Raw genomic sequence first — 114,949 nt, forward strand, 5'->3', positions numbered from 1 at the left:
CACATACACCACCCCCTGCTTCACACAGACACGCATGCCAGTGCATGCTTTTGCACACACACACACACACACACACACACACACACACACACACACACACACACACACACACACACTTTTCTTTACTAATCAGCCCTATTGAATTCCAGCAACAATGGGCGCTCATCCTCGGGCCACCCAAGCAGAGCACACACACACACACACACACACACACACATACACACACACACACACACACACACAAACACACATACACACATGCACACTAACACCAGCATCACCAGATCACGAGTTCAGTCTTTTGTTCCTTCATTGTGTTTTCTTTTCCTCCATTGATCTCACCTTCACACACAGGTCAGGAGTTGGCACTGAGAGATCGTGTTATCTGGACTATCAGCTGCTATCTGGGCCCACACACAGAAGGGGTGGGGTGGGGGGAGTGAGCTCCTTAAACCACACTTACATCCACTGCTCTTGCTTTACTGTGTAGAGGCACACATGTAGGAGACTTTCAGTAAGGTTTCATGCTCATGCTGACTATGATGTATTGACTGTGATGTCCCATTATTGCTTCATTTGCAATATTCCCTCACAGATTTACACACAGTTATTCTGAAACTTTTCATTTCATTTTTCTTTGTGTCATCTTTTTTCGGCTTTGGAAAAATGCGTCTGATAATCTGTCCTGGAAAGGTTCGAGGAGCGAAGCGTAATGACTCTGTGTAAAGTTTCGGGGAATAAGAAACTCCACCTCTCAACCCCTGTGGGTTTTTTGACAGCCGTCAAAAGACAGTTATCAAAACATCAAGTGAAACCGTGAAACCACATCAGTAATTCTGTTTCCTGGCTGAAGTACTTCAGCAATCACTGTGCCAATGATAGAGGAGGCAGATAAGAAAGACAGAGACGGAAGAAAATGTTAGATAATAAATACAGAAAAGGTATAGTTACGGTAACATGACAGCAGGCATGAATGCTTTCACTTTCACCCTTTGGATTATTTCTGAAGCGTTGGATTGTTTTTGTGCTGCTCAGTCAAAACAAGAAATTAGATTAATGTGATCAAAACTGTTTCACACACATACATGCAGTACACATCAGTTAATCTTGAGAATGCAGATGGCGCCTTAGACACGTCTTGGGACCTCTGGAGATGGTAACGTTTAATGACTTTCTCCAGGGGAGGTGGATGCTTGATGGTGGGTTTTTCAGTGGTCTCTTTGTACTCATTACAGCATCCTGTTGTCCTATCAGAAACCTGAATATCCTCTTCTTAACCCCCGTGTAAAGAGAAGCCCCATAAAACTGAAAAGTTATCTCTCTTTTCTTACCTGATACTCCTCCATATAATGCCTAATGCCTGTGGGAAACTCAAATATTCCAGAGTTTTGTGTGTGTGTGTGTGTGTGTGTGTGTGTGTGTGTGTGTGTGTGTGTGTGTGTGTGCGGACACGCGTGCGTGTGTGTGTTAACTCTATTGGAACCAGCCTCTGTGATCACATTTGTTTCTGATTATTTCATTAATTTCTCTCTGGAACATTTAGAAGAAAATGAATGGGTGCTGGAGAATTTTTATGTCTTGCCTCAGTGTACTCTAAAATTAAAATGTTTTAGTACTACAACCACATAAAATAGAATAAGTATTTGGACCGTAAAGATGTGGTACGGTGGCTAACTGATTAGGAAGACACACCTAAGTAACGCTGCCTTTTTTGACTGAATGTCGCATTTTTCTTTTCTGTGTTCTTTCTGCTTTGTTCACAGCTGTGAATATTAATCCGAACAGTTGTTTACCTGATTTCCACCAAATGCATGCTGGGATAGGCTCCAGCCCTGCTATGACCCATGACTGGACAGCATGTTTTAATTTTCTTGTCACTGAGCTGTAACATTAAACACGACATGTTCTCTCAGGATGACATCAAATTTATTCTTATTAATATACAACTTTCAACATAAATCAGTCAGTTTACTGCTAAAGTTAAGCTCGTGTGGAACCTCACAGGCAGACATGAACATACTGTCTGCTTTTGTGTGTGAGGGAGAGTGTGTATGAGGTTTGGTTTAGAGGTGGACGTGCATGACAGTAAGTTCAAAAGACTGAGGTATCAGATTCAGACATGGGCTGCTTTGCTTGGGCTGACAAATGAGGAGCTGTTGTGTGAGAAGCAAAGGAATTTACAGCATCTACCTTTCATCTACACAGGTGGGCCTGTGTGTACGTGTGTGTATTTGTGTATGAGGAGGCAAAGGGGGTGTGTATGTGTGTACGTGTGTGAGTATGTAGTTTGTTTTGTGTCTGAGGCTGTAAGAATGTGTAATGCGCATAAGCGTAGTGATATTTGTGCGAATGTGAGCGTCTATGCTCGTGTGTGTGTGTGTGTGTGTGTGTGTGTGTGTGTGTGTGTGTGTGTGTGTGCATTCACAATGGCAGAGGTTTAGACAGACGAGTCACAACAATGATCCAGGGAGCCGGTGATCCCAGACACTTTCCAGATGGTTCAACGCTCCAGTTCAGTGGTTCTCAGTGTTAATTCATTGGTTGTGAAGTGGAGCCGTTTCAAACACTGTAGTAAGACAATGCATGTTGCCAAATGTTTGCATCAGTCAATGTAATGCACAATCTTATCAAGCAAGTGTGAATGTGACAGTGAAGTGTGTAGGTAATACATTGTGAGAGTTTATTCCCTAAACCAGGTTTGTGGGTCTTTCAGTGCGTCACTGGGACATTTTGACCTGAGGGAAAGTTTGCAGTGTCCTAAATGGATGTGGTGAATCCTCTGGTGACTATGAAGGTCAACAGCAAAACATTTTTAGAAGTCTGGCTGTTAGATTTGAAGGTGACTTGTCACGTCAAGTCAAAGTATTGATCAAGAGAGAGCATTTTGATAACAGCTCTGGACAAAAGGTCAAAGATGCTACCAAAACCCTGAGGAGCATCCTCTGGGGATCCTGCATGCAAAACGTCCACATCAGCTGCCAAAGCTGAGCACAAGAGCTGAGAGTCAGATGAAGCCTTGTTCATAAAATCTGCTTTCAAATCTGATTTCAGTGTTTTATGCAACTCATCCCCCATCGTGCGTTTAATTCGGAATGACTCTAATAGCGATGATGCTGCGTAGCTTACCCTGCTGCTGTCCTTACAAGGATACACCTTTCAGTTCTTTGCTTTTGCAGTAATACCTTTATAAGAAAGGCCTTTCGCTTGTCACATGCATGATGTATGATTTGTTGAGGCTTGATGAGTCAGCATCTTGAGCAGCTGATTTCATTATTTCAATGAGTTTTAGGTCTGAAAATAAATAGATATAATAGATACATGGATTCATCTGGGTTTCAGCATCCTGAAACCTTTTGTTTGACACCTCAACAATGTACCTTGATAATAAGATTGGCCTGTTTAACTGGGATATTTAACCAGTGAACACTGTTTGTTTGTGATACCAGCACTGACCCCCTTCACAGGGTCACAGGCAAACACACGCTGGAAAAGACTGGCAACGACCGCAGAAACACTTTTTTCATTCAATTTATTTTGTTAGTTAAATTTCTATAGCAGGTGAGGGAACATAACGGTCACACGAGGGTTTTCTTGAGCATAGTTTTCAGAAGTCACAGTGTTTTAGACAAGGACAAGAACATTTTCAAAAATGACAATGAAGAAGGAAGGGCCAAGAGGAAACTTAAAAACAAGGTGTAACAGTGACACAATCCTACACACCTTCTCCTTCATGGTCCCCCCCAACTGCCCCCTTTGCTCCACCAAAAAAAAAAAAAAAAAAGCCTCTGCTCTAAAGTGTTGTCAACCCCTCCCTCCCACCATGACCCCCCCCCCCCCCCATCCCAAAATGCAAACAAAACAACAAAACAAAAACTCAATAGATATATTTATATATAATATATATTCACTCTTTAAAAATAGAACTTCAGTCTAGGTACTAACATCTGTACAAACTACAAAAATAAAATTTTAATATAAATAATTTATATGGCATGACATTAACAATTTTTTTGAAATAAACTACAAACCAATGCAGGAGCCCCCCACCCCCACCCCTCCCTTTAAACTCCTCTCCACTGCCTGACAACACCTGCTGGCTGTCTATGGTCTGATCAAACTGTAAATGGTGCTTTGCTCATGTTGCTTAATTATTCACAACTGCACAGTAGCTACTTAACTTTTCTTTCATATTTACAAAAGAAACCAAAGCTGCCACTTTGACAAAAAGACACTTAAAAAATAGATCCGCAAGTTTTTCCCTGCAATTTAACCTGGCAGTGATGAGACCAATACTGAACAACAACAACACTTTGTAAAGCAAATTACATGAAAGTCCTAAGAACGAGAGAAAATGTAGTGTGGCGTATATGAGGTTTGTATTAGCAGGAAGAGAAATTAGAAAGTGAGTCAGAGCAGGTTGAACATGTTACAACCCTCAAAGCAGCCAGCAAAGAAAAAAAAGGAGAAAACAACAACAATAATAATAATAATAATAATAATAACAAAATAAAATATAGTCACTCCCTTTGCATTGGATTTTCTAATTCCCTTTCAAAGTAACACAAGAAGGTGAACAACTGTTAAACACAAAGTAACAAATGTGAGCGTCACCCGCTGTAGAGCTTACAAAAACTGCAGAAGAAAAAAAAAAAACCTTATCACAGCTCCTTCAAGTAGTTTCAAACTGCAGAGGGACAAAGGCTGAACATGAAATATGAATCAGGTGTGACTGCCAGCATGTTGGCCGGTGGTCACACTCAGTAACACTCAGGTGGACAGGTGACAAACATCAGCACGCTACTGCGTCAAAACTGCAGGCAGAACGTTCACACTAAAGTGAGACATAATACTGAGCTCTGAATGCTGTGATAGCAAGGACAAGGGGACAGACTGAAGGCACGCCGGTTACTACTGTTAGGAGAACAGAGTCTGCTGTGTAGATTTCTGCTTCTTGTTTTTACAGTGCACACTGTGACAGAGAACTTCCATACTTAAGCTACACCAGAGAGTGTGTCAGACGCAGTCACAGTGGAATACTGTGTACAAAGTTAAACCGGGGGGGGGGGGGGAGAGAGGGGGTACTGCATTTTTTAAGGCAAATCACTTAAAATTATTTTGAAGTGTAGCAGCAAAAAAAAAAAAGAAAAAAAAAAAGAACATAATACAAATAGAAACACTGACACTGACATGTATGTTCAATAGCCTAATATCTTAATAACATCTCACTTTTTGTGGACACTTTTTACATATAGCACATTTCTTATTCTATACACTGTGGAGGGGGAAAGAAAAATCAACCGCCCCACAAAAACAAATAATCTTTTACATCTGAACTTTTACACAAGAGTATACCCAAGTTATACAGTACTCTTTTAAATAGCTTCCTTCTTTTTTAGTATTAAAATATATACTCATAGATTTATATAATTCTTAAAACATCATTTTTTTCCCACTTAATATGTCCTTGAAATAAATCCTCTCCTTTTTTTTTTGTGTGTGAAGTCTATGTACAGTTGAGAGTTCAGGACGCGATGTGACGCCACGCGGCCGTCAAGGTGCTCTGGGAAGCAGCCGGAGAAGGCAGGTCGGGTGAGAGAGTCTAGCAATCTTTGGCTGCCTGGATCCTCAACCCACCTACAGCAGGAAAAAAGAGAGGAGAGAAACGGACTTAGACGCTGCTAAAACAGATATTCAAACAAATTAAGCGGCGATTAAGACTGGAAATTGTATCATCTCATTGACGGCGGTTGCTAACTCACCTTGTGTCTTGCTGAGCTGATGCTCTGTCTGGCTCTGCGTTGCTTCCAAGTCCTGGAGCTCTAGAGAGTCTCTCTTACATGAAGAAAAGTTTGTTTTGTCACCACAAGTCCTCTTAGCGGCCTCAAAACAGTCTGACTCGCTGTCCGTGTCAAAACCTTCATGCATGTAGCCTTGGTACGCCGCCCCCGGCAAGGTCGGGTGCACGGCCACCGTCACGGAGGCTGTGGCCGTTACCATGGTAACAGCCCCCCCAGCAGAGCCTTGCTGCGTCGGCAGGGCGGAGCTGCTATTGCTGTAGCTCGGCCCTTTAGTCCTGTTTGGCTGAGGCCCTCTGCCGTTCTGCAGCCTGGGCCCGCTTTGACAAGTCCTCCCAGGGAAGTGAGCTCTGTCGCTGGGTAAGTGTTGGCCGGGCTGCGCCTGGGGCCTCTGGAGGCCCTGCTGCTGCTCCCGCTTGTTCCCATCCCAGCATGTAACCTGGGAGCCGAGAGGTGACTGTGCGTTGTGGGAAGATTCATTTAACGGTTGTATCCTTCCACCAGTGCCTGCTACATTTTCTCTGAACGGCTTCACCACCTGCAAGGAATAAAGCTTCATAGTTAACATCCACAGAAACACATGAATGTGAAGAACATTTGAACATACAGGAGGGGTTTCTATCTTGTATGTGTGCTCGTGCAGCGTACCGTCAGCTTGGGGAAGCTGGGGTTCTTGCTGGCTTCCAGCAGTATGTGAGATGTTGCAGGTGGAACGCTGGTGTGCGATGCAATGTACGCGCTCCGGTCGAAGTACTTATAATCCTCCTCCCCGATCCCTGACGTGGTGGTCATCTCCGAGTAATACTCAGAGTCCGACGACTCTGAAAAAGCCTGCTGACGAGATGACCGTGGGTTGTGGTGGCCCGTGTAGTACCCGTGATGGGTCATCGGTGGCGGCAGTGGTGGTTCGGGGGAAGGCGTGGGCAGGCGGCTGGCATTGTCAACTGGGGTGACCTCAGCCGGAGGGCCCATCATGGACAGGAGGACTGGCAGGAGAACCAAGCCATTCAGCATCCCCAGGACAGTCAGGATGGCCAACACAGCAAAGAAATACCTGAGGGATGGAGAGATGAGGTATGTTAGTTTGAACATAATCCGGAAAAAAAATACAAATTTAGTGCTAAAAGAAACCAGTTTCTGAGCAAAACTAGCTGCTACCAAAGCATTATTAGCTAGTAAAGGCTGCTAATTATTCACTTTTTGCAGGCAATACCAAAGCATCTCTGTGTTTACACTGAACAGGTCTGCCTGACCCTTCTCTGCTGGTCTGCATCAGCTAAATCATACACAAACACGCGCACACACACGCACACACACACACACACACACACACACACACACACACACACACATTGGAAAGTGCATATGCATGTGTAGCTACTCACAGTCACACAGAGCCACAATCCATTTAATCTTATTTTCTTTTGCATCTTAAGGTTTTTAGGGATTTGGCAAAAGTTCAGGTGGATTTAGAGCATCAGCGCGAGTCCTGACACTTTTACATGAACTGGACGACATTTAACTTTTGACAGTTTTCTGTGCAATTTTTCTTTTAATGTGACGAAAGTGGCCTGATGTTTTATGTGGACGAGAGCACGCATACACACACGCACGTGTACGGCTCCAAACACACATAGTTGGCACATGAGGAGGGGAAGTAGCTCAGGGGAAGAAGTCAGGGAAAGCCCAGTGTTTGTGTATCAAAGGCAGGGGGGGCAAATCTGATTCCCTGCTCAGTCCAACTAAAACATGCTTTGATGCCTCCACTGCTGCTGCTACAAGACTTTCTCTCGCTCTGTTTTGCACTCACACTGTGTATGTTGTGTGTGTGTGTGTGCATTTTTTTTGCGTGTGCGTGCATCTCAGTGGAGCTCCGAGGAGGCCAGGGGTGGAGGCAGGCCACAAGAAAGAGCTCCACAAGAAAATTAGAGAGGACTCCACTTAAACACTAACAGAAAGCAGAGAGAGAGAGAGAGAGAGAGACAGTGAGATGCTAACCACCAGCCAGACTTAAAGAGGTAAAAGAAAGAGGGAGGAAAAAAATGATTGTTGGAATGAAGAAAAAAAAAAGCCAACAAGGATGGGAATAATAGCTGTGTAGTGTTGAGGAAACATGCCTCGTTCCTCTGAATGGACTACTACAATGATAATTACAGCTACTTCAGCTGACAAAGGTCACTCTTCAGGGAAAAGTTCACGGTTTGCATGTTGGGCGTGATTTCACAGCCACTTCATCCCCCCGACTCTCTCTGGTGTATTTTCCCCTCTCCTTTTAAACCGCTGTCCTTGTTTTCTTCCTTTATCAGCAGCATAACACATGTCATCCTAACCACTTTTGACAAAGCACTTCAGGGAGATATTTTCAATTTCTTGCCGTCTGCTCAAACCATGACCGTCTTTAAACCACACGCAGATATTTAATCTGCAGGCTTTATTGAGTTAAAGCATGTTCCCATGCAGACGATGGAATCACAAACAGGTCATCGTCGTGTTTACGGCCTCCGCTTTTGAGCTCTTGTTTTACTCCAAAACTACTCCTCAGCATCTTTACACGGTGGAAAAAAAAAAACATGACAAAACAAGAGAAGAGTGAGACAGACAGAAAGAGAGGGAGACATTGGTGGGACCTCCAACAGTGTCTCCCTGTTAGGAATTCTGTTGTTTATATAAACTGTAATCTTTTCCATTCGTTGTCAGGGCCTGGGGAGCCGTGTGTGAGAAAGAGTGTAAGTGTTTACATGCCTGTACATATGTGCATTTCTCCTTGTGTGTGTCCGTGTGTGTGTGTGCATATGTGCTCCGCATGTGTGTGCATGCAGGCTATGTGAGTGTGTGTGAGGGGACTCTGAGCAGAGCTGAATTAGGCTTGCTGTTTATTCAGTGCATTACAAGGCCAGGAGATGTTTACAGCAGTATATTTATGCTACTCCCAGCTAGCCAGCTCTGGCTTGCCCCATTCACCCGACCACAGCTACAGCTACAGCTAAACAAGACCTCCAACAGAGATGCTGGGCCCTTCTGTCTGTCCTCTCACCCCGTCCCCTGTAAACGATCTCTCACACAGCCGTGGGAGAAAAAGAAGGGAGACAAGACGCTTTCTTCTTCCTGATCCTCCCTCCAATTCATTCTCATTTTCTCTCTCTTTCCACACCTCTCTATCTTTCTAATCCAACACTGTGGAGGATCCGTTCATCTAACATCCATCTACCCATCCCACCAGGACCTCATATCCTTGCAAGGAAGCCACCCTCTGAGTGCTGCTCCTCCTCTCTCTCCCTCTGTCTCCGTTCCTGCAGGAAAACTGTGCTTTTTCTGTCATGGAGGCCTGTTGCAGTCTGTGAGCTCAAGGTTGTGGTTTCGGGTTTGGGCCTGGACCACATTCGGTTGAAAAACATCGAGCTATTCGCCTTTTTTTCCACTCTGACCATGAAACAGTGGTAGAAAACACACGCACACATGAGTACACACAGTTTACATGTACGCACACACACACACACACACACACACACGCAGAGAAGAGTGATGTCTGTTGGTGGGCTTCAGACCATCTGACTGGCTGACCAGTTCAGATTTAGCTCCACTTTTTATTACGGCACCCAGCATGGAGGGAGAGAATGCCAAACGGATGATAGGAATTTTTACAGATTCCCTTGTGCATGTGTGTGTGTGTGTGTGTGTGTGTGTGTGTGTGGAAAAACACACACACACACACAGAGAGAGAGAGAGAGAGAGAGAGAGAGAGAGAGAGAGAAACATCACCCAGTGGGTAGCAAAACACTTCCATGTTTACGAGCAGCTGCTACGCACCCTTGATGTTTTCCCCATTTGTTGTGCTCTGAGGTTGGGGTAGACGGATGTGTGTGTGTGCGTGTGTGTGTGTGTGTGTGTGTGTGTGTGTGTGTGTGTGTGTGTGTGCATGTGCCCAGATTGACAGAACCAGGTGCATATTTGTCACTGCGTGTGTGTGCATAAATAGGGGTATAACATTTCCACCTGCATGCACCACTGACCCCCCACAAGGCTTCCTCCTGTCCCCAAGTGAGGCTAGACAACTGGCTCCACACACACATGCACACACACACACACACCAATGGCGTAAAACCAAAACACTGCTTTTTCTGGAGGTAACAAATGGGCTGTGGAGGGTGCTCAGTGAGTCCTGCCACTCTCTCACACATGAGTACTTGTCAAGCGCACATACATGGCTACACACACATACATAACACAGATGCACACACACAGCGTCTCACCTCATGATGAAGTCAAACTCTGACCCTGCCAGCATGAGAACGCCCAGTAGCGTGGAGATTGCTCCGTCAACCACCGGGGCAAACATGTGCTCCAGAGCCACTGCGGAGCGCTTGTTTCTGTTGCCAATCGCTGTCAGGAAGCCCTGCGGCGGAGGGGGAGCGGAGAAGTGAGTTGGAAATCTTGCCGATCACACAAAACTTGTGCTTGCGGCGAGGCTTGGCACGCCTCAGAATTCCTGCATTTGGTTTTGTTGGTGATCGCTAGGCTACACAAGCTTCCTAGTAAATCTTTAATCACACTTCTTTTACCTTTATCGCTTTCCATTTTAGGCAGTAAGCCACAGGAGTCTGCGCTTTGCACTGATTCTAATACAACAAAAGGTTTTTTTTGCAGAATACTTACATCATTATCCTTATGGCAATAAAATACATTTAATCACTAATTAAAAAACAATATTCCTGGTTAAATATGAATCTTCCCTGAGGTAGGTAAATCCACAAAGAACTTGTGATTTTCAGTCTTGTGCGGTCAGATGTCAGTGTGTACTATGTATTTAACAGTTAGACCAAAGCATCAGGTTTCAAGTAAAGTAGGTGTTTAATTATAGGAGCTCAGTCCACCTAACAGTTAATCTATGTGTGTGGTTTGGTTTGTGCTGAGTCTTAACTTACCAGGGCGATGTGCACAGTGAACTCCACTCCGATGCCCACGGAAGCGATGAGGATGACCACAGGGATGGCGCTCAGCTTGATGCCGATCAGACCCATGATGCCAAACAGCTCCACCGTCATCATGGCCAAGATAAACACCTGAGAAGACGACGTGGACAGAAAAACTGAAGCGCTTTCAAGCAATCAGGCAGAAATAAAGCACTTTAACGATAAACGTGAGCATGTCTTTCTTTGGAGTTGAGCCCTTTTGTCTCTTCACCCCACACAATCTTTGACCCTGTGCTCAGGAGCTCAACCACCTGGCATCAAGTTACCCACCCTGAGGCGAATACCTTCCCCTTCTCCCTCCCTCCATCCTTCTCTTTCTCTCCTTCCTTCCCAGAGGTGGTTGAAATGATTGACAGCACCTCAGACAACAGAGTGTTGGCACTGTATTCATATACATCTGTCTTTGTTTGCGGAAAACCAATTCTCTTGTTTTTAACTAGATAGCAGCCCGTTTGCTTATTTTATTGTTTCCGATATTCAATGCAACATCTTAGTCATGCGGCGTTTCAGTTCACTACCGTCTTATAACAGCAAACGCACGATGTTACTGTAAACCGCAATACAAACAGCAACAACGAGTCTTAAAAAACAAGAAGGAGAAAACGCTTCCCGGCCAACAGGAGCTTTTGATCCCAGCAGGGGCTCCGAGCTGGGGCACGGTTAAATTGGAAATGATAAAAGGCGTTTTACTGCTCGACCACATACCGGCTGGGTGAAACCTTCACAGGCAGGCTGATGCTTGGAAACCGTACATGCATGTAGCTTAGCCTCTCTCTCTCTCTCTCCCAGTCTGTCTGTGAAGATTGTGTTGTGTTGCTGTCTCAATCAGTGCTGCTAGGGACTGCTACTGAAATTAAACACATTCCAACTGACACTGGCACTGTTGTTGTGCTACACTCCAGCCCCCTGAATGGTTGGGGATATGTGGATTTGTGTATGTGTGTGTGAGTTCGGGGGGGCCCTTAAGGACCACCGGTCCCACCAGCTTGTGTGTAAAATGTTTTCCAACTGCTGAACACTCAGATTGCTTCTTTTTCTCCCTCTCTCTCTCTCTCTCTCTCTCTCTCACACACACACACATACACACACATACATAACCCTGATGGATGGGTTGAGCAGGCCAAGGTCGCAACTGGGCAGATCTGTCCTGTCCATAGTCTCTCCCTCTCCCTCTGACAAAAGCAGTGAGGGAGTTGGAGGTAGAGGCTTCAGGAGGGCAAAGCCTTTCTTGCTCCTTTGCATTTCCTTTTCTAAGGCCGGCCCAGCCTACATTAGAATGACAAAGGTCCCCGTGTGTGTGTGTGCGTACTGGCTCTCCGCGGAGAAAGAGGGGCCCCCTAGACAGCGTTATTGAGCTGTGCTGAGAAGGGTGAGAAGAAAGCGAGAGGAAGGAGAGAGGGAGGAAGGGGCTAATGATGTTGCTGAGGTAGCACGAGGTGGAAAATGTAAGACAGGAACGGGCAAAGGTGGAAAAGAAGAGCAATGGGGAGGATGAGGAAGAGGAGGACACAATGAGGTGCTGACTTACAATGATGCCAGCAGTCCAGGGGTTGAGCAGCAGAATGGCACAGACCAGGAAGGTGCAGGCCAGCACCACGCTGATCGCCAGCAGGAACCAGTGTCTGAGGCCAATGTACTGCTCCCAGAACAGGAAGGGGTATCCGTTAGGGTAGTTGAACACACCCTTGCGGCTAAACTCATCGCAGATGGCCCGCACGCTCTCGATGGCCTCCACAAAGTCGCCGGCCTGGCGAAGGCCGTTCAGGTAGAAGGGGAACTGGGCAAACTCCAGGGGCTCAGCAGCTGGGACTGCGACAGAGGAGAGGTGAGATCAGCTCATCTTTTCATCTTTTCAGCTGAATCCAGTCTGGCCAAATCAATACAGATAAGATGAGATACTCACTGCGTAGATTCTCCCCTGTAGTGTCATACTTGTCGTGAATCCACTCTCTAGGATGGGGGTAGAAGTTGGCCTGGGAGGCGGCATAGCCCAGAGGGTCATTACTGACCCAGACTGTCAGGTAAATGTAAAACACCTCTGGGGGGATCAAACCCTCCGCATCCACCAGCCGACGAGAAGTCAGCTAGAGAAAAACATTCAGAAACTCAGCTTTAACGTCTCTTCACGTCCCAAGTTTTTGTCAGAATGAATCGTACAAAAAGACAGCTGATAATGTAGTTGTCCGCAATGCCACACACGAGCATTGACATGTGGATTCTGCTTTAAAGTATTTCTTGCGGCTCTTGGACATACCTGGCTGTAGTTAAAAGGCTCTTTCTTGGAACCGGTCTGGATGAGGAGCTTGTATGCCAGAGCTCCGTCCTCTGTGCCGTTACGATAGCTGTCAGAGGTAATCCTGCCTGCCTGCCAGTCAGCATCAAAAGCAGCCTGAAGACCTGCGTGTGAGGTAAACACACACACACACACACACAGAAAAGAAAGGATTATTTTGGCTGTCGTTTATAACTATTATGATTTCGATTATCATAAAATTCTGGGCGTTTTCCTGCCTGTCTGTCTCGGTGGGCAGTGATGTTGAACATGTGCAATATCAAGTTTCCCTTTTTTTATTTCTCTTAGCTATCACTTCCTCCTGACTGGGCCTCTGACACGTGCTAGCCTGAGGACACATTCACACACACACACACACACACACACACACACACACATGCAAAGATAACCCATGACCCAAGCCTGCCTATTACACCACCCCTCAGCCCAGGTGGATGGAGGTAAACAGCGTCACTGAACTTTCACTCACCCTTCACACATTCTCACCTCTGCACACACACACACACACACACACACACACACACACACATTCATTCACTCCTGTCCTTAGTAAAAAAGCACACCTGAAAAAACCTATTGCACCATCTATCGCATTCTGATGTCATTATCAAAGCCCCCAGGGGACAGACGCTAACTTATTACCTGACTCACTCCAAGAAATAACATTACTGAGCCTGACTTTGTACCTCTGAGCCAGTCCTGGAAGTAGTGCAGCCACATGCGGGGCAGTTTGCTGTCGCTGTCTCTGACCACGTATTTAACAGAGTTGAAGGCGTTGTGCAGCTGGATCAGCAGCCTCTGCGACCGCGCGTAATCAAATCCATCCATGGTCACCAGGTACATGTTGTAGAAGGAGAAATACTTGAACTGGGCGTCGATGAAATCGTACTCCTTGGTGTCGCGTGGCACAATGTCGGTAAGGTAGAGGCCGTCGTGCACCATGGTGGTCCCATACAGGCTGAGGCCCAGGAGGCCCAGAAAGAGAACCACCACAATGGCTTTGCTTTTGGGCTTGAGGAGCAGAGGGGCGTATTTCTCCCTGGCGAAGCTGGACAGGTTCCAATGCAGGAAGGGGAGAGGGACGCACTTCTTTCCCGATTTGGAATCCTCCACCTGGGCTAGGAGGTCCCGCGTGGAGCTGGAGGTAGGGGTGAAAAGCTGGGATCCGTAGGGGTCCGGCACAGAGGTGGTGGTGGGAGAAGGTGTGATGGCTAGGGGAAGGGAGAACAAACAGCAAATTGGTGTTTTGGCTTCATGGTTTACTTGAAAAGCTTCAGAGGATGCTTTAAAGAAAACTGTCAGAAGCTGAATGCACTTTATTTACCTTGAGGCTGTGAAGTGGGGCAGACGATGATGGACGGCGGGCTGGTGGAGATCTGTGAGGTAGGTGGTAGGATGGTGACGATATGCTGGCCCGCTGCGTCACACTGCGTGAACGCCTGCACTGTGGTGGTGATTTGGGTGCTGGTGGTGATTGTCGATCCCGCCGCGTACTGGTGCGTGTGCGCCGTGGGCGTTGTAGGCGTGTGTGGCTGCTCTCCGGCGTCTGACAGCTCATGTGGAGAGAGGTGGATGACGCGGTCGGAGCAGGGGCTGTACAGGCAGCAGAGGACATCCAAGCGCTTGTCCTCGCGCCGGTGGAGGTCCAAACTGAGGATGGCAGGGAAGATGAGCAGCACCATGGCGAAGTTAAACACGACCACAATGGCCGCCTAGGGGGAGAAATACAGAGAGAAAAACAACGTGAGAAAAGACAGAGACGAGTATGTGAAATTACAGACACCCTACCCCAGCTGAAGAGAGTCAGGGCTCCCTTTTTTCTTTAGTATGTCAGACCACAGCCTAGAAAGTAAAGAAAAGCCTTACTCTAAATCACCAGCCAGGAATACTAAGCGAGCCAGACGGGGAGAGGGAGGGAGAGACAGAGAGAGAAAAGAAAGAAAAGAGTGCCAGAATAAAAGAACTACGAGAAAGACTGAGAGAAAGGAGCAGGGAGGGAATATATATGTTGCGAGCCTGAGCAAAACCATCACCCTTCACTCACCCCAGCCCCTGAAGCTGACATTCTAACTGGCTGTGGTTTCCAGTGTGTGTACGTTCATGTGTGTGTATATGTGTGCGTGCTTGTGTGTTTCAGACCACCCACAGTTAGTGACAGATCAGAGCAAACCGCCTTGACGGGCCAGTGATATACTGATCCACTCCTCCCTCCCTCTCCCTTTCTTTCTCCCTCTGTCTGCCTCTCTCTGTCTGTTCATCACCCTCTTTGCTCTGATTATTCCCCATTACACACATGCACACGCACATATACACACATGCAGAGACACGCACACAGAAAAAAAATGTTGGCCCTGTAGGTGCGGCAGCAATAAAACTGGGAACAAAGACTTTCCTCGCTCTGAATAAGTGTCACCTCTCTTAAGTTATCTCTTTCATTTTCTAAGGAGCCTTGGGCCTCTTGGTGTGCGTTTCTGTACATGTGTTTATGTCTGTGCGCGTGCTTGTGAGGCTGTGCGTGTGTGCAAAGCATACCTGCAAAGAGAACGCTCGCAAGGCAGGAATGGGCACGAGAGCGGCCATAAAGAACGCGATCATGTTGTTGATGGAAGTCAGAGCAACACTGGTGCCGGTGCGACGCAAACAGTCTCCTGTCCGTTCCTTTAACACAGAAACACACATAAACAGCGTTCAGAGGAGAGGAGAGGAGAGGAGAGGAGAGGAGAGGAGAGGAAAGAAGAGGAGAGGAGTGTCTTAAAGGTACCTTAAAGGGGATGTTACTTCCAGCCTCTGTGAAGGAGTGAGCCAACAGAAACATGTCATCCACACCAATCCCTAGTGCCAGGAAGGGAAGCACCTGGGATGGGAAAGGGTCAGAATGAACATTTGAAGTGTGCAACATCAAAATGGGCATTAAATCAAAGAAAGACCTCTTCTATGTAATAAAGTGAATGTAAGTAGCTTCCTTTGTGTTGTACCTGTGTGGTGGCAGCATTGAAGGAGAGGCCAAGCAGGGAGCACAGACCCAGTCCTGCAGCCACCGACAGGGCCACTAGCAGCACCCCAGCCAGCCCAACAGCCCCCTGGGACTTGGCACAGTCCCACCTTAGCATGGTCACACAAGCATAGGCCAGCTAGAGAGGAGACATTAAATAGTTAATCTACAGTAAAGTGCCATACTAATTGATTGACTTAAACGCATCACTATGCTCACCATGAGCAGGTATCCGCCGGCCACCCTGATCACGCTGACATCAGAGAAGGACTTCATGATGTCATTGAGGGTGGTGGTGGAGAAAGCATGGATGGACTGGCTGGAGTTGTCTGGGATACTCTGGTGGACCACCTGAGGGACAAAGATCAATTAATCATCAATGAGTCCAGTTAAATATTTTGCAGCAACTCCAGGTGGGATTTGCCATCCATAAAAGAGGAAAAACACACCAAAAAATACATTTTTCAGCGCATTATCTATGCAAGATGACCGACAAAACAAAAGATGCTGAAAGAACTGGAGTAATAGTTACATGTACTGCAATACTTCAGAGAGGCTGAAATGCTGAGGAACACAAGCTGCACTTGAAAACACGCTTCCCACCCTCATATTTTAGGGCCCTCTCACAGAAAGAACGCCCTGTGCCTTTGAAATGTGTGTGAAAGTGAGTGTGAATGTGTGTGTTTTTACATGTGCTAGCATGTGTGTGAGTGCGTGTGCATGTATGACAACTGAGGAGTAATGAGCACAGATGCCAGAGGTTGTTAGGTCAAAGGTGAAAGGGATGGGATCACATGGCCTGCAGAAGGCTCCCCTCTCCACTCTGTGCCATGAGTGGACCGAGGTTCCCCCGAAGCCGTTTGCCTGCCCGTATTCAACCAATCTCAATCTGTTCTGATTGTTCTTGTTCTTTAATGCATCAGGAGGAGGTGTCGCATCTCTGTCAGTTCACGTTTTGAGTTTGCTACCCCTCCTCCCTAGCACATGTCTCTCCCTCCCTCCCTGTCTCCTTACCCTCACCATGGTGGGTGTCAGCTATCACAGCAACAGCTTGTTCCTATAACTAGGGCTCTGACAGAGAGAGATGGCTGGCCTACCACACACACACACACACACACACACACACACACACACACATATGCACACACACCTACTGCCCTGGTCTGCCCTGTGATTCGCTTTACAAGGGAGCTGAAGACTGATGGAATTCAGACACAGCAGAGTAAGTCCCATGCATTGTGTGTGTGTGTGTGTGTGTGTGTGTGTGAGTGTGTGTATGTGTGTGTGAGCAAAGCAAAACAAGACTGCAAGGAAATGCCTCCTCCTTTTTCTCCTCCTGCTCCTTCTTCTTGGTGGCTACAATAAAAATCTGTACTTCTGTCGAGCTCTATGTGTGAATTGATTTTATCTATCTGTGCATTTGAATACACATGAAATGTGTGTGTGTGTGTGTGTGTGTGTGTGTGTGTGTGTGTGTGTGTGTGTTCGTTCGCACCTCCACAAACTTCCTCTGCCACGACTCGAGGATGGCGGTAGCCTTTTCCTCATTCCAGTTTATGTCGTGGATCTCGTAGTCGTCTTTAAAGTGCTCGTACAGCTGCTTAGGACTCATCAACAGGAACATGGTTTGGAGAGCCTCCGCACTGCAAAACACACAAATGTAAGCTTAGGACACATCACAGACGTCTGGCTGCCCGTGCAAACATGCTTTATTGGGTGCTGAGCTGAGTTGAAACCTCAACTGCATCATCCATCTAACAACTAGCACATTAAAAATCATCCAGTCAGACTGTTTAGATGTTCTTGGTATCCCTTCAGCTACGCAGGAACATGCCTTTCTGTGAACGGCTAAAGGCAGGTGCCGTGTCTTCTAGGATTTGCCCGCCTGCCTGTCTGTCTGCCAGTATAAACAGCCAAAAGCAGGTGTTATCTAGTCTGCCTGTCTGTCTGCCGGTCTCTCGGCTGCGCTCCCAGATGTCCTCAGGTTTTCTTGGCACAGCTGCTGTGAGCAGCGGTGCTGCTCAAAATGTGAAAGAAATGATCATAAATCACGTCCCAGAATAAGTGTGGCTCTTGCAGATGGGACTGGAATCCTCTTTCATTCAAGGCCCTGTTGGGCCTGTGTGGGTCATGATCTGGACTCCTACCCAGTGCTGTCACTCCATTTGTACTGCCACTCTTTAAAATCCAGTTGAAGTCAATGGAGGAAAAACAAAATTGTGGAGAAAGAGAGAAAAAAGCCCCCTCTCCTCATCTATATCATCTTCTTCTTTGGTCCCTTACACAACAAACGTGTAACAGGGTGGATGGGGGGCTTTATGTGACTGTCAATCATCTTTAATTGGCCTATCCTGGAACGGGGTCATGCAGGAAACCGATCCCTCTCGGAACAAGGCATTCCTAGCATGTGTCTGCTGGGTTATTGGGGGTTACACAGATTCCACAGTCACGGCGGCTCACAAGCTGATGGTTGCCTGTTCAGCTAGCAGTGATCTCACACACACACGCACACACACCCTCACCCTTACTATTACATCTTCCATTAAGACAAGAGCAACATCCAATGTACTGTAAAATCACTGCAGAGGCGCCTTTACATCTTCATAAACACACACCTCAGCAGAGTATCCTGGCTGTTCTTGATCCGCCCCCCCAGGATCAGCTCCTCCTGCCAGTGCATGAACTTCCGGCTGAAACCATGGCAACCACCCTGGAGACGCCCAGCAATGTCAGGACTCTGAATGGACGAGCAGGAGCAGACGGAAAAACACAGACATGTGTTAGGACTCTGCAGTTCTGAGCGCTACCTTCATCTACCTGTAACTGTAACTCCTTGTTGAATACACTGACTGAACTGTGGGCTTACCTCTCCCTGCTCCTTGTTGGGTGCACTGAGCGGGCAGTCAGGGTCTGATGGGTCTAGACACGGCCTGTTCATGTAGGCATGTCCCACCTAAGGAATCAATGTTACAAAAGTCTCAGTATATTGAAGGGAAACACGCAACTGGATGAGTAACTAATTGCTTGTGTAAGTAAACCTTTCATTCAGTAAATCTGTGTGTTTTGTGTGTCCCACCTGGGCTTTGTCTAACATCTCCTTGAATCCTTCCAGTGAAGTGAACTGACTCAGCTCCTCCATCAGCTTGACTGGATCTAGATTCATCCACTGGATATCTGGCATACCCCTGCAGAGCAAAGACACATTATGAGGAACCTCAACCCGAACACGTTTGACAGGAACTTAAGGCAAAACTGTAAAATAACTTTTATCACGTTGTGCCTGCAAGGCTCCGTGGCTTTGCATTCCTGCTAATCTTCACTGCAAGCAGAAAAACTATGATTCTTTCAGCTCGGTTTAATACTCTCTCCCTCGTGGTGCCGGGCTATGCAGGAGGCTAGCTGCAGATACAGGATAAAATAGCGTTTATTATCCTGTTTCACGCTGCCACAATGCCCGGGGAAAAGGCACGGTGGCTGCCTGCTCACTTCCATTCCTCAATGTCCTGCACTGAGTCATAACGATTACCTCTGCCTCCCAAACATCTTGATAAGGAGGGAGGGAAGGGGAGAGGCTGGGAGGATGGATGGGAGTGGAATACTGTAGGTGAGGAATGAAAGGAGAGGCAAAGGGGGAATTCTCACTCTGTTTGTTGTCTGATGTTTACAGACAACGAACCAAATTCCGAGCCTCACCTGTACCACCATCCTCCTTCTCTTTATGAGATGTCTACTTAAAGGTAGACCTTTATGAAAATGAAGGAATGAACTTCTTTCCTGGTTTAAGTCACCAAGAAAGACATGTTTCCTTTCCACACATGGCATTTTTTAATAAAATACAGAAAAGACGAAGTAAAATGCAACATTATCGGCAAGTTTTGGTGATTCCGTGCAAGAAAACACGTTGGGTGGAGACAAAGTAAGAAAGACAACAGACAGAATGAGAGGGAAATAAAAGAATCTCAAAGTATCTCAACTTTGGGCCCAATCTCCCTCCAATGGCTTATGAAGAGAGCTCCTCTCCTATTCCCACATACCAGGGTCCCTTTTTGCTGCTGCTCGCAAAGACACACTCCTTTATCAGCTAGTTTTTGCTTGAGTGAACCGGGCCTGGGCCCTTTTGTTTTTTCATAGATTGCTGCTCTTTGTTCTCCCAAGTTTTTTCCTCTCTCTCTCACTCACTCTTCCTCACTCTCTTTCCCCAATCTGCCTCGCTCCCTCTTCTCCTTTCTCTCTCTCTATCTCACTCTCTCTCTCTTTTTTTTTTTTGCATTTAAAACCAGAGCTGAAGTGAAGCGGAAGCTGACTCGGGGGACACAGGCCTCAGTGACCACCGTGAGTTCCCCTTCACAGCTCCACATGGGGAAAGAAAAAAAAACCCAACAGAGTAAAAAACATTGAATAAATAACAACAGATGCTGAACACTTTGTGTGATTTACAGGAAAACTTGGACGACGTGTGAATCATCAAAGAGCTCCTTCTCCCTCTCTGTCGCTCCGCTTTCACACAAGCCAACTGGGAGATGCTAAGGATGGGAAACTTGTGTTTGTTTCTGTGTGTGCTGGCTTGTCATGCAACATGCTGCTGTCAGCTCTGGATAGAAATATAAACAAATAATTTGTTTGCAAAGAAACATCTGCTATGATCTAAACTATCTTTTATAAACTAAGGACTCAATTGAAATATCACTTCTGACGACAAAAAAAAACCCCTCTTTGAGTGACTCAATTTCTCAAGAGAACTTTGTCCCGAAAAAGGAGAGAAAAAAAAACCCTGAATCCGCAAATGCCCAAATACGCCCCGACTCCACTGTTAACCGTCTTGTAGCCTCTCTCTGTCTTTCTCGAGGGACTTGAGGCTTGAATGCTGCCCATTTTATTTGTTGGACAACTCAGGAGCTGGGAGCCCGGGCATTACCATGAGAATGCCGAGTGTTAGCCGTGAGCTGACAAAGCCGGCCCCCCTCCCTCCTCCGGGGCCCCTGCACTGATGGACACTCACTCGTAAACTGAAAGAATGCTTACCATTGTCTGACCCAAAGGGCTCCCCTGCCACCACCACCACCACCGCCGCCGCCGCCACCTCCCCGCCCTCCGTTCTACCAACCCACCACCCAGTTGCTGCTGCAGCCATCTCCTCTCTCTCTCTCTCTCCATCCCTCCCTTGCTTGCTTTTCTCTGTCAGGACACCCCCCTCCGGTCCCTCTCTGGGCCCTAAAAGAACTCTATTACTGACCGCTGCTGTCAGTCACAGCACCCACTGACAGACTACTGAAAGACCAACTGTATGTCTCCATCGAGCATGTGTTAAAAGTTACAGACCCCTCCAAAAATCTGCAACACAACTCAGATGGAAGCAATGACAGCAAAGGGAGAGCCAAGACTTTCAATGAAATGTTTTAATATGCAAAAAAAAAAAAAAGTGTTGTGTCAAATATTCCAAGACTTACGGTAAATAGGCAGAGCCTCCTTGTAGTTTGGCCCCTTCCCAAAAACAGTCCAATGGAGTGATTATCATACAGGGGAATAGCTTGTCAATCATCTGGGATCAGGACATAGAAACAAAACATGACTAAACATCACAAATCAGAGGGGACACATGTAAGTATGGGACTGAAAAATCAATTTGTAGTGGACTTACCCTTTCAATCATGACATTTTCTATAATAGGGACTCCTGATTTATAGCATATTTTGTTAAGATCCCACGATCTACGAGAGAGAAAACCATAATGAGTAATGATTAATGATCTGCAGCTTTTAATGTTGCGAGCACAAGAAGCGTTTTCACATCACATGTCCACTCACTTTCCAAACAGTGACACCTGGACCTTGCTGGCGGACAGGGCGGCTTCCATGTGAACCAGCAAAGCCTCCTGGGTAAGAATGTTGGTGCCCTCTTCTTTGGGGGTCTGGATAAGCATCTGTGAGGTAAATACTGACTCCTCTCCCTGCTTCTCCCTGGTGTAGCGAAGCTCCGTGCTCACCCGACTGCCAGCTAGAAAACAAAGGATAAAGGATAAATTAATGCTGCATAGATTGATAGATTGTTAGATAGATACTGTATATTCATATATTAGCACAGAATTTCTTTAAAGCACAGACACATTTGGATCCTATAACAAAGTGTGTAGCGCGTGTGTGTATATATGCACACACACTTACACAAGAACACACACATATATCGACCAACGCCCTTGGCCCTCGCCAGTGTTGGTTTTGAAGGCACTTCACACAAGCCAGTGTCTGGCCAAGAGAAATGAGTAATACAGCTTCTCATTGGCTCCTTCTGTGAAACAGATGTGCCCTGTTAGTTCAGAAAACCAGCCTTCTGATGCCCCAGAACCCTCTGCCAGTCTTCTCGGGCCAGCAGATATGTATCGACAAAGAGAGTTTGAATACGCGATAAAAGATCACAATGAGTTATTGACTCGCCATTGCTCATTTTTATGGACTGTGTCCACCTGTGATGGAGTTTAGGTAAAAATAAGTTGACCGTAACTACACTGTATTTCTGGCACCAAAGAGAAGAGAAGAAGAGAGAAGAGAAGAGCTGGAAAGGGAGGAAGAGCAAGAAGCAGTGGTGGCATTGATATGGCCCACAGAAGTTGGGAACCAAAGACATCAAAGAACTTGGGAGATACAAGTGGATAAAGCAAGGTAAATAGATTCAAGGAGAGATAAATATGGATGTCAGCGGCGGTGACGGACATAAAAGAGATAGAAAGAGGATGAAAAAAAAAAAACAGAGGGAGAGAGAGCTATGTTGTGCTGTGCGGTAGACTCCAGCCCCCTAATTACAGGAGGTTGCCCTGAAAAGAGTTTGCCAGCCTGGGGGATCTGTGCCTGTGCCAAGTGGACATGAAACATGCCGCGCTGGATCACAGAGGGCCCGTCTGCCCCTCTCGCTGTCCCACTACATGACAACCCCAGGGAGAGAAAGAGATGGAGGGAGGGGGAGAGGTGGGGGGAGGTTGTGGTGGTTGGAGGGGTTTGGAAACAAGGGCTACCTCCTTCTTAATTCTAACTCTCGTCACTCTTTTACTCACTTTCCCTTCGCTGCACTCGATCCTTCCTGCGTCTATTCCTCTCACCCTCCTAACAGCTCCTGCCTCTGTCTTTCTCTCCATCTGTCTCCCTCTCTCTCTCTTTCTTTCTTTCTTTCTCTCTCTCTCTCTCTTTCCCCCACGCTCTCTTGCACCTCCCCCAGCCCGGAGCAGGCTCCTATAATTGATGTGGAGAAAAGAAAAAACAAACTATTCAGCCTACGCCGCGAAAGTGTGAGATCAGGTTAGAGACTCTGGGCCTTGGAGACGCAGTCCAATATTTCTAGGCTTCGCTTTCAAGGCTTTAATTACCTACGCAGGGGCTTGAGAATATAAGGTCACCTCGTTTATTTGCTGTCAAGGGTGACTTTTTTTTAAAAAAGCGTCTGGCTTGGTGCATCCCAGAAGGAAAGAGAAAAACTCAAAATGGGACGTGTTCTTGTTGGATATCCTTTGCACATCTGGTCCTACAAAATCTTTAAAGTCGACAAGTTTTTATAACGCTTTTATTCCGAGGGAACCACAACAAAAACAATGTAGGATCATTTCCTCAAGACTTTTGGAGACTATTCTTTTTAAAGAGTGCCGCTTCTTTGGGTTTATTTGACTTTTATTAAACAGTTTTCACTTGAGTTGCCCACGACTGCGCTCAGTTTCCTTGCCACACAGATTTCCAATCAAAAAAGGCTACTACCAAATGAAACCCTTTCCGTTCGCGGACCTCGTTGACATCTGTTAAACCTTTTTTGACATTTCGTATGTTAACCTCTGCAGTGTGGGGTTTTGATCCCAACAGGAACTGGGTGGCTCGGAGAGACTCTGGCTCTGTAATTACAGGCCTCCTGAAGTAAATTATAGCTATTTGTGTCTCGTTCCTCCCATCTGGACCACCCAGGCAGTCAGTCCTCTCTTCTCTCTCTCTCTTTCTCGCCTTCTCTCCTCAACCCCTGGTCCGGCCCCAACCACCCAACCCTGAGCTTCGCAGCTCCTCTGCTCGGCTCAGCTCCGCTCAGTTCACCGCTCGCTCCAGAAGGAACCCCGTCCTGCTCTTTCTTGTCTGTCTTTCTTCTCTATCTGCTCTCTCTTCTCCTTTTCCTCCCTCTTTTTCCTTTTCTCCTTCTTCCTCTTTCTCACTCTCTTTCAATCCCCCCCTACCCTCTCCCTGCCCTCAGCCTGCGCTCCACACAGCCTTAAAGAGACAGTTCCCGGAAATTTTCCCACCCTGGGAAGAAAGCGCCTTTGAGCGTGGAAGTTGGGGTTTCAACACCCCAGCGGCTGGTAATTTTATTACACGAGCAATCTTCTAACATGAATTATTAGTCCGTGTTTGGCAACGTGATGAAATGAAAAATGGGGAAAAAAAAGAGAGAAATGATCACAAATGATCACAACTCCTTCTAAATCACATCCGCAGTTCTGTCTTTGGGTGTTTTCGAGAAACTGAACCACCATCTTACAAATTTTAGCAAACAACTCTGCTCCGTTGGGTTCAACATGTGAATTCATTTACTAGCTTCACCACTAAAAGCACTTTCACAACAGTTACAACACTGGGAAAGTGAAAAGCAAATGAAAAATGTCATAACAAGCACTGACATGGTTTCATGGCCGTGGGTGTACAAATGTAACGTTTGTATCAGTGTGTGACTCTGTGTGTGTGCGTGTGTGTGTGTGTGTGTGTGCGCACACTGGTGTAAACACTGGACCCTGTCTCCACCAACCTCAGTCATTTCCTCTCCACCTGACCCTTCCATCCCCAGAAGCCGAACACCCAGAATCCCCTAACTCGGTAAATTATGTGTGGCTTCTCACATCTGGCTTCTTGGACAGAGACAAGGCCAGTGCTGTGTTTCAAATGTATTCAATTCTATTCTATTCTATTCTGCTCTATTCTATTCTGGTTTCCTGGCTTACAGGCCTAGTCCCAGTTCCAGGCCATACTAGGTCAGACCAGGCCACCTTCAAAGTTCAGTGTGGTAGATTAGCTGGATTAGGGGGCCTCTGAAAGGCCCCACGCTGCTATGGAGGAAGACCCAAGACGAAGAGAGTTGAAAGTGACATATACGCTTTCACCTGCTACGTAACATGTTAGAAGTTACCTTTTTCTGATTCCCACAGCATGACCACTCAAAGAGAAATGGGGAAACATTTCCATACAGAACCTCCTTTAATTAAAGATAGATTTAAGGGAAAGAGGGTTGTGACCACCACAGAGTCGCAACAATATGAAAGGAGACAGAAAGCTATCCCTTGGCTGCTGTCCTCTATCCATCATTTAGTTTTTCTCACTCCAATAGAGGTCTTTTATCTCTTTTGATTTTCAGCAAAAGAGCCAATTGAGAAACTCATTCTCTTGCCCTGGCACCCATCAAACATCTTGGTCCTTTTGTCACATGTGGACCCACCAGAATCAGGACTGTGCCCCACTTTGGGTCCTCAGCCCGTCCCTGCCCTATGGCATTCCCTAGCCAGGGCACCGCCTAAAGCAGGCTGCCCCCAGCAGATGGGCCTTTCCTCCATACAATCCTTCAGTACAGCGGCTCAAGACTGAATGCAGACCCTTTTGTCATTCAACCCTTCAATTTCTTTCAGATGTTTCCCAACAAACAGCGGAATAAAATAAAGAGGGAGCATTTTTTCACAACAAAAGCAAATGGACCAAAACTTTCCCAGCCTGTAAAACAATGCCAGAGTTGGCTGTGGGAGGGTGAGGCTGGGGGCAAGAGAGAGAAGCTGGCACTTTGGTATCTTACCTATAGAAATACAGTGTGTGTGCGCGTGTGTGTGCGCGAGTATGTGTGCGTGCGTGCGTGTGTGTGCGTGTGTGTGTTTTTGTCTCCACACGCACGCTGTATCTGTTCATTAATTGTCAAAGACAGCTGTATTATTTTAGGAGGAGAAAATCCTAATTAATGTGCGAACACGAGAAAACAAAAATGATCAGTTTCAGTGTGTCTACGCTGCAGCTCCCGTCATCATGAGAAACAAGCACCCTGAGATCACACCTTAAAAACAGTATAAAACGGCGAAAACAACATGAAAAATCAGTTTCACTTACATTCTATTCAGATGTGCCAGTGGTGTTAGCCACCACACATAAATTTCCACCAGGGTTGGCATTTAGGCACTTTCTATTTCCATATGTATAGGCTTGCCTCTGCTAATTATGCTAATCATGGGCAGAGTTGGCCACTGTGAAAAATAGTCACATTAGACACTCCACTGACCGCTAATACTGCTTAATGTGTGGTTGAAACATACATTCATCCCAGCCTGAAAGGCAAAATTTTTCCACGTTGCTGGTCTCATTCAGACGAGAAATGAATTTATTGAGCCCGAGAACCATTTCTTTTTTCCCTCCCAAGTACCAAGAAAATGTTAAGTCTCTCTCCATCTCCCTCTCCCTTTACTTTTTATACTTTCATGGTGCAAAGACGGAGGCAAATGGTGCAAACTCTAAGGTGACTGGTGCCGCTTTATTTTCGCGCAGACCAAAGACAAAGGTTGCTCTTCAGCTGAGGAAGAAAGGGTGCCACGCTATATTGATTGAGTTTTCATTATCCTGTTTTCAGTCGCATTGCAGCCTTTCTCTGTATATTGCATTCAGTGTTGCAAAGACTGACAGTCCAGTGCTCTTTTTTTTTAAAAAATAAAAGCTTTGCCACCAAAATCGCAGTTTAGTGTTATCACTGCAAATGTAGCTGTGACTTCACCCTATAGGATGAATACTTATGTTTTCCATTTTCTACATGAAATAGACAGGTAGGGAGCAGCGTGTGTGTTCCCTGTATCATGGAAGCAAAAAGCCATGTGTCTGTCATATGCACATGTATCTATAGCTGCTCAATCTGTATTTATTTGTTGGGGGGTGGTCTTGGTCTCGCTGTTGAAGAGTGTGTGTGTTGGGGGGATGCTGAAAAAGGGGATGGAATGAGGGAAACTTGGATTGAAGGATGGCGGGAGGGGGGGGTGAAATAAACATTTAGAAGTGACCCAGGTTGACTCTGGTCTTGTTTGTTCTCTCTACCAGTGAGGTCCTGGGCCCTGAGCGCTGGGAGTTTATTTATCTAGCTGGGGCACCACCGCGCACTATTCACCTCCAATAATGCCTCATAGAGCTCCCTTTCTCTGTCTGAACTGGGGCGCTGTGTGCGCTCCGATGAATTATAGCATTTACCTGCTGTGCCGCTCTGAGGTTTGTTTAGAGAAACTGCTCCAAACACAGAAATGCCCACGTGTGCATTCGCTCATTTGCGCAAACTCAGACGTGTTTTCTCTCATCCTTCTTGCTCTTTTAATCAATCTGTTTCTTGGTCTCTTCATATCTGCAAAAGCCCTTCTGATTTCATTGCTAGCTGGCCTGGCTAGCACTTCAGTGTCTGTGCATTCATGCTATATGGACTGTGTATGGTCTTTACCTCCCCCTTTCCTATCCTCTTTTTACGTGGCCTCTTTATGGGACATGTGGTGCGCCTGCTATCTGGATAGGCCCTGTCTCACTGCGCTCGTATTTGGACAGCTTGAGTATGTGTACATGTCTGTCATGCCTCACCCAAACTCTGCCAAGAAGGATGAGTTAAGTTAATTTAAGAGTAAACATCACCACTTTTACATGGAGGCCATTTCTTTCCGCTCTTTCCCAAAACAAGCGTTTCAAGTGGGCCTTGGCAAAGTGGAATCATCTGAGCTGAGACCTAAAACAATGCACCAAACACACTGCAAAAAAGAAAGGAAATTTTAGGAAAAAAAAAAAGCAAATCAAGCTTAAGCAAGAAACTCCACACCCTCTCAGAGTCCTTCATGGTGAGACAGTCTCACGCTTTTCATGTTTGTTCAAGTGAGACAGGCGAAAACACAGGCAAAAAAAAAAAAAAGTGTCAGCTAGCCATAAACCTTCCACCCTGTTCCTGCCCCATCCCCCACTGTCTCCTCTCATCCCTCTCTTCTTCCTGCACCTATCTTTTACGATCTCTCTCTTTTCTGCTTGTGGATAATATAGACTGGGTCACACGTTGCCCAGCTCACACCAACTTTCACACTCTCAAAGGTGGGCAGGCTATATAAGCGTAAACCATATAGGACAGCATAACGTGTGTTTACAGAATACTAAATGCATTTACAGTGAAATTACGGGAATTCGGGAATTAAAGTATTATAATCTAATTCAGCCACATTAAAATTACAATGAAAACATCTTCACATAGTGTTCATCCATTCAGTGTCATCCCTCAGATCCACAGCCACTCTCCAAAAAGGATATCCGACTCTGTTACCACTAAAGAAGACCTGTGTGAGTAATTTCAGGTATTTTGCTGGGCGATGTCTGTCTCAGATTCTCTCAGTGACTGAGCAGTAAGCCACAAATAGTCCTTAATCCCCTTGTCAGACTAAACACCCTGATACTGGGCCTTTTATTCTCACCAACACAGGTGTGAGGACTGAAGGCATGATTAACCCTTTTACTTTCTTGCTGCATGTCCTCCGTGCAAATGCACAAGAATCCTTAAGGCAAACAAAAAGACACGAGTAAAGGCTGCTATGTCAGTATAGAGAAGATAGAGTGGAGGTGTTTTTGCTCGGGAACACAGGTACTAACTTCACTGACCTCCCTACTCTGTCTTTCCCTGTGTACTCTCTCTAGACTGCACTGCTGTGCTCTGCTTCACAGTGTTTTGGTGCTGTAGGAGGGAGGAAGCAATTAAAAAAGCCCTGGTGGCCTGACTTCACAGAGCAGGCAGACAGACAGGTAGAAATATAAACAGACATACACAAAGCACAGGCAGACAGACGGGCACGCGGTCAGGAAATTCAGGCGGGCAGGCCGACGGCTCGGCGAGCTGCGTGCAGCAAAGGTGGCAAATATGACAAGTGTGTGTGTGCGTGGGTAGTGTGGGGGCAGCCTCTAGCATGAATATATGATGGGAAGCATATGCCCCTAACACACTGACACACACACACACACTCATACAGCTGACACCCTGATGGCAGTGTTAACACATACGGTGTGAATTCGCAGCTAGTTTATTCTGAACAAATTAGAACACAAGTGTGAGAGCTTTGTTTATGCTGCAATCTGGAAGAGCTGTTTCCTAAGATTACTTGAATATGAAGGAAATGACTTGCAGCTATGCATTTAGAAATTCAATTTCCTCCAAGTTAAGATACGTACACAAAAACAGTCCAATAAAACTTAACAACTAATGTAGAAAAATATTTTCAGTGCCTTAATATGAAATCAGCTGTCTTATTAGAGAGCATATCATTCCTCCCTCTTCTGGCTTGTGTACAATAGTGCATGTGTGTGTGTGTTCTGTATTTGTGTGTGTGAGTGTGTGTGTGTGAGAGAGAGAGAGAGAGAGAGAGAGAGAGAGAGAGAGAGACAGAGGGAGAACTAACCTCTCCTTGTTACCGAACCACTTTACTCTCCATTGAGGCCCTAGCAGCTTTGTCAATGGGCTATTGGTGGAAACAAGGCAGGCAGAAACTTTAGAAACATAGCCACAGCCTCTTAAAGGCACAGCATTCCTTTTCAGCCCCCCCTGTTCAACTCTCTCAATCCAACAGCAAAACAAATGGCACACAAACATCTAAACATCTCCTTTAATAGATGGATCTGCCAATTAGCTCAAGAGGTAATCCTGAAGCTTTACACTAACCAGAATGAAACCAAAGAAAAAGGAGACTGTGGAAACTCAAACTCTTGTTGCCGGCTTTTGTCGCAAACTCAGGCTTTCGCAACCACAAGCGACCAATTTACAGAGATTGTGTTGTTTTATTAATTGTGCCTGATACAGGAGCTTATTTAAATTCCTGTGCAAGTGAGGCGAACAGCCTCCAAACACTTCTCCTGACACCAGCAGTGTGGGATTTCTCCAACGCCTCCACACAGCTCCTGCGGGAGCCGCCTGTCCCCGTCCTCTTGTGACATGGTGGGCTTAAAAAACCCCATACAGTCTGTTTATATTCACCAACTGCTGTAGCGCTTTTAGAGTGTGCAAAACAGGTGGGTAAACTTCAGCTGCATTCACTTATATTTTTTCTTCTTGTGAGGAGAGGAGGAGGAGGAGGAGGACAAGGAGGGAGGGAGGGGGGGTTTAGGGAGGTGGTGCCTGCTTGCCTGCCTGCCTGCTTGCCTCTTGTTGAATGGAATCCAAGAATAGTTAGGGACCACACAGGGAGCTGAGGGGGGAGGGGTCAGAGCCCTCAAAGATGGCTAACCATTCACACAGTCCATCTGCTGCGGGGATCAGCCCCGGCACTGAAAGCCTGGGGGTTTAAAAGGAATTTGGCCGGTGTGAAAAACCAAATAAAGCTGCTTCTACCCCTGAAAATGTACAGATAACCTACATCTAAAATGCACAGAATGGGTGTGTGTGGGGGGGGGGGGGGGGGGGCAGAACCGCAAACAAAGTCATGCTTTTTGGATAAGTGGAAGATAGTATCTGCATGACAGGATAAGCATTGTAATGCAGCCCTGTCAAATGTGTTTGGGTTTCTCAGGTAAACTGCAACTTATTAAGACATGAACAGACATGAGCAAACAACACCGAGCTTGCAGGATACAACATATACGCATCAACAATATACAGGAAACAGAACTACTGTGCACAAGGAAGCTAACACTTGATCTGCGAGCTGCTTTCATCCAGACAAGCAACTTCAGGGCAGCTCCCACAAGTCCTATTCCTTGTTGCTGCTGAAGTCAGGATTTCAGCCAGACAAGCAGTCAGTCACTGAGCACCTAGTGCCCTCCCATGGCACTGGGATGACACTCACATGGCCACCCTGCATCTTCCCACCAGCCACTGTTGTCATTCAAACTCCAGTGAAACCCAGCGGGGAGAGAAAACAAGCTCATCAAAATGTACTGATGCTCTCAGCTGACTATTCTGGGCAGAAAGAAAAGCCTAGGACTGACCTTGCCGAATGATGGCTTACTTAAAAGAGGGGTGATGTATTAGTGTGAGAAATGGTATCAATACCTGAGTGCGGCTTGTGTTGCTGCTTCACAAAAACACCCATGAGATCAACAGAGATATCATCAACTCACCTTCCACCCATAGCTGTTCGATGTCTGTTTCGATGGCTGCGACTCGGAGTCCCACAGACAGAGCCCCGAATACTAAGAGTCCAATAAAGAGGACCTTCCCACAGTGCCTCTGGATGTGGCAGCCCAGAGAGAACAGGAGGGCCTGGAACCTCGCCCGGATCCACAGAGGAGCTTTCTGACCTACCGCCTTCCCCTGGATTCGAAGCAGGAGGGAGGGTGAGAAAAGGATAGTATTATTATTACTACGTTACCACACATAAATAATGCAGCATTGCACAACTGTCAATAAGAGGCCAGTTTTACAGCTTGTGCCTTTGTCTGTGCCACAACTTACATCCCAGACACTGGATAACATCTGCATCTGTTTTCAGAGAGAGGTGTCTTTCTCTGGAAATTAAGATTTGTATAACATGGTGACAAGTTAAGGTGCTAACTGATGCCAGTGCTGTCTACCCTGAGCGAGCTGTCATATTCCTGCTAAAACCTGTGGCAATTATTTGTACTAATGTTAAGCTTTTAGGGGAAACTAGATCCTGGAAGTTATAACTTAAAGAGTCCAGAGAAAGAGACAAACAGCAGCTTAAAAAACACAGTTTTCATCCACACAGATCAAGGCCATGACTTCATGAAAGCTACAGTAACAGTGACAACTCAGATTATAGCTGCAGTCTCAGAGAAAAGCAATACTGCCTCATCAAGAAGCTGTCCCTCTGCATTAGACGCCTCGTATGAATCTGATCTGTTACTGAGTATTGCTTTCAAGTTATCACCACATGTGTCCTGCTGTTGAACAGGATATTAGCAGTTAACTAAACAGAAGCCTTGTTCAATCGCTTTTAACTAATAAATACTAAGAGAATGAGCCGGATGCAAGCAAGAGTTCCAGCTGACATCTATTTCTCTGCAGTCATTTGCATCGCACATCTTTTTCCTCTATTTTGTTAACATAGCTGTTAGAATCTCTAGATTAGGGCCAACCATTCGGTCCCGGCGCTACAAATGTCACTGCTGCAGAGGACATTGCACTGGTGTTGTGGTTTCTCTCAGCAGTGCTGAAACACGTCCAAGCATCCGGGCGGTCCAAAGATGCTTTGTCAGATCAAACTCAATCAGTGAATTCCTTTACAGGACCCACCACATTTCCAAACAGACCCCGGGCCAGTGCGCTCTCCGCTGCCTGCACAAAGCCAAAAACACACGCACAACACGGCGGGGAGATGGGAACAAACGTTCAGTCCCTCCCGGTGGCTTTAAAACAACAACAACAACAACAACAACAACAATAAAATGAATGAAGCGCCCAGTCAAACAAACAGCAACGTTAGCATGCTGCCAAATATGAAAACGCTTGTTATCACTTTATCCCAGTGGGCTCCCAAGGTGTCATGCAAGCTCAGACTTCTACGAGGTTTTGTCCTGGTAAACTTAAGGTACAAGGTTCTCTATATAAAGCGTCGTTATAAACTGTTAAACTGAACTACTCCTGATTTCACTCTGGACTTCCTCGGGGAGCTCTGGTGGTCCCCGGACCCCAGTTAGGGAGCTGCTGCCTCAGCCTACCCTACATTCCCACATGCGCCCTCAACTCCCGATTAGATAACGGCTAAATGAAAAGCTGCCTCTGAAGGCTTTTCATTCACATTTGCCGACTGAATGAAAGCTGCCTTCATAGTACATCCGCACTATACTGCGAGCATTGTGTCACCTTTGAGATCTGTTTAAGTGCGAAAGCAGCGTGGCAGTAGCTGGGTCTCCGGAGTAGGTCTGGGTTCGCAGGCGGCTGGGAGCGCGTATAACTCGGGGGTAAATCTCCATAGACGCCGGCCCCTGGGACCCCGCGATCCGAGGCCATAGTCCAAAGAGGGTGAACGGGGCGCTGAGCGAAGCGGCAGAGAATCGGTGCGAGTTCAGAAAAAGCGACAATAATCCAACATAGACGGGGAGCGCATCCAGCACCGCCGGCGACAAGTCAGGGGAACGTTTTCTAGTCTTCCTTGGAGCCAAACAAGTCTCGAAACTCCATCCCAACATTATGCGCCGAAATCCGTATAGATCCTTCAGTCTTCATTCGTCCCGATAGTTTGTGAAACGACGTCTCAGAGAGGAGTAGTAGTAGCTGTAGTAGTAGTAGTAGTAGTAGTAGTAGTAGTAGTAGTAGTAGCCTATGTCTGAGCCGTCCGTGTCAAGTCTAACTCCGATCCCGTAGCGGTAACATTTGGAGAAGTTCGCCTCTCGGCAAATCCTGAAAAGGGAGGTTTGATGGAAAAGTGCTCCGGCTCCCATTGGCCAAGGAAGAGGCAAATTACTTTGCAAACATCGCCTATTATTAGCTGCTAAGCAACAGCTCACCAAAGTGGAGAGAGAGGGGGACCACCCAGGCTGCTGCTGCCTGGGCTGGAGGGGAGGAGGGGAGGAGGGGGGAGGGAGAGAGGAACTCTTTCAATAAACTCTGCACAGCCGCGCGCACACTCACTCACTCACACACACACACACACACACACACACACACACACACACACACACACACACACACACACACACTCGCTGCCTGCCCGCCTCACTTGCTCTCTGAACATTATTCCCAGTGGCCTGGCCCCTCCAGTTTGTAAGAAGCAATCGCACATGCCATCTATTGATATCACAGCGGCACGCACGCACGCACGCAATTTTCAGCTTTTCTGTTTCATCAGCACGGGCCAATCAGTGACAGGAAAAAAAAAAAAAAAAAAAAAACGTTAATTCAGCTTTTTAAACAAGAATGTAAACATGTGATTCATTTTTTTTTTTTTTTGTATGGGAGAATTACAGATCTTTCAACACTTTTCACATCACCTCAGGGCATCTCATGTTTGATGAGGTTTTGGAGCCTCGCATTCGTTACAGAACGCCCTAAAAAGACATTTATACCCTCTGAAGTCTTTGCTGCGAGTGCACTTTGTTAAAGGCAGCTGTGGGGAGATATGTGCGTGTAGGTTTTTTAGCACTAACAGCTGTAACCTCAACTCTTGTGGCCAAACGCTTCTAAAAGTAGGCTGATAGGCTTTCTTACACCCTAGAAAATATGACCTCTCCTCCCTGTAAAATTACCCTCGAAAGATGAATTATTCCACACAGGCATCTTTTTCATCAACACCTCAGAGCCGCCTGGTTCAGTGCGACACCCTTATCTCTGTGGAGGCTTTTGGAAGGTTTCCATGTCTTGCCATGCATGATTTCATGGGTTCAGAGAGCAGTTCACCTAAGAACAACATCTGAGAAAGAAAGAAAGAAAGAAAGAAAGAAAGAAAGAAAGAGGCTTCTCAGACCAGATTGTTTCTTAATCTCTGAAAAAAAAAAGAGAAGTCTTGTGTCTTGGTGGTTTGCTAATGTAAGCCCCCATTGGCCCCACTCACGACAGTATGGGGGTGAGGAACAAACACTTGTGTGCCTAAACACCAACCTGTGCTGCCGCCGACAGCATTTGTCAGGTGGCTGGTGCCACTTCGAGGCCCTCTTGGTGATTGTTAAACAATTTGTACCTGTAAAACAGGTGTTGGTGAATCAGGGTCATCACCTGATGCTGAGCCGTCCATCATCACTGTTTACATGGCCTGGAGACGGAGGACAGGAGAAGCAGACTGTGGATGTGTGGTGGTGTCGCCATCATGGGGACTGGAGATCAGTATCCACATGATGTAGTGCATCATCATAAGGTCGTGCTGAGTTACAGTTTTCTTACTGTTGCAGCACAAACGGTCACAAAAGAAAAGAAAATCACGAGTAACAATTATTATCCGAGTCATAGTGAGATAATGATTAAATATATACTGTATTTGTAAATGCCATGATGTAGGGTTAGAGGTCAGCGTCCCTAACGCTGCTCTCAATCAACACTACACTCAGTGTCTAATATCTAAACAGAGGCCAAGAAAAGAAAATATGCTCAGAAGAAAAATGTGTAAACCATCTATAGATTTTTTTTTATATATTGTTGTTTAATACATCCTATATACTTTATATGACATGTGTGTCTGGTATGCCCTATTTAAACTATCACATACACACTAAACTTATAGTATAAGGTGTGAAACTTGTATGAAAGCGCTTGTCAGGATAAAAATCAATATTGTACTTCTATTTATTTATTTTATTGGTATCCATAACAAGTTAAACCACAATCAGTTTCCAGCAGGATCTGTCTTATGTCTGTCAGTGCTGAGGTCTTTTTCTTTCTAGCTACAACAAAAGCAGATGATCACAGAGGTGGAGCAAATGTAATTAAGTACATTTACTAAAGTCCTGTACTTAAGTGTAATTCTGAGGATCTGGTGTTTTACCCTTTTTCCTTTACAGAGGAAAATGTTGTACTCTTTACTGCACTTATGAGACAGCTGTATGTACTAGCTACTTTGCTACTTGTCCTACTTACACACTGATCCAACACTCTGATAATATAATATATTAGGGATGATTTTTTCTTCAAAACGAGTACTTTTACTTTGATACTTGAAGTCCATTTTGCTGTTAACAGTTCTTTATCTTTATTAAAGTAAAATTCTGAACACACAACTTTTACTTGTAATGCTGTTTTATTAAGTGAGGGACCTGAATACATCCTCTAACAGTGGTGGAAATCATGATAGAAATAATGATAAAGCCTAGCTCTTAATTGTTTTTTGTATTTTCTTTAAATATATGATTTGTCTCTGAAATTGGGGTAAAGTGTAAAGACTACAAGTCACCAGTCCGACCACTGCCGGTGGCTAAATAATCAATACTTTCACACAAGTCAGACTAATGAATAAATTACTAAACTCTGAACACATGAACGTGGGCACCATCTTTGGTTCTCAAATAAAGCAACAAAGATTCAGTTGAAGATTCATTTTCGAAGCCTTAGATGAGATAAAACTGAAGTCAAGCATTTCTGCTGGTGTTGAGCAAACTCCTCAGATCTCTTCTTAAATCCTCGTTAAACAGGATACATTCACTCTATTGACTTGAGATGTAGGATCACAGATACTGCTGTTAACCTCTCATTTAGCCACAGCTCTCTGCAGAGGTTAAGTGATACACCTACATATATACTTACTCATCCATCTGTCCAAACGGAGGCGACCATACGCTCTTCTGACCTGCTCACATTTCTGCACCGGCGCTGGCCGGCCTGTTTTTCCGCTTTGCTGGAACTGGGTATAGTCTGCCTGGACTGGGTTGGGTCGGGCTGAGTGGTAGAGGGAAACAGGCAGCTGGAAATGGGAGCTAATGTGGAATGTGAGGAATTGGGTTGTGTGGTAGGGGGCCCCTTCAAGCCTAACAAACTCAGGGAGGTCCGAGGCCTGGTCTGGAGGCCTTGGATAAATAAACCATCTGAGATGACCATGCGCTGTGCAGATATCTGCCATCACACCACCCCAGCCTCCAAACACAAACCGCCCAAGCCCTCTCTCCCATGTCCTGTGTCCCACATGATCCCCCTCCCTCCATCCATCCCTTCCTCTCTTTATCTCCCCCCTTCATCCATTTTATCTCCTCTGCTCTTCCCTTTATTTCTAATTTTCTTCTCAACACCTTCACCTTTCCCTCCGTTTCATCTGCTGCTCTACTCCTGCTCTTCCTCTTTCCCCTCCCCCCTCCATCTCCATTCCTCCATTTCATTTCTCCCCAGTGAGTCCATCCATCCATCCGTTCATCCATGCATGCATGGCCGGCTGTCCGTCCGGGGTTCTGTCTGTGCTATAGGCAGAGCTACGGAACCGCTCTGGCACTCAGCCGTCGCGCAGCAGCCGAGACGCCCAGGGTCCAGGCCCAGAAAGTGTTTATTTATGGAGGATGGAGGCTGTGAGACTGCGCACGACTACATTTCTTCTTTTTCTCTCCAAGGGAAGAAGTAAAGGCGGATGCATGTGAACAAAAAAAGAGAGATAGAATATATGTATAATGTTGTTTTTATAGCAGCAACAACGATGGCCGTCATCATTTAAGATGCATAGTAAAAGCGAGGAAAAAATTCAAGTGCAGCCATAAAAGGCATTATGGGATAAGCCATTCCAAACAGCAGTGCTGTGTATCTGCAGCAACAAACAACAAACAGCTTGTAGGCAGCAACAGAGCAAGGATTTGGTGTAAAGATGATCCTCTCAGGAAAAGAATAAGGGACGAAATGGGGAAAAGTGGATAATTTACATGAAACAAGATGCCAAATGAGAAATTTAGCCAATTAAATATGAAACAACTAGTCATGAGAATGTCTATAATACATCTCTAAGTACCCATATGGCAATTATTGCATGCTGTGTTGTATTTGTGACACATGTTGCTGGTTCCAGATCTGAAAACTCAGATTAAAAAAAGGTGAAAATCAAACTTTTAACTGTGCTTTTAAAAGCACAACACAACTCCAGAAGTAGATCTCTTTTAAAGCCTTCTGCTCTCCTCTTCTAATGTCAGTCTTTTGTCTCTCCCTGAGCAGTGTAATAAGATATCAGCTTATCCTCGTAAGTCCGTTTTGACCTGGCCTGGATCAAACAGTTATCGCACATAGAAACGTGTTTGCATTCGTTGACATTTTTAAAGAATCCCTCTACACTTGCTCAAGCTTGTTTAAATGCATTACAGCATCTAAATGACAAGAAGGCTCAAAGACTAGAAGCCTCAATAAACAAGACGGGGGGATGATATATTGAACACATAGTTATAAAGCTTTCATATCCCAAATAAAAGCCTCATCTCTTCTGTATAGAAAACTAATGGGCTCAGAAAATAAAAAAGAGGTAAATAAATGAGTTGTGATCCAAGTCTGGAATAAAGATAAAGACCCATTTCAAGCTATACAATCACTGAGCAATCTGAAGCCGATTGAGGTGGTACGATGATCATTTTTTCACCCTTTCATTACACCCTGTGTATACTTATCTATGTGTGAGGGCAATCTGCAGCAATTCCATTCTGCAAACCACTTTAAAGCCTGAAACATCACATCGAGCTCTTAAAAAAGACTGAGATGTAACAAAAAACAAGAAATCCCTGTTAAAAAACAGGAGAGAGAACAAATCACAAACACATTTCGGGTCAAGTCTTATTCAAATGAACAAATCATTTTCATGATAACCAAACAGGGTATTTGGCCAACGGCCGGCTGACTGGACAAATAAAGCTGTTCCAAAAGCACGAAGCGTTGCGTGATTTGACGATGGGAGAAAATATGCACCAAACGAACCGAAGCCTTTGTACTTTTTCAGCCACGAAACATTTTCATTTTGGGTGTTTGATTTAAAGCTCACGGAGTCATCGCACATATTGCTGGGAAAACCCATAAGATGTTTTTCAGCTTCACTGGTCTATAATTACACATGTTCCTCAGATATCAGGGAAAAAGCAACAACAAAAAAAAAAAAGTTGCCCGGTAGCAGAAACACTTTGCGCATTGAGCACCTCTGTCAGTCTCAGAGCAGAGCTGAAGCTGCCACCCACAGTCTCACACAAGATTAATTATGATAATGCATTTCTTTACCCCTTTGTCATCCTAATGAATGGTTGCCTTTCTGCGGGAAAAACACACAAAACACAGAGAGAGACAGAGAAACACACTTTTCTTTAAGTCTTTGTTTGTGCGGTTGTAACAGAGGTATTGTCAGACGCAGCTAGCAGGTGGTAATGCAAACTCAGACCTGTAGCTCTAAAAGAAAGCACAGAACCTTACCACTGTGTGTGTTTGTGCATATGTAAGTATATGTGACCAAACGCAGCTGAAGGGGTATAGCTTTTCAGAAAAAAGCCCCACACCAATGTGATCTGTTACACACAATGAAGAAGCCCATCAGAAAAGATCCCGTGCAAATGCTTTGAGGCATCACACAGCTGTCTATTATACACAGAAATTATACATTCATGAAGAACAGTAGTAAAAAAAAGTAGGAAAATAAGATTTCTTTTAACCACACAGGAACTTTAATTGACCGCTTTTAATCCGTTTTACATTCATAATACAAAATCTCTAACTTCTACAATTCGGGAATCACTCAGTTTTAAGCACTTCCTCCCTCATTACAGGCGCTGGTGTGAAACTGAACAGACTGAAGCGATTTGAATGCTTATATTTAAAGATTTGGAAAAGCCAATCTGTTTGCAGTTACAGCGGCAGATCTTCTAAACATTCTGACTAATAAGATTAGAAAGAAAAGGTCACCCGAGGGTGTGAAGCGGGTCAGTCTATTGCTTCTCCCTGTGATTTTACTGCAAAGGCAATTTAAGATGTGATCCCAATCAACCACCCAGTCAATGTTTAGTTAATTAGCTGGGGGCCTCCACAGTGACAGACAGGGATATCTGGATTAGTGTGTGTGTGTGTGTGTGTATGTGTGTGTGAGCGAGAGAGAGGCATGTCATTGAGGTTGTTATCCCATACATGGGAGCTGTGTCTCCACACACACTCTTTGTTGGCTAAGCAACATAAGCAACTGTTGTATCTCTAAAGCTTGTTAAAAGAGTGCTTGTGTGTGTGTATGTATTCATATGTTTAAGTTAGAGATGGGGCGGTGTTGGTGTGCGTGTGTGTGTGTGTGTGTGTGTGTGTGTGTGTGTGTGTTTGGGGGGGTGGCATCTTGAAAGGTAGTGTGTGGAAAAAAAGGAGGGAGGGAGGAAATTCATTTGTGGCCGGAGAACACAGAAGACAAATTGAGGAAGTGTTGTGCTAATGTGTAGGGGTCAGCTGCAAACACACACAGGTTTCTGACTGACTGCCACTTGGGTGGCCTGCTCGCTCGCTCTCCCTCTGTCTCCCTCTTGCTCACCCACGATCAGCCCTCAAGCTATGAAGCCACCCAGCTACTCAGCCAACCCCCCCCCCCCCCCCCCCCCAAACCCAGAGCTCAGACTCCACCCCGCCTCCCTGTGCATCTGCATATGCCTATGTATCACACATTTGTCTCCACCATCCATCCAATCCATCTGTGTAGAGCTACAGCTCTTAATTTTATATCCCTCCACTCCCTTAAGATTCAGCAGAAGCAAAAGTAAGACATCACGTATTCGCAGAGGACGTCTCCGAAACCAGCATGTGTGAATAAGGCGCTCAGCATGTTCATGTTTCAGCCCTTAACACACATTTTTAGGTTGTGTTTCTCAGCTTTAAGGTTGTTAAAACTGCTAAATTTCACACAAATTGACAGCCTCATACATGCACATTCTTTATAAATTTGTTCCAACTATCCCCTTAAGTTTTATGATGTATTTAAACTGTATTTAATGCATCAAATGTGAATATTTTAGATGTTTTGAGCATCATTGTATACACAGTTTTGCCAAATTCCAGCATTACAATTTGGAACTTTTGGGATCTCCATTACAGCCTTCAATAAACGTCTGCTGCTTTAGAAACACACTTGGCTGCAAAGCTTGAGTTTGTAATGACTGACCCACCGATGGGCCGCGGTTTAAAGAGTTAATGCTTGTTTCACTCACCTGGAAAAAGTGAAAGAAACATCAGCCAAACTATTTGGTAGCATGTTTTCTGTTCATTTCTTCAGCCACGTTTCACTTCATAAATCAAAACTGGTGAAGGTCAAACACTTCCTCCTCAACTTTATCTAACTCTTTCTAGATAATCCACAGACTTTACTTTGGACAGTTTTCTTTGCAACTTCTTCTTCAGGAGAAAGTAGTTCCAAGAGAAACTATTGCCTGTTGGACATTTGCATCTTTGGATTATTCAGAGTAACTGGAACATTGTTTCGTGAAAAATGCTGATTTTTTTTTTTAATCTAATTTTTCAATTCTTTGTCCACCACAAACAAAATTCCATTCACCTCCCTTGTATTCAGGTGGCGGATATCACAAAACTGTGGGCCATAAAACTTAATCCTTCATGGCAAGACTCCACTAGTGATAAGTGGGAAAATATGCTTTTTGTGATTTGGGAAAATGGACCCTTTAATCAACTAACCATCCAGCTGTATCTGATTTAGAAAACTGTGTTTTGGAGGTACATGTGAGACACGAGACACTGTCAAGATAACACATCCAGAAGTGTCATATAATGGATTTATCTTGACAAAAGCATCTAATGTTGACACCCATTTGAATTTTCCCCAACAGGCTTTGGGTCCTTTCCCAGACTCTGAAAACTGATGTGAACAAGTCTTTCAACCTCCAGACTTCTGTCAACTTCTGTGACATTAATGTCCTAAAAAAGTCATGTCTTCATGATTCACTCTGCACACAGACGCTTGAAAACGACACATTTCACACGAGCACGCGCCGCAGACACAGAAAGGCGCTTACACATCGAGTGCAGGAGAGGCAGATTTTAAAGCTCGCAAGTTCATATTTTGATGTGACATGAAAGAAGCCAGTTTTAAAATGTCACTGCAGATGGTGCAAGAGCATCCTCGTTTATTAGCATGCTGGAGTTCACCCCTGTTCAAACAAATCTTGTGGGCAAATGTGCTGCCAGCAAAATGAGTAAGTGATAATAATCTGTGCATAAAAATGTTTTATTTTACAGATGACTTCCCTTCTCTTGGGTGTTCGATAGATTTGTTTGGGATGCATAATTAGACGAAAATCTTCTGTGGAGATGCTAGAAAATTCCTCACGGCTACAAAAGCAAAGAGCGGCCGACAGCCAGATATATGATCTGCGGCTCGACATCTGATCCCCAGATCTGCAAAGCAAACGTGCACATTTGCGTACGCGTGTGCACACATGCATGCGTTCACTCACAGGGGTGTGAGACAGCGACAGTAAGGTTGTGTGACAGAGGATTAACAGTGGTCGCACACAGGTAAGCCTGCACACATGTGTGCACGTACACCAGCAAACACATGTATGTGCTAGAGGGCGGACTCAGCCATGGTGGCGTTGTATTGAGGGGACTCTGGGGTCTTTGGATAAATATACAAACCTCTACCCAAACACACCCGGCTGCCAGATCTCATCATGTGGTTGAAGAGAGAGGTCAGAGTGTGAGACCACTAAAAAGGTTAACGCAGTCAAGACAAAGAGCACGAACAAAGTGAGCCTTAACTCTGGTTTTCACGATTTTTAGCTCAAAACTCAGGTTACAAGTGTTGCCTTTCACCTTCCCATCTGGTCACTCAAGATAGAAACGAATAACTGAAAGAGCAAGGGTGAAAAATGGGGTATCTTCAAATACAGAAGTAAACAATGTGAATGAAATCAAGGCAGATAAGTAAAAGAAGAGCAGAAAAAAAACAACTACAACTACTCTGTTTTCTTGTAAAGCACACTTAAGAATAACATCTGCACCTAAATACTGAACAATGCAACAGGAAGATGATCACAGGTAAGACGAGGGGCATGGAAAAGTACTGAAGAGTTTCAGTCTGTGAGCTGAGGCCACATCTGCAGTAAACACTCTGGGAAGACAGTTCTGTGGTGGGGCCCAAAAGGCCATATAAAGAATACTTTGTTTCTGCGCAGTTCATCTTTTCAGCCTGGGACCCACATTTATGGAACGTATTCTTGTAAAAGAAACCAGTCGAATCAAAGTGCGACTCTTTGTTTTGCATTCCATCGTGTCGTTCAAAGCTGAAATCTGTGATGTTGTCTGAGTGGTTCAAATCACCACATTTTATGGGGCTGCACCTGCTCTGGTCCACAGCGCCAACACTAAAGTCAAATTCAATATTTGCGCACAAGTTAACAGGTAGGTCGAAGGCATTTTATGCTTTGATACGCAGCTGGATACAAAGAACTGTGAGGAAACACCACTGGCTGTATCTCAGATCCACAGCAATCACCGTTGTATGTTTAAGCCCACGTACACACAACCAGCGGAGAAAAGCATGTATGTCACCGCTGATTAAAGCTAACAAAGAGAAACAAAATATCGTCCTAAAGATTTTTTCTCTTTTGTTTTTTTCGGATCTTTGGGTTGTGGGTGGAGCTGTGCCACCACCACCACACAATCTAAATTTTCCCAGCTGTGAGCAGCTTTTCTTTGTGCATTGCATTGTGGGAAAACCATGTGCATCAACACACTCCAGTAAGCATTCTGTCTGGGTTGAGTTTACTTCATCTTTCATCATCTTTTCCCAACGTGAACACAATAAACTCAAAACCTGCTTCGACCTGTATGGAGCATGGAACTGGGAAATTGGGAGCCTGAGATATTCTGAATTTTATTCCCTAGTACGGGTCAACCTCTAAAAATGCAAACTTGTCTCCGAGAAATTCTGTTTATATATGACTAAATCCTATTCCCAGTTACACTGGCTTTCTGGCAAACTGTGGTCATCTTTAAGCAACAAAAACACTTTGGTTTAAGGTTTGAGAAAGACTGAAGTTTCAGTGAAATGTTGCGTTTCATGTTTTAAGTCACTGCCGACTTTTTTCTGTATTAAACCAGATCATGATCCTTCCCTAATTCATAATCAAAACTGCTGCTGTGCCTAAAGCATAACCATAACAAAGAGCAGATGTTGCATTGGCTGAAAACAAATGAAACAAATGAGTGGGCATTTAAAAAATGTTCAGAATCATCATTTTCCCAACTATTGTCCATCTGTTTAAAAAGGTATCCCAACAGCGTGACGTTTGCTCCACAACATATTTGCTACTGCATATAACTAACGTACGCTCTAGGAGACCGGGTTGAAAACCCAACCCGAGATGACCCTGAAGACATCATCAGGGTTGTACTCTCAGACTTTAGAAAGCTCTTCCATAGTCATAGACGACATTATATAACTGTTTCACATGTAGCACCCCACAAGTGAAGTTGTCTTGATGTGTGTTATGAGTAAAATGGAGTACTTCATTGTTTTTTTTTCTTAATAAAATTCCCTTTGAAGGATGAAAATGTGTTGAAAGTTGCAGATTTCTGCTTCAAGAAGCTCTTCTGTTGAGCAACTCTACCTCAAGAATCATCAGCAAAGCTGTACGTCCAACTGTGCTGCAGACTCAGGATGAAAACATAAATTTATGAGGTCATGACTCAACATTATTACAATTCTAATGCAGATTAGCTCTCGAAAATATAAACTGAACAGTATAGATGAAAGCCACATTAGTAATTCTTATTTTTTTAAGGAATAATCCTAAAAACAAGTCCATCTAGAGGACAGTAGAGATGGAGGGCAACGTGACATCATAATCACTCTCTCTCTCTCTCACACACACACACACACACACACACACACACACAATCACATAATAAGGCCACAAGAGACAGTCTAAATGACTCCTGCAAGGCCACAGACACAATAGGAAACAGAGGACGGTAAATCACACACACACACGTACATACAAAGCACCCCCACAGACATCCCTGTCCTCATCCTGTTCCTTCGTGACCAAGGAACTTCAAACCTGTAATTTAAGAAATGCTCTGCCGGAGGAATGCAATAAATCTTGTGACAGCAAAGGGAGCAGAGAGGGAAAGAAGAGGAGAAAAAAGAAAGAAAAGTGTCAGCCGCGAGTCGGTTTCCTCCTCTGCCGTGTTCGTGTGAGTGTGTGCGAGGGTGGGGTGTTGGTGTTAGCTGATACATGATCAAGCTGGGTGGTCCGGGGCCTACACATACACCATTTTTGTGTACAAATAAACTTAACCCCCACGCCATTGTGGTCACCCCTCCCACTGCTTTTTTTTTTTTCTCCATCTCTGGTCTTCACAGCTGCACAGTGTGTGCATGTGTAAACACCCATGCACATTCGAACGTGTTCGAGTCTGTGCTCCACCCTCTCAAACAGGGGAAATTGAGTAATTGAGACCTGCTATTAGGAGACAGTAAAGCTCTGATAATAACCAGTGTGGTAAAACAATTACAAACACGTACCGAGCACTGCCAGCCAATGCCATGAAGACCTGTCACTGACATTCCTAAAAGATGAAAAACCAAAACAAACACCAACATATTGATTCCGGGTTTGAAGCGCTTGTCTTTATTTTGGACACAATATACAAAAAAGCTTATGAGGAGTGAGTGTAGAACCAAAAAGTAGCATCCAGGCATCCGATTGGTCAGTCAGCCGGTGAATTAGTTGTCCTCTGTGTTCTGCTGCTCTTCGATTGGTAAATGAGGTGACTCCACTCGTTCCCCAGTGGGAGCTAGATCTCCATCAGCTGGTCCGTACCAACGATGACCTCGTTCGTCCTCTCAGCTGGAGAACGGAGAGAAATTTAGAAATTCACACAGAAAAGGAATCAAAGGTCAGTGTTGCTTCTGGTTGTGTTGACCGGATATCTGAAGTTTATATCAGTACCAAAACACACTGGATAACCAAAAAATCCGTAATGGTCAAGTGACAGCCAGTAAAGCGATGCTACCGAGTACCGAGGTACTGAGTTACCTTTTAAGTTGAGAGTCACATGAGCAGAATGGTAGAAGAAGAAACAGTGGCTGCCTGGCAGGTGGGAAATAAATGAATATGTGTGTAATTTATAGTTAATGGGCTACAACTTGCATATGTATGGTGCTTTCATGTATTTGAAATCAGTCCCAGAATCTTCCGCGTGGTAGGACTTAGGTCACGCTGACCGCTACCTGAACCTCCCAAAAAGAAATAGATGAAGCTTGAAACTGGGTCTGCCAGCATTTTCTCGCTATCTCCCTCAACCCAAAGCTGGTTCAGCATGAGGAGAGCTGCCGCCGCTCCTCCCCGCAGACCTCCGTCTCCGAGCGTCGGTGCTGATCCAAAGCAAACGGTGGCAGAGAGTTATGTTCCGTCCACACAGACAGGTTTTAGTGTGAAGGAATCTGTTGCTCAGAATGAGTTTATCCTCTGCTGTGTGGAGGGGAGGACAAATGGAGCATGGGACAGCAGGAGAGGGAGTGACTGGAGAGGAAGGTTACTCAAATCGGGCTTGCTGATTCATCGTAACTAACGCAGTGTTCACACGTATTGAGACGATGCGTTTCCATATTTACATGGTTAAGTGTAATCAGGGGGCACCATTAGAGAAGCAGTGTCAGTGTGGACTTCTCTAATGAGTGTCCACTGTTTCAATTCATTCCATGTGTGTATTTATCAAAGGGCCCAGAGGAAAGGTATGGATCTTTAAAATATCAACACCTGACAGGCCTGTATCTGTGTGTGTGTGCATGTGTGTGTGTGTGTGTGTGAGTCTGACTGGCAGGGTGGTCCTTGGCTGCTAACAGCTTCAGCAGGAGAGTGGGTGCGTAATGTCTTTAGCAGTCTACAGTCGGCCAGCTAGACGGGAGGCGAGAGACAATACTGTGCTTTCTAACAATAGAATATAAAGTAAGAATTGATCAATACGCGTGCAGAAGGCGATTCCACCAAGAACGGTCAAGGCATGTTTGGAAGTGGATTACAGTAGATTACTTGTGTATTCTTTTCAAAACAGCAATGCCGATTGACTATTTTAAATTCGGGACACTAAAAATGCATTATTCCCCTTTGTTCTCATTATCATTATTAATGGTTATTTCCCCTGGTCAGTCGTGGAGGTTTGTTGAGTCCATAGTAAAATTGCGAATAAGAATAAGAAACTGTTGCACGTGCTACATATTGTAAAGCCGGCTGAGGAAAACGTGCGGTTTTGGGCTATTTAAATACACTTGACTTCACTACAGCAGAAGAGATAACAAGAAAATGAAAGAAGCTAATAATCAAAAAACAATTAAAACAACAGTGTGTCTGCGTCCCAGTGACAGTAAGAGACATCGAGACAGATTTAATGTCCATCAAAGACATAAAGAACTTTGCTATTGTGTGACTGAACTTTGGCTATACAGCGTATACAAAACAATTATGCAACCAGGGGTCTACGTTTCCTGTTTTCAACAGCATAATGTTAGCAGCTCCTTGCTATCCGGTGGGAGAAGCCTTTGCCAATAAAAGCTGAAGCGAGATCAGTTCGCCCGCAGCGATCGCTCGCTGGATGCTCCGAAAAGTCTCTACGGTTTCAAACATTTTTAGGCGAGTTTAGCTCAAATTCACACTGTTGTTACTTAGAGCACCCTGTTGTTCACTCAATTAGGCTGCTCAGTCTGGTAGCTGAGCTCGCTCTCTCTTTCTCTATATGTGCGTGTGTGTGTGTGTGTGTGAGAGTGTGTTGGATGTGGCTGGAGGCTGCTGCTGTTGAATTCCGGGTGGTCCTGTTCTGGCCCTGCTCTCTAACCTCTCCATCAATGTGACACACAGACACACAGACACACACACACACACACACACACATACACCGAGCTAGCTTTGGGGACAAGAGGATTAAGGAAATAAAAAAAATCTCTGACAAATCTCTCTATCACACAGACTTCAGAATTAAGAAACTTTCCTAGTGGGCTCGAACACTTGGCACTTACAAACAGATGCCACACACGTACGTTACCACGTTATCTGAGTCAGCCAAAGAGAAGGACTGGGGGCGGACAAAATAATAGCAACAACAAAACATGGACATGACGAGCTTCAGCGGATAAACTGTTGTACCGAATGGTGTAATAATGTAAGGTGTTTCTGTTATTTTGTCCAGCCTTTGTTTATTCTGTCCGTCCTTTCAGCATCCAGTTGATTTGATTTGGGAATGCAAAATGATCAGTTCCTGTTTGTTTGGCTATATTCAAATGGCTTAAACGCTATAATGTACATTCAGTTGGACTAATGAGGCGAGAGGTTGCTGAGCAAGGCATCGTGAGCTAACAGCGACTTTGAGACGAGGACGTGCACGAGGCCGGGTGAAGTTACCTGTGCAAAGCCCATTCGCCTTTGGCTGTGCTGCGAAAATATGAAAAGCTCATGATTGCTAAAGTTAGGCTAAATTAAATAACCGCATCATCCAAACTTTGATAGTCATGCCTCTGCAGGACACAGAGATGGAGCAGATGAGAGCTGTTAAAAAAATAAATGATGCCTTATGTCACTGCAGCATCCAAATGTATTGTTTCTGTTGTGTGAGGGCTCCAGGTCCCCTCTGAACAACATGCAGCTCATTCCATTCGCATCACATCGTGCAATATTTCCTTATATTATGCTATCACATGAACCGATCTTAGCTAGCAAGCTAGCTGGCTAAAATATAAGCAGCAGGTTTATGGTTGTTTTTTTAAGTTAAACCAACAGCGTGTCAACATGTCTGTGCATGTCGCTGCTGTGAGAAAAAATTAAATGCAAGGCGCAATCCATAAAGAAAGGAGGAGTAGGAATGAAGTTTTTTTTTTTGTGTGTGTGTGTTCATGGTGGGGGACCTCACCCTCTGGTTCGATCCGTTGTCCGTTTCCCACCAGACAGTATTTGAGGTCTGCTCCTCGGCCGATGACAGCATTACTGCAAATCACACTGCCCTGGATGTTACACCTAGAAATCACACACGCACACACATGCACACACAAATTACATTAATCACATTCTGCTTATATTTTCTGTAGCTGTAGCTCCCAACCTGTGTGTTGTGACCCTCAAGAAAAGTCTGAGGGGTCACAAGATAATAAAAAGGAACATAAAGAAAAAAATTGGTATTTCTGTCACAAACACTTTTTCTTCCCAGCAGAAAAGTTAATACTTTCACCTGTTATGATCTCTAAAAACCCTTCAGATAAAACATTCATTTAGAACTCATGTCCACATTAAGAGCATAACCAGTGATGTGGGGTGACAAAAAGATACCGCTTCATTTTAATGTGTCACAAGCTAAAAACTTGGTTCAATTTTAAGGCGCAAAGAAACAAAATTGTCAACAATGAAACATTCACAGCCACTCAATAATATCCTCAAACCTTGAGTTAGTGCGTGCGGGCCTGAAAGTGCTGAGCCAGTGGCTCATTTCTGGTACAAGCCCATACTTTACAAACTCTGGAGTAATTAAAGATTCATATTTTGCTGGGATAGGTTTGGTGGTGTTCAAACACGATTTTCCGGCTCCCCTGTTTGCTCTTCGGGCCCACAGGAGATTCGAACATGTTTATGGTTCACACTCATTTTCTTCCTCGTACCTTGAGCACACGCTCACACACTCAGTGAAGATCATTCATACTGGGAGCCGAACAGTGCGGCCACAGCCTTCCACTGTTGGCTGTTCAGCTTCTCTACTCGCACAGTTGTGGAGTGAGCGCCACACTGGAGGTCAAACTGACAGTAGGAAGCTTGTTTTCCCGTCAGGGATCCTCCCACCTGCTCCGAAGGCTCAAACGTACCCAATCAACTGAACTAAATGACACGACATTAGCATATATGAGAACAACAGCGGCCCGAGCTGTGTTGCACGTGTGCGTGGGTTGATATTGTTGGCCTAATCCTAAAGTCCCACCTGAGCTGGCGCTGCCGACCCACCGTGCACGCTCACATTCAGCCAAACCATCGCCATAAAATTCTTGGAGGGGAGACACAGACAGTCTTGACACAGACAGTGTGTCCTGTGTCGGCTAACCGTGAAGGGCGTGTATGTGTAGGTGTGTGTGTTTGAGAGTGTGTGCTTCAGTAGCTTGGGGAGCCCGGTGGAGAACACATGTTGGTCTTGCCCAGGCAGTGACGCACACACACTTGGCCCTCTGCGCCTCACAAACAGACAGGTTTGTATTGGCCCATTCTATTCAGGTGGTTAGGCCTGGAGGGAGAGGGAGAAAGGAGTGTGTGTGTGTGTGTGCGCGTGTGTGTGTGTGTGTGTAAGTGACTACCTAGGAGGTGGCGGTGGTAGTTGGTGATGGGAGATTACAAGATTCAGAGTTTTGAAACATTAGAGAGAGAGGGAGAGAGAGAGAGACCACCAAAGAAGCTTCGGAGCTGAAACACCACTAATTACTAACACCAGGGCTCCTCCTTGCCATGACCCCCCCATCCTCCCCCTCTCTCTCTCTCTCGCTCTCACGCACGCACGCACACACACACACACACACACATATATATACACACACACGCACGTCAACCCCCACCTCCTGTGCCAACCCCCCTGGAAAGTTGACCCCTACTACCCCCCTTCCCAAACACGCAGCGCTTTGTCAACAAGTTCTGGTCAGCTCCAAACAAAGAAACCAGAAATGCGAGGGGTTTCTGCGACATGGCCGGGGTCTGCTAATCCCCTCACACTGGCTCTTTCTTTCCTTCTTTCTCCTTCCTTCTTATGTCCCCGAAAAAAAAAGAAAGAAAAGAAAGAATTGCAATTTCTTTCTTGCGTGCTAGCTTGCTTTCCCCTCGCTTCTTTCTTCCCTTCTCCTGTCTCTCTCGTTCTTTCATGCCTTTGTGCGTGCACCTACATGGGCATGATGAGGGTCCCCATGCTGGCTGGCCGGGGTCCCTGAAAGGCTTAAGAAGAGATGGAGAGAGACAGAAAGAGAGAGAGGAGAGAGATGGAGTTGAGGCCTTGATGGAGAGAAAAGAGAGGGAGGAGTAAGAAATTGAGATAAAAGAAAAGGAGCCTGTGAATAAGTGCATTAAAATCCAGACTTGAGGCCAAGATGAGTCTCTTTCCACCACGGTTTCTGGCTAAGAGACTGAGCAGATCAATCTACATGCTAATTCTACAGTAGCGACTGACGCTCTTTGTACAAATCCTCTCTTGTTGCAACAAAGCAGCCATTTTGACCGCTTTATCTACAGGCTGCATTTGACAGTCCTGATGAGCAACGTGGCTAATCACGACACATGACCATTCAGACGGGGTTTTCAGTCCTCCACAAGCGAAATCATAACGTGACAAATACAGGATCTGTATGTCCTGCATGGGCCTTCTGAGTTTCCTCAAGCTGCAACTGTTCCTCCTTCCATTTTCATTTAGGTGATATTTCACCTGAAGGCACACAAAAATGCTTTCCCTTACTTATATATTTCATTTTATTTGTAAGGACCATGCACAATGTGAAACATAAATGTTAACATTTGATGCATTACATTAGAGTTAGCTTAAAGCTAATTTTCATCTGCAATCCCTTTGGCAGGTCTCAATTAAAATGCCCACACGACAGCACTACACAAACGAGAGAAGCACAACAAGACGCATAATACAAAGTTACTAAAAGCTGGTCTTTACATCATGCCCGGTTGAATTTTGGGGTTAAAGTGTACAAAATTATGTACAAGACCTTTCTTCTTGAGATGATCCTGTAGCCAAACTTGAAGCTACTTAAAATGAGAATTAAGGGTTCATGTAAGAATGACTTAATAGATTATCAAATTGGAATTCAACACATTTTCTGGCATTTGATTAGCTGCTAATCAATATAGTAATCAATCAATCAATCAATCATTTCAACGCTACGTAACTTCAAAAAGGGAATAATCAAATAGCCCCAACTTTTGCTGTTTGAACTTCATCTTTTAAGCCCCCACTGTGTTCCACAAATTCCATAAGCAGTGGGAAACTTGCTAAAGGCGAGTAAATTAGCAGTTAAATGCAATATATGGATGTTGTGTGTTTCAGTTCAGCAGCTTTGTGTTTGTTTGGAACTGATCTCTGGCTGGTTGCACACCAATAGATGCATTGTTAACTCAGCGCTCCCTGTTTGACCCCACAGAGAACAGAAAACAAAACCTGCTGCACCTCCCATCAACGGACACACACATGCACAAGCATCTTCCTGACACACACACGTTTGCACAGCGGAGCACCCACAAAAATCATTGGGAAGATATGTAATGTAAAACTATGAAAATGTGCATGTAACTTAAAGGTGTTCATACAAGTTTTGTCCTGGCAAGATAAGATTTTATTTTGAAATCTTTGTTTACTGAATTCCACTCATTTTCCTCACACTGTATGCATGTACTAACCGAACACCGAACAAAAGCTGACTTTAATTCATAAACATGCCTTGAAGGTGAAATTCTTTTTCCAGCTAAATTAATGTATTCACAGAAGTGTTTCTCGTCAACGAGTGTGTGCATGTGTTTTGTACTCGTGTGTGTTCTCACCCCTCCTCGATGGTAACCCCGTGCATGACGATGGAGTTGGTAACTTTGACCTTCTCTTTGACGGTGGTGGAGTTTCCGATGGTGGACCGCTTAATGGAAGTCTTATCTGCTACCTGGCACAGCGCTCCGATCATACTGTCTGATCCCATCTGAGAGCAGCGAGAACACACAAACACACACACAAACAGTAATATTACACAGATGTAAAGTGAGCTGTGATGAAGGACAATTACTAAAACTGCGAATTCAGAGGAAAATGTAAGATAACAGAAATCTGAACCGTGAATCTGACTTGTGGTACCTCTTCTGCATTATACTGACCTGACATCTCTCAGAAATGACAGCAGATGGGTGGACTGCTGGCTCCTCAAACAGCTTCGGGGCCTAGTGGGATGAAGACACGAGAGGGGGAGACATGAGATGAAAAGTCCATTGCAATTAGCTTTTCTGCGACTGACTAACAATCCAAAACTTTAAGATGTTCAATTGGCTGTCACATAAACCAAGCAAAAACGACAAATTGTTAGATTTAAGAGGCTAAAACCAGACTAATCTCTGCAGTTCTAATACTTTATGTCATGAAATTAAAGCCACGTATACATGTACACATCCAGGCACTGAAAACGTACACGTTCGAAATAAAAAACCCTGAAAGGAGCAGGCCGACATCAGACTCACCAGTCGGTTTGCTTCTATGTAAGCAGCTAACGTGTTGACGCGGTAGCAAGGGCCCTCATCCATAATGTGAACGTAGCAGCGGAGCTTCCCTCCGTGGTAAGCCTCGCTCATGTCACCGCGGTGGTCGTTCCAACAGGAGCGCTCCTGGGCCAGCTGGAGGAGAGGCTCGTCTCGTGATGAGATGAGGAGCTCTGGGACGTGGAGAGGAGGAAGAACAGAGTTCAAATGATGATGCACACACACTGTTTTGGGAGATTTTGCATTTAGTTATTGTTTTTTTTGTCAGCTTGTTAAAGCAAGTTCTCTGGTTTTAAATAGCTTACAGCGGTGTGACTGATAAAAGTGTCTTTCCTCTGACTTTGATGTGCGAAGACGCGACGTGTGCAAACACTGACCGTGGCTTGTAGAGCCGTCGTTCTTCTTCTGGTTCTGATCCTCTGCGTCGTCTTTGATTTTCTGACTGTTGGTTGTTTTGGAAAACTGCTTGCGCACCAAATATGGTACCAACTCGCCACGGATTGATGAGATGGACCTATGATATGAGACGAAAGGCTTTACTTCAATTTGTGCTCAAATTGGAGTGGAAAAAGGTCAAGGTCATGTCAGAAACAGGGACAACTTTGAACAAACAGACATCCTAAAGCGAATAAATCCATTCAAACATTTAGCTGCTGAAGTCTGATGCTGCACTACTTCATGGTGCTGATGTCTTGGTAATGTATTAATTCAGTTAGAGAGTATTGATCCAGGCCATAATATAAGTAGGTGTATATCTATATTATCTTTCCAGCAGTAGTTATGTGCTCCTTAGGAACTTTAAGTAATGGAAAAATATGACTCTCATGATAAGCAGGTGAAGCTGAACCCTGCTTCAAGTCTCTCTCTTTGTAAAACAGGAGGAACTTCCCCATCTTAACTTCTTCTTCCTCCTCTTTGCACTGCGCTGTGCTCTGTGTTCCTTCCCCACGCCCCCTCCCACCTCCCCCCCGTCACTTGCCCTCTCTTACTTTCTTTTAAAGGGAGATTAGAATTTCCATCTGAATGACAGGAGAAAAACAACAGTTACTCTGTCCATTTCTCTCCTTGAGCAAGAGACAGAGAAAGAGCACGGAGGAGAGAGAGAGAGAGAGAGAGAGAGAGAGAGAGAGAGAGAGAGAGAGAGAGAGAGAGAGATGAGCTGTGAAAAGAAAGTCCGAGAAAAGAGCTTAAGAAAGGAATGAGTCATCTAACAACAGAGATGATATATGGTGGCGGCAGAGGGTGCGTTAGTGATGTAATGATGTGAGATTTATATCTACATCTCTACGGCAAATTACTATATTCAAGTGTGTCCCTCGCCTTAACCAAAAGTATTCAGCGTGGATGAATAGATGGAGCATAGCTGGGAGATTTGTGCTTGTTGGCTTGGCTTTGGATTTATTTATGTTTTAACTGAAACTAGCACGATGAGGACACACTCCATTTAAAATTGTAAAAATGTAAAACTGGGCAAAAAAAAGACTCCCAGAATCTAACTTTTAGCCAAGTGCCCACTTTCTAGTGTTTCCAAAAAACATGTCACACATGGGCAAAGTCTCGTCACCACCCTGTTTTGAGAAGTTTGGCATCGTGCTGTTCATGAGCTTGCAACCTTGTCCGGAATGCGTCAGGATCTAGTCCGGTCCTTATCAAACATGCTTGATATTTCTGTCAGCAGGCTTTAATGTGCTACTCCAGATCTTCCCTTCAAGTGTGCACTGTTTGACAAAAACTTAGAATAATGGTCGAAAGGATGAGATAAGACTTCTCCTGAGCTAATATCGACTGGAGGGCAGAGCAGGATCTAATGACTGTTTAACGTGGCTGTGGAACAACATTCTGTGATATTAATACACATTATGTTGTTTAAATATGCATTGCAGCATCAGTTGGTTATGCCGGCAGAGCAGAGTGAAATGCTATCAAGAATCCTTTTTAAAAGTCGCTGCTTTGGTGTTCTCTCCTGCTCCGAGATAATGAGCATGCTGCATATAGATCGCCTTTCATTGCTGGGGTGGTTATTCAATTATGTGTTTTTGACAAGCTCCTCTGATGTTTGCTGCAATGACAAGTAGCTCAGACAGGCTGATTTCCAATGTCTTATTTTCCTTCTTTTTTTCTGGCAATCAGGCCACTTCTGAAGATCACGTTACCATCTTCACTCTGGAAATAACTAAGCGTTGTACCCAACCACGTTCCAACATTCACTCTTTATTACTATGAGAACGTTCTTGTCAAAGCATTTTATACTGTATTGTTTAGTTAATCTTACTGAGGGCAAGAATCTGATGTTTTTGCACATCATACACATGAGGAGGAATAAGTAATTTTCTACTTCAATGCCTACTTCAAACCATGAGGCCTTTTGCGAATTGCCCTGAATAATGGCGTGGCTGTATTGGTACACCCATATCGAATTTCATTATTTCATTGCTAACACCAAGTTTAAGTGCAAACGATTATACACTGAACAAAAATATGAACGCAACACTTTTGTTTTTGCTCCCATTTATCATGAGCTGAACTCAAAGATCTAAAACATTTTCGTATACACAAAAAAATCCCATTTCTCTCAAATATTGTTCACAGATCTGTCTAAATCTGTATTAGTGAGCACTTCTCCTTTGCCGAGATAATCCATCCCACCTCACAGGTGTGGCATATCAAGATGACCACCATTTCCCTTGCGCAGTGCAACACATCTCCTTCGCATAGAGTTGATCAGGTTGTTGGTTGTGGCCTGTGGAATGTTGGTCCACTCCTCTTCAATGGCTGTGTGAAGTTGCTGGACATTGGCAGGAACTGGAGCACGCTGTCGTATATGCCGATCCAGAGCGCCCCAAACATGCTCAATGGGTGACATGTCCGGTGAGTTTGCTAGCCATGCAAGAACTGGGATGTTTTCAGCTTCCAGGAATTGTGTACAGATGCTTGTAACGTGGGGTCGTGCATTATCATGCTGCAACATGAGGTGATGGTCGTGGATGAATGGCACAACAACGGGCCTCAGGATCTCATCCGATATCTCTGTGCATTCAAAATGCCATCAATAAAAAGCACCTGTGTTTGTTGTCCATAACATACGGCTGCCCATACCATAACTCCAACGCCACCATGGGCCACTCGATCTACAACGTTGACATCAGCAAACTGCTCACCCACACACTGCCACACACGCAGCCTGCCATCTGCCCTGAACAGTGAAAACCGGGATTCATCCGTGAAGAGAACACCTCTCCAATGTGCCAGACGCCATTGAATGTCAGCATTTGCCCACTGAGTCGGTTACGACGACGGACTGCAATCAGGTCGAGACCCCGCTGAGGACGACGAGCTTGCCTGAGATGGTTTCTGACAGTTTGTGCAGAAATTCTTCGGTTATGCAAACCGATTGTTGCAGCAGCTGTCCGGGTGGCTGGTCTCAGATGATCTTGGAGGTGAACATGCTGGATGTGGAGGTCCTGGGCTGGTGTGGTTACACGTGGTCTGCGGTTGTGAGGCCGGTTGGATGTACTGCCAAACTGTCTGAAATGCCTTTGGAGACGGCTTACGGCAGAGAAATGAACATCCAATTCACGGGCAGCAGCTCTGGTGGACATTCCTGCAGTCAGCATGCCAATTGCACGTTCCCTCAAAACTTGCGACATCTGTGGCATTGTGTGGTAAAACTGAACATTTCAGAGTCCCAGCCTTTTATTGTGGCCAGCTTAAGGCACACTTGTGCAATATTCATGCTGTCTAATCAGCATCTTGATATGCCACACCTGTGAGGTGCTCACTAACACAGATTTAGGCAGATTTGTGAACAATATTTGAGAGAAATGTTTTTTTTTGTGCATAAAGAAAATATTTTAGATCTCTGAGTTCAGCTCATGCAAAATGAGAGCAAAAACAAAAGAGTTGCATTTATATTTTTGTTCAGTGTAATATGAGCTGATGGATCATATACATGCATTGTTTTTTCAGAGTCTAAACATGCATCTAACGCCTGGCGGCTACAGAGGGCTCCCTGTGACACTGCTCCACTTCAGAGGCTAAAGGCCTAACAGCCTGCCTCAGTAGCACATAGTAAAACAAATTAACACCTCACTAGAATACCCTGCTAACAGGACCTTTCAAAGCCTTACACACCATGTAACCATGTTTAACACTTGCTACAGATTAAGCAGCGAATGTGAATGTCTGTTTGACTGTGTGGGTTCAAGTATGTGCGTGTACTGCAGACACGAACTGGTCATTTTCACATTATTTTGAAAGATTTGGGGTTAAAATTCACAGTTGGATTGCTGATTGTGAAATTACACATTCAATCCTATGTTCATATTGACAAATAAGTAAAGAACTCACTTGTTATCAGCGAGAAAGTCCACCACTGCTTTCTTCAGACAATAGAGGTGGGCGTCCACAAGGCCTGTTTTGATGTGCATCCTGGGATGTCTGTGGATGAAAGACAAACGGTCAAAGGAGGAAAATGATCACAAAATGGACTTTTCATATAAGCAGCCTGTTAGCTTGCTTTGCAAAACCATCACACAGAGCAAAAAAAAAGAACCGTCTCTGATATTTTTCACATAAAGGCTGAAAGAATACAGCAGAATGGACAAATGTGGAGTCCCCACCGCACCACACACACACACACACACACACACACACACACACACACACACACACACACACACACACACACACACACACACACACACACACACACACCCATTTCACGACGAACAGCTATACCCTGGCTGCTACTCAGAGGACAATTTGCTTTGATTCTTTTCATCACCTGCTGTTTTTATGTTTTATGTTCGCTTCTCATTTACTGAAAGCCCTTTTAATTTACCTCCGCTTTGCTCATAGGACAGGAACATTTGATGGAAACCAGACACGGCCATACTCTTACATAAAAGTCAAAGAAAAGTGACATCTGTCTATTGTCCTCTGTCAGCTACCGTATATGTCGCCCCACTGAGCTGCTGCCATGAGACAGGTTTATGTTGACTGGGGGGGGGGGGGGGCACACACATGCAGACACACACACCCATGCATTCACTCACTCACACATTATACAACATACATTGGCTTGAGTTTGAACATGTGACATTTACGAAGCGAGAGTCAAAGAAAACCATTTTATACTGCAGGATTCAATAAACAAGTCCACCCTCACCCCTTCATCCTCTGTGACGACCCATCCTCCTCTTCCCCTGCCCTTTCACTCACTGCATAATAAAAACTGTGGGGTGCATTGTTCCTGAAAGGACCGTACCACTGCTTTCACATGTTCAAGACCATTTACTCTAAATCACATATACCTTCCATTACTGCTAGCCATTTTTCAAAAGCATGCTGCAGTGATTTAGATTTTTAAAGCTGTAAAAGCAGATTGATTTGAAAAGCCTGCGTCTCATTACCACACAACAATAACGATGACAAGATTAAAAGCAGACAGAATGTTCACTGTTTGCAGTCATGTTCAGATCTGAGCAAGCTGACTGATAATTTCAGACTCAAATCAATACAAACTAATGGCGAACAGCAAACTAATAGGAAAAAAAAAATCTGGAATTTGACATCATGTCCCAGTGCAGCCAGAAATATAAATTCTGACACTTCTCCCTTCTGCCAGCAGTGTGGCCATCACCAAAATATTCATGCAACACTGCAATCTTGGCTAATATCTTAGCACGGTAATGTCTGAGTCAATGTTGTGCTCGCCTGACAAACACATAAAATACAAATGCCTTCGAGAGGTGCTGGGCCACGACAAGTTGACTAAACAACTCCAGAGCTTTTTGGCCTTGATTGTGAAAGTCCTTGAAACTCTACGGGAGAGATTAACATCATTCGTCCCAAAGGTATTCCCCTAATTTAGTGTTTTGACGATGATGGCGGAGGTGTTTAGCTGTGTTGATATCTGGTGCCTGAAAAGTTCATGGCATGCGATTCAGATCATTGGACCCATCATGGCCTGAATGGAAGCATGTGTATTTGTTATGTTTCTCCACTTTATGAGTTTTGACCTTATTGAGTTATAGAAACACTTGCCAAGCAAACCGTTTCCTCTATTGTTTTAACCAGAGCCACCAGTACTGGTTAACCAAACTGGCTACACATCAAGACCAGCAGTACCAGTAATGGGGCCAGCATTGCCAGGAGTAAAAAATGGTTACATAAACAGGACAGTACACTAAAAAATTTGGTGTATTTGAAATATTCTCTGCTTCTGTACAAACAGCTAATATTAAAGGTGGGAAACATTCCACAATAAAAGTATTTTAAGTATTTCTTGAAACACAAAATGAAGCTTGATTTAACACAATAAAGGCCTAAAATTCTCCTTCACTGGGAGCACCTCTTCACATGTGCATAGAAATGACCAATAATGAAAAAATAAATGTTAAAAAAATGATCTGCAATGATTCAGGACAGGATACTGAAAACAGCACGGGGCTGAATGAGCCCTGTACGACGACACACACTTCACCTACACACTTTCTTTCTCTTCCTCTTCATTTCATCATCAACTCTTTTCTCCATTCTCCAGCTCTCTCCTGTCATCTCCGTTCGACCCTCTCTCCCCGTCTCCTCACCAGGCTTGCAGTATAACTAGAGTGACTCAGGAGGATTGCTTGGTCACACATATTTTACAACCAGATGCTGAAAGCCATAAATCAAACGGTGTGTGTGTCCATCTGTGTTAAGGTATTTTATTCAAAAGCATAAAAACACATGTGCGTGCACACACAGAGACACGCTCTGTGGGTGTTTGTCAAATGTATTTATTCATACAACATTTCCCGTGTGTGCCTGAGTGCCTGTGTGTGTGTGTGTGTGTGTGTGTATCGTGGGCTTAAAGTGGAATTTATGGGAACACCCAGCATGTGACATCACTGTTTGGCACCTGCGGGTGAGCGAGAGAGAGAGAGAGAGGCGGGAAGAGAGTGAGCGTGAGGAGGAACAGGTGCCCTTAAAAGTGATGTGAAGGGTTTTCATTCACAATAAAACCATGCTCTGCAGGACTTTTAATCAAGAGCTTATTGTGCCCAGTTCACCCAATCTGACCTCAGAGATATCAATCAAGCAGATCAATATGATCGCTTCAGCTCCATGCAGACTCTACTGGGTAAAAACCTGATGATTATCAAACTAACTTTAGCCTGGTGTCTCACACCACTGAGGTTGTTTTCCTCACATATGAGCACTTGATTGTGGCTGTTTGTCTGTATTTTTCCCAACGTGTGAAAATCCACACAGCAAAAGTACAATGTGAGCAATCAGTCAAAAGCTGAGCCGAACCAGACGGATCAGTCACCTCCATCTTCAGATATGCAGAGGCTGCCCACGTTCCAAGAAACTTCGACAGCCCATTATTACTTTTCAGAAAATTGATTTTAGCAGAGGCTCTCTTTATTTCAAGTGAGCCGGAGCGTCTCCACTATAAAACACTGTGGGATACCCTTCAGTAGCGACTGCAGCTATCACTATGAGTTTCTGATGCAGGAAATAAAATCGACTGCCAAGCAATAGCAAAAATAGTTTGACGTGGCGCTAAGACAAAGGATGGCATCAACCTGGTAACAAACATTTTTAATAAACATTTTGTTTTTCCTTAAACCCCCAAAATTCAGACCCTCTTCACCTTGAATCCTAAATTGTCTGCACCAAGTAACGACCTTGCTCAAATGGGATTTTATATATTAGGTATTCACACTGAGTATTTGGAAGCTAAACCATTTTTTCCCCATTTTTTAAAGTGTTGTTAGACTTTCTAATTCAAAACACTCAGCACCGGCCACATGCTACTTTATTGGTTTACACTTTTCGCAGAATCCAACTACAATGCACGTCTTGCATTTCCCAAACAAGGCTAAACATCTTGCTTTTCCTGACAGCAGCGTCACGTGACTTCTGGTTGCTGCGAGTGCTGTAGAGCTTGGTGTCAAGGGGAGCAGGAATGTAGTGCCTCTGCAGGCAAGGATGACTCAACCCTTGGATTAATGACTGACTACTAAAGCACCACTAAAGTCCTCAGTGGGAGAGAGGAGTCACATCTCAAACACACACAAACACACACAGCATAATGTCTTATTTAGTTACAACTAAATCCCCACAGCGGACGATGACTCAGATGCAGCAGATTGATTGTTAATACCCTCATTAGTCAGGTTTCCACCACAGAGCCAACAGGGCTGAAGGGCTTGGGACTTAGTCAGTGCATTTAACTGTTGCCTTCAAATTAAAATGTGTGTGATTCCCTTAATACCATTGTAACTGTCATAGATGCTTTCTTAATTGAGCTGACTAACATATTTGAACCCGGGCAATAAGCCTGAAGTGCACGTGGCCCTGGCGGTGCAGTACCCCTGACGACTGACAAGGCTGGTACATCCTACACCCTGTGCCACGTATTTATTGTTTAGTTGATAAAAGGTGAGAAAACGGTTAAAATTGACTGATTGTTTCAGGCCTAACGTTCACGTTTGGCTGTGTCAGGCTGCAGAAAAAGGAAAATAAAAACCAGACTGCTATGTATGGCAGCACTTAGACTTTAGCTTTCAAGCCTGCCAAATGATTCAGATTCTGACATTTGGAAAAAAACATGAAGAGCATCCATAAAACAAATAGAGTGGACACACAAAAGAACTGACATACAAGCATATGAATAAAAGATAATAATTACTGAGTTATCCCTTCATGACTTCCAGTCTTCATAGACTTTAAAAAGCTTGTATTGATGGTTCTTGTTACACTTAGAACAAGGCATAATCATAAGTTATGCAGTAAACCTGTTTGAAATATAGATCTTTTATTAATAAAATGTGTTATTGCATTAATATAATCCTGCCCTTTTGTTGCACTGCAATGGAAGTCATTTGATTTTTGGACGAAACAGCACATGTGGTATTTGTGTTGATTGGATTTTGCCTTTCTGCCTTGTGCCATCATTGCTAACAGATGCAAACAAACTCCTGATCCAATATCTTAAAGGCCACCACAGTGGATTATATGACTTTTGTGTTTGCTTACAATGCGCACTGAGACGAGGTTCCTTCGGTCAATCAGGCTCTAAATCGCTTTTGTTGTTGTGCTTTTGGATTGTATTAGTTCAGTATGGATGTACATTTTATACTGACTGTAACTAACGACATTACCCAACATGAACCTCCACGGTTTTGCTTGAACCTTTTTCACGATCCGCATAATCCTGATTTTGATTTGGCTTCTCAAAATACAGACGGCCACTCCTCCAGGTCGAGAGACTCTGACAGGTGGGGCTGTAATGTACGAGGGGAAGCCCTGCTGGAGTTCTTTCACAGCGTTTAAGCGATTTCCAGGTCAAACAATCTCACATGTGCAGAATGTTTTTGAGCTAACACACCTGAACCATGTGGAAACCGTAGAGCGGGAAGAGGAGAAAAAAAGAGCAGAGGAGGGAAGGTAGAACAAGGATGGAGGGATGAAAGAATGGAGGGATGCACAGAATAAGGGAGAGGTGGATGAAGGAATGAAGTGCGGAGGAGTCAGGTGATGTATGTACCAACTACAAGACACCTGCAGCGTGTCTATGACGTTACGATTGACATTTGGCTGGATGGTACAGATGTGCAAAACAGAAAAATCCAGAACTCCAGCAATTCACTGTGTTATTACCTTCAGTGATAAATCCTGTATGTCGAGAGATATTTTTCAAATCTGTTTCGTGTGGCTGCGGGACGTGTCTGTATATAAATGATCGGAGGTGATTTAAACATTATAAGTCTTTCGATGTAAGCCATAAATGTTTAGCTGTGGGCTTGTGTTTCCATAACACTGTGACAACGTGTGAGTGCTCTCGCTCCATCAGTGTCCACCTCCAGGTCGTGTTACGTGTGTCTGTGTGTGTTCATATAAGCACTTCTGTGTGTGTGTGAAAAAGACAGAATGCGTGTGTATATATATCTGTGTGTGTGTGTGTGTGGCTGAAGATTTCCCTGAGCAGGGAAGCATGCAAGCAGCTGCTCCGGCCCCACTCTTATTGGCCAGAATTTACAGTGGCTTTGGCTCCATGAAGTATTTACGAGCTCCCAAAACACCCGCTCTCACACATACGTGCATTTTAGGACTCAGAAGCGAAAACCTACCTAGAGTATTCTTCCTGTAACAAAAATCCCACACACCCACCACAGACCCTTCAGCCTAAAACACACCGACCCTGGTTAGAAACCAAAACATCTGCTCTCTTAACTAGAACCTGCAGATGTGCAGAACACATTTACCATCAGTCAAACCCCAAACACTGATCTCCAGATGAGAATCTTCCACTGATGACACAATGCACAGGTTTAGCAACTTCTGGAATTAATGTTAATTAGATATGAGAGATAAAATATGAAATGACAGAATTTCCTCAGAAAAATCTGAGAGTTGTGTTTGAAAATGAAATAGATGAGATTAGATTAGTTCAATGTTGAAATGAAACGTTAAAATGTGATTTTTTTAAAGCTGTGAGCACGACATGGCTCCATTCACCTTTGCTGTATTGGGACGGAGGGTGATGTCTTTGAGATGGACAAATTAAATCAAACCTATCTCCGTGGATATAGACCACTAGAGGTAAAGAGACACAATGCGTTTTTGTAATTTGGATGAACCTCAGGCTTTTTCAATTACTTACTTCCTCATGATAGACTTCCTGAATGACAGCCCGTCCTCCAGATCGGCCTCATTGGCCATGAACAGCAGCCTCTTCCCTGACTGATCCACTCCTACAAAGTCTCTCTGCTCAGCTGGTAAAAAAAGACAATGGACAAGACAATAAACACAGTTAGTAAGAGGCACATTTTCAACAACACTAAATGTTCAAATGTCTCTTAACGTTTCCTGTTACCTGTTTTCTTCTTGCCCTTCTGGCCCGGGACCGTCTCTGTAAACTCATGGGCTTTGCTCATTAGCATGGCCAGTGTTGCATTGTGGGCTCTGAACAGGTCAACCACCTCGTGAAGCGCCACATCAGTTATCAGGTCACAACTCACCACCAGGATGTCCGTCTAAAGAGGGAGGTTGGACAGACAAAAGAGATTAAATTGAGACAAAATGACAAAAACATATTGGATGTGCTGGGTTGGACTAGCGTTGCTTCCCCAAGTAAAAAGAGTTCAGGCTTCCAGAAAGAGGTTTCTGGCTTGTACTCTATTTTGGAACAAAACCTCCCCACCTGTCGTGATTTTAAAGACATTTCCAATGTCACCCTGCACGCACACATGCACACAAAAGCCCACAAAAACACAAAAATGCATGACATACAGTTTGAAGGGCAAGTTGTGTTTACAAAGTGAGGTTTCCTCACTCACGACAGTCATCTTGGCATGCATGTAGACTATACATAAATTAATGTGGCGACAACGCTCCACATAAACACCTCAAGACATGAGATCTTGGACTGTTATTTTCAATATTCACAACAGAATCTGGCTCACCGCGCAGGTTTTCGAGACTGACGTATAGACAGAGAGCGAGAGAAAGGGGAGAATGAAGGAATAACAGTCAACAGTGAGCTCTTCCAAGTTAAGCATTGCTTGTATATCAGCCAAACCCACACACACACACACGCACACACACACACACACACACTTGTACGGCCTGTGTTAAAGTGACTTAAACTCTGACGACAGTGAGTAATAAATCCTGCTTTGTTTCATTGTTTTTGTTTAAGAATGTGCCTGTTTCTCCTCAGCTGATCCAATTCTGTTGTTTGAAAGTGTGCTCCATTACAGAAGGGGTCAAATAGGAGATCTTGAGCTGTGTAAATATCACAGCCTGTACGGCCAGATCGCAGCAGTGAACGCAAACAAATCGCTGAAAACCAAAAGTAGTAAAGGGATATTACATATTCAGCTAGATGTTAGATTTATCAACGTTCACAATGTAGGTACAGATGACTTGTTCATTCTTTAATATTGCCTGGCAACAATATACAGAATATCATTCTTTACATTTCAACAAAATGTGCAATAAACCCATATCATGCCCCTTTGCTCCTCTTCACACTAGTCAAACTGCTCAGCGCACTCTGATGGCTACAGATGTGTTGCGTTACTATAACAGATACAACCATTGTTGTTTAAAAGTTTTGGATTAATGTCAGGAGGAAAGTAATATGTTAGCAGGGTCTGTAAACGTAACAAAAACATGTTGGAGGAAGCAGCAAACCTGTGTTCGCTCAGTGGATCTGAAATCTTGTTCACCTCTTTGGCACTAGTTGTAATTTTCCATTTACCGCTTTAAGGATAATCTAAGTACTGGACAGAAGGCATATCTGACCTGTTTGCTTCTTGGCCCGTGTGAGCAGTCGCATCTCTGAAAAGTGGTCAAAATAAATCAAGGCCACCTCTAACTTTGCAAATATCCAATTATGTTTGTACCCTGGTTCATTTCTCTATCATTCTCGGAGCAGGAACTGACACGATGTCGCATAACTCATTTCCTATCTTTCTCTTTTACAACAACGAGCTAGACTGGCCGGCTTTGAGCACCTTCTTATAAATCGATCCCAAATACAGCACTGCTCCAACATCACAGCGACACAAAGAAAACAAGGATTTTGGTGCTTGATTTCCAAACATCGACTGACAAAACGTTGACTCTCGTTTGAAAGAACCCCTCCATCGTTTGTTGAAGGACAGAGAAAGAGGATTCTTTTAGCATTTGATCCTCCAGAGATTATCTCCGGCATAAACTAAAACTCAAACTATTTTCAGCACTCCAGATATGCAATGATATGTAAACCAAAGCGGGCTTTAAACTGTACATCAACACACAGCTTGTGAATTCCACAGACATATCGCTTACTCTACCACCAACAACAGAGAGCACAAAACCTACATCAGTCACTTTAACTGGCCTCCACTAATGCTACTTGTCTGCATGTGTGTATGTGTATTTCACATGTGGGTGCGCCCTCATTTCTGTGTGGTATCCATCTGTCTGTCCGGTGATGAAGGCTGTCAGCATGAGAAGTAATCCCACCATTAGCACCAGCCGCCTTAATGACAGAGACATCTTTACTCTGTCTGTGGCAGAGGGAGGAAGGAGTGAGAGAGGAGGGGGGGGGGGGGGCAGCATTAAATAAGGAAGAAAAGCACACGAGCGAAGAATCAACAGCCACTGTCAAAAAGGAAGGAAGAAAAGAAAGGCACATTGGAGGTATGAAAAGGAAAAGATGGATGGAGAGGCGCAGGACAGACAGAGGAGAGAAGGGATGAAGGGAGAGTCAACTTCTGCCTGTCATCAGTACAATACAGGCAACATTAATCTGAACTAATGTGGCCGAATGTCAAAGAGCTGAGTGGACTTCTGTGTGTGAGTGTGTAGAGCAGGCTGGTATCAGTGGGGTCAAGGGTCATGTAGTTGACCTTGCGGTAACTCCCAGCATAACCTGGTCTGGGCCTGGCGACAGGAAGCAGCCTCGGCAAAGCTGGAGGTGTCTGCAGGAGATCTGCTGACACCGAGACCTTTCAACTCTCTTCTCCCTCTATCACACACACACAGGCCAGCTCGCACACATGCTCAGAAACAGAGCACACAAGTATGCACGCATACACTCACACACGAACACGGGGGGGAAAAACATGCGCCTGCACAATCCTCACACACAGGCGCGCACACACACACTCAGGCGACAGCAGAGTGGAGTCAGCTGGAGAGACGGAGACACTTTGGCCTTTCAACAGCCAGGATCTCTGGACAGGTCAGGACCACACACACTGACGCACACAACCACACACACTGAGACACACACTTGTCCCTGTGGTGGCTGACATCAATCCAGAACTACTGCTTACACAATCTCGACCCACTTTAACAATACTTGGAAACTTTGGATTTATGGTGATTGTGCCGTTTTGAAGAATTTTCTAAGTGTACAAAACAACTCATATATAACTTACACTAAAAAAAAAAAGCTTTTAAATTAAAGCTATTCAGAAATATTTTTGGTGTTAACAAGACATAAAATGAAAAGCACTAGTATTGTTAATCCCACTGTAAATTAAGAGTCTGCAGGTTTATGGCTGGTCTATATACACAGGCCAGTAAAGCTGACTCTAACCTCTGAATCACCTTAATGTATATAAAACTGTGGCAAACTGCTCCCTGTTTATAAGCTCACATCAGCCACTAGTAAAATAAAATAAAGAGCAATAAAGAAATTTTAGGAAACTCTGAATTGTCTGTCGGTATTGCGTGCGAGAGAGATCGTGAGACCTGATTGGTTCATTCCACACTTTGTGTCCACACAATCTTCTCATATCTCTTTATTTTTCATGTCCTTAGCAAACACAAAACCAGTGCATTTCCACCACAATCTGATAATTATGTCATTATGTCCCTCCATGTGTAGGTCAGCTTTTAGCCCTCCCTTCAAATTTATCTCATTCAGAACGTATGAATTACTTGTCCTACAAAGCGGGTTTAATGAATAGAGTGAATCTGACGAACTTGTTCAACAGACACAAAAAGAACATTTTTCATATCACGCTGACCTACAAGCATCTTCCGACATGAACTGTGCCCAAACCTTAAACCGCTGTGTGTCACAAGAAGGAGAAGAAAAGGGTGGATGAGGTCAGAGGTGGAGAGAAATAAAAAGAAACCAAGCCTCATCCAAGTATGTTTGCTGTGTCCCTCTCAACTGAAAAGCCTCAGCTCCATCTCTCAGTCCTCTCTCTCTCTTCACCCTTTGTCTTGAGTCTTACAAGCTGGCTAACAAATGTAGACCAAGGGTGAACCTTTGAATCAGCAACGTCAATGTATATATAGCTCTTTTAGCCTGCATCCACTCATTCTGCCAGGTGATTCAGCCTGAATGATAATAACAATGTCAAAGAGGGTTTAAGCATACAAAGCAAAAAGCGCATGTTAAGTACTCCTTTCACTAGTTTGGCTTCTTGTGAAAGACCCAAGTAATGATCAGGCATATCCCTCCACTTTTGTGTAACGTCACTGTTTGAAGAGTCAACAAAATAAAATATGCTGCTCGTAATCTCTCTTTTCAATAATCGAGAGGAATGACCTACTCCGCTCATCCAGAGTGTACACTGATTCCTGTAAGTATTTTGTTTGATAGGTTACACCAAATCCCCTCATGGGAGGGTGCTTGTGTAAAGAGATGAGTGAGTGTGTGTGTGTGTCCATACTGTACTCATGCATCGGTTTGACAGTTTGAGTGATTTCTGTGCTGGGATTTGGCAGGCCACGGTTACAGTTCCTCACTCATCACCCTCCAGTGGGCGAGTGTGTGTAACTCAATGCCTCTAATCTAGCTGGCTGCTCAAAGGATTAGGACCTCTACTATTCTCAATGGAACATGCTGGAGCTAGTCCTGTTTAAGTGTGTGCATGTGTGTGTGTGTGTGTGTGTGTGTGTGTGTGTGTGCGCGTGTGTGTGTGTGCGCGCGCTTATATTATGCATCTATTAAACATCTCTCAAAGAGAATAATAAGAATCTGTACAGACCCATTGAAATGCCAGAGGAAAAAACATTAAACTCACTTGTCACAACAAACTCAGCGTTTTAAATCCCTGATAAATCTGCTTTCAAAAGCCAAGCCGACTGATTTTGCTGTGAAGAATGTAATGAGCTGCAGCGGCAGGACACTTGCGTCTTCAAAAAAAAGCGTTTGATGTGGTACGCTCTCATTAGAGAAGGTATCTGGAAACACGTTTCACAGATTGTTGAACGGAGACGATGGTAGCGGGAATCCTTAAGGTTTCTTTTCTTATTCTTAGGCTCACAAGATATTTCAAAATTGATCTTTGACACAAAATTGATTCTCGATTCACTAAAGGTGCTACCAGGGGGCTAAATTGGTTTTATATGGCAAGTTTTGCCTTAAAATTTTATAAAACAGTGTGCCAACACAAACTATTCTCCGAGTCAGACATTGACCTTGATCAACACTACTTAGCTTACCTGCCAGTCATGTGTCATTCAGCAGTACAGTAAATCCTTACTGTTTGAGCACACACTGTACTGCACCGAGTAAGACTCTCAAAATATCCCTAAAAAAGCTTACATATTGAATGAGTCATATCAAGCTCATCCCCCAGGAGGTTATTAAAAAGAAAAAGCATCTGAAAGCTTGGCTCCACTGAAGACTGGACAGGTTGAATTAATTTCTCCTTCCTCATAGCGTCACAGCTGTGTGTTCTTGTGATTTCTGTCTTTTTTGTAATATGGTGTATTTCACTATTTTCTGGCCTCTGTCAATTCATTCAGAATCATACAAGATAATAACTGTGATTCTTAAGTAAACCAACATTTCCTGCAGCCCTATAAATTATAGAGAACCCAAACAGGAAGCAGTCATTACACTCTAATGCACAGATCTCTATACACTCAGCAACACTAAGCCAACCCTATTCAATCACTGATAGTCAAACAATAAACAAGAGCAATTGCTTTAGAAATATTTCAAATGTTCTAAACTACACAAGCCCTCACACAAACATGTCTTCACGGTCACAGGAGGTCAGTCAGAACCATGGCATATACAGAGGGACGACATATACCCCAACATACCCAAACACAAATGCTGCACAGATGTGCATGACTACGGGATGAGAATAAATGGTGCACCGGGTAAACTGGCAGCACAGGGAGTCTCAGTCTCAACCATGACCTCATCTGTTTAGACAGAATCGGATGAAGGGAGGGATGGAGGGATCAGCGGGCAGGATACAGAGGGGGTCTGGAAATTGGGGTTGGGGGTCATGGATACCATGTCAGCACGTGTAAATGTGTGTGCCTGTGCATGTTTGTGTGTGTTTTAAAAAGGTGAAATGAGGCACTTCAGCGGCCTTGACCATTCAGGGGAGGGGAGGGAAAGGCACGGATCAGTGGACACCCGGCAGTACACAAGTCGTCCACCTGAACCTCCCCCTCAATCTTGGCCATTTTTCTACTCTACCTCCTACCTCTACAATTTCTTTCTCAGAGGTCGACGTTACACACGAAAACAGTGTCTCTTACAAAGAAACACTGGCTTGCAGAACACTGGCTATTGGTGAGTATGTATGTGTTGTTGGGACCACACAACAAAGCAATTCAAAACACAACATGAAGGTCAGAGTGAACTGGATGAAAGTGAAATGGGTGCATTCATCAATGGGTGTAGATGTGGAAGTCTTCTGCTGGCTGATGTACTTGCTTACCTTGGATTATCAATTAATGCAGATTATTTGATTTGTAATTTGAAAACTGTTTTATTTCATGACAATGAAACCTGACAGTATTTAAAAGGTGATAAGGAGAGAAACGTTTTTTTTTTCTTTTTCTTCAGTGAGCCAATCAGAAATTGACCTCCTCCTCTCTATTTTCCAGTCACATATAAAACCTAAGCATCAAATGACATATCACATTTGTGTAAAGTGTTATACTCTATTTTGTCACTTTCTTGCCTTTTGTAATTTACTGAAATGACTGAGTACCATCTGGGTGGGAAAAAACCCTGAAAGATTTATTTTCTTGGCAGCACCCCAAAGCAGTTAATGATCAACCCCGCTTGAGTTTCCATACACAAAAACACACAGACCTTGATCTTCCGCTGGATGTGTCTGAGAGCGTCTGCGGTGCCCATGTCACCATCTTCCTGGATACAAACCACATCCAGCTTCATCTTCACGTCCAGCTTCATTTTAGAGTCTGCGCTCATCATCTTCTGGACCTCTTTGGTGGTGATCACTATCACCTCTGACAACACAGTTCACAGAAAACACATATTAGACATCGTATACAGTAGAGAGCTGCAGACATGAAGTGGAGTCATAGCTGCAGCGATCCATGGAGGTTTTTTCTTCAATAGTTTCTTTTAAGTTGATCATCCCTTTCTTGCCAATAAGTGATATAAATTATCCATTGTCACATATCCAGAAAAATATGGACAGAAGAACTGCAAAAGTAATGGCCTTTCCCTCTGATCCTTTAATGAATGACAGAGGCCATCAGCACCTATGAGATGACCCTAAATGATCTAAAGTACAAAGATGGCCAAGTAAAAGTTCACAAAATGTCTCTACTTGCCTCTGACATGTCCTTAAATCAGGCTAAGACCACTGCCCTGCTTTTTATAAAGTGGGTAATAACCTTACTAGACCACTTTATGAATCTAGAACATTGCAGAGTCCGTCTGCTTTAATTAGCCTTGTCTGCATAAAATGTTCTCTACCGGGCATTTGTTCACTCTAGCTGTGTCAGCCTAGTAAAACCAAATTGCAGGGCTTTGGCTAGCTGGCTGCACACAGTAAACTGCTGGCCACACAGGATGATTATGTATAGAAAGCTAGTTTTATTTAGGCTAGTGAGGACCTACAGACTTTTATAACAAACAGGCCTGTTTACTGGCAAGAACAGCATACTGCAACAAATCCCTTTATAAGCCCAGAGTTTCTGGACCTACTGCAAGATGCAGCACAAGAGGCAAAAATCTGGACTGTAAACCTAGACAGGAAATGCACACCTGACAATGGCTGCTGATGTGATGACAGGCTGGTGAAATTATGACTAGAAAAATCAGCACAGTTAAACTCAATACGTTTTATACAGTGAAAGGGGCACCTACATGTTGCTGGCGGCAATCTGCAAGTGCACTCGCCTGCTTTCTAGGTAGCACATGGAAAAAATACCACTGGCCATGCAAAGAATAAAGAATCACAACTTGCTTAGCTTAAAAGAAGGTGAACCACATTTTTAACTCTTTCAATTTTTAGAGTGTTTGTAATCTTTTTCATTTTGATCAACAGTGCAAAAGATAGGGTGTTTGGCCTTGGTGGAATAAATGTCATTAATCTAAAAACCCAGTAGGTGATGGTAGTAAAGTTCAATCGTGACAAAACGTAGCCAGTGTAGGAATAACATGACTCCTCTGGGGTAGTCGACATATGTATATGTGTTATAATCACTGTGGAGCACTCTGGGACAGTCGTTTCATGGAGAAACCAGTACAAATGCGAAGGTGTAGCTATAACATGTAACATAAATATACACATATCGTGCCATTAATTACGCTCTGTCACATCCAAAAATGAATTGTCTGCATTGAACTCGACCAAAGACATTAAGGAAAAATGTTGGAACTTTTCACTTCACGAGAACAAGCAGCAACACTGACGGTGAAGTTTTTGCTTGCAGATTCGTAGAAGTGTGGACAATTGGCCTTGGCTGTTTGACTTCCTCTCTACTTTCAGTATGTTTTAAAACACACTCTTAACTATTTTAAATCACATCAGTTACAGTCCAAATGTAGTCTCTGGCCAGCAACTGCCTACATTTGCCTGCTCAGGCAAGTCGAGGAATTACGACCCATCAGCAACAGATTAGTTAATACCTGTGCATCAGTGGTTACTGAACATAACAGCCACAATGAATGTCAGCTGCAATTTCATTTTTATTTTCAATCTCAGTTGACATGAATTCGGATGTATTTTCACAGCAGTCGAGGTGCTGTAGTCTGCACGTTCCTCTCCATCATCCCTTCCTTGTCATACCACTGGGAAATGATGAAATGCTATAAAATCACTCAGTATCTCAGTTGGGTTTTTAAAACAGTACTTTTACCAACGTATACAGTACTTGAAATGAAGAACAGTTACAGTCATTGTGTTTGACTGTTTGAGGTGATCTTTTCTCTTAAAGGTCCTCTTTCCACATTAATACTAAAATGACATTTTCACACTTTTTGTTCCAGCTATTCCAAGTGGGCCACATAAACCGAGACTAGAGGTACTGGCTGTATTTTCACTTCTTTACATTTTATGTGGAAACTAACCAAGAATGCCAGTGCACTTCTGTAACACTTTCCACCCCTGCCACTGACACACACACAGCGGACGGAAGGCTAAGAGCTCACATGTGGCCACTTCCATCAGATCCAATTAACGTTAAGCTCTAACAGGAAAATGCCACAGTATCAGACCTGGCCAACCGAACATTGCATTTCTAAAATGAATCTTCCAGCTATCTTTTTTCTTGTTAATCGCAAGTAGGATGAAATAAAAATCCCACAGACGTCCCATTATGATGGCAAAGAGTAAGACTGAGTGAGACAGACCTTAATTTTTTTTTCCCTTTCTTGGTTTCTCTGTTGCTGATTAAATAAAGAGTTAAAGTCCCTGCACACAAAAACATAGATTTTCTGTTACTGTGGCTGATTAGATGTCTGCTCAGATTGAAAGTGGGCAAATCACTGAAGATTTTATACACTAAATGGTGCAAAAACACTAAGAGAAGAGACTAATTACGCAGCATAATTTATAATCTAGAGTATTTTCGGTGTGGTGAAATTTTTAAGACATCATCATTCGATATGCTGAAAACATGAATTAGACTTGTCATAACATCCTGTAGTAGTGCTAGCAGTAATTGAGGAATGTGTAGCAGTAATAGGGGCACGCGATGTAGCTGCTCTCACCTTCAAAGCCCACCCTCTCCAGCAGGTTCAGCGGGTACCACATGAGGGGCTTGTTCCCGACAGGCAGCATTGCTTTGGGGGTGTTGTATGTCAGATCAGTCATACGAGAACCCCCACCAGCCGCCATCAACACCGCCTGGAGCTCCATGATAGCTGCTGGGAACGCCTAAGGGAGAGATAAACATGGAGATTAACAGAGGCATAATCACATAATCAAAATTTACCAAAACGCTTTGTTGTAATGCCTGTATGTGGATAGGTGTCATGTGGGGACATAAGGATTCATAAACTGCGCAGTTTGTAATACTTAAAATTGATGCTCTCAAAGCTCTCAGTGGCTCTGTGAAACTGTCAGTGAAACTTTTGTCTTTCCTTTGGAGAACTGTTTTTTCCTCTACATTCACATGGAAGACTATTAAATTACGAAACATGTATATAAATTGAACAGGTAGACTTCATAATACAGTCCGCAATGATTCAGAGTGTAATTTAGTGGCAATACCAAAATACTCACCGCTTTATATTGGTACTTTAACGTAGATACAATGAACAAAAACAACACTATGGGGAACAAGGGAGTAACAATAAGCATTTTAGGGGAAAGAAGAAATAAATTCTACTCTTACCAAATAAATCTAAACCTCTTAAAACTCAGATGGCAGGGTTACTGTTGAACATATAAAACACATGGTTTCTACAGTCATCCAAGGAGGAAAAGCCATAACACAAAAAGTAACATAATCTATCTATTGAGCTATGAGTGAGTGAGATAGATAGATAGATAGATAGATAGATAGATAAAAATAACATATTATTCATTTCTCCTTCCCTCTGAAATGCTTGTTACTCTCTTGCTCCCCATAGTACTGTTTACCTTCACTGTTTACGTTTAAGCACTTGTTGGAAACTCGTGAGTATTTTATTGATATCTGATTGATTCAACAGAAAATTACACTGGAAATCATCTGTATCTCAAAGTGTCATCCCATTCTTTATGACTGCGTGTGTATTTTGAGTAACAAGCTAGTGTGCCAGTCATCAACACAGCCTGTGGTCACGATTACACGGTTTAATAGCATTATTTCTAACTAAATGACACTTGCGTACTGTTTGTTGTGCTGTCCGCATTGAACAGGATAACATTATATTCACAACAGATTGTGCGAACATGGTCCTTTTAGTATATTCGGCACATAAATCACAAGGAAGTCATCACTTATTTTTATATTAAGTCAAAGTTAGACCGGTCATCCACACAACAGCAGACTTATCTGATACACCTCGCGGCACACTGACACATGGTCCAGGCACAATGCAAACTGAATGCACAACATGGCATTACAAGGAGATAAAATGTCATGCCGACTCGCTCAGTAGTTGAAAAATCAGTCTACAGTTACCTGCAGTGATGTCTGTCGCTTGAAACGACAGCAACGGTAGACGCGTGCAAGTTGCTGTCACTGTTGTTAGCAGTTGGCTAACGATTAGCACAGAGCAGAAAACGACACCGCGGATTCAAAGACAGCTGACAAGCAGCCGGACACGTCTGTTGAAAAGCAAACACCCACTCAGACCACCGGCGGTGGCAGAAATTAAATTACTCATTCAATTCCTTGACAGACTTTTCGTAAAAGAAGCTAACAGCTAGCATCGTATGATGACACCTGTGTGCTTTCGGTGAAATACGTCCGTGTAGGAATCTACTTCCTCCGTAAAGTGGTTCCTACTGCGCTTCTCAATACAAAGCCTACAGCTTTATTGCCCGCAGTGGTCAGGATTTGTCTCTGACTGCAACACAAACAGGACACAACAGTTGATCATTGTAGCAATAACAACATGTTTAAGTGTTATTGATGTGTAAGCCATGGGGTGCTCTCTAGAATCCGTTTAATCTGAGCAAGCAAAAATCAATAAGAAAAATAAAATTAAAATAAAATAACAACTTAACTACAGTCTTGTGTTTGAATTTCCAAATGCCATGAGGATTAAAGTCTTTTTGTGAATATCAATATCAACTCTAGGAGGCATCTTACACTTAAACGCTTATTGGTGTTAACATTTTCACACATTTTTATGTAACATTTTTTTTCAGTTGCTGTTTGCAAACAAATGACTACTGTGACATAAATAAAGAGCCTGAAAAGCATATGCATTTTTTTCCTCTTTTGACTGTTGAACAAGTACAGTAATTCATAGGGTTCAAACACACGCACACACAAAGGGGTGTGAGCCGATTAGCTGCCAGAAGCCACCCAGCTACTCCTCCAGACTTCAAGCTTGAAAACTCCCAATTCACAGAGCTGAGACGTAACAGCAAATTGAGCTCGGGGAATGTGGCTTTGGTTTTGTTTGCTCTGGCCAGGAGATGAGCTTGACTGCTCGTTGCTGCTTGCTCGAACCCAGAAGAGCGAGAGAAAGGAGTGAAGAAGGAACGAGAAAAGCAGTGAGAAAGAGACAAACAAGCTTGCCTGCCTGTTGTTGATTGAATGCCAGAATAATGGGATAAAATAGTAATGGGAGGAGGAAGCATGATGGGTTGAAATGTTGAAGGAGCAAGAGAAGAGAAGACAAGTGAAAATAGGTTAGAGAGAGAGAAAGGGGTTCCCAGACAAGAGGGTCCTTAAGTAATGAGGAGAAACGAGCAGAGGTGAGATCGAGGAGTCGAAGAAGAGAGAAGCAGCTGGGAGAGGAGTGATGAAAGAGAAATGGACATTGGGTTCTGGAAAGATATCACAACCAGTCAAGTTTGAGCGGCGGATGCAGTTGCCCTGTAAAGACTTCAGTCATACATGAAACAGACACATATTTGAGTTATTTTAGGAGTGAAACTACTGCTAATGGGGCTGCAGTACAGTCAGCCAAAGTAGTATAGAACAACATAAACAGGACAACATTTTGCTGGCAGAGGAGATGCTGGTCAGACAAAAGTACTGGTGTCACATCAAAAACTTTAAGTCTTTAAGTCTTTAATTTACTCTTGCATTTCCTTAAGTGTTATGGGGCTTTTAAAAAGGATGGTCAAATCAAAGCAGTGAAAGGGAAGACATCATGAGTTTTATTCTCTTGTACTGGTCCGGCTTATAAAACATGGGTTCCCACATTTCCCATAATGCCACTGATAGCAGTGTTCCAGTAGACACTCCCTGTCTGGTGAATGTCTAAGTCTCTCAAAACAAAGACCTCCAGTTTGTAACGCAAGCTCTCTGTTACAGATGCAGGCCCAAGCCGAGATAACCCATAGTTTGGACACTGTAGCATCGCATAATGATTTAATAAGTTATTTATTAATTTCTGATCTGAAGTTTTTGCACCATGAAGCCTTTTGTCACAAGAAATAGACATAAACTCAACTTATGAAGGATTCCCCTCACTAACTTTCTGTAGCTGATGTAATTTTAGACTATTTTTTGTGAAAAATTGAAACACATAACAAAAACAAAGCTCAGATGAAATCATCTACTCAGTTAATTTCTGTGTAATGAATTATACTTTCCAATGTGCGCAAAGGGACCTGTTTCTCCTCTTCACCCCCCAGTTTACAAGGTGTTGTCAGTGTGCAGGTGGCATCCCTCTCTCTCCATAAAAAGGGGGATCTGGCAAAAAAAAAAAAAGTGTAGATGCAATAAAAGTCAACCCAAACCACTGACACTCACAGAGATTACTGCTTGGCTGGTTTACCACAGAGCGCTGACGTGTGCGAGACATTCCGCATTCAACTAAACTGGAGAGCCGGGCTGCACTTTACTGGTGTCACTGAAAGCTCACATGACAAGATGCAAACGTGTCTGTGAAGGATGCAAGAAGTGGATGACAGTGTCTCTTTTTCTCTTCACATAAAAGAAGAGGCCATGGCCACACATGCTGCAGTAGACCAATGCTGTTTTCCTTGGTAGGACCCTGCTATTGCGTCATTTTGTTCTTCATATGGCATGTTCATTATAAGAAGAGAAGCTAAAGATTGTTATCGAGATTTTCTTTCTTTTCTGTGGGAAATTAGACAAGAACATGAGACCAGAGAATGAGGGTGAGAGCCTTCACAGGCAACTGCAAATCCACTGATCCCTTTCATTTCGCGTATTGCCAAAGCTCGGCTAATTTGTCAAATAAAGACATCAGCCTTAGCGATCAGAGCGGGGTGGGGGGGGCAAATGAAAAAGACGCAGACACAGAATGCCGCAGCTCTGAGACAGAAACAGATGGAGGTAGGCTTGTGAGAAGACGGAGAGACAAGTGCAGGTCTAGTCACAGAGTGACTGGAAACGGAGCCCTAAGACTTCCTCTGATTTCCTCCTCCCTCTTTGGCCCCGGCGCTGCATCTTGTAAATCATTCTCAATTCACTGAAACAAGCCAGTTGGATTAGCTTGGTTTAGATCATAAACATTTGCAGCGCAGACCACCCAGGGAGAGCGCAGAGCCAAGGCCAGTGTGTGTGTGTGTGTGTGTCTGAGCATGCATTGCATGGGCGTGTATGTGTGTGTGAAGCCTCCCTCTGAGTTTAGAGGTGGGCACTGCAGCACATACACACACATACGCGCGCGCACACACACACACACACACACACACACACACACACACACACACACACACACACACAGGGATACTTACACTGTGGTTTGTGTTTGCGCCACTTCCAGGGCCAGTACACTGTGGGGCCCTCACCGCTGCTGTGGAAACCAAAACAGGCCCGTTCACCCAGTGTCAGAGATTAACACACACACATACACACTGAAGCCACAGATAAAGATGTCTCACTGCACTGCCGCTCAACAATGAAGCAGATATTCTTTTAATTCCTTTTCGGACATTCATTGATTTTTTTTTTTTCTTTCACCGATCACCAAAAATAATCAGTAGATGGCCTTGTGTCTGTTTTTAATTACAGTTCGTGTACTTCCCCACATTGTTTGCTCAGAAATGCACCTTGTTATGTAAGGTTTTACAAGATACGGGTGATCGTCTTATTGGAGCAAATCCCCCAAACCATGACTTCTTGAAACCAGCTGCAAAACGTTAAGTGTCATCGACCCAAACAACTGTGATATGAAGCATGTTTTCCAAGGACTTTCACAAATAAATGCATTTTTTGTTCTTCCAAAAGTTCAGCAGTCTGCGTCACCAGACCTTGAAATTCATTCTTTTTCACTTGAGTTTCACAGTTGAAGCAATTCTTCTCTTGTTTCTCTCCGCATGCAGGAGCGATCTGAGAGCCAAGCTGGTGTCAGAACCAGGAAATATCTGGGCTGGGTTTTGAAGAGCCAGAGTGGGAAAAGCTGGGCAACTCCCAGCCGCAAGGCGCTGGCACATTTCTCTGTACGCCGCTTGTCTGTGTAACTGTGTGTCTAACTGACTTTCTAACAGTGTGCGTTGTCCATTTACCTGTATTTTAACTTAATCTAATCTCCTATCTGTTTACATTGGTGTTTGCATTGGTGGCCTGCCATGCTTGTCTCTGTCTGACCCAAGTATAGTCATCTTATATATGAGGGCTGCACATTTATATCAAAGGCAGGTGTATTGAATGGGTTGAGTAATGGTTGTCGTGCTGACCTTGTTTTGTTTGAAGTGCTTTTTTCCTGTTGCAACGGGGGTTGTCATCTTATAATTAGGCTTGTTTGATATTCTACGGCATTTTATGAGGTGTGGGTGGGCCTCCTTTGTATATGTGGGTGTAATGCAGAGGCAAGTGCTACTGCTCAATTGATATAATTGATATATTTCGCAAAGTGAGAAGTTTGTAGGAAAGAAAGACAAACATAAGGAGGAGGAGAATGATATGATGAAGGACAGAAGGAAGAAAAGATCCAAGTAAAAGAAAGGAATCGCATCATGGCTTGGTCACAGAGTTTCAACAGCAGCTTCCTGGTCTTCAGTGTGTGTGTGTGTGTGTGTGTGTGTGTGTGTGTGTGTGTGTGAGTCTGGACATGTTTGCCCTGTGTGGTTGAGGGACCTCCCAGTCAGTGGACAGTCCGTAAGACAGAGAGTGGCCACAGAAAAACGCACACAGACATAGACATGTGAAAGCACACACACACACACACACACACACACACACACACACACACACACACACACACACACACACACACACGCAGTCTTTGTATATGTCAATAGTTAGATCGAGTAAACACAGGGTTCATTTACAAAAACAGATATCCCCGTTTTTATTTATTTTCCTAAATCATGTTTTTGTGTCTGTGTGCTATCCAGGAATATCAATCAAGCTGATGTTGGATTGTTTTAATAAGACATCTCAATTTTTTCACTTTGATAAATCCTTTTTTTTTTGTATACTCAAGGAAACATCGGTCAAACTGCTGTTGGTTTATTCATTTTAAAAATGGTGTTTATCTGTTTTTGCAAATGAACTCAAATAAATAAAACAAATAAAATGAAATTATCCTGCAGGAATGATCTGTCATGCTGTCAGTAGCCAGCTTTGCTACTGACAGTTTCAACACAATATGCCGTTCCATGTTTTTGGAAAGTTTTTGTTCCGTGGATTTATCAGGAGGAATCTTACTGCACACAGGAAGTGGTAGCATTTTTGGTAGTTTAAATAAAATTATGAACAAACAAAACACCAATAATTCATTTGGAGTAGATCGAGTTGGAGGAAATTTGCTAAATTTGGGGAAAAACATTAGGGCATCATCATAATATGTAATAATGTGTAAATATTAAGCAACAAGTTAAGGGCTGTTTAGCATGATTAGCATTTTACCATTAACATAAATTCATAGAGAAACCCCTTTTATAGTACAAATCCTAACTGCTCTTCTGTAGCAACGTGTCTAAAGGGACTAAAAGCACAAATTGAGGACAGTTCGATAAATCACTTCTCTCTCCTTCTGAAATGTTTCATGGGTAAGCAATGACTCAGCAATGGATTTAGCTCTTTTTATATATAAACCTGTCCCATTTTATGGACAACACACCCAAAATATTTGGTCATGTTTGATCTCTTTCTATCTGGTGGCCTACATGTGTAGTCTTTTCTTCTCTTTCAGCAAAAACAAAGAGCACACACGCACATGGACACACACACACACACACACACACGCATGCATGCACACGCACACACACACAAAAATCTTCTTTTCAACCGAAATAAATGTTTATAGCATTCCAAACATTTTGTGTGTGAGACAGTATGTGTGGTCCTGTCTGCACCTAGCATGAGGTTTGAGGTTAAGGTGTTTGTCTGCTAGTGTGCATGTCAGTGATGTGTGTGTGTGTGTGTGTGTGAGAGAGAGAGAGAGGGGAGGGAGTGGGGGTGGGGGGGCGATGAACTGAGGAACACCCATGGTTGCTTTTAAATGTTTGTGTTTTGAAAAAGGGAGAAAGAGATAGAGAACTAAGAAAATAATGTTCGGGATAATTTACTGGATCCAAGCTGTTTGGGAACACTGTGACATGGAGGTTAGTACAGAGACGAATGCTGAGGGCAGGTACCACAGAAGGTTAAAGAAGTTTGGAGGAGCAATATTTGATGAATACAATTTGATGAATTTGTAGAAGAGTGTGTTAAATGTCTGTGTCGGCCATTAAAAGCATCCCTCGCGTTCACATTTGCCATGATATTAGAGTATAAGTGGCATGAGATTTTGGCAAATATACACTGGAGCACTTAAAACTTTAACAACTGTAAAAAACACAGCTCCTACAATGATGAAGGCCCCAGTGGAGCCACTGGTGGACAGACACACACACACATAAAATCGTGTTTCCATCATTTTTGGGGACACTGCATAGAGTTAAATTAATTTCCTTGAGACTCACCCTAACCATAAACACTACTTGCCTAACTCTTACTCTAACCTCAGCCCAAGTCCTCACCCAAGGATTTGATGATTTTACTTATGGGGACTTGCTTTTTGTCTCCATGAGCAAGACGAGTTCCTACAATGTGACTGTGTAAACAGATTTATGTCCCCACAACATGAGTAATACACACACACACACACACACACACACACACACACGCACTATCAATTATACAGTGTGCCTATGAAACCAGGTGCCAGTGTTAATTGCATTCACTCTTATTTGGAATTAATGGAATTGGCAAAAATTAGATCTTGACAGTTGATTCTAAACCTTGAGCTCGACTCACTCGTTTGTTATGCAGCCTTTGACCTTGTCAAATATCTGTGGATGTTCATATCTGAATGTGTCATAACTTACAGCAACAAGCAGCAGAGATCCTGCAGATCTCAAGCCTGCTGGTCCTCTGAGGCCGTTTGTGTACTCCTTCATAGCTCTCTGGGTTTCCTCCTGATTCCTTCCCAAAGTCTAAAGACAAGCAGATGAGGTGAACTAGTGACTCAGCAGGCTCTAGGTGTGAATTCGTTTGTCTGATTATATATGTTCGCTCCTGTAATGGACTAACTACAGCCCCTGTGCACACCCCATCAAATCTTATGGAACATACTGACATAAACTGAAATAAATATGTTAAATACGTCTGCACCATGTATGAACCATAAGAATAAGACACTGACTATGTTTTTATTTGTATATAAACCAGACTCATGCTGTAAAACAATAATAAGCCAGCCCCAATAACAGTAAGGCCATTCAGTAACAAATAACACAGCATGCCTTCCCAGCATTTTACAAAATCTCTGTTATTTCCCCACAGGACTCTAACGCCAGGCACTATAAAATACATGGAAACAGTTGTTTGCATTTACAGGCCATTATTCAAGTAAATCGCACAACACACACACACAGACATGTGAGCATATCGACACGAACACATGACCACAAGCACAAATGTCAGTGCAAGGACACACAAATGATGATCCGAGCGAGAGTACCACTCAGCTCATGATTAGCTGCACGTTTGTGTCGCTGAATGTGAATGAAGTCAACGTCTGACTCAGGCTGTGCTGTTTTATGCTATCAGTTAAATTTTATTTGTGTTTTAACTTGATTTTCTTTGGCTAAAGGCAGAATATTTTTGGTGTGTTTTTTTCAGCATTGTTTGCGGTCAGTGTGCGTTTCTAAATAATCTGGAAAATCTTGACCATGCTAACTGCGCCGCTCCTCTGTCAGCCTGTCTGTTCGGTGATTGGTCCACTGCTTTGGTCCTGACTGAAGTATGTCAGTGATTAGTGGGTAGTTTGTTATGAGCTTTTGTGCATTCATGGTCCCCAGAGGATGATTCTTTCTAAAGCCATCATCGGGTCAAAATTTTAATTTGTCCAAAGCTTTCGTTGCTTCAAAACTAACAACATTGCCAACTATACTTTGTGTTCGTTGCATGTTAGTGAATAGGAGCATGTTAACACAATTAAGAAAGGTGGAAAAGTTCACCAAGCTTAACACACTATGAATCTGATTAATGTTCTGATTAATGATCTGATCAGTTACATAAAAGTGGGTTCATTATTACTTTTTTGCAATTTTAGAATACTCCACTAATAATTGTATAATTTGGAAAAAGTCCTCCAAAACATACTTATGGTGTTATTGGATGAATATTCTCTTGCATTAATGTGTGCGTTATAGTTTACTGCCGTACATGTTTAAGGTTGAGCCAATTTTAGCCACTTTATGTCCTGTTGGGTAATTTAATCTACAGTAATGCTACATACTCTGTAAGATCATCATTTGTCCTGTGAGAACCAGTTTCTAAACAGTCTAGTTTCCATGAAGCCAGAAAAACAGCCTGTTTTCAACCAATCCAAGAGGGTTTTAAAATAGTTTATTTACTTTAAGAAGATTTTTCTCAACTCTGAAGGAACACTTAATCCTTCAGTTTATCAGAAACATTCAAAATCCACTATACGGCACCACAGCGCTCATGGAAAAAGGTTCAGTTCAGGATAGTTATGGTCTGAATTCATGGTTAGAATCTCCTAAAGCTAATAAACTGAGGAGGACGGTGGTTAACTGACACCAGCACAGAGGCTGGTATGATGGGACTGACTCTGTCTGTAGGCTAATTGCGCATCAGTCAGGGCAAAAAGACTGCACATTGTGTATTTTGCCAGGCGTTATTAATCAGATGGGAGAGCCCAGCCACATGCAGGTAGTTTGAATATCAAATGTACTCCACTCGCTTTGCAATTAAAAGCAACCTGTGAAGAAATAAAGCAAAGAAACGTTTGACGGAGGTATGTGTTTAGTGAGGGGTGGATCCATTAGCACATATCCATATCTAATTCACAAGGATGGTGGAAATGTGTGTGTTTTAGGGAGAGTGTGATACAGGGGGAGGACAGAACAACATCTGAGGGACTTCTTGTGAAATATATTGTAATTTTGTGCAGGGAGGCTGAGTATCATTTCAAGGGTTTCTGTATCAAAAAGAAGATGGAGCATATGCTGACACACACACACACACACACACACACACACACACACACACAGATATACACGACTGCTCCAGATGTTGAGAGTATTTTGTTTCAGTGAAGGTAGTGAAGCCTCACTTCGGAGAGGGGATAAATCACAGCCCCTGGACAGCAGTGAAGACACTTTTAGAGGCCTTCGTAAACCCACCGCGTTCATTTTGTTCCCATATGGCAATTTTCACAGACGCTGTTTGGAACGACACTCGTATACAGAGAGGAAAAGGGCAGGAGTTGTAGTACACAAAGCCAATTATTTTCAATGCTACTCATCAAATTTTATTTTCTGCGGAGGAGGAGATGAAATGGAAACATTGCACCGCGTAAAAGACAAGATGCTCGGGCTGTTGCTAAGAAAAGCCATGGCATTATCAGACAGTGAGGTAAAGAAGGTGAACAAAGGTGTTCCCCTCTGGATGCAAAGTTAACAGCATTGTTTTAGAGATGCTGTGACGTGAATGTATCTGATATTTAACAAACAAGAAAGAAAGAACTATTAGAGGAAATTCATGGAGTGAAATATAGATGATTTGCGTCTCTTTGATTCTTTTGTGACCCCTCAAATGAATCTTGTGAACCTCTGCGGGGTCCCGTGGTCCCTCAGATCAGGAGAAGATCACATCCTGTTTTAAATTTGAACCTCAATAAAAAAGAGTTTGCCTGTAACTGTACCTACATGATAGTGATGTATGTGACAGTGAAGTCTTTTGATAAAAATCCACCGCTATGCATTTTCCACTCATGCATGCAGCATTGCAACATAACTATTATGCTCTGTCTTCTGAGTCATTTATTAAGATGAAATCTGATCATAAGACCATTTTAGATGAGGTCCCTGACAACAATTATCACCCCAGTAAATTATTTTAGATTAAAAATGACCGAGAAGATGGGAGAGATGTAGTGTAATAAAACATAATACTGTGAAGTCATATGATACCTTCAGATTTGTGGTGTGGAACCTGTATCTGAACCTGCAGCTGGACTGGGGAAACTCAAACATCAGACTGGGAGTTCTGAGGCTCAAATTTTTGCTTGGCTATAAAAATTGGAAGAGCTGATAAACAGATCATAAGAAATATTCCGACTGGCTGCCTTTGAGCAAGACTTCTAGACTCTTCCGCTCCACTGGGGCTGCATAGTGGCCAACGGTCCAGCGCTGACTGAAGTTGCTTCCAGAGATGAATTTGTGAGTGTTAAACGCTGTACACACTAAATATAAAGTACAAAAGTTAAAGAAAAGAAATGACTGACATCATGGTTGTCAGCAGAGGTTATTACACCATATTTGAGAGACAAATGCATCATCAGTTTTTTCACATGATCTAAAGAAACCGCCTCCGTCCCGACTCTTTTCATATTCTTCTCCTTTACCCAACATCACAGGAGACGCACGGAGAGCTAAAATATGACTCCCTCCGTTGGATATTAGCCTATATGAGACACTTGTGGAGCAGCCTCAGACATTCATTCATGTGGGGGATTCAAAATCTCCATTGTGGTTTTGTGAGTGACAGCAGCTTCCTGGCCTTGACCACTAATATAGTTGTTTCTCCTCTCATCTTGATATTCAGCCTTTATGAACAGAGGAGGTGTCATCAATCATATATTGAAATGTGGTCGCTCTCTCTCTCTCTCTCTCTCTCACACACACACACACACACACACACACACACACACAGACACACAAACCTCCTATGTGGTCTGAAAAGTTAAATGAAATGAAAACATTGAAAGAAATTCTTCACTTTTATGGCCGTGTTGGCGTGTTTGAAAGGAATAAGCTAAACTTAGTTAAACACAGACTCTGTGAAGTATGATTAGAATGTAGGAGAAAGATCAAAGAGTCACTGCTAATAAAGTCAACCTATCAATTAAAATATATATATATATATATATATATATTAACAATTTGCCTGCATTAGACTTTAATGGATTGTGAGCTTAGTGCTTTTTCTTTCTCATTCCACCCATTATTTGTTTAGGAGGCCTTTAGTCATAAGTATTTAATATAAAAATTTCATGGAGCACTGACTGAAAATGAAAGTAATAAGTTACTCCTTTCATCACACTGTTAGAAATGTGGCCCTGAAACTCTGCTGTTGGCCTCTGAGGACGCGCTGCTTCTGCATGAGCAAGTGAATGAGCACCATCTGCTGGTGAAAGTAAAGCATTGCATTTACTTTACACCTGCACTCAGTTTTCAATGAAGGTGGATGATACTGTTTCTGTTCTTACCCCTTCCTGCTATCCAGCCAGTAACGTGTCAGCCATCGTGCAAGCATCACAGTGCAGTATGCTGTTGCAATACAGACGTTTCACAGAATTTCTTGGTTGAAGCTACGATGCAGCTCCAAAAAGAAGATTTGATATGGTCTGCTTCAGTCTCTCCTTTGCATTTCCAGATTTTGACCATCATCCCTGACCTCCAAATGGTCTGCCCACAAATGTTATGAATCAGACTTAAATGTGCAAAATCCCTCTGCACGTCCCACTTACTCCTAACATGAACGCCTGAGCTGAGCTACAGCGAGGAAACTAATTATTAAAAGTGTGCGCTGCCTGCTCCGAGGGGGATATTCTCTGAACATGATGTGGCTGACCTCGTCGCTTTCAAGCCATTCACTCTGCTGCACTGCTTCACTGGTGGATGTCACAGTGTCACCCACAGGGATAAGGGAGAGGGAGAAACAGAGAGATGGTCGGTAGGCATTCTTACCCCGATTGCTACTTACAGTTTCTGCATTTATACACATACACACAATACCGTCCACCCCCCAAACACACGCACACACACACAGCAAGTCACAGCATCCTCGCGTAGATCCCTGGCAAAGCCAAAGCGATGCAACTGCTACTCCATTGTCAAACCCCTTAACTCCCTCCCACCCTCTCCCACTCTTTCTCCTCTACCCCAATCCCTGCTAGCCGGCCCCGCTCTTTTCTCCTGGTTGTCATGGAGATGGCTAACAAAGCCATCACTTTTACCAATTTCCTCAGAGACAGGTGCTGGCACAATGACTGCTTCCTCGCCGGCTGAAAGGGGAAGGGGCAAGAGGGGTCCATGGGAACTCCAGGCGGACACTCTGAGGGCTGTCCAAGTGTCCTCCTCCCCAGGCCTTGCCGAGAAAAGGAGGCTAATTTGTTGTCCCTGTTTTCCCAGGGAGGGGGGATGCAGGAGGAAGGAGGAGGTGGGGGTAGGCCGGGGGTGGAAGGAGGGCGAGCGAGCAGAATGAGGCAGAGAGAGATAGAGAGAGAGTGTGTGTGTATGCAAAGGGGTGTCGACCAGTTTTCAAAACAGACCGCCTAATATCAGTGTCCTCTCGCTTTCTCTTGCCAATGGGTGGCAAGGTCCTCCTTTCTCCCCTTGTTCCCTCATCTCCTCTTGCTTCTCCTATTCTCCTGCTACAAGTCTTTGGGCCCAGAAACAATGGCGAGTCATGGCATCATGACTGCAAGATGTTTCAATTTAGCTTTCAGCAAGCGTTCACTTCCCTCTTTGTGTGTGCCTTGTGTGTGTGTGTGTGTGTGTGTGTGTGTGTGTGTCTGTATTAATATGTTTAATATGTTGAGCAGTAAAAAGAACACTTTTTTCAATTTCTTACAATTACTGTAAGTGTGTTGCAGTAATTGAAAGTCATTATATGACCAAAAATGCACATTCACATCACAGGATTTTTTTTTATTATTATTATTATCCTGTTTAAGTGACATTTGTTTGTTCATGACCAAAACATTAAATTTTTTTCAGCTGATGCTCCTGTCCTGTTGAGGGTATCCACTGCTCATCTACATTAGAAACCATACATGATATCATTCACGGAGCATGAACGTTACATCTTTTGATATCAAACAGTTCTTGACAATTTTATCAATCATTGCCTCATTGATGCTATTGGTGCTGTAAGGCTAACACCAAAGTCCATATTCAGTACTGCAAGTGAAACCCCTAGACTGTGTTTTGGGGAAGATTTTTACATGACTGCTTGATAATCTGATGTTTTCTTTAAGTCATTGTTTAGTGGTTTCTTTCAGAGCCTGGCTGACACTCTGAATGAGGGGCTGTCTGTTGGCACAGCTACAAAGTATTTATTGGCCCTCCAAGGAGAGAAGCCATGGGGGCTCTCTGTTTGAGGGGTGTGTGTGTGTGTGTGTGTGTGTGTGTGTGTGTGTGTATGTGTGTCGACGTTCCTCCTTATGAAGTTGTGCGAGTTTGTGCATGCATGTGTGGGAGCTCCGCTTTGAATAGACCATACAAACTTTTTGTTGGTGGCACAAAACTTTCTGAGGCAGCATGTAAAGCACTTACCTTCTGTAAAGGACACGCCATTCAGCTGCAAAAGACCCTAACGGCTGTTGTATTGGCCTGTGTGAGTGGGTAGAGTACACGGATAGATCAGTGACGTTTCCAGGGTGTTGCCTGCTTTGCACCCCGTGCATGCTGGGATAGATTCCTCCTCATCAAATATACAGTAGAGGCTTAATGAAAGTATGAATGACATTACAATCTGAAAGTTAATCTAAAATCTGAGACTGAATGTATCAAACTAAAGTTGCTGAATGAAAGATACTATTAAAAAAAGGAGTAAGGGAGTGAAAGTACTGCAATGCAACCTGTTTCTTATTTATTCAGAATTAATAAATGACTGTAGAATGAATGAATTAAACAACATGATGGTTTAATTGGCTGAAACTAATTTTTTTTTTTTTAGCATTTATCTTGGTTCCCTCATTGTTCTCATTTATCTACAGTTGTGAAACTTTAAAGCCAAAAAAATATTTTCGATAATATGTTGAAAATTCTATATTTAAAACTTAATGTGAGTGTGACACCTTTTTAATTGTTCACTTAACTTGCTGATGAGCATTCCCAGTGAAAAGGTAGAGCAGTCTAATGTATACAGCATTAACCTCATTCATCCTCACAGAGCCACAGTGTCTTATCTTCAAATAATCACTGGGGGGCACCAAAGTTTCAGCTCCTACACACACAGTGGCTTCACTTGGTACTGAAAAGACTTCCACTACGGCAGTCGTTCCTTCCTCTGTGTCTCATTCTTTTTGTTTGAATATATTGAATTTTAATTAAGATTCAGGTTCCCGAATGTTTTTTTTTTTTAATTTATTTTTTTCAATGAGAATGTAAAAATGCTAAACTTCCAGATGTGACGCTTGAGCAGCCCGCTGTGAAGTTTACACCTTGGTTGCCACAACACACATCAGGTGACGTGCAGGAAGTTTCTCAGCTGTCAGGGAAATCCTCATGTGTCACGCTCAGATCTATGTTTAGCAGCCATTACCGTCCGGGGACATGGAACTCCGGGGTGAAACAGGGTCAGGGAGATGAGTAAAACATGAGCCAATGGCAGAGATGGAAAGCAAGTACATTTACTGAAGTGCTGCACTTATGGTCACATTTAAGATGCTTGCACTTTACTTTTCATGCTACTTTGCATGCAGCTGTTGTAGTGTTGTACTTTTTATTTCACTACATTTATTTGGCAACTTTAGTGACAAGTTACTTTACAAATTAAGATTTTTGCACACAGAACAAATGAAGAGCTTAAAAATATGATGGTTTGACTTAAATTAAACTACCCAGCAGCATATACAAGTACAGCTGAAACAATTACTGATCAGTTTAGAGACAGGAGTTTAATTAGCAACTATTTTAATAATCATTTAAGTCGTTTTCCATGGAAAAGCTTTTCATGGTTCCAGCACATCTGTATACATCCTCCACCACTGGCCAATAGTTTTCACAGCGGAGACAACACAGATCCATCCTTCGACACAAGGCAAGTTTTCTGTAGTATTGATAAATGTGTTTATATAGCATTTATTAAACGAAACTGTGAAATAAAATAAAATAGAATAACAAAATATGTAACCCAAGTTCTTCAGCTAAAATTGAATTTTAGGACGCTAGACGATGCTGAACTAATTAACCTGAAATCCAGAGGCAGGCAGAGCGTCACTGACTTTAAAGGCTGACCACCCTTGGTAATCATTGTAACATCACATCCATGATTTCCGTGACTCCTTTTGCATCCTGTTTGCAGGAGCGTGGTTCGTTGCCAGGCTTGCCTTGTGCAAACAGACATGTGTCATAACCCTGCTGAGTGCCACTTCCCTGAATAAGTTCATCTGTGGGGGGGTTGTCATTGATACTACTACAGCATAGCCTCTGCAGCAGTTAAATCACTCAACACACAGCATGACAGGAAATGGTCAGTAACACAGAGGTCACTTCTCATTTCCAAATGACCATTAATGTGAACATTAATGCCATGGCAACCACATAAAAGCAATTTGTTATCTTGCTCAAAGCCAGGTCAGCTGAACCAGAGATTCTATGTGACCTTGAACAAACGTGAACTAAACTATAAGATAAAGTCATTTCAGTGATCACTTCTCTGTCCACGTGAAGAAAAACAGAATTGTAGAAACGAGCTCTTCCACCTTTAATCATTTTAGATGTAACATCAATTCTGTCCAGCAGACGTCAGCAAAACACCAATGACGACCTGCCTCACAGCACAGAGGAGGCCAGCACTGAGCGTGTTTCACCTTAATGCATAAGCTAACAGTCACCAATAAAATCAAAAACCTCCATGTAACATGAAAGCTAACGGGTCACATTTTGAGTTACAGCATTCAGCGTTGTAATATTACAAAATGAAGATGTTTTCATGCAATGTGATTTCTCAACATATGCAAAAGCTTCCTGTTTCTGTGTGATGAAGTCGAAATACAAAGAAACATCTCTGACAGCAAAGCTCAGTTAGCTTCAACACCCAGCTGGAATCTTGCATATCTGCTAGAGTTTAGGCCAAATCTGTGCTGAATATGGAAAGAAATTAAGGGTGGAAGTAATTATTAGGAGCTGCTTTTCCCTTTCCTCTCTAGTTTATGGAAACCAACCACATTAAGAATCAAGTCATATCCACTGTGTCATCTCAGAGAGTTCAGGTCAAGCTGCCGCTCTCTTTCAAATATGAATTTAATGATAGCTAATGGGAGACATCATTAACTTCTGAGCCATGTATATTTTGTATTCCAGCCATGGCTTTATATGGACTGTGATGTGAATCCCAAGCTATGAAATGCTGCACAGCTGGAAGACACAAAGGGAGTGAACATGCACCTCCGAGTTAGATTTATTTTCAAAGGAACTGCTTCAGGCTTTTTTTCTGTGCATCATGTAAATGTTGACGACTACACGGCCTTTAGAAGAACATGCTGTTTTTATCCATCAGGGGGAAGAACTGAGCAAGTTATTCTCCTGTCTGTCCAGTGGCTTTTGTGAGTGCAGCTGTGCAGCTCGACCCTCATCATCCATCTCCTCCTCTCTGTCTCGCTCCTTCCTCTATTGAACTGTGTTTATTAGCTTTCCAAATGAGAAGAGCGAAGTGACAGCGAGGTGGTCCGAGGGGAGGACAATGCAGTGTTGGATTTGTGACCAAACCTGACTCTTCTGGCTGCTGTACACCCTCTGCTCCTCTGCTGCTCTTGTTCCAAAAATGTGTTTTATATGCTCCACTGGTCCAGAACCTGAACGGGCCAAGAACAGCTGACAGCTGTGACCGGCTGTGACCATCTACTGTAAGATGTTGTTGATAGGCCAGAATCAGCTAGGCAACAACCAGTACTGAAACATGTATGTCATTATATTAACGAACTCATTATGGTGTCCAGTTTTTCTGCTCTGTGTTTTAATGAGAGTCTAATGAATGTTGCCGGTGCAACTGGCCTACATACACAGTTTGCCTCGCATCCTTAATCACTCTCAGGAAATGAATATTCAACAGTTCACCGACAAACACCAAGTCGTTCAAAAGGAAAAGCTTCTTCCCTGTGCGGACAGGGATTGTGAAAATACAAGAAACAATATTTATTATTTAATGCATTTATCATAATGATAGAGAACACTATTAAAACAGGTGGAGAGGGATACGCAGCACAAGCGTGCATATGTACATAATGTGCATGGTTGTGAGTAAAGAAGATTATCACGGTGATATCGGGGTCTCCTCTTGTGCTTTTGTCACGACATGAATTATGTCAGCTGCATGCTCTCTTCCTGTCTGATCATCAAGAGTAACACGCTGGTGCATATTTGGGCTGAGAAAGAGCAAAAGCCCTTTTACTTTTTTTTCCTTTGTGCCATTACAGTAATAACCCCTCTCCTTCACTTTGCTCCGACCCTGCAGAGTGATTCATAGACGCAGACTGTGCAAAGCTAAAATAGCAGCATCCAGTCAGTCACCCACTCTGGAGATTATCTGGCTGTTGCCCCGCAGGACAAGGCAGAAGCAGAGTACACATGGACGTACACACACTCCCTCTTTCTTAGCTGATGTGCTGTATGCAAAATGTGACCGGCATTTGTCTCACTTGTTTAAAATATCTGTATTATATCTGTATCTGTATATCTATCTCCCTTCTTTGAAAAAAAAAAAAGAAAAACACTAACAAAGCATCACCTTATTGCTATGTCACAAACAGGATTCTGCTGTTTTGGAAGATGGAAAGTGGCTGAAGTTAGGAAAGGCAGCTGTTCTATTTATGGCAAATTGGCAGTTTGGTAAATCCAGATGCGTTTACGCCTGCAGATTAATCTCCAGACTTACTGTGGCGCGTGGTGATGTAATCAGTGATGCGTTACTCCGTGTCTGACGCTTTTAACATGGACTTCAGTGTGTCAAATTTGCCTTTTCCTCATCGCCTTTAATCTATTCACATCCTGCGTCAACGTCCTACTTTTAGTTATGCATTGTTCTATTCTGGTAACGTACACAGCAGGCAAGGGATTCACACACAGGCAACAATACACACTCACAGAGACTGGCTCAATAGTTGCAGAGACCAAGTGCAGCAGATGTTCCGGGCCAGAATAGTACAAAACAGAAAGAATTTTCTTCACAGGTGTTCACAGAAGTAGTTTGTTTTCAGGTGACCAAGACAGAACTGGGCTTGCATCTGAATAAAAAATATATATATATATATATACTCTGCAGTGTTTGCTGTGTCGTGCCAAGGCCACAGATAGCCTGAGAGAGGTGGAGTCCTGAGGTGAGGACAGAGTGCTGCGTGAAAAACAAGTGACAGGAGGATGGAGAGGCATGTTCATGCTAGAATGGATGAAAGGGAGGAAGAGGACGACACAGAGTAAAGGACAGATGTGAGTTACAGGTGACAGCTAAGACTGGATGTGCCTGTGAAAAGACAGTGAGTCACTCGTAACAACTAATGGGTCAAATATATCTGCGAGCTGCTAATATCTTTGTTTGTCTGCTGCAGAAAAACCATTGCTGACTATGATACATCAAATCAAATCAGATTCCAGACCCACACCAAAAAAAAAAAAAACCTAAGGTGATAATTCATGTTGGCTCTAAACATAATTCACAGATGTGAATATCTACAGTGAACTCGGTTCTGTGCTATAAATTGCAAATCTGCTTTGGAGTTTTATTATGAGACTTACTATGATGCCAAAGCTAAAAGTTCAAGAGCATAAATCACGTTTTGTTTATCACCACACAGTCCCATATAACTTATTTATGGTGAGTAGCTTTTGGTTTGTTTGTTTTGAAACCAGAGTCCATAGTGAAATCAGATAAAACTTGTTGATTGGTCTTGGCTTATCAAACAAACAATTCAAAAAGGTATTTTTTTTTTACAGCATGTGAAGCGACAAACACGTCAGGGTTCACTATTCATTCCGAGTGTCCGGACAGTTTCATGTTTACTTCAGTGATTTTAGCAGAAAGAGTTGTTCTTCATAAAAATTTAATCTTTTAAAACATCTCAGTTACATGTGGCCCAAGAAAAAAGTACAAATAAATAACCCATTTTGCAGAATATTGATTTGAGACATAACATGAAACCGGCATCAATCTCTGTTTAGTCTGTATCAACAGGATGCAGGGGATGCTGCTGCAGTGAACAGTATAAAAGCAGACAGGAAGTCATTGCTGTGCTGCCTGGAAATTTCAGAGAATTTCACAGCTTTATGGTTTGCACCGTGTCGTCTGCTGCTGTTACTTGTTTTCTGTCTGTCGCTTGAGTCCTCATCTGCATTCACACATGTTATATTCCTCATCTCTCCAATCTCTCTGATTAGTAATTAGCATCACTTTGTTCTTTCTATCTATTATTGTGTGTATTTGTGTTATTTTGGATGACTGATCGATTGATTTATCTCCCCTCTACAGCACAAACACTGCGTTTTCCTTCATTCTCCCGTGTTCCAGAACATCTTTACTCGCATGCACTCTCTATCTTACCCTCTCTCCGTGTATCACACACGCCGCAATCGAGCTGCAGCTGCGTTAGATTGATCACTCAGCTGGCTGTGCTCCAGCATGCTCTCTTTCCTGTATCCCATGACTGCAGCAATGTGAGGGCCAGACACTGTGTACGTCTGTGTCAATAAGCCGTTTCTGTTTGTGCATCCTGCTCCAATATGATGCTCTGACGTCCCACTTCAGTCCCATTGTGAAATACAGCCATGCTGAGCTCCAGATTTGGTCCAACTGCGCAAGAGTTGTATTTGCTTACTGCGAGGTTACGACACCTCAGATCTGGTGTTTCAATACACTGCTGCCAAATCCTTTTGTTGGATAACACTTGTAGATTTCTTGGACGCTGTGACAATAGGATTTTTGGTTGAGGAAGTGCAAAAAAAAGAGGCTACAGTGTTCCAGTGCTTGTCTTAGCCTAAATCCACTTCATGTTGACTCAGTTTTCCTCCAAACTGTGCTTATATAATACAGCATGCAGTCATTTCATCAGATGCCTTTATACAATTGTATTAAAGGCCTTTTTACAATTCTCTGGGGATAATTCAGCCAGTGTGCCAGAACTGTGTTAGTAAGTACTGCTTTTCACAATGCACCATCTGCTGTCATTTTCTGCTTTTGGTTACACCCATGCTGTTCATATTTTGCATAGCATTTACATGTCGTTTGACACTTTATGCATTCTTTGACGATTTAAATCTGTGATTCATATCTAAGGAGTGGACGGGGGTGGCTGTTGCCAACTCATGGCCTTGACGAGTAAACAAATCTGAATAAAATAATGTCACAATGATGACTAAAACACGTCAATGTCTGGCAAGCATTACGCACATGTTGGACTTTTACATCTTTACTTTGGCTACTTCAAAATGACGCTGAACCTGATTTTGGTCAGGTTGATTGGATGGGTATGAGCTGCTGCACAGGGAGGCTAATCCTCACAGGACTAGCACTTTGCTTGAACTAATGAGCTACACAGAAGCACTTCCATTTCATGCTTGGTTTTTCGCTTTCTTCAATCTTCCCTTGCTTCACCAGGGGACGCCTGGACGAATGGAGTTTTCCCTGTGAGCTGCTGGTGGGAATAAAAGCTCGGCAAAGGTGGTTGAGAAGTGTGATCCCCAGGTTTGTAGGATGTACTTGAAACTTTGTTGTAAACAAAATCAGTTATAATATTCCTGCTCAAAATGATAATTCAATTTTGAAGAGTCTATATAAAAATGGTGCAACCAACATTTTCCTTTTCTTGCATAAGCTGCGTGCTTTTTAAACCCCAGACCTGCACAATGAAGCATTATGAGTATTAGAACATACTGCATTGTGAGGCCAGGCTGACATAGTTAATGATGATTAGACACTTTCTCGTGTATGTTATGTAAGACATGAATGCGCCTGTTGTGTTCTGTTGTCGACAGGTAATTCAGATGAAGCTACACGAGGTGAAATGATGAAAACCGTAAAAGCCTCTCCATCAGTTCTGTAATGAAAGCAGAGTGTTGTCGCTCCAGTGCACACTCACACAGCAGCTCAAACACTGCACTCTCTCTCTCTCTCTATCTCAAAACATGTGCCCAAACACAAGTATGCTGACACAGTACATGTGTCCACCCATAAGCAGATATGCACCTGACCTTCAAACACACTCAACAATCTGCCATAGAGTCCGCACTGGGCAAGTAAAGCAGTGAAAAACATCCAGTTTGAGCCTCTGCTGCCAGTCCACAGGATGGTTTGGACAGGATAGTTTGTTTTGCTGGTGTCATGTAAAACCCCATTAACTTTTATCCTCAGCAGTAAGAGAAAAAGCACCATACTGTGAGCGTCGAGAAAGAGTGACAATATCACACCCTGCAAACATGAATCCTTCACCAGTCACATATTCATTCCTGCGTTTGCACACTGTTTGCACCTGTGTACACACACACTCTCAACAGCAGTATATAATTTTAGTTATGATAACACCCCAAACCAATGACGTTTTGCTCGTGTGTATTGACATACTGTGTCTGTCTGGGGTATAATCTTTACAGTCCAGGGTTTTTTGAGAAGAAACAAGCTCTGCAACGCTTTACAAATTAGCTTGAAAGTAATGCTGCCGTCTCTTGATTACAGATTCAGCTCGCGTTACTGTAATTCTTCAGTGCATCTGTGAGTGTAATTATAGCAATTCACTGAGAGAAACATGGAGTGGATTTATAGACTGTGCAGGACTCTTGATTTGGAGGGTGAAATTATGTGATTGCTGTAAGATGAAAAACTTGCATTTTTGAAGTTTACTATATCTTTTCAATGTTGATCATCATATATTTTTTGAGATTTCTGACAACACACAGAAAACCCTATCGGACAGAGCTACAGATTTAGCATTGCACCTATGTAACGTTGCTGAACTTGCACTTCTACCTTGTAAAAGCCGACACCTTCATTCCCAAGTATGCAACTCAACTGCAGACAGTTCAGTCTGGAGACTGAGGTGTGCTGGACGAGTAGCGACTAATGTCGCTTTGAGCCCCTCACCCCAGCGAGCTCCAGGGGTCTGCTTACCCTTTAAAGTCTAAGGTGCTTGTACCTTGTCAGTTTGTTCTGACTGCTGGGTTCGTTGTCTTTAAGTACAGAGGATGTTTGAACATGTCTGCCAATAGATATTTTACATTAGTACCTCAATAATCAAATACTTTTACTAAAAGTTAGCATAGTAATAATTTTAAAACAAAATACCTGTTTCTATGACACCAATCTAACAAATCTTGACTACACAAACCACCCTTTCATTTCACAGTAAAGTTTAACGCAACAAAGAGGCAACTTTACCTTAACTTATTGTGAAAATCACAGTTTTGTGCCACCTCAACAAAATGGCCATGTGGGGACAATCAAAGCAACACATCAGCAACACAAAATCTCTCTGCACGCAACATCTCTTCAAATCTCCTTTTCTGACAAACACACCTCAAAGCTCACAAGGATGTTTACAGCTCAGTTTTGGGCGGTTGCTCTCTGTTTCCCTTCTAATCTCATTGTGTCTCGGCTGGCCTCTGATCTTTGGCATTTTCGACATTCCAGCCATCTGCTGGTCTCTCATTTGCCTGGCAGCACCCCAGCAGCACTAAACTAAACAGACTGCTAGCAACCTCAGCTTTTATTCCCCTGTCTGTCGGTCCCTGTCTGTCTCCTCAGTCAGAAAGAAAGAACATTCTTGATCAAACTCATTCTTAATGCCAGTGTAACAGCTCTTACAAGAAGGCAGTTTTATCAACACGTTCTATTACGTGCTGTGAGAACCACAGAAAGTGATGAACAATCGTGCAGAGGTCACGATGACATGTCACACTGGAGATTTATTTTGCCCGGTTGGAACGAGAGATGCACTGTGTCACAACCGCAGACAGAAAAGTTCTATCAAACACGATATTAATCTGAAAGTGAGAGTCAGTGGGAGGGGTTGTGAAGCCGGAGAGGGCAACAAAGAGTTAAACATTGCTTTTAATGGGTCACCACTACACAAATCCATGCGACAAAAAAGGAGTGATGAGCAATGAAATGCCACTGTAACGTCAGACATTTTCCACAGAGAAAGGTTATGTTTGTTTCCTCTCTGGTTTGGTAAAGGTGAAATGCATTAGTGTGGTTGAGGAGACAGGATGTTAGAAGGTCATACAGTGGTTCAATCACTTTCGCAATCTCTCCCCACTTCTGCTTTCTCTCACTTTCTTTCACATTCTCTTACATTTTTTTTCAGTTTAGAAAGCTGTTTCTCAGTTATTTGAGGTGAAATGATTTGACATACATATTCTCGAAACAGACTTTAACTAGCATTATCAGACTGAAAGCTATTTTCTTTCACTTCAGTGTCAATATATATGTACACACACACACACACACACACACACACACACACACACACACATACATATATGGAAATGCCTAAACTATTAAATGTATTCAGAGAGTCAATTTTCACATTAACAAATCATCAAATGACCATGTGCAAACTGAAAGAGGTCCCTCATAGACAGATACCACCAAATTCAGTTCCCTCAGCTCTACAGAGCATTTTAGCATCTTTGAGCTAATTTGTTTAATTTCACAAAACTTTACTGTTTTGGTTCACTCTCATCAACCTTTTTCCAATTCCAGCTACAGCAGGCAGCTGTTTTCAGAGACACCTATGATGAATGCACCACACACTATCTGCTCAGCACCAAGCAGCAGATAGGCAAGGTTAGCAGCTAGCTAATGAACGTAGTGGGCCTGAGCAGCAAATTCTGGGCCCGAAAAAAGAAGCCAATGTGGAATAAGTGCCAACAGCTGCAGTTCCTCAAATAGCCACTTGAGATTGGCTCCAAAAGTGAGTCAATCTCCATAGACCCTCATATTAAAGTGCCCAACATTGTTACCTTACCATGTGTACAGCCTGGTGCAAAAAAGGTTTGGTCTCTATAGCTAATTTCCCCATTCATGACAACTGTACAGGGGGTGAATCTTTATGTAACTCACTTGTTTAAATTATATTAATACTTAATATTGATGGACATGGCCACTTTGAGTGACTAGCTTTCAGCAACCAGGCTTCATTCAGCCCGCCTCAGTTCCACCTATACTCATTTTTGGATTCGCCAGGAGTTCGGCGACAGCCGGAGCCACTCTCACTGAGCTTCACAGGAACCCTAAAGGTCATGTCACAGAGACTATGTCCATGTTTTATACGGTCTATGAGTAGCATTTAGTTAGAAGATAGCTTGCAGATATTTAACTGAGACCGTTAGTAGAGACCAGAGCAGAGCAAAAAGAAGATTGAATATTGGTCAAAGTATGATTTCAAATGAATGCTGATGTTACTCCATGACTGGTGAATGTTTGTGTCCTAATTTTTTGTGTTTGTTTGTTTGAACAACTTCATGAGGTAATAAGATGTCATGTGTGTACAGTTTGTTTAACTGCTCCTTAAGTACCTCATGTTGAACCCTATTTTAATTGTTCAAATGACAAACAGGAACATAATTCAGTAACTTGCCAAGTCTTAGTAAACATCCGTTTACAGACAGTAATAAAGATCAGCTTATCTATTGCACATGTGTGACATGCAGTCTGACTATTGTATCTATTTGATAACTACTAAAGAGGGTTTCAAAGGTCTATGTTTGGGGTTTTTTTACAGGGCAATATTTTTATGACACATGGTATAGTGTGACAGGTTTGAGACACACTGACTGACACAAACACAAACATACGCACTCGCATCGACGCACAGTTGCTAAACCTGACCACAGGAGCGTAAAACAGGGCTTGTTCTGACTTCCTCTGAGCTGTTTACAGCAGACTGCAAACACCAGACAGTACATCAAGGTGCTCATGTCTTTGCATATTTTGTTTTGGGGGTGTATTTTGCGTATTTGAGTGGGTGCTTACAGGATGATATGAGTCTTTTTTCTCAAAGGGAAATTGAGAGAATGAATGACAGAAAGAGGGAGACAGACAAAAAAAATGGCACTCTGGGCAAAACAAAGCACCTGTTTACAAGAATCACTTACTATGATGTGAAATGTGTGAGTTTGAGACTGAGAGAGTCAGACTGAAAGACAGAGAGAGAGAGAAAAGAGACAGAGAGAAAGATAAAGTGGAGGAGGGAGAGGAAAAGAAGGAGGGAAAAGAAAGGGTTGGGGTTTCCTTGCCTCTACCTTCTGCAGTCTAATCAAGGTAATGACGCAGACACAGGAGATGATATTACACACAGGCATTCACAACCAGAGCAGTGCAACTGCCCCAAACCATCACCCAGTGTTTTTCAATCCGCCCATGGCTGCTCCACTGCATCACTCTCTCCTCTGCTTTCTCCCTCTGTCTGGACAAGTTTGTTCACTCTCTCTCTCTCTTTCTCCACCTCATTTGTTCCCTTTCTTTGCCTCTCTTTCCTTTTTCTTCTCTCTCTCGCTCTTTCTCCCAATCTATTATTTCATTGCTCCCTCCTCTTTCCCTCCATCACTGCATTCATTTATCTTTTATCACCTCAGCCTTCTGCAAAAACACTTCCTGTAAATGGATTGTGTGTGTGTGTGTGTGTGCATGTCTGAGTGCGTGTCTCCTGTATAGTGTTTGTTTGCGTGCGTGTGTGTGTACTTGGTCCCTTTAAATCCCTTTTGTACTGAGCTGAAAGATATTGCAGATGATCATTTACACTTACCCACAGCAGGGGTGGGTCAACATGCCACATTTGTGTTTGCAGACCTGCACACCTCAACCATCCTTCACTCTACATCACGACTCTCAAGGCATGACCGAGAAGATTATTCCCTAGTTTCAATATTTGCTGACATAACCATTCGCTAAACCCCTCCCCAGAGCAGAAATTGTCCAATCATAGTTTGTGATCCATACCTTGTTACATCAGGCCTGTTAAGCTCTGGATTTGTCCACATGTTGACACATTTTCTTGACACAAGAGCAAACATGTAAAGTATACATTAAACAGCATGTTAATCTGCTGTATATTAGATGCAAACATTAGCATGGCATGTTAACTTAGCTTGCAACAGGACAAAAACGCAGTGTTACTTCTGAAGAGGAACATATAAGGTTACAGGTTACATAAACAAATATCCTGTTCACTGTGTGGAAGCTGCATGGTCCTGAATGCTACCATGTCAGACTTCAGGGTCACTGTCCTCTTTAACTGACGCTCCTGCAAACGCCAATCAGACTTGTTTCTGATGATGCTGCTTAGTTTGCCAAATACATCAGCTAGATCTACATCAGCTAAAAGATTTTTTTCTCATAACTGAATGTTTAAAGTGACGTATGCTATTTGAAAGATAATAACAATTATAATAAAGCATGAAAACTCTAACCCCTACTTGTTCAAGTAAGTAAGCTAAGTAGCTAACAGGTGTTATATTAAGAATAAATGTATGATCAGTTTCTCATCATATGACGCTAACAACATAGATCTGTAATGCATTACAAGTCTTCTAGCCCACATACATGTGCCATCAGCTGGTGTGGATGATGGCTTTTCAGTCAGGGGGAAACCTTGAAAAGTCGGCATTTTGCACTAAGCTGACATTAATTAGTTAACTAGCTACAGCTCATAAAATCTGTTAGCGGCAAAATTGACAGTTACTCGCCAGAAATGAGACACCTGCTTTTGTCTATTCTGTCTGAAATCAAGCCCCATTGTTCAATAACAGTAGAGTTTGCAGTAGTAAATCTGCCAAAGTTAACACTGTAAACTGCACGAGAATATTAAATGACAGCTTCGTGGATTATTTTGCCTTTGTTTGGGTGATGAAAGGATTTGAAGTGAGTTGATATTAACCATTTGCCCTCTGTTCTTGTAAACACACACATCAGCTTTAATCCATATTTGACTGATCAGGTATTTCTCTGAATGTATGTTGACATACAGGGTTGGGGCAGATTTGTGTGCTTATCTGTGTTATGTGAGTTGGTTTGATATGAGTAAGACTGTTGCACGGAAAAACATCAGCATCTGGAACAGTTTGAGGTTCAGGTGTTGTCAGACAGGTCATGTATGTGACATCTCTTCTCACACACAATGTTTCTGCGGCTGTGTAATGGCAAGATGCCTTGATGTTTTTATCAGCGTGTGTTTGTAATGTAGCAACATGTGGAACTACACCATGTGCCCTGTTGCTGTTTTGGGCGTGTCAGTGGTGAATGGTTTTTGTGGTATGGCTCATATTCTTGCTTATAGCAGTTGGGCCTACAGTTAAGTTTCCATTCAGCAACCTTTAGTTAACACATAAATGACCAGTAAGTGCAGACGTGCTGCAAATAAAGCATCGTACAGAGGTTTGGCATAATCCTGAATCGAGTTAAAAAGTTGTCAGTTGTCATCACGTGACCTCAGTATGGGACTTCAGTAACTTGATAACAGATGGTTGAATATACAAGTTAGAATTGCAATCCACTTCACACATGTGTTTACCAAAACAAAGATGGCGGCATCTTTTTCTCGTTGCCATCCTTTGAATTGGAGTAAAGGATGTGATTTGCACTCAGTCCATCTGCGCTGAACTGAAATGAGAAAATGACAGCTTTATATAAGCGCCTTGGCCCACAACTTATTGCACTTGTGATTAAATAATACTGAAAGGTTTATGCTGACCTACTCTACTACTGCTTACCTGTTACCCTGCTCTGATCTCTTGTCTGTATTCCCAGCAGTGTATTCGAACAGGGCCAGACACGGTAGATTATGTGTTTGCGTATGATCCTCAGTAATCACACAGAGAACGCCTTTGTTTTCTCCCTGAATCCCTTTATATAATATTTATGCATTAGTCCCGATCTCCCTCCCTTCTTCTCTCTCACATACTCCTTTTATCACACTGTAAACTAGATTCTACTTGTCAAATTGTTTTATTGGCCTGCTGACTGCTCTGTACAGCACCACTTGGAACAAATTCAAAGCGTAATCTGCTGCCTTGATAAGATCTGAACTCTATAAATCAGCCGCAGTAACGTTATATTGTTGCCTGTATTGTAAATCCAGAGGAATGTTTGGACATTTATGTTGTAAAATAGCATGAACAAGGAGGGGATTTCCAACTTAATATCCTCTCTTAAGGGATGGAGAGATTAGGATATAAAAGGAAATTTATGACTTCAAGAATATGATTATGATACATGAAACTGACCTTCCCAGGTATCTGTTGAGCTTGTCAGGTTGTGTGAGGTTTTCAGATGGTGCAGAGCATGCTGAATTAAACTGAAAATAGGCGATGGATTTGGAAGATCCTAAACTGCAGCGTGTGTTTACCTTCTGTATGGTAAAGTCCAAGATAATCCATGTAATAAACAGTAGACTTTTGGCTGTAGACAATCACACAGACCCTGCAAACCCATGTGAGACCAATGATCCTGATGGTCATTTCAGTATCGACCAACAGGGGGAGCAGTGTTAAATCAAGAGTGTTTGAATCAGGCCTTTAAGTTGGGTTTTAAGTTGGGACACTGCAGACTTTTCTTGCTGTGTAGTAAATCTTTTGATAAAACAGGAAGTACAGTTTGTCACAGCCTGGAAATAAACATTTTATTTCATCCAAAGCTGTCAGTACTTTTTAATATTGAATTTACATTGTCAGTTGAAACTGGGCTAACCTCAGATTGACCTGAATGACATGAAGCCTGCAAGTTGCAAATAGAGCCGTTCTCCCATCATATATTTACACTTATTAGCATAATGAATTATTGATTTGCTCTCACATAAAACAAAAGTATTGTTGCTTTCAAACATGGTGCATCTGATTAGCGTGATCAAAGGCAAGGATGCACAACCAACCTTTAGGGCTCATAACAGAAGGAAATAAGAGTCTGAATAAATCTGTGAGAGCCATACAGCCTTGTAGATAAATAGAGCTGAATATGCACAAGCACTGTATTGTTCTTAATGTATGAAGGAGCAGCAGATCAGCTACATGACGCACACGCAAGGGAACACTCTTCACAAAAGCGAGGCCATACATACACACAGTACACACAGCAGACATGCAAGCGAGGGGTGTCTGCATTTAAAACAGCTGTAGTCCTCAGAAGTGTGCCAGAGAGCGCGAGAGAGAACAACAGCAGAGATTAACTGAGTGAAAAGAAGCCTCGCTCCACACACACACACACACACACACACACACACACACAGCCCTGAGCCCTGACCTTTGAAGGAAGGCGACAGATGGGTCTTTTTCTTTGGCAAGGCCCCCGCTGACAGCTGTCCAGGATATAGGGAGGTGAGGTGGTGTGTGTGTGTGTGTGTGTGTGTCTGTGTGTTGGGCCTGGTGGTGCAGGGAGACGGTCAAAGGTCAAACATTCCCTGGAAGAAAGAACTGAAGCACACGCAAATTTATTTGGACGTGTTCAAAGTGCCACACGTGCAGGCAGGCGGGAGCTCGCACCTAATCTTGCATTCATGTAGTCACATCCATATTCATAAATGTTTCTGTCTGCCGCGCTCTGTTTGTCTGTCCATCTGCCTGTCTCCTTGACCCATCATCATCTCTCTCTCTCCCTCTCTCTAATCAGGCTATTGTTTTGCCCTGATTAGTCTGGGCTTCCCCTCATCCGCTCAGAAAAAGCAGGACATATCCCAGACATTTAAACCTTGCAACTCCAATAACCCAAATCCAAAGTGCTGTGTACATGCAGGTCAGTCCTGTAATTCAGGATGCACAGTGCTTCCCCACCATGTGCAGGGGTTTCCCTTCTCCCCAGTCCAGACATGTCTGAGCATGTACGAAAGAGAGAGAGAGAGAGAGAGAGGCAGAGGGAGATCAAAGAGGGAGGAATGTAAGCCTTTTTGGCATCAGACCGCAGCCAAACTCTAGTTATTACAGTAAAGTTGTTTTCAGACCATTCTGTGCTTCGCTGTCACCACCAGTTTGGAAGTCTAATGAATAAATTTGAGCCTCTGAGAAGGCAGCTTCTGCTCAGCTAACCTTGCATTTTAGGGAGGTCTGATACAGACAGTGATGACATATGAAATAAGGAAAAAGGCCCCACTTGTTTGAAGTCACTTTATTTTTCCAAATAATTTGACAGCATGACCAAACGTCATGCTGCGTAGATGATGTGCTGATTCCTCTGACTGTACATGCAAGTTGGAGCCTGGGTTTGTTGGAGTGGAGTTGGATGATGAGAGTTTAAGGGAAATCTCGTCTTGACTGGTCTGGTTGGGAACCAGGATAAATTCATCTCCTGCTGCATGTTCCTTGAATTCTGACTTTATACTGGAAATGTAGCCAGTACAAAACACAAGTGACACCATACCTGATATCCCTCAGTGATCAAATTTACTTTAATGTTGCGTTTACGTCAGTGCGTTTTCAACACAGCTTCTCAGGAATAGAGATGAAAAACACTCCACTCTTTTTTCACTTTTCTAAATCCTGATCAGGCCACACCGCTTTCCGTCTAACTTAGATAAAGCAAACAACAAAGGGTGTGAATGTTGAAGCTTTCATCTCGGGTTGCTAGGCAAACTACTCTCAAACAGGAAAAAGCAGAGAAACATGTGCTACAACTCTCGTGTGTCTTTCTTTTTTCCATGTATTTTACTCTAAAGTTCCCCTAATCAATATTGATGCACTAACAATGGCTTAGATAACATGAAAAGTGTCACACTTGCAGTGTTCAAGTCACAGAGAATAATTACTCAGTTCTGAAACTCTGCAGGGATTTTTTTCCCTTTTTTTTGCCACTTCTATCTCTTAAAAGGAGAAAGACCTTGGAGGAAAGTGTAGCTAAATGCTGCAACATTACAGCTATGTTCATCAGGTCACCAGAAACACTCCACTTGAATCATTGTGTTACTCTGTGTCTGCTGGATGGACAAGGCTGTCTTCAGACCACCATTAGCACTGTGTAGAAAACTCAGCTCCCTCATTCATTTTCAATGAACCCACTGTGCACTGGGATAAGACCTTGAAAAGAAAAGCATACAGCTGCCCAGTAAAGAGAAGTTTGACCTTATTCAACTTTTGCTGCAATGTCATCACTGGCCAACACACTGCACTGGTCAATCAAATACTACATGCAAGGCCACACTGAATGAGACTGTCAAGACAGAGGGCAAAATGTGTCATACTGTAGTAAAATTAATCGCTGTGAGGTGTTCTGGCATCTGACAAGCCTTTAAAACTTCTGGCTGTGTTACTCTAAAAAAAAAAATGAAAAAAAAATGATGAATGTGCTTTAAGCATACACAGACACACTTTACATCAGCAGACCTAATGAAGAAGAGGAGTTTCACGTGGTGTTTCATAGCTGACTTGAAGACATTAGCTAATAGTACTGTGTGTGTCTGTGTGTTATGCATATGTCTGCGCTCTGTGTGAATGTGTGCTTTTCAGGTGTGTCTGCATGTTTTACGGGTGTGAAGTACAGTGTGTCTGTTTGCTCACGGATTTTAATTCAAGGGCACATCATGAAACAGGTAACATAACGATAAAAACGAGATGCCAGAAACAGAAAGGACAGACAAGGTCAAACAAGTTTGAAGTTGAAATTCTTTTAACACGAGGTTGATGTTACAACACTGACAAAGGTGAAATTGAAAAAGGCTCTAAGAGAAGAAGGGAGATGGTGCAATACATCAACATTCCTGCTATGAAAAGCTGCAGTTTCCACACCTGAACTTACTTGGCTCAATGATTCAATGAGTCCAATGCGTATAATTGTTTATCGACTGTTGACGACTGGCTGCATTTATAGAGAAATGTATTGACCCAGTGTCTCGAGCAAGAAGGTTTCGGGTTTACAGTACAGAATAACAGCACTATTGTGCCGCCCTGATTGGAAGAAGATCATAAACCGTTACAACATCTTTTTTTTGACCATGTCATTTTTTAAAAAAATCACTTCACTGATTTTTTTTAACAACAAAATATCCTCTGCAGCTCTGTTACTAGAGGGGCACATGTCCCTACATATATGCACACATAAAGACGAATTGAACGTTTTTTTATTCCAGTTGTGTTATTGGCAGTTTGTCACAGCAACACTGCAGTTTCACTTCATTTGAACGTGGGAAGCAGACCTATTTATGTCAGTTTCTTTGTCTGGTGTGTTTTACAGATGTCTATCAGACAAGCACTACGTATTGATTGGCCTTGATCCTGTGTGAACCCATTGAGGCTTGTCCCAACCTGGAAATCAATGAGTCCCAGCCTACCGACAATGGGGCACACAGATGAGATAAATGGGATGTTTGTGTGCCCTTTGAAGATCCTGTTAATATTGAAAACACAGACACGAAAAGTTTCCATCTGGAATGCTTTTTTTTATCTAAACAGGTGGTTTCTTATCCGCAGAATTGAGCAAAATGACTCTTTCAAGTCTGGTAGGTGGTACGGGGATTCACATCAACACACAACACACAGACAATAATCACACTTAAATCTCTGGGCATGGAAGAGCGGAGCAACACAACTACAGACTACACTCTGTAATGGCACAGATGAAAGTGACAACTGATATATCCACACACACACACACACACACACACACACACACACACACACACACACAAACACACACACACACACACAGAGGAAATAGTCTCCTGCAATTTGCACATGCAACAATTACGTATTGCTTAGAACCGTGATGCTGCAGCTCTGCAGAACTTGCTATTTCTTTCCATTCATAGACACACGCACAACCTCTCAAACTATTTATTGCACCAATAGCGCAAGACAGTTTCCCACATTCTTCACCGACTTACAAGCAGCATTCCAGCCAAGGAACAGGTGGCTTTTTAGCCTGTCTGCAGCTAAAACATTGACTCATCTCTGCCCTCTAAAAGGCAGAATGAAATGTGGCTTTTAGATTTTAAATTTCCTGGTCAGGCTGTTTAATTGGTCCCTTTAAACTCAACTACAAAATGTTAAAGTGCAGGTCAAGTTTCAAGCTGCTCCTTTGGATGCCACATTTTTGGCAAAGTCTGCCCAACCTGTTCAAGTTGAGTGCAAAAGCACTCAGACTGAGCATACTTTTAGACTCGTTTCACACAAAAATCCAATTTTACTGCAACTGTTGTCGAACAGTATGTAATTTGGTTTGTGTGTTTGTAGCCAAACATTTAAAATAGCACTGCGATAGAAACAAAAGCATCACGCTTGGCACAAAAGCACAAGAGCTCTTCTGCAAACTGCTCACTGAAAACAGCTGGTTTGGTAGTGCATCAACACATTCCTCTGCCCCCCCAGCTTGTCTTCTTGGGCAGGCATGCTAAGAGGACAGGTGTGAGCCTATTGCCTCGGCACATGCACACAGCGGGATTGGGATTTCAATAATGTCATTCAGGGGAGCTGAATGGGAGCCGGTGGGGGCCCCGCTCTGTCCTGCGCCATTGGTTGACAGACGAGCAGCCGTGCCTTTGTGCTGAGCCAAGGGGCCCCGGATCACTCAGCAGAGAGGAGGAGGTGGAGGAGGAGACGGTTGTTTCAGTTTATGGGGGTTTTAGCAGTGGCAATCACCAGAATCTCTACTCACTTAGTGAAGACAGGAGGAGCAGGAGGAGGAGGGGAAGGAGGAGGAGCAGTGGCGGTTACGGTTTTGTAGGGCTGAAATAGTGGCAGCCGTCAAGGCTTAGGGTCATGTGTCAAGTTAGCGCTCGCTGCTTTCGTCACAGCAGATGGAGGTTTTGTGCATCTGTTTTTTTAAACTTATTGTCTGTTCCTGTGGTGCATCCAGCTCACTGTTTGTTCCTCTTTATTTTACTGTTCTGATGTGCGCAACGTGAGCATGTTTAAAATAAGCTTGGCATCCATGTGGACATATGTGCATGTGTGTACCCGTGTGTGTGTGTGTGTGTGTGTGTGTGTGTGTGTGTGTGTGTGTGTGTGTGTGTTTAAGTGTACAGGGCAGGGGTGGGGGTGGAGGCCACTTGATCCCACCTGCTGAGGACCATACAAAGCTTTGCAGTGTCGACTTGCCACAATGCCCCAAAGCTGCTGCTCCTACTGCTGCCTTGGAGCCTGCTCCTTTCAAAGATCTGTTTTTTTCTTCTTCTTGCTGTGACCATAATAAACACTGCTCTAAAAGGATCTCCAAACCCAATCTGCCAGGGGTCATATGAATATTAATACATGGCACACGCAACTGCTGCTGCTTGGGCTTCTCCAAAGCACCCTCCTTTACAAAGCTCAGTCTGGTTTCCCAAATCCTTTGCAGCTTGTAGCTCAGACACATATCTGGTTAAAAGGTCAGTCTATTGAAATCACTACAGCCCCGGTCGTGGCCAGAGCTTTCTTTGAGAGAATGTTAAATGAGCTAATGTTGCCACGTGTGTATACAATGCCACCTCTTAAACTACCCTAATCTTAAGTTGGTTTAACTTCTAGCCTAGCCTAGCTAACTAGCATAGGCACAGTTAGCCTCCTACCTTATGATGGCTTATGCTAACCCTTCCGTCTTTGCAGATTGTGTCTCTTTTACACAGACGTGTCTACGTGTCTGTAAATTGGAACAGTTTATTTATGCTAATGTTGCTATTGATGTTATGGGCACATGAGCTAGCTTTAGCCCAAGGCATGATAGCAGGCCTGTTAGTGGTAGCTTCCTCAGCAGATGACAAAGAGAAAATATTTTGGACTCTTGCCAGCTCTGTTGGTAGTCTCTGTCTCTTTATAGTGTAATTTTACTGTTATGTCTGTCTACTCTGTACATGAAAGGGTGTCGTATGTCTTACAGGTTGTAAAACTTGAAGAATCTTTGAGATTTCTGGTCATATAAATTAAACTAATTCACTTGACTTCCCATCTGGTGGGTGATCACTAGCAGTTCTTCATGTTAAAATGTCCCACCCCTTTAGTTTTATAATGATTTATCATCTAATTGAAATACCAGAGAGATGAATAATAAAATAAAGACCTAATCTGAATGGGAGACTTTGGGAAATTTTAGCTGAATTTGTCACATCTGTCACACAGCCACATTCACACATACATGAGGCCATCTAATCCGTTATGCTCCGGGCCTCTCTAAACCACATATTTAAATATAATTTGAGCACAAGCGCTGTCTCTTACACAGACTTGGATGAGTCACTGTTCATGCAGGGAGTGACTAAAAGCAAATGAGACACACCAGCTGCAGAGGTCTCACATAGCAGAGTTTGTTTTATTAAAGATATGAAATATTTAGAGTCCTGTAAGTGTGATTATGTCAGAGCTTGGCGTACTCAAAGAGGTTCACTGAGGAAAAGCAACTCACTCTCGTTAATGTGGAGAACAAGGGAAGCTACAGTCATCCTGATCTTTATACGTGCATGCAGGAGGTTGCACAGTATATGCAAGGGCTAACAGGCCGGTAGCTTCTGAGGATGAGAGAACGAAGGAAGACTGTTAATGGTTCAAAAAATACAGGTATCAACCATTACCTGACACTTAAAACTCTTAGGTAACAGCAGTTATATTTAGACCTTGAGGCTTGGAAACACATTAGAGTTCACTGTAAATGGACTGACTGCAGCACAGTGTACACTACAGCTTCCCTCAGCTGATCATGTTCCCATTCATGTTTATTTTCTCCAAGGCATCACTTTAAGTATCTAATGAATCATGCAAGCATGGATGAATCCAACCCATTAAGAACACACTGATCCATTAACCAGAGGATGATGATAGCGAGGGTGACAGGTGTGGTGGTGACCCTGTTATGTAGGCACATCACGTCTGAGCTGTGACATCATTGCGTTGCTCTCTCTCTCTCTCTCTCTCTCTCTCTCTCTCTCTCTCTTCTTTCTGTCTCCATGTCTTGCTCTCTATTTGATATTCTGCTGCTGCATCTACTCCAAGAGACACCACTCTATTCCCAGCTTGGTTTGAAGTAGGAACAAGGGAGGGATGGAGGGAGAGAGAGAGAGAGAGAGAGAGAGAGAGAGAGAGAGCATGAATGAAAGATAATTTGGGGGTGGATTGGGGGTTAAAGCAAGAAAGGAAAAGGGGAAAACTGAAGCCAGGATGATGAAGGCAGTAGATTGAAGGAGACAGGCAGACAGAGATGGATAAAGGAGAGAGGAGACAGGAAGCGAAGTAGAGAGGGGAGAGAGAGGAGAGACAAAGGGAGGGATGAGAGAGACAGAGTGAGAGAAGATTGTGCACCCTGGCCTCTGATTTTTATTCACCAAAGAAGTACCTATGGGAACTGCCTGTCTGCGTCTGAATGCATGGATGGTCTGCTGGCTGCGTGTAAAGGAAGCTATTATGTGTCTCTCCACTCTCTGGTATCTTCCTCCCTGGCTCTCGCTCGTTGGCACAGCAGATCCTCTGTGCTGAAGGAGGCATGATGCACACTGTCATACTGTCCTCCTCCATCATTCATGCGTTCTGTCTTGCTCTCTCCCCTTCTCAGCTAATCTGTCTTCATGAGTGTGCTTACAGTTTTCAGCACTGTGCACCAAACTAGGGTTCACAAAAGGACCTCCACAAATATTCAATTAGATTCAATTGACCTCTGTGTGAAGAAATGATGATCTCAGTTCAGTTCATGGTAAAAAAAAAAAAAATGCATTGCATATTTCTTTGATTGCCATCCCAGGGCAAGAAAATATGCGACCATTCACAAAAGCAAGGATGCTCTGTTTCAATATCTAATAACTCAGCAATGAGAGGCCACTCTGCCTCAATGTCTCATTGAGAAATGGAAGGACACTATCACACTCATTCATTTAGGACTGTAAAGAAAGACTGCTGTACTGTCTCCAGTGAAGGAATGTTTATTGGCAGACATGATTCATTCTAACCTAATTTTCTTTCTGCGTAGATCCGCTCTGACAACAGATGCATGACGTACTTCATCTGGAGATTGTATTGATTACATGTCTGTGACTCTCCCAGACTATTGATCTGGGTAGGGAACCTCCTGGCTTTGCTAAATTAACAAGTATTGTGGGAATTTAGCTCAAAATGTTTCATTCAATTAACATTTGGAATGCAAGTTAGTTAACACGGTTATGATATCACCATTTTTATAACAGTGAATCAAGTTATCATGTGAAGGAGTTGCCGACTCTGTCTTTTCCCTTCAGCTTTAAGGAGCTTTATAGCTCCTTTCAGCACATTGTTTGGCTTTCCAGCACATAACTTTGAACACATTACCAGCACATAAGTTGGTGGAGACCAAAAATAAAGTGAATATTTTATTTACATTCATCAGGTGGCTGGAAACATGACCGCAAATGAATAGTAATTTTGCTCCATATCTGCTGAATGTGTGAACATTTAACTGTTTGAAAAAGTTCATCATATCAGCTTTACAATAAGTCGTTAAGGTAACAAGCACAGCTCCGTTATTGCATGTTTACTACAACAATAAAGAGGTTAAAGATAATGAGAGGGATGTTGTAAACATGCAGTACGACTTCACAGATGACAAACAACGAGATTGGCAAATGTAGGACACAAAGCAAACGTTGGAAGTCTGAAATTCTGCTGTTCTTTCTGACATGAAGCTAAAATGAATTTCAGAAAAACAGTCATGATGTGTGAAGTGAGATTAAGGCTTAAAAGTTTAGCTTTGTGCTTCATTAGGGTCCTAATGTGAGCAATGGTTTGATCACTCAAGCATTTCTAACAAGCTATACAATATGAAACAATTGTGGATTCATGATGAATTAACCTTTTCGAAAGCCATGCCGGGGTTGAGATTAATTAGACATTCCTCAAATCGTTTCAGCTGGATTTCATTGTACAGTGGCCACAACTTTTTGTTCTCTAAATCTGAAATATGTGACTCTTTAAACAGATGTGCTCTGTTCTAATGTTTTCTGTCAGTTTTTGTTTGAGGAATGTGATGATAGAGGCTGTAACAACCCGCCAACTACCTCTAAACTCACTGCGGGCTTGAGATGAACATGCGAACATACGACTTCTCTGCAAATAATGCTGTAATCAATATGTTTACATCTCACACTTCAAGTGCAGAGCATGGCTAAAGCTAAATGTGGACACCACTTGCTTGGCCTCTCTATTCACTGGATGCCAAAATAAGAGAAGTATAACAGAAGTATTGATCAATATGAGTCATGCGTTTCATCTACATAATACCTGAAGGCACAATGTGTTTCTCATGAGGACAATGGCTCAATGTTCAAGCTATATATACGATGATGATGCATCAGTGCATAGCAACATTTACGTACAATGTCAGTGTCATTTGGGTTTGGATGCATAATGCAGAGTCATTCTGCACACACGCTCCCATCCTACTGACCAACTTACAGCTACTATGGCAACTGGATAATAATTCTCCTTTTCCTTTTGTCTTTTTCTATGAACAAGCTGTGGGTGTGGAAAACCAAAGCAGCAGATGTTCAGATTTCCCTAACTTTCATATCTCCTTTCCAGTGTGTTTCTGCGGTACATTCAGTGTTTTCTTTGTCATGATTTCCTGTTTTCGTATGAGGGTTTGTGTCTTCTAAAAATGTCTTTACCTGATTCAGTTTTGTGGTCAGTGGTTTCGTCTCTTTTCCTCATTCTGGGAGAGACAAAAGTTGGCGTAATTTACACAAAAATCCACCATAGCTACAGTGTGGTATTTTTATCTGGATGATTATCACATGACAAGCACATATCTGACTTTCAAGCAGACTGTTTTCTCTGAGGAAATGCTTCAAATAAGAATAACTGGTTTCATGTATATGTTTTACAAATAGAATAATATTATATTTCACTCATCCACCATTTTGCTCCTTCAGCTGGAAAACAAACATCCATCATACTGTATAGAAACCAGCACTTTAAGTGATATTCTCCAGAGCCATTCATTCACAAGCCAAGTGACGCAGCCATCACAGCTGGAGGCTAAAATTCCCACTCCCAAACTTGGCTGAGCAATTCCATTCAACTGATCGCTGAACATGCAGCTGTACCAGAAATGTCCTTTACAATCGTTAGTATAAAGTGTGCTTTCAGTCTCAGACTCCCAGCATCACGTGTAGAGCTGTCTGAGAGAGTAGCTGTGAAGAGTTCACACCAGCCCGCCATAGATCATCAGCCCCACATGAGGCCGGGCTCATGGTTCACCCTGGGAGTGTTAAATACAAACACGCAGATAACACAAGCCCCAGCAACACACACACCCACATACCTCCTCCCTCAGTAATAAAACAGTATGAGGTTCAGTGCACTGTGAAGGCTACAGGCAGTCTGGTCTCAAGGAAAAACACTTGAATATTACACTAATTACTCTTGTAAATAATTAAACATTCCAAACATTTATGTGGGAACATTACAAGTGCTCACATTAAAGCTGCAGAATTAGACACACAGATCATATGAAGGATGGCAAAAAATCTTCTTCAGACTACAAATCTCTAGCATTGCTGGCCTCACCTATCTGTTTAGTTGGTCAGACATAGTGTGTCAATTTAATAATTGGCTTTATTGAAGCATGAGTGAGGATAGAGCTGCAATGCTGGTGCAATATTTGGCACCTAATGTGAGAAAGGGAGCAGTATCCCTGCGCCATGTGGGGAAAAACTGAATGAAAACACTCTTTTATAGACTGATCTGACACACCTCCTTGACAGCTTAGCCTATTTAGGCTGACTCATTCACTGTATCGTCTGGCTCATTTAACTGATGTGGCCGTAAGAGATTAGAAACACATAACACGTGTGAACTGGTTCGCGAACATCATCAGTGAGATGTGTTCGCTCATGAGGGTTAGAACACAAATCAAAATGACTGAGAGCTTATGAGGAGATCAACATGAAAACAGCACAAATCATAAAAGTAATGGCTGCAAAATGTTCATTATCTCAAGTCTGTACTCTATTAGCTCAGAGTACAGAACTAGCTGTGAGCTCCAGGGACTGTTTTCAGGTAAGATGACTCACACATCTATACGGCTGTTTAATGAACTGTGCAAGCATGTGTGAGGCTCTGTGATCAGTGCTTTGGTGCTCATTTGTATATGTTTAAAGTTGCAGCCTGGAGCTTGGTGACAGCTGATAAAGCTACTAAATCCTGTACTTGTTATATGAGTGAAGTGTAGCTGAGTTTTTGTTCAGGCTTGAGTCATCTTACAGACATGTAACCATGTCTGAAATTGTTAGATTACCTTGTATGAGACAGACGTGTAAAACTGCAAACATATTGATGAAACAAAGTGCATGCATGAAAGGGGGATTTTAGTTTGCACATACAGGATTTTCCAGGCGTTGCGTTTTAGCTTCGCACCTGGGACTGTACTAGACTCAGCAGTGGGGAGGATCCTCGGCATGATCTGAGGTGGGGACCTAGTTTCTGGAAAATACATCACAGAGAGAGACAACAAGAATGAGGCAGAGCGAGAGGAAGAAGCAGGTGGTCACTGGAGAAAACATTAGGGACACTTTGTAACAAAGTAACTATCCCATCTTCTCTTCCTCTCTCTGTCTCTCTCTCTGTCTCTCACAAACACATGCACACACACACACACACACACACGCACACACACATCTATCCATGAACTGAACTGAAGAAACATTCACAGTATCCACGGGACTGCACATATGAGGGCAAATGTAGGAGAAATAGGCACTCGGAAGATGTGAATATAGATTAAAACTGGGTGACTCACCAAGACACACACTCAGTGTGATTATGGGTTGTCGGATTACCATGGCAACACATCCTGTAATGCGCTAATGCCCCCTTTCTGTGTGTGTGTTTGTGTGTTAGTGGGTGGGAGGTGCCAGT

At 43.3% G+C, this 114,949-nt stretch overlaps 2 protein-coding genes across 2 annotated transcripts; both read right to left on the reverse strand.

Moving 5' to 3' along the window:
• Nucleotides 1–3,910: 3,910 nt before the first annotated feature.
• ptch2 (patched 2) lies at nucleotides 3,911–33,334 on the reverse strand. The gene is made up of 23 exons (XM_076745946.1): nucleotides 32,848–33,334; nucleotides 31,143–31,335; nucleotides 21,855–22,044; nucleotides 21,689–21,758; nucleotides 21,498–21,589; nucleotides 19,127–19,235; nucleotides 18,917–19,003; nucleotides 18,666–18,787; nucleotides 17,546–17,693; nucleotides 16,270–16,401; nucleotides 16,034–16,189; nucleotides 15,820–15,912; nucleotides 15,591–15,716; nucleotides 14,383–14,770; nucleotides 13,745–14,269; nucleotides 13,020–13,162; nucleotides 12,669–12,849; nucleotides 12,294–12,574; nucleotides 10,718–10,855; nucleotides 10,046–10,188; nucleotides 6,444–6,849; nucleotides 5,760–6,333; nucleotides 3,911–5,634 (listed from the first exon to the last, which is right to left on the reverse strand). The coding sequence occupies exons 1-23, from the start codon at nucleotides 32,992–32,994 to the stop codon at nucleotides 5,600–5,602; spliced, it is 4,479 nt and encodes a 1,492-aa protein (XP_076602061.1). The 5' UTR covers nucleotides 32,995–33,334; the 3' UTR covers nucleotides 3,911–5,599.
• Nucleotides 33,335–45,001: 11,667 nt separating this feature from the next.
• On the reverse strand, nucleotides 45,002–74,780 carry eif2b3 (eukaryotic translation initiation factor 2B, subunit 3 gamma). The gene is made up of 12 exons (XM_076745651.1): nucleotides 74,487–74,780; nucleotides 73,087–73,252; nucleotides 70,213–70,370; nucleotides 63,511–63,670; nucleotides 63,298–63,409; nucleotides 56,991–57,080; nucleotides 53,021–53,157; nucleotides 52,626–52,816; nucleotides 52,269–52,331; nucleotides 51,948–52,096; nucleotides 48,298–48,401; nucleotides 45,002–45,245 (listed from the first exon to the last, which is right to left on the reverse strand). The coding sequence occupies exons 2-12, from the start codon at nucleotides 73,232–73,234 to the stop codon at nucleotides 45,193–45,195; spliced, it is 1,365 nt and encodes a 454-aa protein (XP_076601766.1). The 5' UTR covers nucleotides 73,235–73,252; nucleotides 74,487–74,780; the 3' UTR covers nucleotides 45,002–45,192.
• Nucleotides 74,781–114,949: the final 40,169 nt, after the last annotated feature.

Source organism: Chaetodon auriga, chromosome 12 (assembly GCF_051107435.1).
Source record: "Chaetodon auriga isolate fChaAug3 chromosome 12, fChaAug3.hap1, whole genome shotgun sequence".
Lineage (NCBI taxonomy): Eukaryota > Metazoa > Chordata > Actinopteri > Chaetodontiformes > Chaetodontidae > Chaetodon > Chaetodon auriga.

Bases quoted from the DNA above. Each gene is read 5' to 3' on its own strand.
- eif2b3 (XM_076745651.1), bottom strand. From the start codon at position 73,234: ATGGAGCTCCAGGCGGTGTTGATGGCGGCTGGTGGGGGTTCTCGTATG. The intron at 57,081-63,297 runs GTAAGTAATTGA...TTTCATCCACAG, and splicing joins AGGAAGTCTATCATGAGGAA to ACATCCCAGGATGCACATCA. The intron at 45,246-48,297 runs GTGAGGTCCCCC...TCCGTTCTCCAG, and splicing joins ACAACGGATCGAACCAGAGG to CTGAGAGGACGAACGAGGTC.
- ptch2 (XM_076745946.1), bottom strand. From the start codon at position 32,994: ATGGCCTCGGATCGCGGGGTCCCAGGGGCCGGCGTCTATGGAGATTTA. The intron at 14,771-15,590 runs GTATGCTTTGCA...TTCTCCCCCTAG, and splicing joins TGCGAGCGTTCTCTTTGCAG to GCGGCCATTGTGGTCGTGTT. The intron at 6,850-10,045 runs GTGAGACGCTGT...TCCATCCCTCAG, and splicing joins GAGTTTGACTTCATCATGAG to GTATTTCTTTGCTGTGTTGG.